Source organism: Pithys albifrons, chromosome 18 (genome assembly GCF_047495875.1).
Source record: "Pithys albifrons albifrons isolate INPA30051 chromosome 18, PitAlb_v1, whole genome shotgun sequence".
In the NCBI taxonomy this organism is placed as follows: domain Eukaryota; kingdom Metazoa; phylum Chordata; class Aves; order Passeriformes; family Thamnophilidae; genus Pithys; species Pithys albifrons.
Genome location: NC_092475.1, coordinates 14,728,204 through 14,849,248, shown reverse-complemented (window position 1 = coordinate 14,849,248; position 121,045 = coordinate 14,728,204). Strand labels below are relative to the sequence as shown.

General features: G+C 50.1%; 4 protein-coding genes across 10 annotated transcripts; 1 reads left to right on the top strand and 3 right to left on the bottom strand.

The window, feature by feature from the left end:
* The first annotated feature begins 5,305 nt into the window (after positions 1-5,305).
* Positions 5,306-27,415, top strand: TP53INP2 (tumor protein p53 inducible nuclear protein 2). Of its 2 annotated transcripts, none has more exons than XM_071572753.1 (4): positions 5,306-5,616; positions 14,491-14,818; positions 18,293-18,422; positions 19,853-27,415. In XM_071572753.1, the coding sequence occupies exons 2-4, from the start codon at positions 14,695-14,697 to the stop codon at positions 20,103-20,105; spliced, it is 507 nt and encodes a 168-aa protein (XP_071428854.1). In that variant the 5' UTR covers positions 5,306-5,616; positions 14,491-14,694; the 3' UTR covers positions 20,106-27,415. The 2 variants fall into 2 exon arrangements, with proteins under 2 accessions (XP_071428854.1, XP_071428853.1); XM_071572752.1 differs by having other exon boundaries at positions 18,113-18,422.
* Positions 27,416-30,064: 2,649 nt separating this feature from the next.
* Positions 30,065-75,084, bottom strand: NCOA6 (nuclear receptor coactivator 6). 4 transcript variants are annotated; one of them, XM_071573221.1, is made up of 16 exons: positions 74,985-75,084; positions 68,214-68,317; positions 62,945-63,091; positions 62,567-62,841; positions 59,602-59,757; positions 59,019-59,141; positions 57,563-57,691; positions 55,116-55,928; positions 52,251-52,397; positions 50,206-51,322; positions 44,366-44,487; positions 40,527-43,484; positions 38,895-38,963; positions 36,605-36,641; positions 33,626-33,774; positions 30,065-30,670 (listed from the first exon to the last, which is right to left on the bottom strand). In XM_071573221.1, exons 4-16 carry the CDS (start codon positions 62,835-62,837, stop codon positions 30,624-30,626), a joined length of 6,138 nt encoding a protein of 2,045 aa, XP_071429322.1. In that variant the 5' UTR covers positions 62,838-62,841; positions 62,945-63,091; positions 68,214-68,317; positions 74,985-75,084; the 3' UTR covers positions 30,065-30,623. The 4 variants fall into 4 exon arrangements, with proteins under 4 accessions (XP_071429322.1, XP_071429323.1, XP_071429324.1 ...); XM_071573222.1 differs by lacking the exon at positions 74,985-75,084 and adding an exon at positions 74,285-74,316; XM_071573223.1 differs by lacking the exon at positions 52,251-52,397.
* A 5,890-nt stretch (positions 75,085-80,974) lies between these two features.
* On the bottom strand, positions 80,975-107,918 carry GGT7 (gamma-glutamyltransferase 7). 3 transcript variants are annotated; one of them, XM_071572734.1, is made up of 15 exons: positions 107,372-107,917; positions 104,272-104,498; positions 102,950-103,101; positions 102,041-102,155; positions 101,458-101,525; positions 100,728-100,801; positions 100,072-100,265; positions 97,653-97,740; positions 96,766-96,893; positions 94,540-94,628; positions 93,604-93,756; positions 86,586-86,703; positions 85,926-86,063; positions 84,875-84,974; positions 80,975-83,496 (listed from the first exon to the last, which is right to left on the bottom strand). In XM_071572734.1, the coding sequence occupies exons 1-15, from the start codon at positions 107,556-107,558 to the stop codon at positions 83,333-83,335; spliced, it is 1,995 nt and encodes a 664-aa protein (XP_071428835.1). In that variant the 5' UTR covers positions 107,559-107,917; the 3' UTR covers positions 80,975-83,332. The 3 variants fall into 3 exon arrangements, with proteins under 3 accessions (XP_071428835.1, XP_071428837.1, XP_071428836.1); XM_071572736.1 differs by lacking the exon at positions 107,372-107,917 and adding an exon at positions 105,039-105,377; XM_071572735.1 differs by lacking the exon at positions 93,604-93,756 and having other exon boundaries at positions 107,372-107,918.
* A 5,109-nt stretch (positions 107,919-113,027) lies between these two features.
* Positions 113,028-118,401, bottom strand: RAB5IF (RAB5 interacting factor). Its single transcript, XM_071573046.1, has 4 exons — positions 118,190-118,401; positions 116,258-116,361; positions 114,090-114,219; positions 113,028-113,449 (listed from the first exon to the last, which is right to left on the bottom strand). Exons 1-4 carry the CDS (start codon positions 118,316-118,318, stop codon positions 113,408-113,410), a joined length of 405 nt encoding a protein of 134 aa, XP_071429147.1. The 5' UTR covers positions 118,319-118,401; the 3' UTR covers positions 113,028-113,407.
* Between the last annotated feature and the right edge of the window lie 2,644 nt (positions 118,402-121,045).

Genomic DNA, 121,045 nt, shown 5'->3' with positions numbered 1-121,045 from the left:
GAACCCATCACGAGCTACTGCTTAGGATGAGATGTTCTGTGGCTGTTGCCTGCTAATGGGGCAGCAGGTGCATTCCCCACTCCCTCCATCTGCAGTCCGGGCAGGGAGAGTGCAGACCTTCGCTCTTCCTTCCTGTGACAGCTGTCTGCTCCCACTGCCGGGCTCTGTGGAGATGCCTGGGGGGTGGCAGTGGCAGGGGGTAACAGGGTGCTGCCTTGCCCAGTCCCACACCATCCTCTCGCTGCACAGGCAGCAGCCCTGGCTGCTGCACCCAGGCTGGCAAGGTTACTCCATGCTGAGACATACACCCCAAAATCGCCTTAGGTCAAATTACTGGACTCATCTCACCAGCTGCTATTTCCTTCTGTCCCCAAGCCAAATGAGGAACTTGTGGAAAACAAGGAGGTGTCAGTGCAGGGTGCTCTGAGTCAGAGCTGGGCTGGGGTCACGGGGCTGCCAGTGGCAGGGGGCTCAGCAGTGTCCCCAGCCGGGAGGAACACCCCGCCCCGCCGGGCGCTGCTGTGGCAGGTGGCCAACCTCTCCCCTGATCACTGCCCCATGTCTGCCTCTCTGGGCAGCCTTCCCAACCAGACACTGCTGCCTGGCCCAAAGCCTGTTTGCAGCCCTGTTTTCCAAGGATGTTTTGGTTTCTCGTGGCAGAAAGCTGCTGGTGACCCAAATACTAAATATAGAAGCAAATCCATTTTTTATGCAACAAATGCAAAACCTCTGTCCCATGTTCATCTTTGGGAAATAGGTCTTTTTGTCAGAGAAGTGTAAATATAACACCCAGATTTCTTTCCAGTGAGGTCACCCCCTGGCTGTGGTCATTCCTGAGTGCTCTCAGTTATTTGCTCTAGGTAAACTCCTTCATGCTCCTTCACTGCTGGAAAGCCACACTCAGAACCTCCAGCAAATCCCAGGCTCTTCATGTGATGGACCATCCCCATCTCAGGTGATGAGCAGTTCCTCGGTGATGAAAGTGCAGCGTGAATCCTGCCTGCTGCCCACTCCCAGGACAGAGCAACTGGGCAGTCATGTCCCTGTCTCTGCACCACACCCTTTGGTGCTGTGCAGGCTGTGGGCATCTGTGGGTAGCACAAGGGGTTTTCATGGGGTGGAGGGCTGTGGTTTCCCCATAGGTGTGATCAGTGACCATCATCCATCCCCTCTACGCCTCACTCAAGCTACTAGCTTTTGTCCAGCCCCTGCAGAACAGACCAGCTTCTGCCCACTGCAGAGCACATCCCTGTCCCCGTCTAACAGGTGTCCCCAAGGGAGGAACTGTCCCCAGACTTGAAATAATCACAGGTTCCCCGAGTGCCTGGCTCCTCACAGAGCCCAAGGGGCCTCACAGCTTTTCCCAGGAGTGCTGTAGGTGTGTAGATCCATGTCCACTGGGGGGCTGGGAGCCAATGCTGGCAGGAGGAGGCTGCAAATCCTGGTGCTGAGAGCACCGGGGTCCTGGCCACCAGGCAGCAAGTGACCAAAGGTGGTAATAACCCCAATTTACCCATCACCCGAGCCACGCCATGTCCACGCAGCCCTGGCTCCTGCAGGGACTGAACTGAACTGTTCACCTGGGTGCAGATCTGGCTGGACATGGTTATATCTCCCTGCCAGCATCCCTTTTATGCCAGCAGAGAGGAGAAGTGAAGAGACAGTTCTGTGGAGTCCGTTGGACCTGGGATGGAGCCCACTTGAGCCAACTGGGTCTTGAGCATCTCTGGAGGGGCAAGGCAGTGGGGGAGAGGCCATGATGGACCTGTGCCTGATGGACCTTCCTCTTGCCACCAAAACTCAGCAAGACTCCACTGAGGGTCTGGTAGTTTTTCCCAGTTTAAGTAAGATGCACGTGTCCTGTACCCAGTGTCACCACTCAAGGGGTCAGAGCTGCTCCCAAGGAGAGGAATGAGGATTTTTAATGATGTGAAGCAGCTTGTGTTGCTTTTTCTTGATCTAGGACACAGCAAAACAACCTCAGGCAGGAGCTCCCAGGCAAATCATCCCAAGGAACAAACAGGACGAAAACAGCTGTCTGAGGATCTGAAGTGGAGGTGTGGGTGATTGGTGGCACCTCCCATTCCACTTCACTGGGGCTGAGCTGAGGTCAGGGTTTCTGGGCACATCCCTGGGCCCTGGAGTGCATGCCACAAGGCCTTGCAGTGGGATGGGGGTGGCTGGGACAGGGAATAAGAATGAGCATCTTCTGCTCCTTCGTTTCCCTGTTCTCTGCCGTTTATCACAGAGTGTGTGTTTAAGGACTGTCTCTATACACTGCACATGTACTTCTCCAAGAACTGCTCTTCCCGGCCCCAGATAACAAGCACACAGCTCACAGTGTGGCTGCAAGCCCTGTGGCTCACATGTGGCCTGCAGGCACCTGGGAGCCCTGAGAACTGCTGACCCATAGCCCCAGGACATACAGGGCCACAGCTGGGAAATGCCTCTTAGTGGTACTCAGCAGCTACCTCATGACTCCAGCATCACCAGCAGGAATGGCTGGGGCAGAGCTCCCTGGGCCTGGGGAAAACTCAGGTCAAGGATGCCAGGAGCAGCATCTGCTCAGGGTGCAGCAAGGTCACCCTGGGGACCTACAGGGAAAGCAGAGCAGGCAGCTGGGGCTGGAGGGATGTCCTGGGATCCCCTTCTCAGTCAATCCCAAATGCTGGAAACATGTTCTTAGAGGACTTTGCAAAGATCCAGTCATACTATTATTTCCTGATCTCTTATTTTTTAGAAGTTTTGGGTGGCTGGACCCAGCATATTTTTTTTTAATAAAGAGAGGTAAATGGGGATTGGAGTAGATGATCTTTAAGGTTCCTTCCAACCCAAACCATTCCATAATGAGTGCCCTGACTGCTTTGCATGCCACTTGTTGGATGAAATGAAGCATGTGTGTTCCATGCTGGTACTGCACCTTGCCTGCTTTCCAACACCTCCTGGGTGAAGCAGAAGCCAATGTGATCACTTTCTTACTTTCAACAATCACCCAAATTCACAGAGTGCTGCCAGTCATGTGCCTGAGCAGCAGAGTCAAAGGCACCTGCTGGGGTAGGGTCACTCTGTGACACACCAAGGCTCCAGCTAAGCGCCCATTACCTGCGGGCAGGTGAGGTGCAGTCAGCTGCCTGCTCGCCCTCTCCAGGCTCGGCCACCTCAGGCCTTGCAGCTCAACTCACCACAGCAAGGCTTTCCAAGCAGCCTGATGGCCAGGGCCATTCGGGAGTCAAAGCCAGGTCATGTCCTATGTCCCTGCACCCTACCCCAGGATGCCATAGAGAAGTCACTCTGGTTTCCTTTCCCTTACTCAGTGTCAGCTGTCTCTGGGGACTGAGGAGAGGGTCTCTCCAACACCCACAGGCTCTCCTTGCTGACCGGCCAGAAGGTTGGGTGACGTGGACCCTGGCTCAGTGTGGCAGCCAGGTCACCGCAGGCTCGCAGGCACGTGAAGGCTGGGCCACCACAGCTTCCTGCCCACTGTGCCCTGCACTGGCAAGATGAAAGTCATTTCCCACTGCCTCAGAGCACAGCTGTCACCCAGCTCAGGAGTCTCCCAAGGGCAGACCCCAGCTGGGCCCAGCAACCTCTGCTGATGGTCCCAGGCTGTGGAGAAGCTCACTCCTCTGCTTTATCATGTGTGCAGCACCTTCCCCCAGCAATAAATCACCGGGCTGCATGCTGCCCTGGGAGGGAGCTTTTTGCAGTAAAAGACCAGGGCAGGGTTCAGCAGAGGCTGAAGCACTTCCCATCCCAATGGAACGGGAGAGAGGGTCATCCCATTGAACCATCCCTTTAGGGCATAAGCCAACACAAATGGGGCCATTCACCCTGGGACATGTTTCACCCTAGCAAGACTCATTCTGCTGCATTTATTTATATCCACTCCTCTGCAGCAGTGGGATTAAAGGTTAATTTCTGCACTACTGCTGCAACCAGCAGGAGCCATGTTGTAATCCCTGTATGAAACCAGGCCTAGTGAAAGCAGCAAAATAACCCCCATGGGCAGCAGGAGCTGTTGGCTTCAGGCAGGGGACCAGGCTGGGGGTCAAGTGTGGTTATGCTGTAACTTCTGGGTGCCTCCTGCAGATCCTCCCCCTCTATGCCCAGCAGTGCTGGGCACCTCCAGCTCCCTGTGGCATTAACTGACACTGCCGTGGCCAACTCAAAGTGCCCTCTGTGGACATCCCAAATTTTCTGCTTAGAACTGTTTCGAGTTTCATGAGCTTCTGCTCTCCTCCAGGCAGGGCGGGGTAGGAGCTCTGTGGGGTGGCAGCTCTCCCCCAGAAATGGTTTACAGTCTTCTGAATGATGCTTCAATTACAGAAGACTAAATGTTATTTAATTTGTGACCTCGGGCTGAATAAGACCCAATTAAATTCTGCCTCATGTGAATTTGCGATGGGGAATTCTCACCTGTGATGCCAGATGAGTCCTAACTGTTCCATGCATGACTCAGACACTCAAACTGCTCCATTAATGACTGTTTCAAAAAATGTTCTGTCTTTATACAGACAATTTCCTGCCGTGTGACAAATCTGGCACAGTGTCAAACCCAGTCTTAGTTTCATGGTCAGCCTGTGCTGAGGACAAAGGCAACCCTGGTGCTGCCGAGCATCCTGGGGTGCTGTGACCCCTTGGAACGCTCCCGGGGCCGGCCCGCACGTCCCCGGGAACCCTCGCTCTTCTCGCAGGTGGGGTAGTGACTGTCAGCCCCATCCAGGGGTATCAGCCCCTCACTCACCCTCAGTCTCCTCTTTGTGTCTCGCCAAAGTTTCTCTTTGGATGAGGTCCCGCCGTGCAGCAGGGAGAAGGGAGCGGGTGCCTGGCCAGCCTGGAGGCTCCGTCCCCTCCCTTCGGCAGGGACCAGCGCATCCCCCGCACCCTTCCTGCCGCCACCCGCGGCCTCAGGGCGGAGCTGGGCGCTATCGGGGCCTCTATGGCTTCAGCTCTTATTTTTCGTCCATGTCCTCCCTCCCTGCTCTCCCGTTGCGTTCCGGTGCCGGAGCCCCCCGCGTCCCTCCGCAGCCCCGGGGGCGGTCCCAGCCCTTCTCCTCTTCCCCCACCCCTGGGGGTCCCCAGCCCCTCCGCGCCCCTTCCCGCGGGCTCTGTCGCACGCTCGGCCCCGTGGCACGGAGGGGTACGGAGGGGTCTGGGATCCCCCTGCCCGGGACCCCCTGTCCGGGACCCCTCGCTCGCTCCCCGGGCCGAGCCCCGCCCCGACCCCGCCCTCCGGCCGTGCCCTCCCATTGGCTGCGGGCGCGGGCGGGCGGGGCCGCTTTGTGACGTCACGATCAGCTGTCGGAAGGTCCCGATTTGTGCGGGGGAGCGGCGGGTGCGCGACACAACCGCGGGGTCCGCACCGGCACCGACACCGATCGGCACCGCCACTGCCTGGCACCGGCACCGACCCGACACCGACACCGACACCGACACCGGCACCGACACCGACACCGACATCGACATCGGCACCGACCCCGACCCCGCCCGGCACCGGCACCGGCACCAGCACCGACCCCGCCCGGCACCGGCACCAACCCCGACCCCGCCCGGCACCGGCACCGACCCGGCACTACCTCAGCGCCTCCCGCCCCGCACCCGGCAGCGGCTCGGCTGGTGAGTCCCGCGGGCCGGGGCCGCTGGGCGGGGGGGGCTCGGCGGGCAGGGGGGACCCTGCGGGGGCTGTCCCGGGCCCCCCATGGCCGGGCCCCCCCGCGCTGTTGTTTGTGTCTTCATCACCGGATTAAGATTCGCGGTTGTGCCGCGCGCCCATTGGCTGCGCCGCAGTGACGTTGGTATTTGCATATGACATTGAGACGTCATAGCGCTCCCCCCGTGTCCTGCCGTGACCCCGCGGGGACGGCGATGGGGCACGGGACAGTCACCGGCGGGGGCACGCGGGGGTGGCCCCGTGTCCTTCCCACGCCGGACGCCGCAGGGGTTTTTCCCGGCAGCAAACACGGATGTATCTCCGCCGTGTTGTTTTGAGGCTGTTTGGCTGCAAAACGAGGCTTTTTAGAAAACGAATGTGCATGTGTAATTATTAATATAATATCTAATATATACAGAATTGTTTGAGTTGGGAGGGACCTTAAGGATCATCTCATTCCAGCCCCCCTACCCAACCTTCCTACACAATATCCTATATACTATATAAAATAAATATGTATAAAGAATGTAAATATATAATATAGAAATGTAGTATCTATTTAACTGATTTCCAGCAAATCCTTGGTGCTATGGAATCTTCCATCTTTAGATCTTGCTTTCCTTGGTAAATCTCCCTGGTTTTAATGCAATTTGGACATGTGCTTTGATATTTTTATTGAGTTTATTGGTGATGTCTGGGAAAGGGCTGTGCATGGCAGAGGAGGGTGCTGGTAGTGCCAGGCTGAGATCTGTGCTGTGGGGCAGCTCCACTGCATCCCAAGGATGCTGAGCACAGGAGTCCATCAGGTACCACATGTAGCATCTCCTTTTGTTATTGCTGCTCTAAGAGCACCTGCTTTGGGACAACTCAAAAATGACATAAATCCTAAAAGGACAACTTTCCTCTGGACTTAGTGCCTCTTGCCTCAGCTTGACTGAGCGTGGCAGCCCCTGGGAACTACTCTTGCTTCTATCCAAGGGAGCTCATTGTGGAAAAACTTGGACTCTGTGGAGTGTAACTGTAGAAATGTATTAAAAAGGACATTGTTGCTTTTATAGTTCTTTTATGCATATGTCTTGAGTGCAGTGGAGCCCTTCCCAGAGCACCTGAGGAAAGGCAGTGGCACCCTGAGATCCGAAAATACTGGTTTAAAGTGTCTCTCTTGGGCTCAGCAACACCCAGTGCCGAAGCTGCACCAGCGAGGACTGAACTGGACAGGTGCCAAGTGTTGTCACTCATTTGGCCAAGGTTGTGCTGGGATAGGAAACCATCCCAGAAACCCTCCCAGAAACAGGTGTTGGGCTCCAATGCAGGACTGGGTTGGACCTTCTTTGCCACTGGGCTTAGTCTACAAAGTGCCAAGAACTACTTTTTTTTTGCTCTAAAATAAATCTTTCCTCTCATTTTTCCTCCCCCCCCCCAAAAAAGTCAAACAAGGCCAAAAAAAGACAAAAGCTGTCTGCTATAGCTCACTGTCACCGTTGCATCAAACTGGTGCTTATCTGTCTGAACACAAAGGGAAAAACATAATGGAAGTTTTTCCCCTGGATAATAAACTGATAGCACCTGATTGTAGCAAGACCAGAAAAACCTGCAAGGTGAAGTTGTATCTAAGAGGATTTTAGTGCTGACTGCACAGGGAGCCCTGCCAGGGGGGCATGAGGGGTCTTGGGGGGTACGGTGGGCAGCTCAGGGCTCCTGTGGGTCAAAGTCCAACATGCCACATAGTTCAGGCTCTGATTCCCGGCGGGTGTAACGCTGAGCTGTTCCCCTCCCGGCACTCACGCTCCTCAGGATGCTTCACCTGGCGCATCCCAGAGAGGAACCTTCTAAAATTTCATAGGACAGCTCGTGGCAAATCTAAAATTTCCTGGTTGCTCAGATCCTGCTGAACATTGACAGTTTTTCCAGGACTGTGTGTGATGACATCAAAGAGCATGAGGTCACTTTTGTCCTTGGGGTAAGGACCTTCCTGCAGCAGTGACACTAGAGCTGGTGCGAATGGGGACACCAGCTCCAGGAAAAACATATCCCCCCAGTTCTGTGGGTTTCCCCTCCTTCAAGTGTGATCTGGAGGAGCATGTGGGGACTCCAGTCCCCACTGAGGTCCTGGTCTGGCTTAGGAAAGCCCTTTCAGATGCTGTCTTGGTCTGCCATTAATAAGAAGGGTCTAATGATTAAGAGCTTTTGGGGGATTTTTCTAACTGCTCTCTGTCTTCTCCCCCCTCCACTTTCCTGATCTGCTGCAGAAGAGGCTCTGGCTGTGAATCAGCCTCTGGTTTGTCCATACTGGCAGCAGGCTCAGGGTGCAGCTCTGCCCCTGTGCCCTGGGCTCCCCCTGGGGAACCCCATCAAAGGGTCTGCTGGCAAAGCAATGGGATCAGCCAGAGCTATAGCACAGTTATTGTGGGAACAAATGCACTAATCCAGCCCTGCCAAACTGTCCCAGGCAGGCTCTTGGCAGCTCTGGTCCCTCCCTTGCTAGGGATGGATGGAGGACAGCACAGAGATGATGTGCTAATCATTTCTGGGGTGATGAGCAGATGCCCCTGAGCTGCCCAGCTTCTGGACCCCCTCCTCTTTGTTCTGTGTTTCTGTTCCAGGTTTAGGATTTTGGTACATCCAGCACAGTGAGCCTGTGTAACACTTGTGTAATTTAGGTAAAATGAGTTGAAAATCCCATTTCCCAAGTGGGTTGGAGGAAGGCACCTGATTTATACCTCTGCCGCCTGCTGGGATGACTGTGTGGAGTATTCTTAGCCCTGCCGAGGCAGGAGCGCTCCTGCAGCCTGTCAGCAGCATCCCTCCTGTCACCAAGTATTTATGGAAAGTTTCAGGGAGCCTGTTGCCATTTCCTAGGGGAGTTGCTGTTGTTCTTGCAGACTGTGACTTTTAAGAGCTGCCAGTCCTGCGAGGCTGCAGCTCCCACCCTGGTGAGCTCCTGGTGCATCCCAGGGCCTTACTGCCAATCCTCTTGCCTATTCTTAGCTCCTGGGGTTATTTGCAGCAATGATGACTCAGAAAACTAATTATTGTGTTGAGGTTTCTGAAGGGGAAAAATAACTTGATGCATTGTGGTTTCCTTACTCCTACTTAAACTTGTAATATTTAATACCTTCTGGCTCATTGTAAAAGGCCGTTGGATTTTTGGAAGGATTCTGATAAATATTCATTTAGAAACTCATTTGTCCCCAAGTGACTGTCACCAGTGGGCCATCCCCAGTGCTGGCAGTGGCTAGGATGGAGTTGACATGCCAAGTAAGGGGGCTTGTGGAAGCCTGGGAAGGATGGCAGCTGTCCTGTGGTGGTGGCCCTGGATCTAGCAGGGGACAGGAGTTGGCTGTGTGGTTTCTGGGGTAGCTCAGCCCTGAGGATGAGCAGTCCCATTGTGTCCCAAGGCAGGGACACCTGGGACACACCCTCCCCAGTCAGAGGAGCCACTTCCTGGTCCAAACTCTTTCTGTGGGCACCACCTGTGCCTGGTGACAAGGCACAGCAGTGACTTAAATTCCTTGCAGGGACAAATTTGGGTCCCTCCTGCGCTGCGGTTCCTGGGGGGCTGTCAGCCTCAGTTCCCATGGTGTAGGTGAGGCAAACATTTGCCACAGGGAAAGCAGAGGCTTTCCAAATACCTGGACAAACTTCAGAGCCAGATCTGCTGATGGCTGTGGATTGACCCAGCCAGTGAAGTGCTTGATGGAACCTGCAGAGACTGAGATGGCATAAGGCCATCTTGCCATCTGGGTAGCAGCCAGCCAAGAAGTCTTTTGCCTTGCGAAGGGCTGAGGAGGTCACCCCCAGTGCTCCATGATGAATTGATGAGCTGATGTTCTTGGTAGCTTGCAAAGAGGGTCTGGAGCAGCTCAAGGATGATGCATTGATTACACTGGCCAGAAGCCACTCCCTTCTAGGGTGGCTGGGAGATTGTTGACTCAGAATGGTTTGGGTTGGAAATGACCTTAAGGATCATCCTGTTCCAATGCCCTGTTCCACTAGACCAGGTTGCTCCAAGCCCCATCCTGGCCTTGAACACTTCCAGGGATGGGGCAGCCACAGCTTCTCTGGGCAACCAGTGCCAGGGCCTGCCCACCCAAACAGGGAAGAATTCCTTCACAATATCCCATCTATCCCTGGCCTCTATCAATGGGAAGCGATTCTCCCTTGTCCTGTCACTCCAGGCCTTTCTCCAGAATCCCTCTCCATCTCTCTTGGAGCCCCTTTAGGCACTGGAAGGGGCTCTCAGGTCTCTCTGGAGCCTTCTCTTCTCTAGGCTGAACACCCCCAGCTCTCCCAGCCTGGCTCCAGAGCAGAGGGACTCCAGCCCTTGGAGCATCTTTGTGGCCTCCTCTGGACTTGCTCCAGTGGCTCCATATCCTTCTTGTTTCAGGGTCCCCAGGGCTGGAGGCAGCTCTGCAGATGGGGTCTCACCTGAGCAGAGCAGAGGGGGAGAATTCCCTAGTCACCTGCTGCCCACACTGTGGGATGAGCACAGGACATGGCTGGTTTCTGGGTGCCAGCACATATGCTCGAGTCACATCAATTTGTCACCCACCAGGACCCCCAAGTCCTTCTCCCTAGGGCTGCTCTAAACCCATCCAGTCTCCAGCCTGTGCTGGTGCTGGGGGCTGCCCCGACCCAGGTACAGGACCTTGCACCTGGCCTGGTTGCACTGCATCATGTTCACATGAGATCACTCCTCCTGCCCTGCCTGCCCAGGTCCCTCCGGATGCCCCATCCCTTCCCTCTACTGAAATCAACTGTATCCACAAACTTGCTGAGAGTTTTGGGGATCAGAGCTTAATCCCACTTCTGTAACCCAAGTTTTTCAGAGCAGACAGGATAAAGTGAGGGGGAGGATTAATGCTCCTTTTGGCCCTTGCCTGCCAGGATCTCACTCCTGCCTCCATCCCTCAGGTCTGATCTCGAAGACTTTGCCAAGAGCTCTCCACAGCTGCCCAGGCACCACCATGGGACTGACACTGCCACTGTAGCCCACCCATGCCCCACAGTACAGCATGGACCCCCTTGTGCCAGGGGCCACCCCATGCTCCCTGGCTCAGACAGGGTGGCTTACTTGAATTCTTATGGAAATGATCCTTTAACATGATCCATCTCAAGTTTGCTCTTTGGGCAGTTTTTAAGCCTCCTGCTTCTCCCAGAGCTATCCCAGCTGCCCACGAGCCCCCGTGCTCTGCTCACCACTCCTCTGCTCTTTGCCCCAACCCTCCACAGTGCCATGGGATTCCTCTGGAGCAGGATGGCCCTTGCTAACCCATCATCATGGTGTTGACTGTGAGTGATGGGAGTGTGTTCCCAGGGTCTTTAATTATCGAGAGAAGGAAAATGAAGTTAAATTTGGGAGAGGGGACAATCGAAAATAATAGTGTCTGCTGTGTCTCTGGAAAAGGCAAGTTACCTCTGGGTTGGGGAGTCCTGACTGGCCCGTTGCCTTCACTCAGTGATTTTGTGGGGATCAGTCTCTAAGCAATAAATGCTCTATGGTGTTCCTGGGTGGGTAGAGGGGGGACGGATTTTCTACTGTCCAGATAGAGCAGTTGTCATGTTTCAATAAAAGAACCCTGAAAGGTTTTGACTGTGTCATTGGTCATTTGGCTTTGAGCTCACTGAGCTCCTTGCTGAGGTCTCCCAAAGCCAAGCCCACAGAGTGAGGGGAGCACTCTGGTGGTGCCAGGCCTGTCAGCAAGACATGTGAGGCTGGCTTTGCTGAGGCAACAGAGAAAATCTTTACCTGGCTCAGCCCCTGGCCTATGATAGCTGGTTGGGTGCTTTTGTGGGTGACCTTCCCCTGGAAACCAGACTGGGGCCACTGCCCTCCCCTGTCCCTGTATGCCAGCTCCTGTCCCCAGCTCTGCTGTTGGGTGACATCCATGTTCAGGTAGGGGAAGAGACTGAAAATTACTTTAGGTAGGCAAAGAGCATTGGCAGTGTCCTCCCAGCATGGAGGGCTTGGAGTACAGCCCTGCTGTCCCCAGCCCCCGTGTGTGTCACCCTGAAGACCTGCCTGATGATGCTGGGTCAGCTTTGGCTCAGCAGTTCTGCCGGCATGGGAATGCCCCAGCTCAATAAGCCTATAAACCCCCTCCTGTCCTTGCAGTGGGCCAGGGCCATGCTGGCCTTGGGGAACTGGAGACCCCTGTGGCCCCCCATGCCTGTCATGAGCTGCCCTGTTCCCTCCTGCCTGGGGATATGGGGAGGAGGAAACAGTGGGATGCCGTGGGACATCACCTGCAGGTACCTGAGAGCTGTGGGGTTTCTGCCACAATTCAGTATTTAATAAACTTTTTAAATAACTAACATTAATATAATATTAAAAGGTCTTTACTGAATAGGCAAGTGCTTAGACAGATGCCAGGTTTCCAGGCCAAGCTGACATGTGATGAAGCTGTGGCTGTGTGCCACACACAGCTCTCAAGGCTGGCTGTGCCCTTTGCCAGCCTGGCCCGGTGGAGGATGGATGCACGTGGACATCCCATGGGAAGGAAATCCCATTACTCTCAGAGTGGAGCACGAGAGAGAGCCCAGTGAGTTCCATTGAATGTGGGCCCCTCCTCCTGTTATATCCCTGACTTACATTATTATGCATTAATGATCCGGCTAAGGGGTGTGTCTGGATTATTTAATCGTGAGCACTGGGGGAAAACTGATCGGCTGAGGCCTTGCTTTCCAATCATGGTGGTGATGAGGGGCTGGGAGGTGATGGGGTCTGGGAGGTGAGAGCTCTGGTTGTGGTCAGAGAAACAACTCTGTCATGTCTCAGTGCCCAGAACCTCCCTGCTCAGGGTCCCCAGGGGAAGCCAGGGACCCTCTGAGGATACAGAGCCCACAGTCCTCCCTGACCCCTAATTCATTCTGGTGAGAGGCTCCATGAGCCTCAGCCAAGCCATCCCAGAGGGAGTGGGAAGGTAGGCTGGACCCCTGAGCACTGGGACCTGGAGATGGGCACAGCTGTCTCCCACAGTCTGCCCTGTGCCTCTGGGGCAACTGAAGTAACCTGGGGCTTGTGACCTGCTGGAGGGGTCAGGTAGTGTCACACTGCTGCCCTGGCCGTGCCAGGGAGGGACAGCTGGGTGTTTCAGGGCTGCTTCATCACTCCCTTCTGCACCTGGGGGTGGCAGAGATCAGAGCCCCTGAAGCCCAGGGGATCCCATGCAGCAGTAAAGCTTCCTTGATTTCTCATTTCTGCCTTGTGGAGCAGATGTTCCTCCCAAGGCACCTGAGAGACAGCAAAAGGCACAGCCATGTGCCAGGGATGAATGATGCCTGATGCCCAGGAGTGCAGAGTGCCCAGGCCAGCCACCTTTCCAGCATCCTGGGGCTAGGGAAACTGCTTCCCTGGGAGGAAGGCCTGAGCTAGAACTTGAGCTGCTGGATGGCTGGGATATATATGGACAGACACATCATGCCTCACTGCGCCCTTCCTATTCCACATTGCCTAGAGCAGATGGAGCTTCCCCAGAGTGGAGGAGCACTCACAGGCTCTGTGGTCGCTTGGTAAACCGAGCCATGAACTGGGAGTTGGCCACGAACTGGAGATTTACCCTCTCAATGCACCCATGTCAGTGTACCAAACATGGCAGCACCCCACTCTCTCCTCTCCCTTTATGGAACTCCTGATGGCATTTTAATGCCCTCTAATGTCTCTGATCAAAAGGCATTTTTTTGCACATGAATAACACTCTGCAGCTTGTGGCTGCTGTCCCTGTGCCTTGCCAGAAGCTTGGCAGTCATTAAGGAAATTAGTGAGTGCTGACCTCTGCTCCCACTGGGGTGGATGTGCGTCCCTGGGGGTAAAACAGTGATGAGCATAGATGGAGCAGAGACTCACCAAGGGCTGGGGTGACAGGCTGGACGTGAGCCAACAATGTGTGCTGGCAGCCCAGAGAGCCAACAGCATCCTGGGCTCATCCCACAGTGGGCAGCAGGGAAGGGGGGATTCTGTCCCTCTGCCCCACTCAGGTGAGACCCCACCTGCAGAGCTGCCTCCAGCTCTGGGGCACAAGAAGGATGTGGAGCTGTTGGAGCAAGTCCAGGGGAGGCCACAGATGCTCCAAGTGCTGGAGCCCCTCTGGTCTGGAGCCTGACTGGGAGAGCTGGGGGTGTCCAGACTGGGGAAGAGAAGGCTCCAGAGAGACCTAGGAGCCCCTTCCAGTGTCTAAAGGGGCTCCAAGAGAGTTGGAGAGGGACTTTGGAAAAGGGGAAATGGCTTCCCACTGACAGGAGGAAGGGTTAGATGGGATATTGAGAAGAAATTCTTCCCTGTGAGGGTGATGAGGCTGTGGCAGAGGCTGCCCGGAAAAGCTGTGGCTGCCCCATCCCTGGAAGTGTTCAAGGCCAGGCTGGACAGGGCTTGGAGCAACCTGGGGTGGTGGGAGGTGTCCCTGCCCATGGCAGAGGGTGTTGGAATAGAATGGTTTTTAGGGTCCCTTCCAATCAAAACCAGCCTGTCATTCTGTGATATTGCTGTCCTCGCCCTGCCCACTGCGAGGGGCTTGACGTGTTCCCTTGGCTTTGGGACAGTGGCCCTGTCACTGCCAGCTCTGGTGAGTTGAGTCCCTGGGAGACTCGGCCCATGAGGAAGGGGATACAATATGGGGCTCAATGCAGGTGAAGGCTCCAGAACACAGTCATCCAGCCCTTCACTTTCAGACACAGTGCCTGATGCCCTTGGGTGTGCCACCATCTGGGACAGCCCATTGTACAGATCAGTGCCAGAGCCACCTTTTTGCTGTCCCCTCAGGCCCATACAAGCTCCTGGGATGCAGGAGGGCCACGTTGCCAGCCAGTCATAATGCATTATACCTTTTTCTCTCCTTTTACAGGCCTTTGCACTGAAGCTAAGTGAAGAACCTACAACTGCACTACACACCACTTACCCCTGATTCCTCTGGCAGCAAAGCAACTCCACCACCAAGACCTCGAGGGCTGTTTTTCCCCCCTCTGCACATCACTCCCATCTCTGTCTGGAAACTGGTGCCCAGCAGCAGCTCTAACTCACTGTCCATCCCGCTGGACCACTCCCCACCATGTTTCAGCGTCTCACCAGCCTCTTCTTCAGCGACAGCAACACGCCAGAGGGCCTAGAGGAGCCCAAACCCTTTGTTGAGGAGGAGGAGGAGGAGGATGGCTGGCTTGTAATTGATCTTGCAGGTGAGGAAAGCAGAAGGACTAGCTTCTCACAGCCTCTGCTGAGCCTGGTCTTTTCAGAGCTGGGCAAACCCCTTGAGATGTCAGCAGATGAGCTTATAGCACATGGGATCACCTCTGCCCTTCATCCTTTCTCCCCTGCTGCCCTTGCCCTGGCCCTGGCCCTGTGGTCACTGCAGCAGTCCCTGACCTGCTCCTCCTTTTTCCCTTTCCTCTCCCAGTGATCTTTCCTGACTTTCCACCAGTGTGGGAGCAGTGTCAGCATCCCTGGCTGGGGCTGCTGCTGCCCAGGATTCTCCAGGTGTTTCCGTACCAGGATGAGACCCTGGCGTGGCACCAGCCAGGCAGATTACCCAGAGTTTTGATGTCATCCTGCCCTCTAGGGCTTGGTGGGGTCGTGAACCCAGCCCTTGCAGGCTCTTCCCACCAGCTGTGGTACTGCCATGGCCTCAACTGAGCTGTGCCCTGGTCAGCATTTTCTCAGGAGGAGCCAGGCTCGGCTGCTCCTTGCCCTGCCCCTGCTGAAAACAAACCAGGAGCTGGTGGGGTGCCAGAGTTGTCCCCATGAGAAGGCAGGTGTCAGAGCTATCCCAGCTGGGGATATGCCACCAGTGATCTGTCCATGTTCGGGTCATTTGAGGGGAGAAAATCTCAGTTCCAAAGGGGTTGTCTTCCCAAATCCTTCCCAGTACCCATGCCAAGCACAAGGGATGTTTGGCACCAGCTCCCTCTACATAGAGAGCCCACAGAGTTCCCCATTCCCAGGGATGGTGACAGCCATCCAGAGCCCTGTTTGATACCAATGAGACAGACTGAATTCCTCCTGTGTGGAGCTTCATCAGCTCCATTCAAACCTTGGAGTTTCTGTTGGAGCACTAATGACTCAGCCAATTGCAATGATATTTTTATGACCTTTTCCTTGCAAATCCAGCAGTGGCCATACACAAACGTGTCTGCCTCTGCAGGAGCTGCTGATGGTTGTGCTCTGTTGGCAACCTCAGGTCAGTTGTGGTGCCCCAGCCTGGGGACCACAGATGTATCCTGCAGGTTTAGGAGGAGGGTTTTGTCCCCCCTCCCTCTTGCAGGCAGCATTTCTTTGAGCAAATATTCCCTGCCTGTCCCCACCATGTTTGCTTTTGTGATGTGAGTCATTCATTAGAGTTCTTCCCCATATGCAGTGTCCTGGAGAGGGGACCAGAGCAGGAACAAGCCTGGGATGGGGGACAGGGATCCCTGTGCCTCGAGGGATGGAGCGCTATAGAGAGCCAGTGGAGCTGATGGGTGATCTGGGCATGGGCAGCTGTGGAGGATTCCCTGTCCTCTGGGCTCTCAGGTGACTGTCCGGAGCAGGTCACAGCAGTGACATGGGAGGGGGCTGGTTGCAGGGAGGTCCCTGGAGCAGCAGCTGTGCAGCTGCTGTGTGTCTGGGCCAGCTGGCAGCAGCTGCAGAGTGTCTAAGGCATGCCTGAAGGAGCCAGGAGTTTTCCCAGACAGAGAAACACTGGGCTGTGCCCTGATCTCTGGATCCGAGACTGCAGCTGGCTCAGAGGGGACCAAGGGTTGACTCTGGTACAAAACACTCCCATATTTTTCCCAGTGATGTGGCTGGGCTCTTGATGCAGCTCTTGCTTCCAGCAGTGTGTCTGTTTGCGATGATCCCACTGCTAATTCCCACTGCTGTCTGGTCCCACAGCTATCCCTGAGCGGTGGGAGACCAGATTATTTCAGCCCTATTTCTGAACCTGGAGCCCTTTAAAAAACAAATGTGGAGGCTCCAGCTTCCCTTGGAGCCGTGGTGGCCAGCAGCAGCTCCCAGCCTGGCTCACTCCCAGTAGCCAAGTGGCAACCTAGGCAGCCTCCAGATTCAGTCCCTTGCAGCCTGGCCCTTACCCCATGTGTTGCAACATGTACCCAAGTTACCCAGATGTTCCAGGAGCATTTCTTATGCTCTCTCACCCCCTTGCCCAGCCTGGCTATGCTCAGCACCCAGGGAAGGGGCAAAAGAGCATTTTGCACCACCCAGGGATTCAAGGATGGCAAAATATTGCTTGTGACATTAAAACCCACGGTGGCAAAGGATAGGGACAGGCAGCCTAGACAGGCTGCACTGGGCCCTCCTGCTCCCTGTGCTCACAGACCCCTGTTGTGGGAGTGCTGCTGGACTGGGGATGCTCCAGCTGGGCTCGAAGGCTGTCTCCAGGCAGACAAATAATCTTCAGCCCATCATGTCAACAACTATTAATAGCCTGATATCCACTGACCTAGAGAAAGACATCCTAGCATTTGCAAGGCTAGTTGTGACCCGTCCTGAGCCCTGGGCTGGGCCATCAGCTGAGGGAGGAGCTGCGGATGCACTGAGCTGGGAATACCACGTTCATGCTCATGCTTTGCATTTCTCCATGCAAGAACACGTTCATCTGTCCTTCCTCCTGCTCCCTCACCCAGCCACGGGGTCACACCTGTCCATACAGACACTGCACTGCCACCCCCCTCACTGACACCAGTTCCCTGGAATCCCCCTGATGAGTCTGGGAATGGGTCTGGGCATCCAATGAGCCCAGTATTAGATACAGGCTCCCTTCCCATCACACCACCAATAGGTCCAAGCACAGGCAGCCCAGGAAAACACCTGCCCAAGTACTTTTGCCAGATAGAGATTAGGAAGGGAAAGCACAGATCACTGGGGCTTTGAAGGGGTGGGGGGGTCAGATCCTGAAGCAACCACCCAAAATTTGGCCTCTAATGGACTGAAGTTGAAGGCACAGCAGAAACTTTTGCTGAAGATTTTATTCGTGTGATTTCTTCCAGAGAAAAGGTGTGGACTGTTTTTCCTCTCTGTGTGTGCTTGGTTTCCATGTTTGCAAAGTGCTGGGTGGTGTGAGTGCAGGCGTGCCAGCGTTCCTCTGGAGCGGCCCGGCCCGGCCCTGCCCATCTCAGGTGCCACCAGAACAGGCAAAAGCAGCGTTTCTTACTGCCTGAACTTCTTCCTTCCTTTTGGGAAGAAAAAAATCCCCATTGCTGCAGTAAGCCCTGCGGGTCCCCCCACTCTTTGGTTCACCTCGTCTAACCAGCCCCGTTTCGCGCTTGCTGGCTCTGCAGCGCCGGGTCCGCGGGCTGCGGTGGCCGCCGCGGGGTGCGGGCGGGGCGCGGGGCCGTGCCCGTCCGTGGCGGTGGCGGTGGCGGTGGGTGTCTCTTGCACTAACGATGCCCCTTTCTCTTCCCCCTCCCCTCCCCACTGTATATGGTATGTGTGTGTGTCCCCGCTGCGCCCCGCATGGCTCTGCACCCCCGCCCCAGGCAGCCGTGCCCGCCCCGCCCCGGCCCGGCGAGCGGGTCCCGGCGGCACCGGGCGCTCGGCGCGATCCCGCCCGACGCCCCCCGGGCCGCCGCCGCCCCCGGCCGCTTCCCCCGCTCCGGCCGGTCCCTGCTTGATGGACGAGAGTTGGTTTGTCACCCCTCCCCCCTGTTTTACTGCAGAGGAGCCCGGCCTCGACGGCGTGGGGAGCAGCCCCATGGAGGACCTGCTCATCGAGCACCCCAGCATGTCCGTCTACGTCACCAGCACCCTCGAGGTGGACGGGGAGGGCCCCGAGGACGATGCTACCGAGTGAGTGCACTGTGAGGTGTTTGTGGGGGAGTGGCAGCCCCAGCACCCGCTGAGGAACCCGTGTGGATGGCCAGTCCTGGCATCCCAAATTCCCTTGTACACCCGGGAGCGTTTCACTCATACTGTCCGTGGGTGGAGTGGAGCAGTGGGAACAGCAGTGCCCCCGTGCCCCATCTCAAGGGTGTGCCCTGCACATCTGGCAGGGTGCCCCAGCTGACACGGTAGGAGGTTGGCAGCTCCCATGTCCCAGAATCCTCAGCTAAGGAAGTCTCAGCAGCATGTTTGGGTGGCCATGAGTGCAGGACCATGAGCTTGGCACCTCCTCTCCCCTGCCCCGAGCAGGGTCTCCTGGTGTGGCTGATGCCACCCATGTCAATGCTGCCTGACACCCCATCACCCATCCAGGGGTGTTTGCCAGGCTGAGCTTACACCAGGGTTTTCCACAGGTTATGACCCAAGAAAAGCAAACCAAACTAGACAGGGTGGCCTCTGGGCACAGTGACCCACTGAAGACCCATGGCTCCCTCAGGAAGAGGGTACTGAAACCCCCCTGATATCCCTGCTGTCCCCATACTGGCACAGCACAGGGGTATCTCACAGCTGGGGGGAGTGCGACACTGCCAGATTCTTGGCCCAAACTTCAGCTTAGCATGGGGAAAATGAAAATAAAAAGCCCCAATCCTGCTGCCTGCTGCTCTCCCAGGCCTGTGGGCAAGCCCTCCCCATGCATTTTTGGGCCACAGCTGGAGCTCTGTTTTTCTCCCAGGGCTGTTCCCCACTGCCCAGCAGCCCAGGGAAAACCTGAACCATGTGCACACCCAGCCCTGCCACTGCTGGCTGAGCCCCAGCTCCCACTGTGCCATGGGGTCCCTGCTGCCCCCCAGTCCCAGCCCTCCAGCAACTCCCCCAGGAGGCCCTCAGTGGGGCAGGGGAGGAGTAAGAATTTGGGGTAGACTTCATCCTGGGGTAGAAGGCACCATTCCTGTCATGGGATACTGTTCTTGGCTCGAGAACACCATCCCTGGTTAGGGGGCACTGCTCCTGGCTGGGGGGCACTGCTCCTGGCTAGGTGACACCATTCCTCCAGAACTTCTCTTTTCCAAAGTCTCCCTGAAGGCCACAGCTTGGTCTCCAAAGGTTCAAGGGCTCCTCAGTGCTGGAGGGGACAGAGAAGGACCAAAGAGGTCTCGAGACTAGACAGGGTCACAGTGGGATGGAGACAGACTGGGCTCAAGGGGTTTAGGCATGGTGGGGGACTGTAGGAACACCCAATTCCTGGTGGTGTCTGAATTTATCCAGCTGTCCCAGAGCCTACCTGTGCTGGAGCATCCCTGCCCTTGGCAGGCTGATGGGGCAGGAGGGCGCCCGGCCCATTCCAGGGCACAGCGTGTGGGGAGTGCCAGCCCCATTAACGGCCCCTCTCTCCGCAGGGAGGTGCCGGAGCCGCGGCTGGAGCGGCACGTGGCGCACCACGGCCGGTCGCTGGCGGTGAAGGCGGCGATCCTGGACAAGGTGGGGCAGGTGCAGCGGGTGCAGCGGGCCAAACAGCTGGCGGAGCGGCACCGGCTGGGTCAGAAGGCGCTGCAGCGGCAGAACCGCGCCCGGCAGCGCCCGCCGCGCCGCGCCAAGCAGCTCCCCGGGGCCTTCGTGCACCAGCCCTGCCAGCGCCACTGCAACTACTGACCTCGCCGGGGTGGCCGCGCCGCTGCTCCCCTGCCGAGGGGCCCTCACCCTCAGCCCACACCGTCCCCTGGGAGTGCCGGCCCCCACGGACACCGGCGACACCGGCTGCGGTTCCACCCACACCCCACCTGTGCGCCTGCTCTACACTCCTCATCTTCCTCCCCTGCCCTCACTACTCCCCACATCTCTTGCCCTCGATGCCGACTGGGCCAGCAACCCCTGGAGCCGCCGGCACAGAGAGCCACGCAGAACCCCAACCCTCACAGCCTCACCAGCCTTCACACAGGAAATCGGTATTCCCGGTGAAATCACCTGTTCCCGAAATCCATGGTGAAGCCTGTTTGTCCTGACAAGCCTGTGACAACAGTGCCTTTCCTCACAACATCATGACTCCACGTACAGCCGGGCTGGGATGTTACAGAGACACCGAGCAGAAGAGAAAAGAGCAACAAAGCCACAGATTTGGGATTTTTAGGAAAATCTCATCAATAACACTAAATAATGCTTCCTACCTGCAAAAACCAGCAAACACTCCCCCCACTCCTTGATTTCTTTGTTACGTTTTGACCCCCACTGCCAGTGTCGAAGGGGCTTGTGGTGGGAAGTGCTGGTGGAACCTCCGTGGCCGGGTCAGCCAGGTGGCTCTTGATGCCTCATGGTGTTATTTTTAAAAATCAAGCTTAAAAGCAATCTCAGGAATCAAAGCACCATCCCAGTGCTACGCCAGAGCCCTTGGCCACTGTGCCAGGAGGGGTGACCAGCCTGGGGCCAGTGGTGGCATCGCCGTGGCCGGTGGTACCAGCTGCACGAGCCCCTTCCCCCTGGAGCCACTCGCCTGCCCCAGCCACACCTGTGTCTCCACAGATCCACCGGTACATGTGTGTGTGTAGAGATGTCCCTCTATACCTTTATCCTTGGAAGAGGCACTGTTAAGCCAAGGAGCATTGGCTGCCTGGTGTCAGTCCCTGGGAGGGGACTGGAGGCCGGCATCTGCACAGCTTCCCTGAGGTGGCTAAAGCACGTCGATGGTGGTGCTGAAGAGATGCTGAAGAGGAGGCCAGAGGGAAGAGACTGAAGGAAGAACAACGATGGATCTGGGAGTGGCTGCAAAAGGTCAGGATGGAGCAGGACCGAGCAAGAGGGTTGCTGTAACGAAAGCTGTAATGGATGCATCTTCTTTCCCTACTGAAATGGCATCGTTTCCTATGAAGGGCCAAATTCCGTCATAGGAAATGTTGATTTTTAATGGAAATCCCTCCCCTCCCTGTGACAGACTCATTCTGCCCTTGGAAGAACATGGTCTAGACTTTTCATTGGCTCCAGCACCAGCTGAGATAACTCCAAACCCAGCAGAAATTTACTGATCACCCCCAGCTCCCTCCCTTTGGAGACTAGGTTTGTACCCTCTGCCCTGGGAAAGAGTCCTGCTCGTGGCCATCTCACAGCCTGAATTCCTACCCTCTGAAATGCGAAATACCCTCACCCCCACTCCCCCCCAAAAAAAAATTCGAGTTCACAGGAGGTTCTTCCATTCACCATGTTACATCCCCTTAATGGGACCTCAGCTGAAGGAATTGTGGTGAGCCCAACCTCAGACAGCTGATAGATCTTAATTCTTTTAATGAGATTGAAAACAAACTGAACCTTCTTAGGAGCAACAGTCCCCAGCTCTGGGCTGAGGAGCCTGGCCTGCAGGATCTGCATGCTGCTGCTCACCTGCAGCATTTCTCCTTCACTCTGATGCCACAGCATTCCCAAAGGCACAGAGCTGAGGAACTTGGCATTACCCCTACCCTAAGCCTGGTCCTGCGCTCCTTGGGCCTCACCGCAACCTCTGTCCCTGAGACCACACTGGAGACCACTCTGTCCCATCTCTGGTGTCTTCTCAGCAAAGAGACTGATTTGAGGGGAATGTTTACCTCCTTTGGCTTCCTGGGTTTCACACTAAATGCCTTTTTTCCCCCCTGAAGTGATCCCTGGTGTGCAGCAGGAGCATGCCCTGTGCAGGGACGCTGGCACAGGTGCTTGTGGTGACAAGCAGGGGCTTAGACTGAGCTCTGGAGGCCCAATGAGGTGCTGCCTTCCCCATCCCCCTCTTCCCATGTTGCTGGATGATCTGCTTAGTGGCCACTGGGCAGTACCATTAGAGGAAGCAGTTTCTCTCCTGCCCGAATACCCATCAAGGAGTGGAGAAGCCAAGCAGTGTCCTGCCCCCACAGCCTGTTCTCCACTGCAAATTCTCCTGTGCATCGAAATGGTCACCAGTCCCTCCAGAGCACTCCAGAAATCAGAGGCTGGTGTAACCCCACTGCTTCTCTACACCTCCCAGAGGAACAGGCTTAGGGGCAGCAGTGAGCCCAGGGCAAATCTCACCTACCAGGTTCTCCTGTGGGCACCAGTGTGCTTGGAAATGGTAACCCTGGAGAAATCCCTCATCTAAATCCTCCTCTGTGTCCTGATTATCTCTTGTGAGCCAGAATCCCTTGGCCATGTTCCTGGGGGTCTTGTGGCAGCCATGGCACTGATGCTGGCACTCAGCCCCCAGCCCCAACCCCTCTTTCCCAATGGGTGATGCTGGTTTTCAGAAGCAAACGCAAACTGTTCTTTCCCTTTCTTCTTTCCGTGCCAGTCTGAGATGTCTTTCCTCACTCTGTGCCCAGCCAGCACAGGACATGAAGCAGAACTATTATCACACTTCATATCCAGAGTGTGTTTATAAAGGATTAATAAATTATTAGTAATGTTTTCATGAAGAGGTTAAACCAGATTCTGAGCAGCAAACCTGTGCTCCTGTGACCCCCTCTGTTGTTTGCCTTGTGAACACCCAACACTCTCCTGCCAACCCCCTGCAAGACGACTGTCACCTCCAAGCGTGACCCTGAGCTGTGGCAAAGGGGTGTTCAACCTGTGCTTTGCAGAAGGCTCTGCTCCTGCCCAGCAGCAAGCACAAGGCCTGACCTCATCTCAAACCTCCTGCCCAGTGTTGCCAGAGCAAGAAAATTCCTTTTCATTGAGGTTATTTGTCTCCTCGAATCTTAAAACAAATGAAAGGTGCTTAAAAACTGAGAACTTCGGTGTTTGCACCTGTGTGCATGTGTAGATATCTCACAGCCTGGTGTGGGTGTTCAGTAGGTTGTTTTGGGGTGTGGCATTGAGTTTTTTAGGGGTTTGTTGGTTGGGGGGTTTTTTGCACCCAATGTTTGTGATGAGCTGTGTGGTGCTCCTGATGGGAAGGTGCTCACAGGGAGTCCTTGGGCTGGTCCTGCTGGGACAGCTGGGATGAATTTCGCTTCCTTTTCTTTACGTGTGTAGGAGGAAACTACAGCATGGACTCAGGGACAAACCAGTCTGCTGGCATCTTGAAAAATGTCTTTTTTCCAGGCTTCTCTGCTAGGATGTGGGGTTTGGTTTGGTCTGTAAGGGATGCTGCAGGGATGGGGCCTGTGGCAGCACATGGTGGTGAGAGGCTGCCCAGGCTGTGTTGGAGGAGCTGCAGGGTTTGGTGCTCTGACATTCCTGTGTGGAAAAGAAGCTGTGGCCACTCGTGGTGGGACCATTCCTGGGCAGCAGCCCCTCTTAATTTGTTCATGTCCTGAAAATTCACTTTACAGCTGCTAGAATGCAGCTGATCCCTTTTGGGACTTGCCTGTGAACAACCAAGTACAGATTTTCAGCACTGAGCCTCCGAGGATTTGGGAAGTGCAGCAGATCTGTGTGTTCTGGCTTGACTCCTATGACATCACAGGAGACTGCCAGGATGGGGGAAGCCATTGGAATGATCCCCTGGAGAAATGGTAATGTAGGTGACAGGCAGATTTGGGGGAAGAAATTTTGTATTTCTTACAATGAAAGCATAAAAAAAGGGAAGAATTCCTGGTGGAGAGACCTGGGTAAATCCATGTTCAGTAAATGGAGCTTTGCTGGGAAGCATGGCAGTGCTGGGGCTCAGAGAGGTGAGGTGGGTCCAGCCACAGCAACAGCTTCGCAGCCCCATTCTGGAGTTGCAGTGAGGAGCAGGCATGGAGGGGCAGCTGGGGCAGTGCTGGCAGTGCTGGCTGGAGCTTGTGGAGGCAGCACACCCCTACGGTGGGAAGGGTCTTTCCATCACCATTGAAGCCCCCATGGTGCAGGGATCTTCTCCAAGAAAGATTTGCATCTCAGTTACCTTGTTTTGGTCTGGCTGCTCCGGCACTTCCTACCCCAGGCAAGGCGGGGCTGGCCCTCGGCACAGCCACAGCACAACAACTCACCAGCAGCCACGGGAATAGGGGCAAAAGTCTTCCCCACCTGTTGCTCTGAAACTTGGACTCACAAATGCGCTTTCCAAAAACCTCTGATGCAAAAGCTCGACCTGGGAGGAAAACAATTCTTTTCATGGGTGTTGGCATTTCTTTCCCATCATGGATAACATAATGCATGGCTCATCCCAAAGACCTTTCTTTTAGGCATGTTTCTAATTGATAACTTTACATTTACATCATACTGATACCTTTTCCTCTTCTATCCAACCCACTGAAGAGAAAAATACCCACTTATATGTCTTATACCAGTCAGAACAAAAAAACTGATGAAAAAACTTCAGTGAGATTATGGTCTCAACTCCCACAGCTTTGCAGTCACTCCTGTTGAGGACCAGTATAAATCCCAGTGTTCTGCATAAAGTGGAAATTTATGTAAATTTTTTGCAAAACAAGTGAGTCCCCAAAGATTAACCATCTAATAATTAGGAAATGGACAGCAAGAAGTTACAGGTCACCTCAAGTCAAGCAAATGGTTCTCAGCATTGGCCAGAAGGCAGTACCTGGCCCTGCTGGCCTGGGGACAGGTGGTGATGGTTCCTAAGTCTTCCCTCAGTGTCCAGGTTAGAATGAGAGGCCATCTGTGACCAGCTGGTGCCACGGGGACTGTCAAGTCACTGGAGGTTGTCAGCCACCAGTATTCCCATAAGCGACTTGGATGTGCCTCCATTTTGCTGCTCCTCCTTTGCTGTCTGGACTCAGAAATTGCTGCGGGTGGCAGGAGGATATGCCAGCACCCCACAATCCTCCCCAAGTTCTCAGATCTTTCCCTCAAGCCCTTCTCCACCACTGGACTGTGTCTGGTGACCTCAGCACAGCTGCTCACAGGGACTGGAGTCTGAGGTCAGACCCACCTGTCAGACCTGGGCACATTAATGGGCCTTAATTAGGGCTGATCTGCTCAGGGCTTGTCTTCTTCAAGGTGGAGCTTTCCATTCCTGCCCATTTCTCTTGGACTGGCTCAATGCAATGTCAATAATTTCCTGTCATCCTCACAGGCTCTGTCCTCATCCCGCTCACATGATTGGAGTGGCTGCCACAGGTCACCTGACTGTGGCTATAGGAAGGAGCTGGATGCAGCGGTGGGAGAGGCTCTGCCTGGCTGGCGAGTCCCTCCTTTGGTGAGGAGGGATCTCCACATACCTGTCTCCCAAGACACTTGTCTCCCAAGATCCCAGTGGAGGGAGCACTCAGCAGCCCATGGGCTCTCAGCAACCAGACACAGCTTGGGTGGGAGGTCTCCCCCTTCCATGCCATCCATCAGTGTGTCCTCCACCAGCCTTTCCTTTTGCTTCTTAAAATAGTCTGTGTAAATAAGTAAACACATAACTTTCCTCAAAGGGATGAGGATGACGAGGATGAACAGCTCCATTTAATAGCAAAGATGGCTCTTACATGTGGTCCTTTTTTCAGTTCTTCTGTGCAGAGCGGTGACACCTCAGTGTGTCCCCCATGGAGTCATTCACAGCCAACACCTCCTGGGCTAGCGAAGGGGTTGCTTTCCCAGCCCCATAGATACAGGGATGCTACCCCATGTCCTAGAGCATGAAAACAGCTGCAAAGCTTTGGTTCTCTTACAGCTAAACCTGAAAATCCGTCTCCCTTCTACTCTGGTCCGATTTCGTCACCTGTGTTTGAGGAAGATTTTATTCCTTGAAAATGGAGAGGGAAGCAGCACCGTAAATTCAAAGTGTAGCATAAAAATGGGTTGCACAGGGAGCACAAAGTTCCTTTGCTCTTTCACATTCACCTCATGTTTCCTTGTTGGGAGGCTGGGAGCAGCTGTGCCCAAATCTCACTGAAATCTTATCCTCAGCTTTGTGCTTAAAGAAGCCGAGGGATGAGGGAACAGCATGAGTAGAATTTTCTCTTGTATCAGAAAAGAGCCACTGAGCACTGCAATACTCCATTTGTATGTATCAACCCCAGATATTCCGCTTGGAAAACTCATCCCTGCACATTATCCATCCCCATGCTGGACTGACTGTACATGTGCCTTCACCCCTTTTCATGGTTTGTCATCTTTTTTTAACACAATTACAGAACTTGAATAAATCACTGAACTGCAGTTACAAGTCCTATGCAAGAAGTGACCAGGGAGTCAGTTTTTGATATTTCTGTGTTTCTGTGTTTTCAAAGTCGCTGTGAGGATTTTTCAGAGAAGCCTAACAGAATGATTACCCCAAAACCCATTCAGATTATTTTTTTTTTTTAGCTAAAAAGCATTTAGCATTTCAGATGCTAAATCTCTTAGGCAGCTTTGAAAAGCTCAGCCTAAACCTCAATTCCTCACTGGGCCGTGCTTGGAGAGCAAGCAGGAGCAGTGGCAGCAGGAAGGACAAGCACCAGGACAGCCGGTGTGTTTCACAGCCGGTGTTTCCTCTCAAGAGAAAGGTTGGAAAAGGTTGCCTTAAGCCTTCCTTAAAATGTGTTGGAGAAGGTTCCTGTCCCAGCTGCTCCGTGCCCAGTGCCAGCCTGGGCAGAGCAGCCATGGAGCAGCTCTGCATCTCTGGGCTCTGCTGAATGCCTTAACTGGGGCACAGCTGCCACTCCAGGCCCTGGGAGAAGAGGGAAAACCAAGCCCCACATTTTTCTACAATACCTGTGCTGTAGGACTGAAACCTCATCTGAAACTCAAAGCTAACAAATCCGTCCTCTTTGTGTGTTATGTGTTCAGTCGGTGTGAGCAAGGTCAGGAGGGAAAGGGCGTCTCCTCCTCATAGGACACTGTAAACATTTGCTGACTGAAGGACACGACTGCCTGGGATACGTTGTGTAGTGTGCCTGTGTGTGTGTAACCTGGTTTTGGTTGTTAGGTTGTAATGCTGTCTCTTGACTGAAAAAAAAATCTAATATAAAGAAAAATCACGAGAAATAAATAAAAAAATCTATTTAAACTCTGTTTTATGAATATTCCTTTTAAAGCCTGCAAATAGATCTATCTGCATGAAAGCTTTGTTTTTTACAAAAAGCTTTTAAAAGTCCATTCTGTAAGAGACAGGTCACAGAAAAACATTCCCTGTGAAGATGAGGATGCACAGGAGAGGGGATGGCACCGGCTGAGGTGTTGGAGGGGATTTTTTCCCATCCCCATTACCAAACCCTACAACTCAGCAGGTGATTGACAGAGCTAAAGCAGATGTAGGTTGCCCTGAGAAAGCCCAGCTGGAGCTGATCCCCGCAGCAGCATCTGTTTCTCCAAGCACATACACAGCAGCGTGGGGCATTTTCACCACTGACTGAGAGGCAAAGATGCTTTCAAGGGGATTAAGGGCTTGGAGCACCCAGCAGATGAGGACAGGCTGAGAGCAGGAACTGCCCAGCCTGGAGATGGTTCAAGGGCATCCCACCCATGTGTGTGGACTCCTGATGGGGGAAGTACAGAAGACAGAGCTGGAACATTCTCAGCCCAGGGGCAGGGTGAGAGGCACAAAATGAAGTAAAAAAAAAAGTCATTTAAACATAAAAAAATGCTTTTTTCTGCTAGAGTGGTTGGCCACAGAAGCAGATTGAGAGGTTGAGGAGCCTCCATCCTTGGAGATACCAAAGATGGGAGCAGACACAGCCATGAGCAGCTTGGGGCAGGGGTGGGACAGGGCTTTCCCAGCCCAGTGGCTGTATCAGCTCCTCCAAGAGAGCCAAGCCAAGGGGTGCTCCTCCAGCAGCTTGCAGAAGCCCTTCAAGCAATTGGTGGGTTAGCTATTGGGAATGAAAAAATAGGTGGAAGTGAGCTTTGACAAACGTTCTCATGGGAAAACCAAATTCAGCAGTGGGAGACAATGCACAGGATAATTTGGGATAGGTGGACCTTGGGAGGTCCAGTCCAGCATCCTGCACACACACAGCAGGGTAAACAAAAAATTCAGACCATGTTGTACAGGGCTTTGAAATTCATCCAAGAGAGAGATCCCACCACTGCATCATGGGGGGAATATTTTGTTCTATCCAGTCAGAATGTCCTCTTTCTATTTATCCTAGAGGTGTCCTTTCCTCCCAGCACCCACCTCCATAAGAGCCTGGCTCCATCTTCTCCAGGACATGAAATGGTGATGACGCCTAACTCCCTCAGCATCTCCTTTTGGCCAGGCATTCCAGCCCCTGGCCATCCTGGTGGTCCTCTCTTGTGTCCCCTCTAATATATCCACATCTTTCTTATGTGGATGTGTGTGTGTGCTGGTGGAAACCAAGTGATAATATTCCAGATGGGGTCTAACAAGTGCCAAGGAAAGGGGAACAATCCCTTCCCTTACCCAGGAGTAGTAGAAGTGAGGTCAATCACAGAGCAGGGTGAGCCTCAGGGTAGTTCCTACCCCAAGGCAGAGCAGGGCCCCAGCAAACAGAGGCTGCTGGGGCAGTGCTGCCATACCCACATCTGACTGTGCCTGTGCAGGGGACACAGAGCAGCCACATTCTGGCAGGGAGGACGGAGACACTGAAGAGTGGTTGGAAAACTGCTGGGTGGGAAAGGATCTGGGGGTGCTGGTGACAGCAGCTGAACATGAGCCAGGGGTGCCCAGGTGGGCAAGAAGGCCCAAGGTTCCTGGCTCATACCAGCAACAGTGTGGCCAGCAGGACTAGGGCAGTGATTGCCCCTGTGCTGGGCACAGCTGAGGTACCTCCAGTCCTGGGCTCAGTTCTGGGCCCCTCAGACAGGAGGGACACTGTGGGGCTGGAGCGTGTCCAGAGAAGGGAATGAAGCTGGAGAAGGGGCTGGAGCATCAGGAGCAGCTGAGAGAGCTGGGGGGACTCAGCCAGGAGAAAAGAAGGCTCAGGGGGGACCTTCTGGTTCTGCAATCCCTGCCAGGAGGGGGGAGCCAGGGTGGGTCAGGCTCTGCTCCAGGGAACAGGGACAGGAGGGGAGGGCATGGCCTCAGGCTGGGCCACGGAAGGTTAAGGCTGGATATTAGGGAAAATTTCTTCATGGAAAGGGCAGTCAGGCACTGGCACAGGCTGCCCAGGGCAGTGGTGGAGTCACCATCACTGGAGGGATTTAAGAAATACGTGGCACTTGGGGACATGGTTGAGTGGTGGCCTTGGCAGTGCTGGGCTAACAGACGGACTCAATGGTCTCTGATGGATTTTCCAACCTAAATGATTCTGGGATTCTGAGACATTGGCATCAGTGACTATTGTGCACAAATAAGTAATTTGTCATTATGAAAGCTGACAACTTGTATTTAATGACAATTTATATTTAATCAGCCTTCTGAGAGACATATTTTTAAAACTCAGCAAGAAAGAGAAAAGGTGAAAGTATTTGTGCACAGAGCCCCAGGCAACCTGCACAGGCTCCTGGTTCTCCGGGAACGCTGAGCCTGACCTACTTTCTGCGGAGGCACATCCGACCCGGCAGCACCGACGGCACCCACAGTCACCCAGAAAGTGCCCCCACCCTGCAGGAGCCTTCACACCACGGAGCTGGGCCTGTGCCCTGCCTGTCCCCTTTGTGGGGAGCTGCACACATCCCGGGGGTGGCAGGGTGGCCTTCCCATTTTTCCTTGCTTTGCAGGAACAGCTGCATCAGTTAATTTGTTTGTGGTTAAACAAATGCCTTTCCAAAGCTCCATATAAGGAGCTTGCAGGCCCAGAGCTCTAAATAATCTCTTCAATCCTCCTGTTTGGAATGATGCTGCTGCTGTTGCTAAGAATAATTCAACCCAATTTATAGGGCAATAACATTTATTTAGAGCACGAGGGATTCCACATTATACAAACCCTTAAATTTATTTTTTGTTTCACTGGTCCATTTCTACAACAAGTACATCAGATCTACTATATTATAATAAAATTATTTACATTTCCAAACAAGATGGGGTTTGTTTATAAACCCTCTGACTGCTATTCACATACAGTACTTAAAACAACAGCACAATACATTATTTTAATACCTAAAAATGACAACCCTGTATTCTAAATTGTTTATGAAAAGTGGAAACAAATAAATTTACAATTGTCTTCCCCTCCCTGTCCATTTCATACAGACACATCACCCTAATGTGCTAACCCTGGACTGCACTTTGTAAATCCAGGGGATTTTTAGAAGAACCCAGTTTTTATAACTATTTATCTGTTTTTTAGAAAAAAAATCATTTATTGGGAACAGTATAATATTAAAATGACTTACTGTACAGAATTTTATTTAAAAAAGAAAAATCACAGCTCAAAATTGCTATTGGTAAATTCACACTCATTTACAAGTCTCATGTTTCCATGCAGTAATTTACTTGGATTTTCTTCTTTTTGACTGCATTGCACTGGCACTCGTTTCTGAAATCAAGAGAAGAAAAAAAGCATGGATATGGAGTCGGTAAGCCATTCCCCAGAGGTGCACAGACTGCCCTGTTATTCCAAACTCACACCAGAGTGGAAACCTCTGGAGTCCAGGATTTCCCAGCACTGGGACTGACTCTTCAGCAGCTGTAACACAACAGGACCCACGCACACCGCGGGCCCCCACTGCTCTCCAGACACGAGTGCTGTGAGTTGGACATTTATGAAGCCCTCATACAACAGCCTTTAAAAGAAGAGCCAGGTATTTTTAACTGTTCTTTAAGTTCAGTTCCCCACGTGCCACAGCTTGCTGGGCCTTATTCCAGAAGGAAGCACAGCCTTGGGCACCAACTGCGTCCGGCAGCCCCGGCAGCAGAGACGGTGCCACTCAGCAGCCAGGGAAGGTGTTTTGGAGCCTGCCATGCAAGTTAAGAACCTACTTGTCTGAGTTCTTGGAAAGCCATTCGAAAACAAGTCTCTTCAGTGTACACTGAGTCACAGGAACACAGCTTATGCAGAGACACAAATATTAACACCTGCAGAGCCATGGTGACACCAGGTGACATGTCCAGTGCACTTACCAAGGCACTAAGATTCCATTTCAAAGCAAAAAAAGAGTAAGGACCGAGGGCATTTGCATCTTTAGATTTTTTTTAAAAATGCGATTTTAAATGTTGGCAATGTCTCTTTGGCTCTTTAGAATGTTTTCCAAAAGCTACTGCAGCTGTGTGTATTTTAAGAGTCAAAAGGGGAAAAGTTTCCAAGTCCACCTAAACCCAGAACAGCAGCAGTACAACTCCATGGCTGTTACACATGGCATTAGAAAAAACAATCAACATTTCAAAATTTAACAGACTCGAAGCTACAGTAATTGCTGAAACAGCCCTTGTGGGAAAAGTACTCCAAAAAGGGAAAATACCAGTACAGTACCAATTTTCAGAAGTGAAACATCCCCACAGGCACAACTCTGGCCTGGAGCCCCTCTGAGCAGCAAGGCTGACTTTGAAGCAGCTTCAGCAGTGGCTGTTGCCAACCCTGGTGCTGCTCCTGGCTCCATGACTGGGAGAAGGAAGGGGTCAGCACTGCTCAGTCCCTGTCCCAGTTCCCAGCATGTCCCCCAGACCTGCACCCTGGAGCATGCCATGTACACACGGACAGGGGCTGACTCTCCATCTGTTCTCTTCTCTCACAGTGACCCTTCTGCCTCCACCTTCCCAATGCTTAGCAAGGGAGTTCACACTGGTCAAAGTCTGCTCTCTCCCTCTTTGCTGTATTTTTTTTCTTAATTGCAGTTTTTAAACCTTAAACAGCCTCTGACTCAAGAGGTACCTCCTCCCAGCCCCACATTCCCATTACCATGGATTAGGGGGCTTCTCAGCACACAGAAAATGTATGGAGGCCAGGGGCAACCAAGCCAGAATCATTATGCTCTGATCCCCTAACTAAAATGTACAAGGGAGTAGGCACCAGTGGCAAACCAGGTGACGCTCCTGCAGCCACCTCACTGCCCTCTCCAGCCTGTTCTCTGCCAGTGAGCACCTGGTTTGGCTCATGTTCTCTACAGCCCAGAGATAAGGCAGCCACAGCCCAGGTACTCTGTGGAGAGCTGCACCCACATGTCCAGCAAACCCCTGAGACACTGGGGCAGTTTCAGATGCATGTTTTAAAAACAAGGATTTTACTTACAGAGGTAAACGAATTACACAGTCAGCACAACCCCCTATGAGAGTTCTGGTATTATTTAAATTTGATGTGCTTTCATGTTCCCACATTGTCAGAATTGGATGTGTCACTGGTTGTCATCTTTAGGTTTATCCAGTCAGGGTGTGGGGCAGGTCACACGCTTCAGGTCCCCTCAAACTCAGGCAGGTATCACCAAAGGGATTTTACATTGGCTTCACATTTTTCAAAGTTTTCTTCACAGTCATGAAAGAGAATTTACTTTTACAATAGACTTAGATTCTTCTGCACAATCCTGACACAAACAGTAAATGTACTTAAATTCAACAGCCACAAAAGTGCCAAACATATAGGTCCCCTGTGTAATCTTTGGGAGTCATTGCACAATGACATATAGCTGAAAGGCTTCTCTGAAACTCTTAAAACACAATATTATCATCACACTTTAGTATCTCCAGTATAGAAATGATTGCTGAATTCCACTTGACTCCATTTTATAATCATTTTATATTAGTACCTGTTCTGTATATTATCTTTAAAATATGGTTCAAATGTTGCCTTCTGACAGTCTCCCTCTACCCTCTTGCATAATTTTAGTCCATCAGCATTTTTCTGACCCTTTAAACACAAGAAGCTGACAGAACTAGGTCAGCCTGGCACTGGGCTGTGCATACCACACAAATGCTGCATAATTGTTAAAGACTATAACCTGGGTGGGAATAAGGTATGTCAGCACCTGCTCATGCCATGGGTTAAGACCTTCAGGACGTCAGGTGTTCTTGGAAAGAGGAGCTGAGGCTCTGTGCTAGCACACAGCACTCCCTGGTGCTCCAGGCTGCCCTCCTGGCAGCTCTCGTGCCTGAACCACAGCAACTGGTCTGGCAAGAGCTGACCATGCACTTGGGAAGACTTAAGTCTTGTGCCTTTCAAGCTTCAGGAAAAAGAAAATGTCACTTTTTGATCTTAGTACAGTCCTTTCAACAGCAACACCTTTCCGCCAAGAGCATTCAGCTTCAACTAGGCAAGGTGCTGAGCACTGTGGTGGCGAGTGCTGCAGAGCAAGTTCCACAAATGACAATTCGTACGGGATTTACTGTCAGTGCAGACATCAGTAAATGTTTCAACACCAACCTCTGGCTAAATCCGTGAGACTAAAGCACCCAAAGTGTACAAGCTGCAAAACAGCATTAGGAGGCAGCTACTGCAAGGGCATTATCTGGGGAGCAGGTCAGGTCCTGCCCTCTCCACAGAAAGGATGGCTGTGCACGTTACCTTTTGCCGTGCCGGACGCAGAGGCGGGTCGGGAGGATCTCTTGCGCTGCCCATTCTCTACAGTTTCCTGTGAAGCGGCAGAATCCTCTGTTCTTGAATTTCTTCTATTTGGAGTTTTAGACTTTTCACAATTCTCTTTTGTCTCATTACTAATAAAGTGGGACAAAATATTTCTGATGAAGTGTAAGAAGAATAATGTTTTTCTATGCAAGTCAGACAAGCTGGAGGATGGCCCAACACAGGTACCAGTTCCGGACTATTAGCACTGAAGAATGAAACGCTAGAGATACCAGAAGTTCTATCAGATGAAGAGTGACCTGAGTAAGCCAGAGTATAGTCCATTTCTATCAAAAATTATCAGAGGATACAGAATTGAGAAGTCCTCAAAGAGAATATTTTCAACATTAGAAGACCAAGAAATTAGATGCATTATAAATTGTCTGCTCTGTTTTCCACAGGTGCCACCATTACTGAAGTCTAGGAAAAGCAAACAGGTTACATTAGAGACTGCTGCAGTATGGGGGTACAGAGTTGAAATTGCAGATGAACATCAGGAGGAATTAGGAACCCTTCAGGGAGTATGCCAGCTTTTGGGTTTGCTAAAAAGACTCACTCCATTGATGCAAGTGATTTCTTCAAATACTAAAAAAGCTTAAGGCTTATTTAAAACCTTCTTCAAGCCTTAGAGTTTGAAGTTAAAATACTTTTTTTTTTTTTGTAAGAGAAAGCTTTTTCTGCTATAAAAAATAATTTTAGGTACTGTGGAAGTCTGTGTTTCCTGCCACTGAGACAATAAATGGAGTGCTACAATTTTTTATTAACCTCCTCTTTTATTTTATCACTCAACCCTGTAAACTCATCCTGACCTTTGGGTGTTTTCTCCTTAATGCATTAATGCCAGACAATTTCTGATGACTATGCAGTTTCAGAAGATTAAGCTAAACTTAACTCCTGTGAATTCAAAGGTAATGAATTAACCAAATAAATTACTCTCCTGGTAATGGAAAAGGAGAAAGAAAGCTCATTTCAGGCTCTTTTGGGGGATACTTGTAGGATTTCAAGAAAGGCTTCTTGAGTCAGAGACTGGAAGGAACACAATGACAGAGGTCCCACTGCAGTGACACCCTGCAGGAAAGTCCTGCTCGGAGGGGAAAGACTTTGGCACATGCTTGTGGGGTTAAGTAACAGATACCTGAAATAGAACAGTTTGTCAATAGAAGGAGAGACAAATATTGTCAAGCAAAGACACACCCAGCAGAGGAGACTATGGAGGCACATGGGTTGTCTCAGACACAAAATAAAGACTGAAGTCTGTTTCCCTGTAAGGTGGGACTATGGGCAATCTACCAACTGGATACTCCAAACAGGTCTAAAACTGGTCTTCTATGGACTGAGGTCCAGAGGAACGACCAGTCACCTACCTCAGAGGACACCTGGAGGGAAGCAAACCGGCATCAGCACCTGAAGTTCAGTTAGTACTGAAATTACTTCAGTTAGGTAATTTTTATGGATTCCAGTGACTACATCCATAGGTGGGATTGTCTCACAGGAACCAGCACAGCAGTTCCCTCGTTTTGTAGGAGGAAATCAAGTTAGTCCAAGTGAAAATATTTCTAGTGCTTTGTGGGTTGCAAGGTTCCTCTAAGGTTTGCAAGTTTTTGAATGGCTTTAAACTGAGAGTAGGTTTAGATTAGATGTTAGGGAGAAATTGGCACAGGTTGCCCACAGGAGCTGTGGCTGCCCCATCCCTGGAAGTGTCCAAGGCCAGGCTGAACAGGGCTTGGAGCAATCTGGGATGGTGGAAGGTGTCTCTGCCCACGACAAGGGGTGGAATGAGACGATATTTAATGTCCCTTCCACCCCAAACCACCTATGATTCTATCAAGGTTTGTCCCATGTGGTGTTTAACTCCATGAGCCCAAAGGTGCTCACTGGGTCAGCCATCACTAGACTCAATTTGCCTGCAAACATTCCCTCTTTTCCAGTCTTGGTCAGAAAAGCATCAATCAGAAGAACCCAGAAAAATGCCCTTGTGCTAATCTGATGTGCTGAGTTTGGACATGGTCACACAAGGACACTTCATCTGGAGAATCTGCTCAACTGTGAATTGTCCCACCTTCAGCTTTTCAGAAAAATTCTACCCTGAAGAAAACTTCCTGTGAAATTTCTTCTTTGATACAACTCAAATGATGCCAATCCACATGAAGGTAAATACCATTAAATATTCCTTTCAGAGTCATTCCTGATCTGAGGAAGTGTCCTCTGTTCCCTCCCTTACAAAGGGAGACACTCTGAGGAACCCCTTGGGGTGGCTGCACCTCTTGCCCTGGCTCAGGGGGTGACTCTGCTGACGAGGGCAGGATCCAAACCTGAGGCTGTGCCAGCACAGTTCAGCCAAAACCAACACCCAGTGTGTTTAGAATCTTACAAAAGTAGATCTTCAAAACTGCCATTTTCTTCTGACAGAACACAATCATTTGAAATATGGTCTTTTAATTACTGAATGTCTTAACCAGGACAACATGAAGTTTCTACATGACTTTCCAACCAGGTTTTGGCAAACTGTCAACAAGCAAATAGAGAAAAACTGTTGAAAACAATCATGAAGGCAGCAGAACAACAAACTTTTGAAAGACTTCCTTTCAGAAAACAAAAATTCACAAAGCAGCTAAAGTGCAGGCTTTGGAGGTTTAGTTTCGATTTGTTGTGGAACCACCAAGATCCTTCCAGGACATGAAACATCCAGGCCTGAAGGGATGAAAGGAAACACTGCCCAAAATACAGACTGGGAAAAAAGTTACCTTACATTCTACATTTCAGCAATGGTGTGGAACACTCAGCTGATTTTTTTAACAGGAAAGAAAAGGGTATGGCCAAGAAAATGAAAAGCAGTAGAAGTTGAGCAACTGAAGCAAAGAGAAAGGGATTTTCTCCAAGAAAGCTACATCTACTCTGAATCTACACAAACTATCTCCTTACCTTTGACCAGCAACTACTGCAGCATTTGTCTCAAGTTCTACAAGAGAAAAAGATAATTTTAAAGTTTGCTGTAGCAGTACATACCTGCTGACAAGGCATGACTAGCTCACATTTTTCTATTAGGTCTGAAGAATAAACTGTCAAAGCAAAGCATGTCAATCTATCAAATACCATATGGGCAAAGCCTGATTACAGCCTGCACCAGCTGAGACAGGGAAGTTAAAACCCTGCAGAAAAAAACTGCAGAGAAACTCCCTGACAAGGGCTACACTTTTCTTCCTTTTTTAAATTCCATTTTAGACAGTTTATTTTTTCTGAAACTTCTAGGTTTTATGAGGTTTAAACTAATTTAAAAATACTCATCTGGCTCTTATGAATGTAAAATTTTGCCTTAACCCAACTGTGTCTCAGCAGTATCTTCTAATGCAGAAGAAGACAAATTTATGAAGTCCAATTATATTTGTACAGAACTGGAGGAAATCTCAGGGGAGATGTTGCAAAGAGAGTCTGACCTGCCTTCTCTCTCTCTCTCTCTCACATACAGGTCAGGTTTCCTTTGGAGTCTTCACCTCAATAATCAGCTCTCCTTTCCAGCATATAAAATGCCACGTCTTTTTACTGTCCATCTTTTAATTCTCCCCATATCCAGCAGATCCTTCGTTGAGAGGGAGGGTCTGTACCTGAACAGAGCCCTTCATGTGAGAAACTGTCACAGATCTGGGGGTGGCCACTGCAATGTCACAGATGAACTCCCTGTGTTTGTCACGTTACCCACAGTGAATTCCAGCTCAGTCCCTCCCAGTCAGAGCTGGGGACAGCGGGGCACAAACTGGGAGCTCCAGCTCAGCCCCTCCCAGTCAGAGCTGGGGACAGCGGGGCACAAACTGGGAGCTCCAGCTCAGCCCCTCCCAGTCAGACCTGGGGACAGCAGGGCACAAACTGGGAGCTCCAGCTCAGCCCCTCCCAGTCAGAGCTGGGGACAGCGGGGCACAAACTGGGAGCTCCAGCTCAGCCCCTCCCAGTCAGACCTGGGGACAGCAGGGCACAAACTGGGAGCTCCAGCTCAGCCCCTCCCAGTCAGACCTGGGGACAGCGGGGCACAAACTGGGAGCTCCAGCTCAGCCCCTCCCAGTCAGACCTGGGGACAGCAGGGCACAAACTGGGAGCTCCAGCTCAGCCCCTCCCAGTCAGACCTGGGAACAGCAGGGCACAAACTGGGGCTTTGCCTTTGAGATCCATTTAGCACCCAAAGTTTGCTAGAGTATGTACAAGGAATAAAAGTGTAAAAAAAGTAAGAAAATGGATAATATCTGTCCTCTTAGGGTAAATTTGCAGTGTTGGAACATCAGCCTCTTCAGTGTAAATGGATATAGCACCATCTGGGAAAAACAGATGTCTTGGGAACAAAGGCAGAACAGCCTAAGCAACACAAGGAAAGAATTCCCTTTCTTCCTATCCAAAAAATGAACAGTGAGAATATCCAATAGCAAAAAATGGATAAAACCAGTGCTCCCTCCCAGCAGGAACTCTCCAATACAGCTGGAGCAGCACTGGGCCATGAGTCAGATGTCAATCAACATGGGGTACAACCAGACTTTGTTTTAGTGGAAGTTCAAAGAAAACAATTTAGCACAGTTTTCACTTCCTGAAAACTCTACTTCTAATCAGATTAGAGATGGCAAATGGATGGAGAGTGGCACTTCCCAGAAGCAAGCCCACATCTATCCATTATCCCTACTCAACTGGGGAACTACTTTTTCAAAGTACCCCAAAACTGATGGTGAAACATCATGATAATGGGTGGCAACACCAAAAAGTCATCTGCCAGGGCTCCATCTTGAAACCAACTCTGCTGAGGGGGCATTAAAAGGTGAACAGAAAAAAAAGGGTTGTAATTCTAAAACACACTACCAGCAAGGCTTTTGGAGATATATTCAGAATGGTGTGATGTAAAAAACCCTCCTATTAGCACTGAACAGAACTTCAAAACTCAGACACAACGTATTGTTACAAATTAATTCCCTACTGTTTATCACTGAGTATCAAAAAACTTCCTTGGTGATTTTTTCTTGTTTTACTTGATCTCATGCTGAATCTCCCACAAGGCTTTGGAGACTTCTAAAGCACAGGAAACATCCCAAAAGCACAAATAGTAACAACCTCCCCACTAAAGCCCCAGACTACCCAGCACATCAGTGACCACTGAATATGCATTCAAATAAATGCATTTTCAGTTCCAAACATAAAGGGTTTAGTTCACTCTCTTCTGCTTTTCCGAAGAAGGATTTACCTGTTCTTTGAACAGTACTTTCTGATGTTGCAACTGAACTTTTTTTCTGTGTTAAATGTTGAGAGGATGCTAGAATAAAAGTGGAGGGAAAAAGTATTATTGTCAAAGGGAGTCAAAGGAGTTCCTGTTGTGAGACTGGGCTGCTGGTACAGAATTCTCTGTGTCGCAGCCGACTCTGTTTTGGTGTTTAGAGATGCAATATTTATTTTTTAACCTACCCTCCACTTCCCCCCCACCACACACACCTCCCTTTTAGGTCAAACTTTGGCAGAACCCTCCCAGGCAAGTTTTCTCAAAGTAGGATAAGTGATGAAATTAAGTATATAAACCACATTTTCAAAGGTCACGATTCTTCAGCAGACTGAGAAATTACAGGAAGTCCTAGAAATTGAATAGTTTAGTTTCTCATTTTAATGCTCATTCCAATAGAAGTTCTGGGGTGAAATAGCATCTTTGTTAATAAACCAATGCCCTCACTCTTTCAGTTAAAGAGTAAAATATACTCCAGAGTCACCCTTGAAGTCCTTTGGCAGAAAGATGATGCCACTTAAAAACTCTCAGGTTGCCAAGTAAAAAAAGTAAGATGGAAAAATAATTTTTGTTGCACTAATCCTTTCTAGTCTTCTCTTATAGATGTTAATAAGCTTATAGAAAACAAGAAGACAAAAAATTAAACATTCCTGTTTAAATAAAAAATATGCACTTTCATTTTCCCCTAAAAAACCAGAACTCTAATTCTGTGAAGCTCAAAGCCTTCATTTTCCAGTTTCAAACAGCTAAAACATCCCACAGCCACAGGCAATGTCACACTCAGGCTGAAGTCCTCAGTTCCCCTGACTTCTGTGGATTTTATTTTCCATTTTTGTCTTCTGTGTCTATTTCATGTTGTAAAACAGAACAGACACTCAGTTCACTTAAAGAGTGATGGGTTTATTTCTACACCATATTCAATAGATTAAAAATGGCATTGAGAAATAGCAGCAATGTCATATGTAAAGTCTGCCAGATGCTCAAATTAACAAAGCAGAAAGCAGCTCAGATGTGAAGATATTTTATGTTTTTAAATTAGATGCAATTCTAATCACTTTTTCAGAAATTTCTCTGAAATAAGCATTAAAGTTTATCCCCAGACAAAAGGGGATTTGGTGTGGGTTTGGGGTTTTTTGTCTTCTGGAGGTTATCCAATCATTTCCCTTGAGGATTAAGGTTATTTGAAGATGGAAGTAGTATTATTAGGATTAATTAAAAATATAATAAATCAATAAATTGAAATAATTTACAAAAAAAAAAATCTCTGACAAGACCAAAGCAGAACACCAGTATAAAAGGCACCTTAAATACTTGTCATTACTGATGCATCCACTTTTTCTCCCTGCTTCCAACACTTACTCCTCTGTTCTTGTATCCCATGTTCATGACAAGTACCCCACTTAAACAGAAACTGCTTAAACTGAAAGAAAACTTCTGGAACTTGAATCTTGGAATACCAGCCTGTCTATCACTCGAATATTAGAAATCAAAAAGCAGCGACAGCCTTGCCTGCAGTGCCTGCGTTTTGTGATGTTCATGGAAATTCGGGAATTTACAGCAGCAATCCCGTTTCTTCCCTGGCACGGGCAGCGCTGCACTTACCTGCGCTCTGCAGCAGCTCCTGGTTCGCCGCCGTGTCCTCCGCGCCCGGCCCCGCGGGGGGCTCGGCGGGGGCCGCGCTGCTCGGGGGCTCCGGGGGGGCTCCTGCCGGGGCCGCGGCGGGTCCGGGGGTGGGCGCGCTCCCGGGGGCGCTCGGGGACGCGCAGGCGGGAGCGGCGGCCGCGGGGCTGACGCTCGAGCTGCCAGGCCCAGAAGTGCTCTGTTTTGTTAGACTGGGGGCTGGAGGGGGCACCGCTTTGTTATCTAGTTCTGCTGGTGGTTGCTCCGTTCCCAAAGTGTTTGGGGCCGATGTTTCTAGTCCCTGACCTTCTGCTTCTCCATCCAAAGCATACTGTTCTTCCCCTTTCTCCAGGGAGCCAGTGACTTTCTTGCATGCCTTAGTCAGCAAGAGTTGGCCAATCTTGTCTACTTTTCCCTTTCCCTTGCTTGAGGAAACCGGGCTGCGCCTGTTCCCAGATCCCGGGCTGCTCGAAAGCAGAGGTGAAACAACAGGTCCCGACTGCACTGCCGACACAGAGCTCTGGTCACCCGACCCACCACCTTGGGAAGGCTCCTCTGGACTGAAGTCCTTGACTTGCTGAGCAGGAAGGTGTGAAGCAACACCAGAAGAAGTTGTAGCAGAAGGTGGCAGCTGAACAGGAGATGCCAAGGGATTCAGAACCAGTGACCTGCTGGTGGGAATACTGGACACAGGACTGCTGGATGACGTGCTGGGAGGAGCAGACCCGGAGGAGAACTTGATACTCTGTGGGATATGCAAAGGACCAACAACTGCAACCGACTGAGGCATCAGGCTGGAGTTAGAAGTCATGGGGGCTGCTGGAATTGTGCTGGACTGAGAGCCCTTCATAACCTGAATTATTGAGGATGAGTTTATAAACACGGGTGTAATGAACTGTGGCCGCGCATTGGACTGAACTGCCGACTGTCCCTCCGAAACCATCACTTTGTTCCCCACACTGGGCATTGTGACAACAGTGGACACTAATGCAGGTTGCAAGTGAGAGGGCAACGGAGCTGATGTATTAGCAGCAGATGTAATAGGGTTGGATGTTACAAAAACTGTTATCTGGTTGGGGGGTAAAGGGCCTGAAATAGAAGAAGAGCTGACAGGTCTCTGCATGACTGGTGGAACACTCTGTGGCACACTTGAGTTTACTTCTCCCAATTCCTGGTGCCCTGGATTTGGACAAAGCTCATTATTTTGAGGCAAGTTAAGGGAATTAGATGACTCCTTGCTCAGGGATGAATCCTGCAGTGGAGGAATAACAGCTATCTTCTTTAGCTCCTCACCAGTGGTGACTATTGGTGCCATTTCAAGACCAGTCAGACCAGGGGGCTTAATGGTTACATTAGGAGCTCCAGAATTGTCAAGAAGTTGACTTAAAGAAGTTGGGGCCTCCCTCATAGCTGGAGATACCATGGTTTTAGTTTCCTCCACGACTGGAAGCTTGCCAGTGTCTAAGCCTTGCCCATCTTTTTTTGGCTGTTCTTCTGGAACCACCACTTTCATTTCTGGAGTAGGGATACCTTTCAGTTCAATACTGGGCTGGTCTTTGTTACCTTGGACACCTTGTGCACTTTGGCTCTCGGTATCTTGAGACACACTAAGGGTCTCTTTATTGTCTTCAGGGATGCCAGTCACAGCAGGTACAGAAATCACAGGATTCTGGTTACTTTGCACAGGATTATTTTGAAAACTTGTTGTCACAGGTGTTGGCAAAGAAGTGGGCCCAACCATCATATTTCTTTGTAATTCCATGTTCTGCAAGAGAGACGGATTCTGCGGAGTTGTCAATGATAATTTAGCTGCTTTTGAATTCTGTCTGCCAGGGCTTGGTGTAGTTTTCCTACTGGATCCAGGACTGGACCTTCGACTATTGCTTGGGCTTGCTCTCTTTGTTCCTCCAGCATTGGTTTGTTTGCCTGAATTAATGACCACACCCTCCAGTTTGTGTGACTGTGAGGCAGTAAAACTAGACTGATTGTTAATTGTGAGATTTGATGGGGCTTGTCCAATGGCCTTTAAAGTAGTGGGATTCAGACCCTGCTGATCAAATCCTCTGTTGAGATTAGGCCTGGGAGGTAAAGGAATATTGATCTGGGGAGGGAACAGACCAGCTATAGAAGCATTGAGCCTCTCTGGAGACAAGCTGATTTCTGAGGGTTCTGTGCTAGGTGGACGGTTATTGGGAGTCTGAGGGTAGTACGGCCTTGGGCTTGCTCTGTTTGGGGTTTTAGGCCTTGAAGTTTGGGATGGGGCTGCAACATTTGGAAAATGGTGTGTAAGAGCACTAGGCAAAGAACTAGACTGCTGCTGGGGGCTTGAACCTTGGGCAGCTGAAAGTGGGGATGGTCCAGGCTTGGGTCCTGTCATCATTAATTGGTTCTGTGAAACTACTAAATGAGATGTCAAATTATTCTGAGCTCCTGATGTTGGGGGGCCCTCAGCTCCACCTCCTTCTGGAATTGAGGACACCGAGGAAACCTCTCTGAGGGGTGAGCTGGAAGGGTTCTGTACATTATCCGGATAAACCATTTTTCTTGCATTATTTCCCATAGGAGGATTGCCTGTCAAGGCCATTCTTTGTTTATCAGGGGATGGAGGCACCGATCCAGGCCCTTGGAGGTTCACCATTACTGGCATGTTCCCACTCTGCTGCATCGGCATTCGCTGAGCATCTGGGTTCAGAGGCCCTCTGGGGGGGTGAACTCCTTGTGGTACAGGCAGCCTGACTGATTTGGGATCCTGCTGCATCATCAGCATCATCATCATCTGCTGCTGCTGCTGCGGTGTCTGTGGGGCTGCCTGGGCTGGCTGTGGGGTTGGCTGGGGCTGCTGCTGCTGCTGGGGCTGGGGCTGGGGCTGCTGTGTGTGTGGCATGAGCTGAGGTGGCATCTGCTGAAGTGGCCTTTGCTCCACTGGCTGAGATGGATAACCTGAGACAACAGGATGACACATTCATTAAAACCAACTAAAGATCAGGAGAAGAAAGATTTCAGAAACAAACAGGATTAGATAGAAATACAGCCTGGAGCTGGGGTGAGAGCCACATTAACAGAACAGGCTATGCAAACAAAGCCAAAAACTTTATTTAATTCATAAAAATATTTTTGTTTAATGTATGACTTGTGTAGGATTTAAGTGGAGATCCCTTACTGTATTGTATCAGCTGTTAACCCAGATTCAGGCCACCTGAAAAGTCTTTGCAACAGCCCATGGGCTTGCTTTCACTGACAAATGCAGAGCTGCACTTTCACTAATTAATACTCCTTAAAACAAACTCAAGAGTTTAACAGCCCCTGAGGGTCATCGACCAGTGTATCTGCTGCACACCTGACATCTTTAGTGTACAAAGCAGAACCTGCCATGTAGTACTTGGCCAAAAACAGTGTTAAGAACCACTTGTGTGATTTATAACAGAAATCCTATTGCAGACTTTAGATTTAATCCTCTCTACATGCAAAGCAGAATTCCAACCACAACGCCCATTTCTTCTCAAAAATCAGCAAAAATGCTAAATTTTTAAGACATTGGCCTGTAGTACATCCAGAAATATAAATTTTTTTTAGGAATTATGTTATTGCTGAGTAACTCTGCAGTATTCAGTAAGAATACCTGCAAGTTGATACAGAAGAACCTGACCACCTCTTCATTTTGAGCTAATTCAGAGAACACTTGAACAATGGTACCAATTACTTCCTAGGAGAAAGGTTTGAACTTGAATGTGTGATAGCACAAATAAAATAGAACTGTCACAAAGATTAAAAGACCTCCTATAGTGATTACATTGACATAATCCATGGAAAAATCCTCCTACCTGGTGGCCTACTTGCAAAATCTGAGAGTTTAGGGCCTGACTTCTCTAAATTCATTCCTTGGTCTCCAGACATCGATGACTGATCACTTTCCTCCAGGCCAGCTGGACGTGGTTCTGAAGAACTGAAAGAAAAATAACTGCAATTAAAATTCAGTCCTTACATCAGCACTTGATTTCTGCTTCTATAACTAAGTACTCAGTTAATTCCTAACACTTCCCACAGACCTGGAATAACCCAGTGAAATGCCTCACATGTAACATGCCAAACTGGAACAGAGATCCCAGGTCTGTGTATAGTCTTTGCCTAAAATACCACAGAAAAGGAAACAAATTGCCTGGTGCTCTACTGATCTCAAAACATTTATTTCTACCTGTAATCTGAGTTTTATAACTAGGACAATGCCAATGGATATTCCACATAATAAAGCTATATATCTATTCCAGCCAAACAGGCTGGAATGACACCTGTATAAATAAGCAAGTGCAGTGGGAAGATGCATTTTTAATTTATTTTAAAGGTAGCACTGTTTCTTCCAGAAGTTACTTGCTCGGGGTATCAGACCAAGAGACCTCCAATACCATCACAGCAAAACTGCACTGACATGTCAGACACTGCAGTGACACTACAGAGCACTGACCTCTCTGTGGTACTGACACTCCCTGAGTGGCCCCACACTGGCCTGGGTTGGAATAGACCTTAAAACTCATCTTGTTCCACCCATGCTATGGGCAGGGACACCTTCAACCAGCCCAGGTTGCTCCAGGTTGCCCAAGCACAGTGTCCTGGCCTGGGACACTCCCAGGGATGGGGCAGCCACAGCTTCTCTGGGCAGCCTCTGCCAGAGCCTCTCCAGCCTTACAGGGAGGAATTTTCTCCCAGCATCCCATCTAACCCTGCCCCCTGTCAGTGGGAAGCCATTTCCTCTTGTCCTGTCACTCCAGGTCCTTGTCCCAAGTCCCCCTTCAGCTCTCCTGGAGTCCCTTCAGGCATTGGAATGGGCTCTCAGATCTCCCTGGAGCCTTCTCTTCCCCAGCTGGACACCCCCAGCTCTCCCAGCCAGGCTCCAGACCAGAGGGGCTCCAGACCTGGAGCATCTGTGGCCTTCTCTGGACTCGCTCCAACAGCCCCACATCCTTCTTGTATCCCAGAGCTGGAGGCAGCTCTGCAGGTGGGGTCTCACCTGAGTGGGGCAGAAGGGCAGAATCCCCCCTCCCTTGCTGCCCCCACTGTGGGATGAGCCCAGGACAACAGGGTGTTCCAGGCTGTGCATGTACATTGCTGGCTCACGCTCACTTTTTCATCCCCCAAGTCCTTCTCCTGGGGTAACCTGATGCTCCAGGAGAGTCTCTAGGACAATTTAAAATGGCTCAGACTCAATGCCCAATACCTCCACTGAAACAAGACAGCTTTTGCAGACTTAGAAAACCCCCAAATTGCTATAGCTATTAATATATATGGTCAGAAAATGTGAAATAAAGAGGGATGAAGAGTAGGAGACCTTAACTGCTTATCATCTGCATGAATATAAGAAGGCTGTGGGGAGATCTACATAAGAAAGGTTCTAAGCTAAAATTAAAGAGACCAGAGTAAGTTCCACAGAGACTGGCAACAGAGAGAGGCAGAATCATGCAGAAATGCCACAGAGAAAAGATATTTCCAGCAAAATAAGAATTTGAAGTACCTAAGGGTGGAGAGATCTATTCTATTTAATTTTCCTTGAGAGTAGCAGTTTCTGGCATCTGTAGAGCTGACACAGAGAGCCCTTGGCCTGTCTGAATTTTCTATCAGCTACCTAATCAACATTCAAAAATGACTGGAAATCCCTGGGTTTGTGGGTCACAACTGGGAAGAACATAAACCAGAAGGGATGAAAGGAGAGAAATGGGGCAAACACAGAGCTGTTCCAAGCACTGCTGCCGAGGGCAAGGACTGCCAAGGGAAGCAGCTGGAGTGAAACTCTGTGTCTAATCCAGCACACCACCAATTTTTGGGAGGCAGGTGGTGTAGACTTACATGCCTCTACCAATGAATCTGATGAAAACTGGCAAATGCACAGATATGCCCCAGAGCGTTATATGAGCAGCCACAAAGGAACAAAAATTCTGGCAGCAAAATCACTCAGAGGAGCTGCAGCCTTTGGTGCACGTGCCAGTTACGTGGACTGAAAGAACTGCCTAAAACTGTGAATACATCTCAAATTTGTAATTTTGCTATTTATGGTTTATTTATAATAGTGGGAGATTAGAAATGCAACAGTTAAAGATGAGCTAAAAGCCGATACAGAGCACAGTGCACAGGCAGGTTTAACATGGGAAAACAATACTGGGGCAAAACAGATGCTTAGCAAGCACCTCCTGCCAGACAGATCTGATTGGGCAGCTGTGCAAACCTGGCAAAACAGACCTGAGGTTGGTGTGCTCACAAAGAGCAGTTATGGTAGGAAAGACTGTTGCTGTCGTTGCTGAAAAATTTAAACATCATTTGAATGTAGCTGAAATTCACTGGGCATGTTTAGCAACCACCACTTATCAAAACTCCCCCCCGCCCCCAAATTATGAATATGAATTACAAGATGAGGTTTGTGTAACAGGAACAAAATATTCTGTATTTATTCTTCTTTTCTATTGCTTTGAATGTAAAAAATATAAAAACGTAACTGCACATCAGGCACAGTCTGGACTGTCATGAGCAAACCTTCTGCTCCACCAGCTTCATTCTTGAGTACAACCTTCAGATACAAAATCCCTTGTCAGAGCAGAGAGAGAACCCAAACCAAATCAACCAAACAAAAAAGGTGGCAGCTGCTGTACCAAGGTGAGCAAACATAAAATGGCAGTACAGATGTGGCAGAGCCAGCCTTGCTGGCTCAGTTCAGTGCTCTGCAACAGCTCCTGTGGCACAGAAAGGCTGGTCCTCTGCTGCTGCATGAGGAGCATTGCCCAGAGCACTGGGACTGTCACCCACGGTGCAACACTCTAGGTCTGCTGCAGAAACACCTCTTGGTCCCACAGTGCTGTCCCCACCTGCTCTGCACCCTGCAAACCCAAATGCCAGCTGGGACCTCACCCAGAGGGTTAAGGTTCTTTCTAGCAGCACAGGGGATGTTGTTCATGGCCTGTGCACAGGGGAACGTGGAAACAACTGCTTGTTTGTGCATGGATTTAATAGAATTAACAAATGCATTTGACCCACAATCCCATTTCATCCAGCATCTTGCTCCTCACTTTACCTGCCATTCCCTACAGTCTTCAGATTCAGAACACACATACTAACACTTTTAAAGAACCTACTCCTCCAAAAAGTCCTGGGTTTCATTCCAGTGCTGAGCTGCTCAATTAAGCAAACCCTTAAAACTATTTTAGACTTGGCTGAATAAGCTTTTTCAATAGCTCACTTATCCTATTTACATTCCAATATTCTCAGTCTCTAAACTATATTACTAATGGTATTTTTGTTACCATATTATTACTTCTCAGAAATTATTTCTTTTTCACGTGTTTATCAAATTAGCTGCATTTCCACACAAGGTTTGCTGCTCTGAATTCTAAAATTTCTGAGGAAGAACGACAGAGAGGAAGCTGGAAAGCATCTTATTTGCTCCTGATGCCCAAGGAAGTGACCCAATTGGATTTAAAAGAATCCGCAAATCCAAGGCAGGAAAATATTACAGACACCTTTCACTGCAGTCACCTTCCTTTTGCTGGAGAATACTCTCAGAAACATTTATGAGAACGTCTCCCTTCTGAATGCTTCTGCAAGGATACAGCCCATTTAGAGCCAAAATGCTTGCCCATATCAGAACAACATTCTGCAGGTGGCAATGGCAGAGAATATGCACTGAAAAGTCAAGTAACAGAGTACGAAGTACAAAGGGGTATTTCCTTTGTTAATTACACAGAAATCTGATTCAAAGCCTTATTTGGGAGCTAGAATTGAGCTGCCATAGTTCAATAGAAAAGCTGCAATTTAGGCTTCCTCTATTGTGAAAACTTTTTAATATGCAAATAGTCTTGTGGGGCTTTGTGGAGCTCAGAGGAGAGAGACAGATCCATTTACTGATATTCCCAAGCCACACTGAGGCTGGGTGCTCATCAGTAAGACCAATGAAAACAAAGTCCTAACAAGGTTTTTTTTAATGATTAATGGATTTTCTCTTCAGAAGACAATGTCACCTCTTCTGCTTCCTCTGAATCCTGTCACTTCCATGGCAAGGCACTTACCACAGCAGTGGTTACTATTATTTTATTGGAATCTATTTGGACTGGAGGAGCTTGTGTCTGTGTTACTGTTTCCAAGTCATGCTGGAGCTGCAGATCAGCCACATGCTGACCCCTTGATTCTGGCCAAGTAAATTTACCCAGATTTCCACAGCTGGCCACAGACTGTCCTCCTCCTCACAGCATGATTGTAGCCACCTACACAGCAGGTATTTGAAAAGCTTTTTCATGGCCTATTAAATTAGCATGTTTTGCTTTACCTTACAGCATTTCTGCATTTTATTTTTGTACTAGTAAAGCCAATCAATGAGTGTCACAAAAGATCACTTGCTATAGATGATGTGAGTTGTTTCAGTCCAGAATTAAAATGTTCATGAGATTATTAATTTCATCTTCATGAAGGAATCTTGACATTGTGCAGAAAATGCAGGTTGGGGCTGCGCACTGGTTATCAAGGGAAAAATGAAAACATCAAACAGTTGCCTAGTACTTGATGCAATCTTTTCTTGGCACTGAACTGGACATGTGTCCCTGGGAAAGGCTTCAGGTTAAAGAGATAACAATCATTCAAAAGAGCGGGACTGGTGGAACCAGAGCCACATTAGGAGCTTAATGTGCCATTGTTACCTTTTTGTTTGGTTTTAAGAATTTGATTTTGATATTTGGACATTCCTCTGTTATAATTTTATGTGCTAAGTGTTTGCATTTTTCTGAAGCAAACTGAAAACAATCCCCAGAAATTTCATCAGGGGGATTCCTGTCAATGCCCCTGGGGCTCACCTGCAGCATCAGGATAATTAGATATAGTGCATCTGCCTTCACCATTTAAGATGAACAATGGCCCAGCACCAGGATCTACCCTGTGCTGGCGTTAGCAGAGACTGTCAGTGGCAAATGGTTGCAGCACAGCTGGCCAAAGAAGAATACACTGGCCAAAGAGGAAAGAAGAGATTCTGCAATCCTGTATTTCCACTAAACAGGCACATACATTCATTATCTTCCAATAGGATTCATTTGCCTCCTCCCTCTCAAGAGTTGTGGGGGTTCTTAAACTTCCTGATCTCTGCTAGGCCAGGAAGATCAGCACTGCTTGGACCTGTTAACCTCACACCCAGCAAGTACCAGGTTTCTTCCTCTAAATTCTAGCTGCAGCCTCAACTAATAGAGAAGTCCAGCTCAATTCCAGGCAGAAATGTGTCAGGATATGCACATAATTCAGGAAACAACCCCCAAAAATTTCTCCTGCACATGTTTATGGAGGCTTCTAACTCTTCTGAAAGTACTTCTTTGATTCTGGCTGTGAGACTGCTCAAAAAAGGCAGCCTCCTCTTCCAAGGGCTGTGGCACCAAGGGCCACATGCTAAACTTCCTTCACCCAGTAAAGGTAAGGAACAATGTCGGTATAACTGGGTTTATAACTGAATTTGGATATTTGAATGCTATTTTTAATCTTGAACAAATATTCCAATGACAGACTCTTGAGAGTAACTCTTGCAAGAAATTGCTACAACATGAATTAATACAGGTCCTTTCTCACCCATTACTTGCTGATAAAATATTGACAAGGTGTCTGTGGAGCTTCCCCACGCCCTTTATAAAAAACACTGTAATGTTAAACCTACGTTGTTTGTTCTAGCTGTTGATTATTTTTCTTCTTCCTTGGGGGCTTCTTCTTCTTTGGCTTGTTGGCATTCTGATTATTTTGTTTGTTGTTCACACCAAAGTGTCCTGCTGATATATCGCTTTGGAGAAGGTTAACCAAGAGTGGACTTGTGAGCGTCACATCTTTATTGACAGGAAACACAGGATTCTGCCCACAGGAAACCTGATTCCCATTTGGTGTTCCACTAAACCCTGGATTGAAAGGCAGCCCATGGCCAGAGAAATGACTCCCTGAATTGTTGTTTCCTTGCATTCCTTGCATATGAGAAGGCACCATGTTTGGCTGCTGCACAGGAACCTCAGGTAACATCTGTGTCAAGTTCACATCGTTATTTGTTGCAGGAGTAGTGTCCCCAAGCTGCTGAGATATGTGAGGACCAGGTCCAGTGGGTCTTAAAACTTGCCCCTGAATTCCCATCACCTGAGAAGGGTTCCCATTCACAGGGCCTTGCTGTGCCATCATCTGCCCAGTGAACTGCACCATGTTTCCTTGCATGTTTGGTGTTGGTCCTCTCATCAGTTGAGCTGGCCCCGTCATAACATTGGACTGGTTTTGAGTACTAAAAGGCTGTTTATTTCCTTGCATCTGAGTGGTCATCATCTGTTCCATCATTGAGTTTTGCTGCAGCAAGACCTGGCCCTGAGGTCCCATCATCTGATTGTGTGTGGACATCATCTGCTGTCCCTGCTGGGGAATCATCTGTTTGGGTGGGGTCATCCTTTGGGGAGAAGGACCAAGATTTTGGTTTTGTGGTGTCACCATCATTTGGCCTTGTGGCATGAGCTGAGTTCGAGAAAGTATCATCTGGTTTTGAGGGTTCAGTGATCCCTGAGCCTGAATGTTCACCATCTGTCCCTGAGAGGACACGATTTGCTGGTGCATCCCCATGAGCTGGGACTGTGGTCCTTGCTGAGGCTGCCCCTGCATGTTGCCCATGTTAACCTGTGGCACCCCAGCAGCACCAGCCTGCTGGTTGTTCATGTTTCCATGGAGACCCATTAGATTAGTCTGCATCATGTTTGGTGGGCCATGTGCTGCTTGCAACTGAGTTTGAGGAGGTCCAGATCCTTGGCCACCTTAAGAAAATAAAAAGAAAACAGCAGTAAGAGACTAATTGGTGTAAAAGTTTTCACACCTTTTGATTTTGAGTAAGTACTCCAGAATCATTTTCCTTCCTTTTCCAATGAACTGAAATATCTCACATATTTGCAGTTCTGGAATGCAATATTTGATGCTACAGATATATGTTTGTTGACAGAACTGAACATCATACAACTCAAAATAAACACTTGGACTGGCACCCCCCCACACACCCCACTGCAGAAGACAGAACAGAAACTTAATTTCAGTTGTTATCTGTGCCTAAGTTTGAAAATCTTCCACAGTGTCACCTAACTCAGCAGAGTAACTCCCAACCAAAACAAGCTTCAAACCCTGAGGTTATGTGATAATGGGTTAAAGAATAAATGCACATGGAGTCCTGATGAAATGAGTATCAAGGTTTCCACAGTCCAGACAAAAGACTAACTGAATTGTTAAAAGGAGACATTTGTGAACTAAAGATTTAATTTTCACACTGTAAGCAGACTCCCAAAGCTTTCCAAGGAATTAATAACATTTTTTTTTCAAAGCAGAACAAGATTATTTTGTTATTGTGCTTCTAAGATAATTACACCTTTTTTTCTGGACAGGAAATTCTTTTTGTATTGTATCTTTATTACTCCCTGCCTCCAAATTTCAATGCTACTTCCATTCAGCTTCTTAACAGCTACTTCTGGATCCCAGGACCACAGTATTCATCAGCAATATCTGGGTTTTTGAGAAACATGAGCAGCTCATGCTTTTCTTGTCCTTATCCATCAATACACACAGAATGTTGCTGCAGTCCCAGCCAGCAACTCCCTGCTCATGGCAAGAGTTTATGGTTTGGGATCTGTGTAACACAGGTAAAAGCATCACGTGCTCCGAAAGGAAAAAGCTGAGAACAGCCCACTGCAGTCAGACCTGTGTGCTGCACGTTCTGGCTGGTTTGCAGCTGCGGAGCTCCGCTGTTCCCTGCTGCTCCTGGAGCTGTGGAAGGCACCTGACCTTGCAGGAAGTTCTGGTTAGCCTGGCCTGCAGGGAACCCTGGGGGGAGGCGCTTGGGCATTCCTGAACAGGAGAATTTTCTTATTAGTAAATACGGAAAACAGGAAGAAATACAAAAAGAGAAGATCTGTAACTGGAGAATGCCTATGAGTCTGTACTGTCACATTACAGATTTAGGCAGAAAAGTGGTTTTGCCAATATACAAAACCCACTGAAGACATTTATAGTTATTATCTATGCAATAATCCTGCCTAACAAATTACTATGACTCATTTCAACATGTAATTTAAGTACAAAACTTATCACACAGAGAAGGTGAAAAGTCCATGTTGGACTTTTAGAAATTAAAGTAGTTTGCTGGTTTCTGCTGTACATCTCAACTCTTAGCAGGCCTTTCACTTACTCCATATACACAAACAACTGGCATTTTTGTAGCAGTGGTGTGCTCCTCTCAACAACTCTGACAGTAACACACCAAGCACACGCTCCTTAACAGTGTTGCTTTGTACACACACACTTGGAAGATCTTCTCATCCAAGAGTGGGCTGAGGAACCTCATGGTTCAGCATGTCCATTGCTGCTGCACATTCCAGTAACCCTGCTATTCCTGCTGCAAGAGCAAGACATTCTGTCAGGCCCATCTCTGGCACTGCACCCACACTCTGGCACATCAGAACATCCCTGCTGCCCTGGGACAGACAGAAAAGCTTCCCTCTACCTGCCAACACCAGCAGCACGGGGATGGATTCACCAGAACCCATTTCTTTTTACGTCACTGTCAAACAGGCAACACCTGAGACTCAGGGCAAACCCTGCCCCCCTCCTTATTCTTCTGCCCCAGTGCCAGAACGTGACTTCCACAGTTACTGCTTTCTTGCACATTTAATTGTGCTGCTTGTCTAATTAATCTGGGCTTAGGTTTGTAATTACTATTTCAAGGTAATCAATTCTACAGGTCAAACAAGAAGATACATCTGCCAATATGGAACACAGACTTCTCAAAATACCACATCACTGGACTCTAGGTTTAGTTCTGCTAAACTTTTAGGGAAGATTTGCACACAGGAATGCTTGACCTGAGAAAAAAAGAAAGTGTTTATTTGTTCCAATCTGATATAAATTCTGCTTTGCCAAATTACTGTGTCAGATGGAAAATGTTTGAATGCATTCATTGACACCAAACCTTTATATGCAAGCAGGAAAAATCTGTTATTACAACTTAGTTAAGAAAATGCAAGATGGCTTAAGAATGGAAAGATCCATAATTACAACTTAATTAACACATAAATTGCAGTAAAGAATGAATATGCACGTAAGTCAGGCAAAAAATCCCCACAAGTGGGAGCAATGCAGCTTTGTTGAGAGCAAAGAATCCTGTCCTTTTTTATCAGGTGAGGATTGCTGATTTAAGAAATAAGGTCTGCAGTGAAGCCAAATAATGTATTTTGATAGTTTATTTACAGTGTCGTTTTTAACTCAAAAAAGTAGGAAGGAAGAACACAGAGATTATACTGCCTAGAGGTCATGGCTATGATTCCTGATGGGGATATATGGCTAGTGAGGCAGAACTGTAGGGAAATGCAACTATAACAAATAAGTACTAACTTCTTCCAGATACAGACAAGATAAGGTACACCAAGTACAGGGCACTGGCAGATCCTAAAAGGAGAACCTTGAAACTGAGACCATTCATCTGAATTGAAAGAAGACCCATGGTACAAACAGTGCAAATAAGAAGCTTGTCCCGATCAGCAGAGCAAGAAACAGATTCCTTACAGGTTTGGGGCAGATTTCAGGCATACAACATAAGAATGAAAGAGACTAGAACAGATTTATGTATAGGTGGACAAAGAACATGGCTCATATTTTATAAGTACACAAAGAAATTATTTCAATGGCTTAAGCAAGAGCTTGTGTTATGGGGCCTGAGAACAGCTACCCAAGAGAAAGATGAACAAATGCATGAGCAGAGAGAAGCACAATAAGTCTGCACAGAATTACAAGAGGCTCAAAGGGAAAAAAACCACTAAGGACATAACAGAGATCTTGGGACTGACCAAAGAAACTCCTTCACTGTTAGAGAAGAACTCTAGGAGGATTAAGGAAAAGATGTGAGTGCATTGGTTTGAAGAGAAAACTAAAGACAACACAGCCAAAGGAGAAGTTAAAACATTCCTTAACCTCTTAATTTGAGAGCAGGGACTATAACAGTATGACAATAATAGATCTTTTCTCTTTAAATGGGAAGAAACTGATGACAAATAAAGACAAAGTCAAGAAGAGACATCCACAGCTTAGAAAGGAAGATGCAGAACAACACCTCATTTCTGTAGCAGAAAATGTAAATGGTGACAGAGGAAGCTGAAGAGAGAAATAAATGTTTGTTTCCATTACACTCTGTCTCAAAAACATGTCCCCCTTTCCCCCAAAAAGAACAACCTCAAAACAAAAGAAAACCCCTTCACTATCTTTGAACATCCTAAGCTTGTTAAAAGCAACAGATGAACTGTCAAGAGGATGACTGTCAGCAATGACAACTGCACAGAGCAACTCCACTCTGAGGGGTCCCAGAGCCCACCCTTAGGCCAGCACTGTGACACTGCAGGAGAGAGACAGGGAGGAGAAACTAAGCAATGCTGATGCTAATTCACCCATACCCACTTCATCTACGCCTTTATTCTGTCTTGTACAGGATCTTTTCAGAACTAACAGCAACCTTAGTTCTAGACATTTTATGTTTCTTTTCCTTTTAAAATAAAAGAAAGTCCCAGTACTTCTTACCTCCTAAACCGGGGTGTAAACCTTGTGGACCTTGGTTTTGCTGCTGCATCACCATGAAGTTGGGGGGCACATTGCCCTGCTGCACCAGAGGATTACGGCTGGGAGAGCTGACAGGCTGCTGGAATCCCTGGGGCAGCGCGTTGCTCTGGGGCGGCCTTGGTCCCAGCGGCTGCTGCGTCTGGTTAACGGTGGGAGAGGAGGCAGGAGAGCCCTGCTGGAAGGAGGAGGGGGAGGACGCAGGAGACTTGTTGGTCAGGTGGGGTTGTTGCAGTGGCGCAGGAACCCGTGAGGGCCCTCCCTGAAGGCTTTTCATTTGAGGAGCAGTAAATTGACCAGGATTGCTCATTTGGGGAAAGTTTGAATGAGCCTGGGAAGCTTGCTGGCTTCCAAAAGGATATGGAGGTGGAGGATGAGTTGGAGTTTGTACTGTTGCTAGAGATGGTCTTGCTTGAAGTTGCTGCTGCATTTGTCCAGGCAATGGGGCCTTTTTCCAACCCTGGTTTACTGTCAATGTGCCCAGTGTTCCCTGGGTTGGAGGAGGCTGAAGTGCTCCAGAGGGAAGCTGGTTCCAGCCAGGCGGAACTGGAACCTGTGCTGGTGAAGGGAATGAAGGTCGAATACCCTGCTGTGCCTGCTGATGTGGCTGGGGAGGACGATTCTGCAACTGCTGCTGCTGTAGCTGCTGAAAGTTGGCTGAGTTCATCTGCCTGTTTACAGGAACTGACTGCATTGAATGGAGCTGGGGAGCTAAAGATCCAGATGGATGATTTTGCTGCTGGATATTTAGCCCAGATAAGAGTGGGTCCATGGCATCTATTAAAAGAGCAAAGAAAAGCAGAAAAAAATAACCTAAGGTAAACAAAGCCCATCCCGAAACAAGAAAGGGTAAATTACTTGCTTGCATTTGCTTACTCTGTAAAAAATCACATTCCAGTTTCCAATTTCTCCAACAGACAACAGTCAAATGTTGTCAAAATGTCTGAGAGTCCTGGGAAGCCAGGTCTTACCAATTCATGCCTTCTAAAATACAGCATGACAACTCTACAGAGCTTGTTACTGCAGCCTAATGCGAGCTCTCTACACACTTAGAACTGTAGAATCACAGCATAGCTCAAGCTGGAAGGGACTCATAAGGACCAAGTCCAACTCCCTGGTCCTGGCAGAACCACCCAAAACTAAACCTTAGGATTAAAAACATTGTCCAGACACTCCCTGAGCTCTGGCAGCCTTGGTACCATGACTGCTTCCCTGGGGAGCCTGTTCCAGGGACTGCTCTGGGTGAGGAACCTTTTCTTAGTGTCCCATCTGAGCTTCCCATGATGCACCTTCATTCCACCTCCTTGTGTCCCATTGCTGGTCCCCAGAGAGAGATCAGCCCCTGCCCCTGCTGCCCTGCATGAGGCAGGTGCAGACTGCAATGGGGTCACCCCTGATCTCTTCTCTGAGCTCAGCAGCCCAAGTGGCCTCAGCTGCTCCTCCAAAGTCCTGCCCTCAAACCTTTTCCCCATCCTGGTCCCCCTCCGCTGGACACACTCCAGCCCTCTGATGTCCTTTGTGTACTGAGGTGTCCAAACTGTCCCCAGGACTCGAGGTGAGGCTGCCCCAGAGGAGAGCAGGACAGACCCCCCTCACCCAGCCGGTGATGTTGGCCCTGATGCCCCAGGACAAGGCTGGCCCTTGGGGCTGCCAAGGCACTGCTGGCTCCTGTTCCAAAAACAGCCCAAACCTGCTGATCCCCTTCCCCAGGGCAGCTCTCCAGCCTCTTGTCCTCCAGTTTGTACATATAATTCACTTGTTAGGGCTAATCCCGCCAGTTAAAAAAATTAGTATCATAAACTAATATTCCCTGAAAATTTAAAACATTTATAAAAAATGCTATCTATAAGAATAAATAATAGAGAACTCTACAAAATTTGGCAAGTACTGCCACCATTTTATGGAGGGACAAGTAATTACCAACTCCTTTTTAATGTGGTCCCAAAATGCACTACCAGAATTGTGAAGAACAAACCCTAAATATTCACACCCTCCAGATCCTCAATCCTAAAACTTGTAGTCTACCTACCCTGCCTGAAAGCATTTGTAGTCAGTCTGGGGCATTTGCTCCTACCAGAAACATTCCTGCCTCATTGAACAAATCCTTGTCTTACCTTTAGCTAAACATAAAGCTCAGTCACAACAGTTCAGCTGGAAGAATAGCACTACCACTGCTCAACACAAAATATGAAGCAAGCTGGTGACTTAGAAGGCACTCAAATTATTTGAAAAGTTTTAACAAACTAGTTGGGGCACAGTGGGTTCCACAGAAAGAGCAGCTCCCAGAAGGGCAGGGAAAACGCTCCAGAACAGTTCTGGAGTGTTCTCATGAGTGCACACTCAAGTCTGTGTGCCGAAGAATGAAAGTACAAGAACATTTTCAGGTCAGTACCAGGACTAAGTTTTACCACCTGGCTGCGAGGAAGGCCGAGGTGTTCGTGGCTGCAGCTCAGCACTAGCACCACTTGCTACCATAGAGGTGGGCACATTTCCACTCTGGGACATCATGACAGCTGTAGCATTGCTCATTCTTATTAAACCTTAAAAAATAAAAATAGATATTATCAAGTTTTGCAGTTTTTACATAGAGAAGAATTTTAGATTTTTTTCTTTTAACAAAAAAAAGATGTCAATGAAACATTTCTTTAGACTTCAAGAGCTATTTGAAATAACCTGAGAATGCACCTCTCTGTCTGGGAGCTCAGATTTCCTGATATCAAACAAAGAAGTTCAGGTCCTGCTGAACCTTTTTTGTTTAACATGAAACCTTTAAAAAGGATATAAAAGGAAATCGTTCTGATTCAAAAATTGATGTGAGCCTGACTTGCTACTGAAGTCATCAAGTGACAAGATTGTATCAAAGTCATAGATGTAACTCAGATTTTTGCAAAATCTGAAACTAGAAAGTAACTGAGATGTTGCAAGAGAGGAAAAAAAAAGTCAGTGTTTCACTTCCACAGGCTGCTATTTTATAACATCATTGATACTGTTGCCCAGTTATTGCTGTTCTATACTGTTTGACCTGCAGACAGGAAACACAGCAGAAAGCAGAGCCCTTCTTTAAATGTTTTACATTCTTTGTTAAGCACAATGATTTCACTACCATTTAATCAGGTTTCTACAGAGTTGCAATGTTCTTTCCATTCCTTCTCAACAACAGCCACAAATGCATCTTACATAAACTGACCAAAAATGTTCCTGTTTTTTTTAATTGCTTTAAGTAAAATAATTATTTTTTTTTGTTTTGCCTTATGATTCAGATGGTAAAATAAATTATATAGCAGCTTTCTTTGTAAAATCTGAATTCTTTAGTTAAAAATTCCTTATGGACATGCAAGGCTATAAAACGTAGAGTTTAATGAAAATACACCTCTTCACAAAACTTCCTTCTCTATAACCAGCTCTCGAAAGTTTATCAGAAAATAGAAGGAGAGAGTAGCAATGACAGTGTCCTGTCCTTCCCATAAATCTAATGGATTTAATCTAAAGTAGTTTATTAGTGCACACTGAGCCTATGCTCATTTCCATAAAGGGAGCCAAACACAACACTGTGTGAATTTGTGCACATTTTCAAGTGAATTCTCTACATTAAATTCATCTGCTTTAACAGGCTTTATGTAACAAACCAAACACCAAACCATCAAACCCCCTCCCCCAGACAAACCAGTTGGCCCCCACCAAAATCACTCCAATGTTTGTGCAACAAAATGTGGGCCAGTTTGCATAATACAGGACACAGTTTGACAGCACAGAACAAGGACACACATTAACTAAAATGGCAAGTAGGATTCTGCAAACAGTAGCTGCAGTAACCAGTGGAATGCCAGGATTAGCCGAGTTACAACTTCCTGCCCCCGAGGAGCTCACCTTGCCCGCCCTGCAGGGGAAAGGCCGTGTCCATCCGCACGGCGCCGCCCACGCCCAGCGGGCCGTTGATCCGCACATCTTGGCTCCTGCCCTGAGCCAGGGCCAGGTTGATGGCACCTTCCCCTGGAAGGGAAGCACACGTTGGGTGAACAGAGTGAGACAGAAAAGCAGAAACAGACACCTGCAAAAGGACACTTAAAATGTCGAGGAAGGAAGAAGAGACTCCATCCATACTGCACGTTTTAGAAGGACACACATCACACCACCCTTCTGGCCTTCAATTTTAAGAAGAACAATCCTCACGACAAGCACTACCCGTCCTTGGTTTCACTGTTTTAAAGAAGGCCTCATATGAAACAACAGGGAAAGAAAATCAGTGCACCTTTGCTAGCCAACACTCAAAAACCATTTTTCAGGTTTCCTGGGGCCTAGAGGATTTTCAGGTTTCATTTTTGTTATTATTAAATATTCTTCTTGAAAAAATAGATGTCTTCAGCTATCTTTTCACTGACACCAAAGTAGTAACTTTGAAGTTTTGCAACATTAACCAAGTAAATTTTGGAAGCAAATTCATGTGAAATACCTTCAATCTGAACCGAGAGAATGCCCAGGTCTCGAAGCTGCTGGTTGTTATTCTGGGCCAGGATTCGCAGCCGCTCGGCAGCTTCGCGCGGGATATTGAAGGTGACACGGACGCTGTTCCAAGGCTCTATTTTCTGCACTTTTAACTTGTTGGATTCTTAACAGAAAGGCAGTCAGAGTCAGTGCAAAGGCAGTTTTCCAACACATATGATGAAATAACTTGGCTAGAAGAGATTAAAATACTGAAACACTGGCTTTGAAAACTGCCAGTGGCCACTCTCAGGGAGAAGAGATTTCTCCTGCACGGGTGTACAGTGACTGATGTTGCCAAACACTTCAGGGATCTTCCAAAAATCAGGAATAAGGAAACTAATCAAATGAAAATCAATGCAGTAGCCAACATGATCACTTGATAGTACTACTCAAAAACTGAAATATTCTGTGAATAAACTACTTTGGAAAGATAAGTAAATATGAACTAAAACAGATTTTATAGAATTATACATATTAGGTTTGGGTTGGAAGGGACTTTAAAGGTCCTCTTGTTCCACCCACTTGCCACGGGCAGGGTCACCTTTCATCAGCCCAGGCTGCTCCAAGCCCTGTCCAACCTCGCCTTGGACACTTCCAGGGATTGGGGCAGCCACAGCTTCTCTGGGCAACCAGTGCCAGGGCCTGCCCACCCTCACAGGGAAGAATTCATTTCCAGTATCCCATCTAACCCTGCCCTCTGGCAGTGGGAAGCCATTCCCCCTTGCCCTGTCACTCCAGGCCTTGCCCCAAGTCCCTCTCCAGGTCTCTTGAAGCCCCTTTAGGCTCTGGAAGGGGCTCTCAGGTCTCCCCAGAGCCTTCTCTTCTCTGGGTGAGCCCCCCCAGCTCTCCCAGCCTGGCTCCAGGGCAGAGGGGCTCCAGTCCAGTGATACAGAAAATCTGTTTGTGAACCAGATGAATGTGGGAAATAATTGACTACAGGAATGAAATCCTTGAAATATTTGCCCTACAAATGCTTGTGAAACCATGGGTTTTTTTCAAGACCAGTGCCAAAGGAGTCCTACTAGTACTTCATTGATTTCTACTAAATTATTTGCCTTTCTGAGTTTGTTAAATCTCTGCCAAAAAGCACATTAACGTCATGCAAAATATGTACTTGCATATTTTCTGAAAAGCTGTTGTACATGAGTGTTTCTACATAGACGAGCAGTTTTCAAAGTAACAGCAAAAAGGTTGGCCAGTCCTGTTGGACACATTATCCAAACTGATACCTACCTAATGATTGCTACAAAATGCATTTAAGGAAAAGTAAAATATGCTCCTAATTAAGGTTTATAAGTTTCCAGTTTCCAGCTTTCTGAAAAGAAAGCCCCTCTGAAAACAGAAAGTATTGGCCCAAATTTTCATCAGCCAGTTCTTCCACCATAATGTCAGATTTACTGAGTTTGCTAACTTTTGGATTCTAAAGAACTGGTCAGTTAAGAATGCCAATACTTCATTCCTATTTAGAAATTTCTTTTTCTTCACTAATTCACCAAGCCCTTCTGCTGCTACAGTAATGGAACTGCTACATTCATCCTTATTCTACCTATAACCTGCTTTTGACTGAAAACATGACAGGAGTGTTAAAATCCCCTTTTGTGGAAGTCTGAACAATCCTATATTTACTGTTACTAATGTTCCAATATTTTACATACAAAAATTGCATTATCAGTTTTGGTATTGCTTTGTATTTGCACCCAAGTTTCTCTTTTTTTCAAGCTCTCCATCTGCCAAGACTAACCTCATGTTATTTACTAACTCCACATTCACAATATTCTATTTTGCTCTGAATCAGTTTGAATAACTTGTCACATGGGTAATTTTCAGATTATTTTGGCGTTGATTTTAAAAATTTGCTTTCTCAGCTGAGGTTGGAGTCATGTTATCAATCCTGGCATTAACATTTGTAACAAACCCAGCAGGCAGATGCCTCTACACAAGCACAGCGACTCCGTGCACCTGCTGGTCAATTGCCATTCAAAACTACAGTTCAGCTCTGGTATTAATGCACATCCCTTCACACCAGTAACTACCTTTAGTTTGTGTCTGCTTCCAATTCTTTGAGAGACAGAGCTCAAAATAGTGGTATTTCCTCATAGTAATTCTGTCCTATCCCAGCTGTTTTATCTTTCAACAGCAAGGACCCAGCAGCTGGTACCAGCTGACTACAGGACAAAACGGAATGAAAAGAGCAAAGTGACACAGAAATGGAGTCTGGGTATTCAGTCTGGTTATACCTATTTTTCTGAAAAGGTATTTGACATTGTTGAAAACACCACAAGACTACCCAACTGAGCAGCTACCAGTAATGAGCATAAGGCCCTTTGCAGATGCTCAGATCTAGATGTGCTGGTAAAAGACGTTGCAAAAAGCCTGTTGTCTCTGACTGGCTACCTAACTGAGCCCAGAGCTGGGGGGCACAGAGGGGCACCAGAGAGAACTGCATGGCCCCCACCAGGAAAAAGTCAGTCAGGTAGGGCAGGTCAGGGAAGCAGCAAAAGGGCACTCATGTTCTCAACCAACACAGGAACTTCAGAGTGAACCCATTCCCAGACAAACTGCAGTGGCTTAAATCGCCTGGATTGGGCACTAAAACACATCCCTGTGTGGACAAGTCTGGTTTCACTTTCATATAGCACAGCCATGTGCTAATGGAGGGAAATGAAAGAGAAAAAAACAAGTAAAATACAGAAACTGAGGAGGAAGGAACTGACTTGCTAACTCAATCAGTTTTGAACAACAAAACAACTGCAGACACCTTTAGTATGCATTTCTGAGAAGAAAAACTCACACATTCACTAAAGAATAATCCCAACAGATCTCACTATAAACTATAAGTCAAACCCAATATAATCTATTTATTGGTGCAAGCACACTAACTACATAAATAAGTATTTTGAGGACAGCTGAAAAACGACAAGAAGGTACCTTACCCATGTGTAAAAGGCCAGGCACATTCTCCAGTATGGTATCCAGCTTCTGCTCAAAGTCTCTGTCACCTATATTTCCTTTAAAAGCTATAAAGATTGTGGAATCCCCAGGAGCAACCTCCTGTTTCAGTTCATCTTCCTCCAGTTCTGAATCAAAATCCACCTCTAAGTCTTCCATAGCTGAGGAGTACAAGGAGGCATATGTATCTTTTAAGTTAGGTAGACCATCCAAAACCATTGTTTCCAAAAATGGGAGCCTGTCATATGTCAACATGATTCTTGGAAGGGAAAAAAAAAGTCATAATAAGTATAATAATAATTGTGTAAAGACATTAACAACTGTTTTCAGTGGCACACACAGTCACTGACAGACAAACCTACCGGGTGACACCGAGCTGGGCTCTCTGAGACAGAGTGAGTGAGGCTGGAAAGGGCAGCCATGGCACATCCAAACGGCTTCTCCCCGAGAACAGAGAAGTGTTTCCTGACAGAATCCTGCTGCTCGTGACTTGAAGTATTCCAGTTGATCTAAATGACAGTCAGGTAGAAAGGAGGATAGAGGAAAAAAATCAGAGGAAAATGAATTACATTTCTCCCCATATCCTAGAGGAGACAAGCAAACACCCAGTCCCAGTGGTGCAGTGCCCAACTGCCAGGGAACTGTGAGACTCACAGCAATAGTTTAATTACAGAAAGAGAGGAAGAACAACCAAATTTAGTTTTAGAGACTGCAGATGCAGTAAGTGCAAAGTTGTAGGAAAGCCACAGCACATTTTACCAGGAGAAATGTAGCATTTGACAAATATTTTACCCACACCCAGGGAAATCTCAGGCATACTATGCCTACTTTCTAAAAGCTTGTAAAGATTTAGGTGTTTTCAGCTGCTTTTGCACATTACAACCTGAAATCTGCTCCCCCTGGGGCAGTGCACAACTGTCCCCGTGCCCCCATGTCAGGCTTGGATAAGAATGAATTCGGTAAGTCAAGGCCCACACCTGATGGTTTTTACTTTATAAACTGTCTAAACTTTGCAATAAATTTTGACATTATGAGAGTAACCTAAGCTGTTATGTGTACAGAAGTACAACCTGTGGTAACTTATCCCTAAACTTACAGTGGACACTACCAATATTTAGTTAAGATACACATTTTCTCTTTCCATCACGGGCCATTCTAAGGGCTGTGGCACTTCCTTTTCCAGGTGAGACATCTGCTCTAACACTCAACAACACTCTGCAGGTACTGCCACAAGATTCAAACCAGCTACACCAACAGCTAAAGCTGATGCCAAGCCCCAAACAGAAACCTGTTCCTGACCACCACTGTCAAATTCGAATCCATTCACCAGTCAGGACCCCATAACTCCAAAGCTGTGGGGATTCAGCACAACCCACCCAGGGTTTGGTCTGGGACTTGAACACATCTTGAATAGGATACAGACTGGGGGCTTGGCAGAGGTTCAAGTTCCCAGCACAGATTAAACCCACAACTTTGAGATTAAAGGTGTGATGCAGATACTGGCCAGAAAACAGTATTTTCTAATAAAAAATATCTAACAATGCCAGACAACCTCAAATTCAGAGCTGCACTTGCATAATATTAATGAAGGGACAATATTACAAAGGGAAAGTGAAGGACTTGGAAGTCATAAAACCCCCTCAGCTTTTGGTCAGGTTTCCATGCACACACTCACTGAGATTTTATAAAATATAGGGTTTTTTTCCTCCCTTGCAACCCCACCTCACACCAGGCAGGCCAACAGCACTGAGGATTAATCCCCTGTTTCTCACACAGTTACCCTCTCACCCTGCAGCACCAGCCCTCATCCTCACAGGACTCAGATTAAAAACAGAGCTAATTCTGTCTCACAAGCTCTTTTGTAATCCAAACAGAAAATAAGTTAAAATGTTTCCTCATCTATGTCCATAGTGCTTTCATATACTGCTGTTCTCATGGAAATTTTAAAGATGGGAAATAGAGACATAAATTTTTAAAAATCATTACCAGGCAAACATAGAGACAATTAAATCTTTTTTCCCCCCAGACTTCATTGAGTCAAACTCCTCAATTTCATGTCAGGTGTCCAGAAAATGAGAATCTCAATTAATAGGAATCTGTGAAAAGCTGTTTCAATTGATTTTCACACATAATTTCTTGAACAGGAAACTTCCTTACCCAAGCAGGCTTAACACCTACCAGGAGAGTATCTCTTCTGCATTCCTACATCTTTCATTCCACATCCACTGACTCCAGAAAGAGGAGCTGGAAATCCTACAGAAATAGCCTTGTAAGGATCAAGCACATCCCCTCTGTGCAATGAATGCATCCCATGAAATATAAGCACTATATTTTTAAGAAAATTACATAGAACGTTACTTATCTGAAAATCTTGAGTAAGTGTTTCAGGGAGAGAAATCTCAGCTGAATTTACAAGGTCTTATATGCTGAAAAAGCAGTTACTTGGAGGTGCTGGGGTGCTGCACCCGCAGCAAGAAACGTGAGCATGTCTGACAATCCCTAACACCAAAGAAATAAAAGTTTACCTAAAAGAACACAAATATTTTCAATCTTTTTTTGAATGAAAGTGTCTGAAGCCCCCATCTTCTCTGTGAAAGAGCAGAAGACTCCCAGACTTGCCTAAACCATGATTTTAAAGAATCCATGAAAATGCTGCAGCTTAAACCTGATTTCATCAACCTCACATCAAAGTGGCAAAATCTGATAGGACTTATGAAATTATGGCCCTTGTAAACACTATTAAAATAGAGTTTGCCAAACTCCCAAGGACCACAGGCTTTGCTACACTGACTCAGAGAATCACAGCACTGCAGGGATATTGGGAGTTAAGGAAACAAACCAAGACTGACCTTTAAATTTTACTTCTGAATCAGAACCTGTAGCTGTAGCTCCCTTTGCATTTTTTCTTCACATTACACTCCTCAAGGATCTCTGCTACATCCATCTGCCCTCTCTTCCTCTCAAATCATGCAGTTTAGTCCATTCCTACATTCAGGTGCCATTTATCTCAAGTATGACAGGAGAAAGCAATGATTTTCAACATCCTCAGGCAGCACATGGCACACCATCCACCTTGGAGCAAATGAATCCCAGCTGCACTCCTTGTCATAACAATCTCCTGGTTATAGGGCTGACTTCCACAAATCCCAAGCCAGCACATGACTGTAATTACTGTGTACCTTCCCTCAACACTCTTCCACATAACCACAGAAAGCTTTCAGCATAAGCACACCCGGGTAAAACTCTGGTCATTCAATAATCCCTGCAAATTAGAACTCCCAGTGAGTTATGGAGGGTCTCTGATGAGTAAGAACCACACCTGAATTGATCTGCATAATCACAGCACACCTCAGGAACTCAAGCAGTCATGGTCACATGGCAGCACAAAAAAGTCTCTGATCATCATCCTCCCTTCAAAGAGCACACATGGCCTCCTTCCTGTCCCTGCACCTGCTCCTTTAGTTTCCAAATTAGCATTTCCTATTATACAATTGTTTCTGGAAACTCAGAGCAAGTCCAGCTCTGCCACATGGCAACCACCTACCCACGAACCCACAGCAGTGTAACAAGTGTTAGGAGATTTATTATTGAGTTGGTCTTATTCAGTACAGTCTAACTATTAAAAATCTCTAACTGAAGTAAGAGAGGCAGGGATAAATGGCCAAATAACACACAAATGGCCAAAATGCACCTTCAGTGTTGTCTGGGGGTGGGGGGTGGCAGGGGATGGCCCATGAAGACCAGAGTGTCCAGCCTGAAGGATGCAGGGCACAGCTTGGGCTGCCGGAGCCTGGAGCTCCCAGGTACACTCAGCATATGGATAAAAAACCTGACCCACTAAAACATGGAAAACAGAGACTCTCCAGAGGAAGAATTCAGTTAGGATACAGGGATGCCACAGCTGAGAGCTGGCCTGATGGACAGCTGGGTCCCACACACACCACAGGGAGCCCTGAAGGCAGTGTGTCATGCCTGGTGCTGTCCCCCCCACCAGCCTGGCAGCAACAGGGCCCCCTGCACAGCAATCCCAGCACCACACACTGGGCAAGGCTTGGGAAATCCTGTCCAGTCCCTGGGAGAGATGGGATTAGAGCAAAACCTGAAACAGCCAGTTGTCACTGCCTGGTGAGCAGCTGAGCCCTGGAAAGCCAGCAGGCACTGGAGTGCAAGCACCACCAGAGGGAAGTGCTGGTCTCTGGGGTGGACAAACACAAAGGGAAAAAACCCAACTGAAATATTGATATTCTTAACCCAAGATTCACTCAAATGATCCAAACTTATTTATCTCCTAAACAGAACTTGAAATCTCCTGCCTTGATTTCTCCTACCTACTGCACTACACAAAGCACAGAAGCCAAACTAGTGCTTTGTCTGACCACCTGTCTCAGCTTTTCTGCCACAGTCTACTGATTTACCACTGTTTATACATATGCAAAATAAACTTTCACAACTGATGTCATACCAGAGCATGCACTCTCTCAAAATAAATACACAGTGAGTCCAATCTACTAAAATCCTGCTCTGTTCTCCAAACAGCTCTCTTCCAAATCACACAAAGGACTGGAAAAGGGGTGAGAGCAGAAGGAAGGAGGGGCTGATGCCCTTCACTAGCAGGTGGCTCAAGTCACACTGAGCAGGGTCCTCACCCTCACACTCACCATTATTTAAAACTGCAACAAGCAAGAGGAAGAAATGAGGTTACAGTCAAATCCCTTAGCACTGACAGTGAGGAGAGAAAGTCTTGAACAGCAGTAGCAACCAAACCTTCAAAGGACACAGAACCCTCCTTGCTTCTGCCTTCACTGAAAAATGGTTTTCAAGCAACTCAATAGAAAAAAACCCAGGAAAACAGCAGGTCCTGGATAATACGCTTGGATGTTTTCTGCTTCCTGTGTTTTAGGTGCCAGTGGGAAACAGGTTTTCATGAGGGGGACAGAGGAGGTCCAGCATTGGTAGAACAGTGCTGAGGATGGCTGTGCTTTAATGCCCCACACGCCCTCACTACACACGGGCTACAGTTAAAGTGCCTGTAAAACCAGAAACGTTGTTTCTATTGGCAATTTGTTACATTATCCTCCTGCAGATGCTTCATTTGTTGCCAGCACAGTGATCTGCAAGGTGTTAGACTTGAGCAATGAACAAAGCCAGACACCCACAACCATCCCACGGTGCAAAGGTTAAAATGACATCGCTGGTTTTGGCAAAGATGCACAAAAAAAGACTTTTAAACAAATTCTACGCAAATGTAATTTTGTTACACATGGAGATTAAATAAGGCTAAGAATCCCTATTGTAATATGAAAGAATACCTAAAAATAAATGAATAAAAATAATTAAACATGCAGTAAAATGAAACAACTTAGCCAGAGGTAGTAGTTCCAGTCATTTGGAATTTCAGACTTTGGCATTAAAGAGGGATTACACCCCAAATGCAACTCCACTGTTCTCTTTGGGAGAAAGGTCTGGGAACAGCCACAGCCCTGATGGCAAATGTGCCTAACCCTGCATGGCACAGTGGGAATTCAGCTCTGGACACAGCCCAGCCCACCTGGGGACACTGCCTGGCACAGACTGGGGACAATGAATAAGAACAGGAAATACTCAGATGCATCATGTGCTTATTTTACCCACCAAAATAAATTCCACAACTTTAGTATTTCGTGGTGTGTAACAGGTCCTCTGGTAATTCCAGAATGGCAAACATGGTTAAACAGCAGCTCCCAAAAAATGTAATCCTGAAAGAAAACCAACACATTTCATCAGACAATGATGCAAAATAACAAAAATACTGAATCTAATGGTGAATACTTCAATTTTTAATATGCAATTTTGCATGAAATCAAACTGTTGCCTTAATGATGTAAAAAGTACAGGTTACTGTATTTGGATTTTAACAGCAAAACTTGAGGATCTCAAAAAAATCAGCCTTTCACTATAGGCAGAAAACTGAATATTCCCTTTCCCTGGAAATAACATTTTACTATAGGAAACAGGGCAAGTTTTATCTAGAATAATGAATTTATTTAAGTCTTAAGACAAACACATCGAGATTAAATTCATCTTCAGAAAAGAGAGACCAGCACAACCAGGATGTCCCTCCACTCATCCTAAGCAGGTGCCAAAACCAGCTCAGGTTAAGCTCATTCCAGAACCACGTTCCGAGCCCACAAATCACCTCAGACAGACCCTGTGCAGGTGAATCCATCCCCAGAACCTGCTCCTGTTCATGGGCTCATCAAGCTGCACTCAAGGCTCTCCAGGTAATAAAAATGCAGCAGTAAAGCCAATGGCTCTGGCAACAACAAAATACCGACCCTCAGATCAACAGGATTTATGGGGACATCCCAGTGCTGGTTTCCAAGCAGATTTTCTGCTTACAGGCCTGCCTGCTCATCAGTGCAGAAGGGGACTGCCCAAAAACAAATAGGGGAAGCAGAAGAGGGAAGACTCAGAAAGACAAAGCAGAAATTTGCTGTCTTCTATCCAGACAACAAAGTATGTTTGCCAGCCCAAAAATGCACGAATCCCAACATAAAATGGCTTTAAAAACCTTGTGCATTTCTGCCAACCCAGCAACTTGGAGGGAAGGAAAGAGTGTATACATTACATAAGACCATACATGCTTTGCAGCACTTCTAGTAGTCATCTAACACTTTTCACCTTCTGGTATCTTCCTTGTATTTCTAAATAATCACTGTAATTCCAGAAGTGCAGCACCAAGCTGAGGACCTGACTGGCTAAATCACAAGCAGTGACCTGTTTCCAGCTATAGGCACTGGCCCAAACACCAGGACCAGTCACCCAGCTGATGAGCAAAACCAAATTCTGAAACAGGAAATTTTAATATAATTTGTTGTGTAATCCAAAACAAAAGAGGCTTTTCACACTCTATAGCAGATACTCCTTTAGTTCTACTTTTTCACACTTATAAAGTTCCACAGACTATTTTAGATGGCCTACAACTGAGCCACGTAACAAACTGGCTGGTCAGCTCCAAAGCCTTGCCAAGACTTCACAGGAAAGGCCAGGCCTTGTAAAAGTTGTTTCTAAGGAGGCCTCTGAGGTGCAGCAGTCGGTCCCCACACAGAACAGCCACACCTGAGCACGGCACGGGGAGGGGACATTGCCTGAAGGGGGGAGAACTGGAGAGAAGAAAAATCCTCTGAACTCCTTGGTGCAAGTAACCAAGGGGCTTTTTATTCCTCCAGTTCTCCTTTCTGACTCCCCCTCACCACAGATGGAGGGTCTGGGATGCTCTGTGGGCACCCAACTGCTCCAGAGAAGGGGGACTGGAAGGGACCGGCTACTCAGCAAGATCCAGTGAGAGACTGAGGATGGTCAGCCTGGACTGTGGAAAGGGAAACAATTAACTGCTGCTGTCTCCATTCCCATTGTGCACAAGGGATGAGACCAAATTGGGTTATGAAAAATGCCCAATCAATATTGGTTCACAAACTCCAATCTTCACTACAGTAAGTTACCTGACATACAGCAGGAGCACTGGAGACTGAGTGCACACCTCAGCAGACCCCAAGGAATCCATAGAAACAGCCCTGTGAAGCATTCCAACTACAGAGAGCCTTTTGTTTAGAGTTTATGATTTCCCAAACACCAAGAAAACAGAACAAGTCAGTCTCCAGCAATACAGGCTTCATTCACTCAAGCTGATACACTACCAGCATAAAACACCCAAACCCAAATGTTTTCCACAAGAAGAAAATTACAGCTTGTTATATCATATATCACCTTTTGCAGTGATACCCTGATGTACTCTGACAGCAGGTTCAATGAAACATCAGTTTGTCAAAGCTTCCTGGTGTGTTGAAACCCCACGACTCATGCCAAGCTGTAATGGTCACAGAGCAGCTGAGACATTCTCTTTTCTTCCAACAGAATTTCACTTTTGAGAACCTCAGAGTTGCTCTAAAAAGCACGATGGTAACTCCAGAGCAAGCTTCAAACACAGCTCAGCTGACCACATAGAAATCTCCACTTTCAGCAGCCAAGACACCAAACAAGGCAGGTGCCAGCCTTTTCCTAAGGCACAAGTGAACTGGGAATAGCTGTTCTCGTGGAAGCTGCAGACTACACTGTGTAATCTTTGGTCAATCGACTCCCATTAGCTGAGTTACTAATGTCACAGGTTAAGGATATTTCCATTTGGAAGAAACACACCATCACTTTTACCAGATGAATATTGACTGAGCTTTGCAGTACCCGACTTTCCACCAAGATCCATCACCACAATCAGCAAACAAAATGAGATGCTAATTAAAGTCAGGAGCATTTTGACAAGAGACTGCATTTTATCTTCCCTTCCAAGTGATGCAAAATGCCTTTTCAAGAAGCAATCTGTTCACTGTGTTACAATAAGCTTTTGATTTAAAGTTGCATTTAACACTACCAGACCTTTCTGGGCTGACACACCCCATTGGTGCTCCTTTATCACCAAATTCTCCCTGATGTCCATAAACACCAATATAACCAGCCCAGGCATCCTTGGGATCACCAGTACTGGACTAAGGTTTGACTGAAAACTGCACCTTCTGTTTCCTGCAGAATTATTCCTTCTTACGTCTAATAAATGTCTGGGAAATCTTACTGAAGTTTTTAAAATTCTGAAATGATATAAAGGATGAAGAAAGGATTGAAGCTAAAACAAAGAGCTTAAACATAATTCCTTTGATATGAGACACTCAATACCAAGGAAGCTGTTTTCCCTTCCAAAAAACTAATCCTCATATAATAGAAGCAGGCACAGCTTTGGTTAAAATCAAGATTGTGATGACAGTTTCCTGATTATGTAAAAACTTGCAGTTTATTTCTGCTGCTCTGAGCTTTAGGAGGAATCACTTCAAAAGTGTTATTTATTGTCACTACTGCTATGAAGAACCACATAATCAGCTTTAGACCTTCTAATAAAATGCAGATACAACAGAACTGGAGAGCAATGGATTGCTCAGGGATGGGAAGCAACACTTTGCCCTGCACAGGGAGGGGCTGGAACGGGATGGTCTTTAAAGTCCCTTTGAACATAAACAATTCTGGGACCCTACAAAGGCAGAGCACAGAGACTTAACTCAGTCTCTGTGAGCACTACTCAGAAACCACGATGACAGACACCATCCCACACCAGCTGTGTGGTTTTCACAGGTCACTTTACTTTTAAAAGAATAAAAATTGTAAAATTAAAATGTTCTGCATAGGACCTGCAGAATTCAATAGCAGGCATCTTTTGGTGGGAATAACTAGATGGTTCCCTTTCATAATGAAACCTAAAACTTGGGTTCCTACACATTCAAGTCAGCACAGGCAACTTCCTATAGCAAATTAATAGGTTTACACAAAGACAAATTAATTTAGACAAGGCATCATTCATCTCCTGTACTTTTCCATTTTCACACAAATCCAATCCAAACCTCTGTGCTGGTCTGTGCTTCAGGACACTCATTCAAGCTGCAGGAACAGGCAACTGGCCTCTCAGTTCCAGCAGGACGATGGCTCTCCCGAGCCACGGAGCGCCCTGTGCATCTCCCTCCTTCACTCCAGCTCCCAAACCAGCAGCACTGGGACACACACTGGCTGCCTTTCTTTTTCCCCAAATGCATAAAAAGGGTTATTTACTATGTCACAACCTCAGGGATGCCACATATTCATGACAAATGCAGTTCTCATTCCTATTTTCAATTACAACAACAGGAATTTTTGATGGGCCAGTCAGTTAGATGCTGTTCTACTGGATGCCCAATGCACTGAGAAAAATCTCCAGCTCCTGGACCTCTGAAGGACTTTCACTACCCTTCTGTGCAATCCAAACCTCAGATGAACTTTCACCTCCAGCAGAATCACTCTAATTAGCCAGGACACAAGACAATCTGAGTTTCCTTCATCATCTTGAGCCAAACCTCCAGCTCTCCTCTGTGGACAACTTAGGAACACGCTGAGTACGTGGCTGAGACTCTCAGATACGAGCAATGAGCGGCTCCTGCAGAACGCCCGTGACCCACCCTGGAGGAGACAGCACAGGCTGCAACAGTGTCAAGACAAGGCACAAAATATCCTTGGCTCCAGCAGAGCAAAGGCGAGTTGCTGGTCTGGCTGGTGGAAATGGAGAGGCTCTCCAGAGGATGGAAAGCCCTCACCTAGAGCCTGATGAAGTACCCTCTCTGCCTCAGCTCTGTGTCACCTTGGATTACACTCCCTGCACTGCTGGCCCTCACCTGTCCTCAGCCCGACATTCTCTCTCATCCCTCCTGCTCCAGCTGCATGTTCAGGAAAAAGGTTCTGCAGGACTGAGGGTGCTGCCCAGGGCTCTGCACACCCCCAGGCCCTCAGCTCCCTCACGCTCTCCCTGCACCACAGCATTTGTATTTCTCAACAGAGACCACACGATTTTGAAACAGACCCCCCCATCACGCCTTCTGCCCTTCAGAGGTTCTCTAGTGACCCATAAAATTTCACCATTCCCAAAGCAATCAAACTGTTACAGCCACATTAACTCTTCCAACCCTTTGCCACTGCGAATCTGTACATTTAGTGGGTCTCTGTAACCAGGTTGTCACTCCAGCTTCCATACAAAAACAATTACTACAGTATTAGAAAATTAAAATATATTGTCCATCTGTTTAAGGGTTCAGTTATCACGTTGAAACATTTAACATCTCCCACAAAGGCAGAAACCTTTGTCAGGATATAACTCAAACAAGTACTAAGAATGCCATTACAGATGTTCAGCAGAATTTACCTCTACACCCTGTATTTTCAAACATTTAAACCACTGAAAAATGGGAACACCAACAGTTAGAGATGCACAGGCTGGGCTGGAGTTCTCCATTTTCCCTGCACACAGTTGTTTCTCATTTTAAGGAAGCACCTATTTTTTTCCTAGAAAAGTGTAAAATTACTGCATCATTTGGAAGCCTGTTGTAAAAAACTCCTCCCTCCAAGTCCCACAGGAGAGGCTGGAGAGCTCTGCTGTGAGATTCTGCAGCCAAAATCCAAAGCCCAACAGAATGCCCTTTTGTGGGTTTAAAATACTGAAAGTGCCATTTCCCAACAGAGGACAGGTCTGTGTGCAGCCCCCCCCTGTTCCCATTTCAGTTTTCCTCACAGCAGAGTCTGGATACAATATTACTGTGAGACATTTCCTCGCAAAGCCGGTTAACTTTCCAAGGAGGCCACATGGCTCAGTGGGTATTTAAAGAGCATCCAAAGCCCCAGCAGACACCTCGATGCCTTCCTTGAGGCAGAACGTGCAGTCCCCGGGATGGCAGACCTGGCCGTTTGGGGCATGTGCCTTGATACCTTTGTTTCTTTCTCCATAAGATGCACAGAAAAGCTGGGGACCACTTGCTATTATTGGAAATAAGCTGCTAAATCCAAAACTTGTGGTTATTACACTTGGTAACCTTTTTGGAAAATGCCAGATTTGTTCTCTGTGGTTGTTTACACACACACACACACACACACACACACACACACATATATATATATATATCAGGGAAATACTGAAAGGTACTTTAGCTAAAAAACAAGCCAGAAAGACTCCAATGCACAATAAACTCAACAAGAGGCATGGTCTTTTCTCCAGTAAGATTCCAATAAGAATGCTTTTAGCAGGGTTTTCAGTCAGTGAATGAGCACAAACGTGTCTACCAGGAGGCTGAGGGGTTATGGAAAGACAAAGCTCATGAAGCTCCAACCTGCTGCCAACTCCCAGATCCACAGAAAAGCTCTCTCCTTCCAGTCCCCAAAGCAGCTGGAGGGCATCAGAGCCCTGAGCTTCCTGAGATCTCCTACAGAAACGCAGAAATCAGGCCGCGGAGATGAGTGAGGATCCTTTCCCTGACTGTTCTAAGAGTAACCGAGGAATTCGGACAAAAGCGGAACGTCAGCGGGCCCGGGCTGACCCCGCACAAAGCCGTCCCCGCGGCGCGAGGCCGGGCCAGGGCCGGGCACCGGAGCCTGCGGGGCTGACAGCGCTGCCGGCTCGGGCCACTCCGTGCCGGGGCCGGGCCTTGGGCCGTGCGGGGCTCTGAGCGCCCGGCGGTGCCGGTGCCGGTGCCGGTGCCGGTGTCGGTGCCGGTGTCGGTGTCGGCCCCGGCCCCGGCCCCCGCCCCGGCCGCCGTGCTGCAGGCCTCGGGCGGGCGGGCTGCCCCGGCCGCGGCGCCGCCGCTCCCCGACAGGCTCCTGGGAGCGCCCCGCGCCCGGCACAGCCCCGGCACACGCGGCACCCCCGGCCTGCGACCCGCACCGCTCCGCGCCCCGGGCTCGGCCTGCACTCCGCCTGAGCTGAGCCGAGCCGGGCCGGCCCCGACCCCGCCGCTCGCCCCTCCGGCCCTGCCGCGCCACCCCCGGCCCCGGCCCCGGCCCCGGCCCCGACCCCCGCCCCGCCTCCCTCACCTGGGCCCGCCGCCGCCGCCGGGGGCGCGCGCGGGGCCGCGGGGGCGCGCGGGGCGGGGGTCGCGCGCGGCCCGGGATCAGCGCCGCGCCGCCTGCGCCGCGCACGTGACCCGCGCGCGCCTGCGCCCGAGCGCGCGGCCCCGGCGGGGGGGGGGGCACCGAGACCCCCCCGGCATCGACGGGGCCACCCGGCACCGGCACCGGCACCGCCCCGAGGGGTCCCACTGACACCGGCACCGGCACCGGCACCGCCCCGAGGGGTCCCACTGACACCGGCACCGGCACCGGCACCGCTCCGAGGGGTCCCACTGACACCGGCGCCGCCCCGAGGGGTCCCACCGGCACCGGCACCGCCCCGAGGGATCCCACTGACACCGGCGCCGCCCCGAGGGGTCCCGCTGACACCGGCACCGGCACCGGCACCGCCCCGAGGGGTCCCACTGACACCGGCACCGGCACCGCCCCGAGGGGTCCCACTGACACCGGCACCGGCACCGGCACCGCCCCGAGGGGTCCCGCTGACACCGGCACCGCCCCGAGGGGTCCCACTGACACCGGCACCGGCACCGGCACCGCCCCCAGGGGTCTCACTGACACCGGCACCGGCACCGCCCCGAGGGGTTCCACTGACACCGGCACCGGCACCGGCACCGCCCCGAGGGGTCCCGCTGACACCGGCACCGCCCCGAGGGGTCCCACTGACACCGGCACCGGCACCGGCACCGCCCCCAGGGGTCTCACTGACACCGGCACCGGCACCGCCCCGAGGGGTTCCACTGACACCGGCACCGGCACCGGCACCGGCACCGCCCCGAGGGGGCCCACTGGCACCGGCACCGGCACCGGCACCGCCCCGAGGGGTCCCACTGACACCGGCACCGGCACCGGCACCGGCACCGCCCCGAGGGGGCCCACTGGCACCGGCACCGGCACCGCCCCGAGGGGTCCCACTGACACCGGCACCGCCCCGAAGGGACCCACTGACACCGGCACCGGCACCGGCACCGCCCCGAGGGGGCCCACCGGCACCGGCACCGGCACCGCCCCGAGGGGTCCAACTGACACCGGCACTGGCACCGCCCCCAGGGGTCCCACTGACACCGGCACTGGCACCGCCCCGAAGGGACCCACCGGCACCGGCACCGCCCCTGCTGCCGGTGCCCCCCGCGAGGGCCGGGGCTGGCTGTGCTTGTGGGAACAGAGACAGCATTTCCCGGATGAACTGTAAGGAGAAAACAGTAATCAAGGCTTTTGTACGAAGTTCCCAGGAAATGAGGGTTTCGTTTAGGAGGAATTTTAGTTCAGAGCGTTTGGTGCGATGGCCTCGGACCCTGCGAGTGTCTGTCAGGGAATTGTTGCTTTCGTTGTGCCACAGGGCGAGGGGGGAGCAGCCAAAGGGACCTGTACGGACTCAGCAAGGCCACGAAGCTGAAGTTTAATTAAAAGTCCCTTTATGTGATTAATGCACAGGCCCAGGGCCCGCAGTACCCCGTGGGCAATGTGGATCCCCACACAGGCCCTCAGCACGTGGAGGGGGTTCCCAGCTGAGGGGATCCCCACTGGACACACAGCCCCGTCCTGCCGCCTTCATCAACATGAGAAATGGCAGAAAAAGCCCGAAGTGTCTGGTTTGCTGTCGGTCATTGCTGTGAGAACTGGCACTGGGGAAGAAATGAAACACGTGGCAATTCCTACTACAGGGGGAGGAAAACAATCAGAAGTCCTTTATGGGAAAGATAAAGACTTTGGTCCTGCAAACCCACAGATTGTTCAGTGACTTGAGCAGTTGAGGGGGTTCTCGGGGGGGTGCAACTGTGGAATACTGCTGGATAAATGACAGGAAAAAAAGGAAAATGGTATTTTTTTTATTTTGCAAAACCATGTAAATACAACAAATCCACATCCCATTGAGCACTATAACATACATCACAGGAAAAAAAACCACCTTTTTATGCATTCATATATAAATGTGTTCTGTAAAACCCACCCAAACTAAATAATTAACATCATGGTTAATATAGGACTTAACAATTAAATCTGATTAGTGTGTGCAGAGCTGCAGGCAGAGTGCCTGTTTCCTTTGTGTGTGCAGCTTTAAAGCTTCCTCCTGGCAGACAGACTCAAGGGTTGTTTTGCTCATACCTTTTTATGTCTTCTGCAGTCTCTGGGACAGGGACCCCACCCCCAGCACCTCTCTGGGGGCTGCAAACAGGGGCAAGGCCCTTCCCCGAGGCCCTCAGAGGTGTCAGGAGACAGAGCTCGATCACAGGGTAATAAGGAGGAACATTCAATACATCTGATCAACAATCTGCCTGAGCAAGGATGATTCCCGGGCTTTGCCTCGCTCTGCTCCTGGCTTTTGAAACAGACTGGAAACATAAGCTGAGAGATTTCTTTGGTACCCAGGAATTACCTTTCTTCCCCTCTTGTCTTCATGTTTTCTTCTGTTTCATGAGACATTTCTTCACCCAGCTGCACTGAACTTCCTCCTGCAGACTGATCTTCCCTCAAAGGCATTCCCCACACTGACACAGAGAGATCAGACTGACACTTCTAAAAACCCCTGTACTGCCCACTGCTGATGCTGTGCTTGATGTGCAAGACTGTCCCTCGGGATTCTTTGTATTATGTACATTAATACTGGGCACATCTTGTATACCACAGCAAACAAGAACGAGTAAAATGCTGTTTTCCAAAACTCGCCTTTACTGGAAGCACATTACTGAGGTATCTCACCACCATCTCCTCGAGCTCTCTAAGTGCTCTGACCTTCTGATCTGGGCTGAGGGGTCCCACACAGATAACCTTCCTGTGCCTAATCACCCATGGAGTTTGCAAACAAGTCCTCCCTTCGTTAGCAGTGAGGGGCCTTGGACATCCCCTTTGCACTTCATAGCCTGCTGCTTCCCATGGCTTTTCCTGATGCTTCTGCTCTCTCTTGGGAAAGACCAGAACTGACACAATCTCCACATAAATAAAATTAATCCCAATTCTCTCAAAATAGCTTTGTCACGAGAGTAAGGAAACACAGGGAAGGTGGAGCTGAAGGGTCACCAGAATGCCAGGACACAACTGAGGACCCTTCTGAGGCATCTTTGCCCTCCTGCATATTGCAGTGAAAGGCATGTGGCAGGAGTCTGTCAGTCAGCTGGCAGTGGGGAGAAGGGAATGACATGATGTGGAGGGGCAAGAGGGAAGAAACATGGGAGAGCTCCAGCAGTGCCACCCTGGTGTCTGCTGCCTGCCCTGCCCTGAGCAGTGCTGCAGGCTGGTCTCCAGAGCTGACTAGTTTTGCACTGCCTGGATCCATGCTGGATGGAGAACTTAGATGTTCCTGGATCTTACCCATCCTCTATACACCATAACCAACCCAGGATAAGCTGTGGCTCCCCCATCCCTGGAAGTGTTCAAGGCCAGGTTGGATGGGACTTGGAGCAACCTGGTCTAGTAGAAGGTGTCTCTGCATGTGGCAGAGGGGGTTGGAACTGAATGATCCTTAAGGTCTCTTCCAACCCAAACCATTCTTTGATCCTCTGATTTTTTGTACCTAAATCCATCCTGTCATTCTGGTTGTGGAACTTCTCCACAAGCAGACCCTCAGATTGTTTTGGATGCTGAAGCTGTGCTGCAAAACCAGACACATACTAATACAATGTCACCTGCAAAGGTGGGCTACCTGCAGCAGAAACAGCTGTCTGAGCTGCTTTGTTGTCCACAACAGAATAGAAATGCATTTCATACCATGACAATCAAAAGTGTGGCTTTATTTACATGGATTTTATCTAACAGTATTTTCAAAGGGCAGGTATTACACAGAAAAAGTAGGTGGACTCATGAGCAGCTTTAGATTTTTCCAAACTTAAATATTACACAATGACTTGAACAAAATAATGTCTCCTCTAACAGCAGTACAGAGCTCACTTGGAGAGAAGGAAGGGGCATTTGTTGCACAGTCACTTTTGATCTGGGATTTTGTTAAACTGTGAGTTGTGGTGAGAAAGAGAGAGGTGGGCAATTGGCCACAGATGTGATAGACAGGATGGGGGTACACAGGAGCCATCCACTCCTCCTTGACTCCAAGGATGTGGAGCCCCAGCTGCGCTGGGAAGAGTCTTGGTGGTGGAAGGTTCATGGCTGCCCAGGAACTGCAGCCACACAGGATGCTGTCCCCAGGCAGCAGGATCAGCACTGACAGGACAATATGCACCTAAACATACTGTGGCCACTGGGGAGCCCTTCACGGGCAGCATGTGTGCTCTGGTACTCCTACTCCATCTTTCCTCTGCACAGGTGTGCTTCATTTTTAGGTGGTTCCTTGCTTCTCCGAAATTAGCTCTGCCTGTCAGAGCTGTCCTTTTCCTGGCTAGGGGCAGTTTTCCATCACTGAAGTTTAGAAGAACTTTCCAAAACCACTGAAAACACAGCTGCTACAGCAGCTCTTCCCACTTCACTTGATTATTTGTAAAATGTTACAAAACTCTGTTTTTGACATTCATAAAAGAGATAGAGGTTCCCTCTCATGGTGTTTACTGAGGCCTGACTGCCCTTTCTCTCCAGCCAGTGTCCATGATCAGTCTGTAGGGTTGGGCAGCAGGCGGAAGGAGGCTCTGAGATGATCTGGCTGGAGGGACCCAGTGGGCACTTGGAGGGTCTGCCTCCTCTGGCAGCAGCTGAACAACTGACACTGAATGGCCACTTTTAGACTTGCTGCCCCAGCTGAAGAACACTCAGAGAGACACTGACAGAGCTGCAGGATGTTGGCCATCCTCCCTGGAGTCTGGAGAACAGAACCTGCTGTCCCCCTGTGGCAGCAGTGGCTGCTCTCTGCCCTCACCTGTCCCTGGCAGTCCCCAGTGTCCCAAGGGATGGAGCAGGACACATGGCTGGAGGTTCTGGCTGGAGTGCAGGAAGCCCCTGTGTGCCAAGGGCTGCTCTTCAGCAGGTCCCACACCCATGTCCAGGGGCAGTGGGGGAGCCCGAGTGGCACCAGCCCAACAGTGTGACTGACTACTCTGACAATCCCAGCAGCACCTGCCCCACTGAGAATGGTGGGAGCAAGGTGGGCTCCAGCTCCTCTCCATATCTGGGCATCGAATGGGACAGTGATGGGAACAAAATGGCGCAGCCAAAGGGACAGAGCACCCCTGTCCCTCCAGCTGGATGGCAGCACTGGCTTCTGCCTCATCCCTGCTTTGGGCTTTCACCCCCAGCGCTCAGTGCTTGATGCACATGGGTGAGCAGCAGCACCTACAGCCAGCAAGGCAGTTTGTTATCTGTGCTTGTGAGGGGCATCCAGCCCTTGGGAGAAATACTGATAAACTGCTCACACTCAGCAGCAGAGCCTGGCTGCAGTTTATCTGCAAGTAAAACCAGTACACACTGATGGGCAGCAATGCAAACCTGGCACAGACAAGCTGATCACCTTCCAGATAGAATTTGTCATGTTTGGTAAAGGCATCATTTAAAAAAAAATTATTTTGTGTTTATTTTGTTCCTTTTAAATTGTCTTTATTGTTTTTCTCAGACCCTTTGTATTTTGTGTTCTGAGCTGCTCACTGACAATTCTGTGTCAAAGTTTCAGCACAAATTCTCCTTCAGAGCTGTCAGAAGCCTGCAAGGGCCAGGCTGAAATCAGTGCAGAGACTCTGCACACACAGATGTCTCCAGACTATGGTCCTTTATTTCACAGTCTCTGTCTCACCTGCACTGAAGGAAACATCAGGTATTTCTTGGTACCTCACATTAAATTTATCAAGTCTCATCACAACAGATGGCCTCAAGTACCAGAGGCATTGGGCCAATTAGCAGATTCAGGGTTTCCATGTCAAATACATCTTTGCTATGCTGATGCTGCTTTTAAACAGAGAAGAAAATGGGAAATAATTCAGAATACCTTTAATTCTCTTAGCTGTGACCTGGGGACCTAAGTCTCATCTTCTAATTATTTTCAGTTTTCTCTTTTTTGCAACATAGGCCATGATCCAACAGAACACTTTGGAACATGCTTTATTTTAAGATTCTGAATAATTGCTGTGAAATTTTACCTTGGGGATGTGAATGCCCTTTTAAACCAAGACCAAAGTCTTTTACTCCCAAACATATACACAGTTTCCAGCATGAGAAGTTGGTGAATCCAGTTAATAAAGAGGAATTTCATCTTTCAAAGTGTTTTGTGATATTTCATGCAAAGCACTGCAGTGACAATGACTTGACCATGTATTTTGCAGCTGTGCACAACGATCCTCTGTGCCCAAGGGACAGATCTGGTCTGGGACAGACCACAAACACCCAACGCTCCACCAGTGAGGTTCCACACACAAACCTGCCTCCTTTCCTTTTGATGGAGCCTGAACCCTGGGATCAGCTCAGTTGGTTACAACTTGGGTGTAATAATGCCAAGGTCATGGGTTCAATCCCCTGTGTGGGCCACTGACTTAAGAGTTGGACTTGATGGTCCTTGTGGGTCCCTTCCAACTCAGAACAGTCTGTGAGTCTGTGATCAAAAGGTCTGCTCCAAGACACAAAAAGCATTATGAACACTCCAACTTTGGGCAGTGACCAACTCTAGTGCTGATGACAGAAAAATTAAAAAATGGATTTGATGTCCCTGTGGTGAAGAAAGTTGCTTCTTGGTGGCACAGAACAGAATGTCCCAAAGACAACGCTCTGAGGTGCTGCACTCCCATCCCAGCTGAGGGCACAGACTGGGAACAGCAAACCCTGCTGGTGTTGCCATTGGCTGGAACTGCCCTGCTCCTCTCATGGGTGGCTGTGCTTCAGCAGAGCATGAAAATACCTCTGCCCTTACTCAGCCCAACATGGGAGGCTTCATGTAGGATGTTCTGAGATCCACAGCTGGCAGGTGGCAGGAATGATTCATCCAATTTATCTGCCATGGGGCAGCCCCAAAATGACCCACATGCTCCCCATGTCCAATGGCCATGAGTGTCAGAGTGAGTTACAAATAGATGGGTGTCACAGGGGACAGATGGGTCCCTTGGGAGGAAGGTTGAGGGTGCCTGGTGTGATCATCAAATCAAAGACCAAGAGAATCATAAGCATATATAATATGTACAGTGGCCATATATGGATTTGCACCATGAAGGAAATCAGATTTTAGACTGCAGAAAATGATCAAACTCTGGAATTTTTCAGTGCCAAGTGTCTCTAAGTTGACAGTAAAAAGAGCAGAAAATGTCCAAACGTGGGCTGACTGGAGTGGTGCAGGTGTCAGCTGGGGTGATCTTTCTTCACATGATTTCAGACACGAAATGCAGAAGCATTCTTGTATTTTCACTACATGTTGTGGACAGAAAATGATTTTGGTAGTGTTGGGTTTGGTTTGTACCTTTCTTTTCACTCTCTTCAGCTGCTTCAATAGACTCACCAGCACAAAAACATGGAGTTAAAATACTGCCATGAATTCAGTCAGCAGGAAATCCCTCTGTAGGAATGACCCAATTCAGTCTTTCAGAGCACAGTGAGATAAGGCAGTGGAAGGAAAGTCCTGAACATGCCCAAACACTTTTCATGTGGTTTTCAGTCCATGGTGTGTGGTTTTTCACAGGTCTGTGGAGCACTGCTGGAATATCTCCAAGAAGTGTCTAAGAAAATTAAGCCCATTTACCAATTAAGCTCAAATTCACCATGGAGGAGGCTGAACCTCTGTAAGAAAACTGTTGGGGGGTGCACAAGTTGCTAGAGGAAGAAGCTGTTAAAGTTGTTGAAAATCATTACTCTGGTTACAAAATCAGACTGCCAGTGAGCCCGAGCCACAACTGGATTCAAAATATTTACTGCCAAAATTCAAGGATGTAGTGATGTGGATACAGGAACTTCCCCAGGAGACTGCACACTGGTAAAAATCAGCTGGCCCAAATGGAATATTAAAGGATTCCCTGATATTCCAGCTGCAGGCACCTACAAACACTACATTAGGAGTATTAATTACTGGCTTACACTGGAGGCAAAGAATGAACTTGGGAAAGACAGGGAGATGAAGATAACGTCATCATCAACTGCTTCTTCCTTTGCTAATGTTTTAGAACTTGGCTTTGGAAAGATTGAAGGTATTAGCAAGATTTTGCCAAAAGACAAGTGTGCTCCTGGCATTCCTGTAACAAGGACTGGGCTGCTTGCAATCCAAATCATTGAAAAATAAAAGAAAACCCAAATCAGAGAGCTGCAAGTTGGTGCTGCTGACTCCCCTGGTGCTGTCTGGGGTCAGGTGTGGAGGACATCTGGGTGGAGCTCCCCCAATGGCTGGCAGAGAGGCCACTTCAGAAGAGGCATGTCACTTGGGTTGGTGTGTGCCAGCCTTGTTCAGAGAACAGGGCCCCTGGGAGGTGCTACAATATTGTGGCTCCAGCAGCATCTGCACTCCTGGGGTCCTTCAGGCCAATGATGAAACTGTTGGTTCTCCTGGCTCCATGAACTAGGGAGACCACTGGGACTTTTTCCACTTGATGGCCCCTGGCTACAAGAAATTCTATATCTTCTTCAGGAAACTCACCTGTAGGGATTTTAAACAGGAGTTTGTAATTGAAACCAGAGTTTTGTGTGATGCAAAGCACCGTCTAACCCTGCTGGGACCTGGTGTGGGGGAACCTGCCTGCAGCCCCTTCAGAAAGTTCCAGCCAGGCAAGCCAAGGGCCAAGGGGCTACTGCTTTGTGCTGTGGGGTATGAGAGGATATACAAGGCCATTTAAGGATGTGGAAGATTCTCCTCTTTGGAAAAAGGGAAAAATACATTGCTGGCAACAACTGTAGTTATTCTTCTTAGAGAACATGATGCAATGCCCACTCTTAGTTACAAATAAGAATATTAACAATTTTTAGTCAAAATAAAATGCAAGGCAGCTGAAAACAAATGACAGTAAAACAAATTGTCAAATGATAAACTTTGTGCTACTCCTTCCAACTTGCCCTGCATGTATTTCTTAATCTTCCAGGCATCTACCTTGGGCTGCTGCCCTTCTGTTTTTATTTTGTTCAGCTGAGGGTAATTTCTGAATGAATAGAAGTGCCTGAGGCCATGGAGCTGGGGATGCAGCTGGACAAAACAGAGCAGGCACACAGAAGCCCCATTGGTATTTAAGCTCTATACATTGCACATGTGTCTTATTGATGCCAAAATGCCCAAACGCACAAATTAGGACCTTCTGAAGATTTGGATTTGTTTTAATTACATCCTAGTTTCCAAGTTTGCAGGTCACACTTGACAGACCCCTTTTAGATTCTCCTCTGAAATGGGAAAGCCCAGAAACTTTGGCTATTGGGTGTTAAATGGGAACCAGTTTTCAGTTATGGTTTGCTCTGATTGGTAGCAGGCTGTGTGAAAAGCATCAAATATACCAAGACTTGCAATAACAAGGACAAGAGCTGACAGCACGGGCTCCAGAGTGCCAGCATTGATGCTGCACTCCCAGCACTGTCAAGCCACAAACCTTGCCATAAGCATTGTCTTCTTCCCAGTTGCTGGAATTAAGGGACATGGACTAGAAAGTGAAGAAATATAATTTATGGCAGTGGTAATAAAGTGTAGGAAACTTTCAGAACCTGGCTGGTGTTTATTTGAGTATCCTCAATGGCATCAGATTGCTAAAAGGTTTTAAGGACAGCACCTGAAAGAGTTTGTACAGATGGTGTTGGACAGGCCAGGGAGCATTTCCAGGAAGGACAAGGCACAGCTTAGCAAGGACTCCAGGCTTTGAAGAAGCTGAACTCTGCTTTTTGTTTCCCCAAAACCCTTTACAGCCATGGAAACTCTGGAACACGGTGAGCTGTGCTGTGGGCTGTGGCACTTCCACAGCAATATGCTAAGAAAATCCTGCTTTTTTCCTAAACACACTGGATTTGTGCTCTGCACCCCACCCACTGCCCATACTCACTGTCAACCTGCAAGGTGTTGGACTGAAGCTGTGGGTGAAGTCGACCAAGTGACAAACTTTCACTTAGATTCTTGTGTAAAGTTAAAACATTTACCAAAACCTGCAAGAGAATAAAATATCCTCAGTAACTAAAAACAGAATAGGAGAGGCCAACATCCTGAGCATCTCTCAATTTGGTGGCTCCAGCATCTGCAGATGCAGCAGACAAAGATCTTCAACCATTTACCAAACTGCATGAACCATGTAGGGATTTGCACACATTAAGAGGTCCTTGAAATAGGGCCTGTATGTTGTTGTTGGAAAATCAGGACATTTTCATAATTGCATGGGCTTTTTGTCACGTAGTTCCTGCCAAACCAGCAGAGTTGTGTGTCTGGAACATGATGTAATCTGTAAATAAGTGTTTGTTACAGCCAAAAGCTCAGCATGTGCCCTCTCCAAACGGAACACCAGGAAGCAATGTTTGGCTTTGGTTTTGCTCTCAATAATTATTTCCAAAAGGTAAGGAACCTGGGAGCTGTTCTTTTGCCTTTTCTTTCAGCTACAAAAAATGCAATCGAGCTATTGGCAAGTATTTCACCTCATTACAAGTCATAAATTAAGAGGAGCTGCCCAATTTATAGCAAGTTCGAGCAGGGAGGAATTCAGTTGGGAATGCACTAAAAGGAACATTTCATAGGGGAAAGGGCTGAAGGGTGCCAGTTTCCTGCAACTCTCTGAATACAAAGTGTTCCCTTTTCTCTTAATGATACCTAAGGTAAGCTTTGAACAGGTATTGAATGACAAAAGCCATTAGAGATTTTGCCAAAATGCTTCTCCTCTACAACCATCAGAGGTGCCACCAGCAAGGTGCAAGAGAAGTAAACTGGTAGCTCTCAGAGATTTGAAACACCAGAAGTGTGGAACTGATGGCATCAGAGATTGATCTGGTAATCCTGTGGCCATCAGTTTTGACACAGCCTGGGACAATTAGGAAGGGAAAGGCAGCACTGTGGGTGTGGACCCTACTCAGCCTGGAGCTCAGCAGCTGCTCAGAGGACACAGCACTGACCTGGACGATGCTGCTCAAGGCTCTGTCCCCGTTGTTGGCTCCCAGGCACAGGTACGTCCCACACATGCCCTCGGAGGGCCTCACGATGGTGGGCAGCAGGAAGGACAGGGGCCGCTTCCCAGGCTCAAGGAGATTTTGCTGCAGTTGAAGAAAAGACACCCCAAAAATGTCAACAAGCTGGCCCTTTTGGAAGCAACATGGGGAGGCAGTCACCCACTTTGAAAGTACCAGTGCAGCAAAGCAGGCTGGTTTTACAACACATAAGGCAGCACTGAAAGCCACCAGTGCAGGTCTATAATTGTTTCTTTCCAAGACCGGAAGTTTTGCTGCTGTTACTTTTTAACCTACAGAGCAAGAATTCATTAACAGAGTTTCAATTTAAGTGCACACAGTTCCTTAAAGTACATCTGGACTGCAGGGAAAGTAGGTAACAATATTGCTTGGTAAAATTGCATTGAAATGGCAACGGATACAGTTGGAACCTTCTGTTTCTTCTCCTTCCATGCTCAATAATGAAAAATAGCAGCTTTCTACATACTATTGTCTCTCAGTTATTAGTAAGCCATTAAATAGCCTCCCTGTTGTGAAGATGAGAATAAATTTGAAAAAAGTGAAAGACACAGGTAGCCCAAATAAAGAATTTGTCATGTCAGTCATTACCGGCCTGGGAATGGAGTGGTTCATTGTTTTATTTTGCCAGGAGAAGTCCAACATCTGGCTGTTTAGGAGAATTCCAGAGGGTGTTATTATTCCACTGCCAAAGGGACGATTCAAAGAACTGAAAAGAAACACAAAGAGATCTTGTAAAAATCATCCCAGAGATTTTTGTACTCCTTGAGGCTTTCAGGGCTCCAACTTTTTGTCTTATCTTGGCTTGACAGAGACTCTTTGGTGGTTCTTTAGGGCTGGCTAGACGTGAGAAGCAACAGTTTCCACGTACTTAGGAGTAGGAACCATGTGGGCCATAGCAGCTCCGTCCCTCTCTGTGTTTAAGGATTCCCTTTGATGTGATGGTGTTGTAGTTTGGGATTATTATGTAAATTCTCTCCCCTGCCACTTAACTGCCCAGGCCAGCGGTTAACAAAAGAAGTAGTTAACTGTGATCGCTGGGGTGGGGGCAGGTTTGTCTCTTTTGGTTTTTTTTTTTGGATATTCTCCTCAGTCTTGGCTCGGTGGAAGGGGGGAGTGGGGACTCCAAGGAGGCAGGCTGCCCTGCTGGTTACTGCTGGGGTTTTTTTCCCTGGCTGTCTTGCCGCTGCCTACTTCGGACCACTTTTTCCTGCCGTGCTGCTGCCTGCCTTGGATTTGCTGCTGGTTGCTCGTACCTTTCTGCTTCTTGGACGGGGAACACAGGGGGAAGAGACTGAGTCCATCTGAAAAGCCCACTGCTCGTCTGTTTCGCTGGAGAGGGACTGAAACTCACTCTGCAGCCAGCCAGGCTGGGACAAGGACACTTAAGTATAACCTTTTCTCCCGGAGGAAAACCTGCTGGGTTTTGTTGTTGTTTTTTTTTTCCTCTTATGGTGTTGGGGAAGTGGGTTGCACTAGTCTGTTTACATATATATATATATATAGCAGTTATCCTTCTTGTATTAAAATTCCTTTTCTTAAATTTGATAAAGAGTGGTGTGATTATTGTGGAGGAGGCCCCTCCCCTGCTTGTGGGTAAAACATTTTGGTTTTTCCCCTCAAACCGAGACATTTCTTGGCGCCCAACGTGTGGGGCTTGTAAACAAAGAAGGATAACTGCTATTTTGTGGCACCATGTGGGTCTTGAGCTTAGGGTTCATCAGGACCATCCTGTATAATATATTGGCTTTTTGTTGGTACAAATTCATGCCAAAAGGAGCGGCAGGTTTAAGTCTTATCAACAAATCAATGAGCAAAACTCAAATAGCCGCAATTATTATTGAGTTCTTACTCTGGATTTATGGTGCCATGAATTCGATGCCTTTGGATGTCATGTGGGTGGTGCTCTCCAGGCTGTTTTCCTGCCGCAACCTAAGCTGCTACCTCTGGGGATTCAGTGATAATAGTACGGACCCTTGGGAAGGAACAAAGGGGAATCTCTTCTCCCAACCCTTTGTCCATTCCCCATTCAAGTCTGCTACAACAGCTTTTGAGATGTTTAAATTCTCCCTGGATGCCAGAGATATCTTGCTCTTTATGGTTTTTCTGCAGGGTTGTATCCCTGCAGCTTACAGAATGTTTGAAGGTAGGGCCAGGGTTTTTCCAGAATGCATTCAGAAACCTAGCCCAGTGAAGGGGGAAAAGCGAGAGAATAAAACCCCTGATGCCACAGTGAAGGGAGAAAAGGATGAGGCTAAACCAGGAGGACAGGCCAAGCCTATGGAAGTTGCCCCTATTCAGAAAAGGAAATATAAGACCAAATTAGACCATCCAGCAGACGATGAGGGGGCTGCTGCACCTCCACAGCAAGCAGACCCAGAGCCTGAGATCATCACTGAGTCATTGTCATTTGATAATCTCCGTAGTTTGCGGAAAGACATTGCTCGACACCCGGGTGAGCCCATCCTGACTTGGTTGATCCGAGTTTGGGACCTTATGGGTGAAACCTTACAACTGGATGGTGCTGAAGCCAGGTTTTTGGGGGCTCTGGCCCAGGATGTGGCTATTGAACAGGTGTTCGTGAGGGAATCAAAGCCCCTTTCACTCTGGGCACGACTTCTAACGAGTGTAAGAGAGAAGTTTGTTTATAGAGAAATCCTGCAGGAACATCATATTAGGAAGACTTGGAAGACGATGGAAGAAGGAATTTTACGTCTGAGGGAGATGGCAGTGATGGACGTGCTTTTTGGAAGAGGTGGGCAAGCCAATAATGACCCTGACAAGGTCAGATGCACACCACATATGTGGTGGGACCTTTCACGCTCGGGGCCAGCTGAATACACCGATTTCCTGGCATCCATGTATAGGGAAGAGAACCATGAAACAGTGGGCGCAGTAGCAAATAAGCTCCGGATATATGAAAGCATGACCCACAGCCCAATGCAGGCCCGTATTTCTGCTGTAGAGACATTGGTTGAGAGTCTCAAGACGCTGCCTGCAGAGGTAAAAGCGATCAGAGAGGAAATTAGGGAAAGTCTCCAAGTGGCACCAGTGCGAATGAGAACCTCTGAAGTCAGAGCCAGACGCCCCCCAGCCAGAGGAAGTGGACAGACCTCACGAACTGAGATGTGGTACTTCCTGGCCAAACATGGAGAAGACATGGGACGGTGGGATGGGAAACCCACCCGTGCCCTTGCAGCCCAAGTACAAGAACTGAAGGAGAATGGAAGAAGGTCAGTGAGAGTAAGTGCAGTCCCAGTTTCCCACGGGCAAGAATCTGACCCACAGGAGGGCACCTCCCAGGTGTACTCATCGAGAAAAGGTTCTGACCGCTATGACCAGGATCAGTGTTAGAGGGGCCCTGCCTCTAGCCAGGTAGAGGCACGGGACAACCGTGTCTATTGGACTGTGTGGATTCGATGGCCTGGTACATCAGACCCACAAAAGTATAAGGCTTTGGTTGATACTGGCGCTCAATGCACATTAATGCCATCAGGACATGTGGGCTCAGAAACTATTTCTATTTCTGGGGTGACAGGGGGATCTCAAGAGTTGACTGTGCTAGAAGCTGAAGTGAGCTTGACAGGGAGAGATTGGCAGAAACACCCCATTGTGACTGGTCCAGCCGCCCCATGTATCCTGGGCATTGACTACCTCAGGAATGGATATTTTAAGGACCCAAAGGGGCATAGATGGGCTTTTGGAATAGCCACTGTACAGACAGAAGGGATTGAACAATTGAACTCATTGCCAGGTCTCTCAGAAAGTCCTTCTGCTGTTGGACTGTTGAAAGTTGAGGAACAGCAAGTGCCAATTGCCACCACGACAGTGCACCGTCGGCAATACCGAACGAACCGTGATGCTGTGATCCCCATCCATAAGATGATCCGTGAACTGGAGAGCCAAGGGGTGGTCAGCAAAACCCACTCACCCTTCAACAGCCCCATCTGGCCTGTGCATAAGTCTGATGGAGAATGGAGATTGACTGTGGACTATCGTGGCTTGAATGAAGTTACCCCACCGCTGAGTGCCGCTGTGCCGGACATGCTGGAGCTCCAGTATGAACTGGAGTCCAGGGCAGCAAAGTGGTATCCCACTATTGACATTGCTAATGCATTCTTCTCCATTCCTCTGGCACCAGAGTGCAGGCCACAGTTTGCTTTTACCTGGAGGGGTGTGCAGTACACCTGGAACCGACTACCCCAGGGGTGGAAACACAGTCCCACCATCTGTCATGGACTGATCCAGACTGCACTGGAAATGGGTGAGGCTCCAGAACACCTGCAATACATTGATGACATCATTGTGTGGGGGGACACAGCAGAAGAGGTTTTTCAGAAAGGAGAGAAAATCATCCAGATCCTTTTGGGAGCTGGCTTTGCCATCAAACGGAGTAAGGTTAAGGGACCAGCCCAAGAGATCCAGTTCCTGGGAGTGAAGTGGCAGGATGGACGCCGTCAGATTCCAACAGAAGTCATCAATAAGATCACAGCAATGTCTCCACCCACCAGCAAAAAGGAAACACAAGCCTTCCTGGGTGCCATAGGGTTCTGGAGGATGCATATCCCAGCATACAGTCAGATCGTAAGCCCTCTCTACTTGGTAACCCGTAAGAAGAATGATTTCCACTGGGGCCCTGAGCAGCAACAAGCCTTTGACCAGATTAAGCATGAGATTGCTCAGGCTGTAGCCCTTGGACCAGTCAGGACAGGACCAGACATACAGAACATGCTCTACTCCGCTGCCGGGAATAATGGCCTGTCTTGGAGCCTTTGGCAGAAGGTGCCTGGTGAGACTCGAGGCCGACCACTTGGATTCTGGAGCCGAGGCTACAGAGGATCTGAAGCCAACTATACCCCCACAGAGAAAGAGATCCTAGCTGCCTTTGAAGGAGTTCAAGCCGCCTCAGAGGTGATTGGCACAGAAGCACAGCTGTTTCTGGCACCTCGACTACCAGTGCTGAAGTGGATGTTGTCAGGACAGGCTGCCTCTGCACATCACGTCACTGATGCTACCTGGAGCAAGTGGATTGCCCTGATTACGCAGCGCGCCCGTATAGGAAAATCAAATCGCCCTGGGATCCTGGAAATCATCACAAACTGGCCTGAAGGTGAAAATTTTGGTCTAGCAGATGAAGAGGAAGAGCAGGTGACACGTGCGGAAGAAGCTCCACCATACAATCAATTGCCAAAAGAGGAAATACGCTACGCCCTCTTCACCGATGGCTCCTGTCGCATTGTAGGGACTAATCGCAAATGGAAAGCAGCTGTATGGAGTCCCACACGACAAGTTGCAGAAGCTACTGAAGGAGAAGGTGGGTTGAGTCAGTTTGCAGAGCTTAAAGCCGTGCAGTTGGCCCTGGACATTGCTGAACGAGAGAAATGGCCAAAGCTTTACCTCTACACCGACTCATGGATGGTGGCCAATGCTCTCTGGGGATGGTTAGACCGATGGAAGAAAACCAATTGGAAACGCAGAGGGAAACCCATCTGGGCTGCCGATATATGGCAAGATATTGCCACCCGAGTAGAGAAGCTGATTGTGAGAGTCCGCCACGTAGACGCACACGTGCCCAAAAATCGGGCCAATGAGGAACATCTCAACAACCAACAGGCAGACTGAGCTGCGCAAGTGAAAGTATCACAGACAGATCTGGACTGGCAGCACAAGGGAGAGCTGTTCTTGGCTCGATGGGCCCATGATGCCTCGGGCCATCAGGGCAGAGATGCCACTTATAAATGGGCACGAGACCGAGGGGTGGATTTAACCATGGACATTATCTCTCAGGTTATCCACGACTGCGAGACATGTGCTGCCATTAAGCAGGCTAAGAGAGTGAAGCCCCTGTGGTATGGTGGGCGCTGGGATAAGTATAAGTACGGGGAGGCCTGGCAGGTTGACTACATCACACTGCCACAGACCCGCCAAGGCAAGCGCTATGTGCTCACCATGGTGGAAGCAACCACAGGGTGGCTGGAGACACACCCAGTGCCTCACGCCACTGCTCGGAACACCATCCTAGGCCTGGAAAAACAAGTGCTGTGGCGACATGGCACCCCAGAACGAATTGAGTCAGATAATGGAACTCATTTCAAAAACAGCTTAGTTGCTACCTGGGCGAGAGAACATGGCATTGAGTGGGTGTATCATATCCCCTACCATGCACCAGCTGCCGGGAAAGTTGAGCGGTGTAATGGACTGTTGAAAACCACTTTGAAGGCGTTGGGTGGAGGGACTTTCAAACACTGGGATCAACACTTAGCAAAGGCTACATGGCTAGTCAACACTAGAGGCTCTGTCAATCGAGCCGGCCCTGCCCAATCAGAACCCCTTCACACTGTAGATGGAGACAAAGTCCCTGTAATACACCTGAGAGGTATGCTAGGGAAAACAGTCTGGATCAACCCTGCCTCAGGCAAAGGCAAACCCATTCGTGGGGTTGTCTTTGCTCAAGGATCTGGTTCCACCTGGTGGGTGATGCAGGAAGATGGAGAGACACGATGTATACCTCAAGGGGAACTTATCTCTGGGTAAACGACTCATATTACTGTATTTGTAAACACTTAATTATTTGAAAGAAAATTTAAGTTTAATGTAGAGTATCGGCATGGAAGAGAATTTAGGGGTGGATAATGTTGTAGTTTGGGATTATTATGTAAATTCTCTCCCCTGCCACTTAACTGCCCAGGCCAGCGGTTAACAAAAGAAGCAGTTAACTGTGATCGCTGGGGTGGGGGCAGGTTTGTCTCTTTTGGTTTTTTTTTTTGGATATTCTCCTCAGTCTTGGCTCGGTGGAAGGGGGGAGTGGGGACTCCAAGGAGGCAGGCTGCCCTGCTGGTTACTGCTGGGGTTTTTTTCCCTGGCTGTCTTGCCGCTGCCTACTTCGGACCACTTTTTCCTGCCGTGCTGCTGCCTACCTTGGATTTGCTGCTGGTTGCTCGTACCTTTCTGCTTCTTGGACGGGGAACACAGGGGGAAGAGACTGAGTCCATCTGAAAAGCCCACTGCTCGTCTGTTTCGCTGGAGAGGGACTGAAACTCACTCTGCAGCCAGCCAGGCTGGGACAAGGACACTTAAGTATAACCTTTTCTCCCGGAGGAAAACCTGCTGGGTTTTGTTGTTGTTTTTTTTTTTCTCTTATGGTGTTGGGGAAGTGGGTTGCACTAGTCTGTTTACATATATATATATATATATAGCAGTTATCCTTCTTGTATTAAAATTCCTTTTCTTAAATTTGATAAAGAGTGGTGTGATTATTGTGGAGGAGGCCCCTCCCCTGCTTGTGGGTAAAACATTTTGGTTTTTCCCCTCAAACCGAGACAGATGGGTCTCCTCCATGCCCACATCAGTCCTCAAATCTGGCCATCACCTCTTCCCCAGGGAGCAGATTCAGGCCCTTCCAGCCCTGTTTCACTGTGAGAGAGCTATAGGATTGCACAGGGCAGAGCAGCACCACCTCACACATCTCCACCCCATTTTCCCCTGTTGCAGGACTAACTGGGACTGAGCGGCTGCTCCAGACCCCTCCCACCCTGTCCTGCTGAACCTCTTCCTTCTCCCTGCTCCTGCCCCTGGAGCACATTGTGGAGGCAAGAAGTAAATCCTTTACCTCACAACTGCAACAATGAAGTCATCTGGTCCCATGACAAGGACCTGGCTGGCAGCAGGGCCGCTCTGCACGGAGAAGTGCGGGATGCGCAGATCAGATGGGAGCGACTGGGAGTCATTAATCAGCTGGCGCAGGGAGTTGGCTTCTGATTTACTTCAGCAAGGAAGGAGGGAGAGAGGGAAGCAAGCCATGAGCCTGGGAAGCTGGACATCTTCTGGTCTCTCTGCAGGATACAGCTACACTGTGTGTGTACTGCAGTGTGCCCTGAGGGGCTGTGCTGAGCACAGGAGCTCCTTCGGTTCACCCCAGGGAAGGAGACAAGATGGCTCAGTCTGCACAGAGAGGCAATGCCATGGACCTTCAAAGGCTCTGTCTACCTATGTTTGCCCCAATCAGGAGTAAATCCATCCCCAAAGGACAAGGTGGCACTCCCAGCTGAATGCCAGTCCTCAGGAGGAGAGCAAGTCAGGATTAGCTTTGGCCACCAACCATGGCTAAACCTGGTTCCTGAGGTGGAAGACTGGGCTGAAACCCCAGGCCTGGCCTCTCCCACACATCTGGATGTTCTGCAAGGCACTGACCACTGTGGTGGGGTAGTGAGAGGCAGAAATGGCTCTTCTGGCCATGCCCATGCCCATGGTCATGGCTCTTTGACTCACTGAGAGGGAATATTTAGAGGTGTGAGAAAGTGGGAGGAACCCTTAGGCTCAAGCTGGATCCAGCAAACCTCTGTGTGAGGACATTCCGTGACCCATCCCCAGAGCCCTGGGGCATCACCTGTGACCCTTGTAGAAGAATGACCCTTGGGAGGACACTCAAGGACTGACCTTTCCTCAGTGAAACAGAGAGAGAAAAAGCTCAGGGCAGAGCAAACCCAGGGATTATTTCCAACCACACATGTCACAACTGTCACTGTGCCAGTCACCTCAGACCTACCTCACCATCCCTTCTGCTGTGTGAGTGACAGACATGTCATCAGATGGGTCTCCCAGGTTGCTTGCTAGACTCAGGGCTATTTTTAATGTCTAAAGAAAGAAAAGAAAGAAAGGAGAAGACGAGAGGAGAAAAGGAGAAGAGGAGAGAAGAGGGGAGGAGTGGGGAGGGGCAGGGAGGGAGGGCAGGCAAAATGTGCTGGGGGAGCTGAGCGTATTCAGGAGTGTTTGTACAATCACAGAATCATAGAATAGTTTGGATGGAAGGGACCTTAAAGATCAACTCGTTCCAACTACCTGCCATGGGCAGGGACACCTTCCACTATCCCAGATTGCTCCAAGTCCCATCCAGCCTGGCCTTAAACACTTCCAGGGACACGGCAGCTACAACTTGTACCAGGATGTCATCACCCTCACAGCCAAGAATTTCTTCCCAGCATTGCATCTAACCTGTCCTCTGTCACTGGCAAGCCACAAGTGAAACGTGTCTGGCAGGAGCTGACACCCAGCTTGGTGGTTCAGCTTCACTGCCAACTGACAGACAGGGTCATCAGGATGCCACTTTCTATTTCCATTCCCAAGTGGTCACCACAACAGCAGAGATTTCCCAGTGGGACAGTGGGTCCTGGGCTCACTGTTGCCTCTGGGTGCCAGCTCTGCTCACCAGCTGCTACCTAGCTCCTAGTTGTAACCATCCAAAGTGTTTGAACAGAAAGTATTAGTCTCAGCACACTTCAGGAAATGATGGTGTGAAAGGAGGAAGGGATCTGGTTTCTCAAACATGCAGAATTGTGCCTAAGCCAGTTGATTAAAAATGGGGAGATGGAATTTCAAAAGACACCATTTATCCAGCCCTAGGATTACATTGTAGCCATAGGAGAGCCACAAGGAGTGAGGCTCATCAACCAAGCCAGTCTGTGATGAGCAGAAACACACCCAACTTTCAGCTTGCAGGTCATGCCATGGTCAGTCAAGATTCAAGACAGTCCATTCCTGTGCAGAGAGACAGTGAGGTGTGACTGTGGTCTGAAATGTGCCACCAAGCAACAGCTTCTCCTGAGTTAACCCCTGGTGTAGAGTGCAGAACATGATTAACTCCTGGAGAAGTGCTTGCAGCACTCCTTAACTTCTGAAGAAGTTAATCTTCCATTGAGGAGTCTCCAGACCAGCACACCATACAGGGATGTGTAAGGGCTTGATGACCAAGGAATAGCTCCATGGAAACAAGCAGAGCACATCCACCCCTCTGGCACAGGTTAAGGACATCCTGGTCCTGGCTGTTCCAGGGCTGGATGCTTGGTGCTGGCCTAGCACTGAAGCTCAGCCATGTGTTCATCTGTGCAATCCCAGGTAACCAGGGGTACACATCTGAAGTGACTGCCTTTGATCTGGAGGTTGCTGTTCCAGGATAACCAAAGGGTGAAACTCTTGGCCTGGTGCAAATGCAGGAGCAAATAGACTCACCAAAAGCTTCCTGAAGAGAGCTCAAAATAAACAGGTGAGTCAAACTTCTGTGCCTCTGCAAAGGCCTGGCAATGTGTAACACCTCCAGTTGTTGCATTTTTGCTGAGAAATAATAAATTCCATGCATCCACTGTCCCATCTGCTACAAGGATGTGGTTGGATCCTTGATTAAAATTCCCAACTTGTAAAGACCAGCTGTGGATCTGTGAAGCATCTCAGAGCATAACTCTGCTTACAGAGCAGGAGCCAAAGCATTTCCTTGACCTCCTGGGTAGCTGTAATGTTTTGGTAGGGGCTGACAGTCATAAATACTGAAAAATTCTGGACCACAGAGATCATTTAAAATACGAAGTATTGGATCAGTTTTCCTTGTCATCACCATGTACAGGCTTTTGCTTGCAGCACTCCTTGCAGTGCCCTCAGGTGCTTTAGAATGGTCAGGATTGTTGGAGCTAAGAGGTGAAGGAACTAGATGGGACCACTCTCAGGTGCTGGGGGCTCATTCTGAAGGGATGATTACATACAGGAAAAAGCCACAGTTTGTTCTGAAAAAGCTCTGCTTAAGCAAGAAGGAGTTCAGCTGAGCAGGAGGCTCCAACCTCTGCACCTCCTTGAGACAGCAGCACCACTCAGTTTTACACCTTAGCAGTCTCTTTGCTCACTCTCCTGTGGGAATTTCCTACAAACATTTCTGTACAACCAAGGAATAAAGAAATGGTTCTCTTGCAGCACAAGCCATTCAGTCAATTTTTGAACCTCTTCTTACCTCTGCTATCCAGTGCAAGTTATTCCCCCTGGATCCTTGCCTTGTGATGTTGAAGCCCTCGAGGATGTTCAATGCTGTGATCAGTGCAGGACCTGCATGTGGAGGTGGGGGGCTGAAAACAAGGTGACCTGTGGAGGGAAGAAGAGAAGAATGAAGCTGCTTTTGTCAGGTATTGTCCAGTTAGAACACTCTCTAAGCTAGTGTCCTTGAGGACAGGGAAATTTTTCCAGATTTGAGGGGAAATAATAAAAAGTGCCATCATTTGAGAAGGGTCTCTCAGAACATTCCTCCTTCTTTATGAAGGATTAAAAAAGCCCAAATAGGAACACTTCTTTAACATCTGAAATTCAGTTCTTATTGATTGGCTGTTGGTTTCTGGACTGCTGTATGGAAGAATGGAGACAGAATCATTGACTCATGAAATTATTTGAGTTGGAAGGGACCATAAAGCTCATTCAACGCTGATCCCCTGCCCTGGGCAGAGACAGCTTCCACCAGCCCAGGTTGCTCCAAGGCCTGTCCAGCCTGGCCTTGGACCCTTCCAGGGATGGGGCAGCATAAAGTCAGTTTTCTCTCTTGTAGCTCAACTTTGGAAACTTGTCTTTAGACGTAGGTGTTGGCCTATGGTCCACCTTCTTATGGAGTCATTGCATGCGACCTTGTTGCATCTTCACACTTTATCAAAATACCACTGGTCACTATCATGGGAAAAATATTTCAAAATGCTGAAAACTTTCTGAACCTATGATGCATCTCTGTCAGCAGGTAATAGCAGGAAACTCCCTGGAAGGACTTTCTGCAGACACCTCAGCACAGCTTTGACTTCATCTCTTGCCAGATGAAGCAAATATTTACCTGGAGTTGCATGGCAGTGGGTCAGGGTTTACCTTGATAGACTGTGTGGACAGGATCCTCCACTGTGACACTGTAATTGCTGAAGTCTTCCTCCACCAAGACTCCTCCATAGTTGTGGACCTGCAGGAAAGCAAAGCAGCACAACCTGAGCAGGCTGGGTCAAGGCTCTCCATGCTCCTCATGCTGGCCCAGGGTGACTCACACCTCACTGTCCACCAGACACCACTGACATTCCCAAGCCAAGTGCCAGGTTCCTTAGGATAACCTGCAAATCTGAGCTTTCATGGCCGTGTTGGCCTGGCTTACTGTTCACCAGGGGTGCTCAGAAGATGTTCTGCCTGCCCAGGAGGAGGGGGACTGGCACTGTCCTGCAGCCTTCTCTGCCCTGGGTGGCAAGCACAAGTGTGTTAAGGGTTATGAGGCACTTAAACACTGTCAGGATTAGCATTATATATGTATTTAGGAGAGAATGAACCGGGGTGTAGTAGGTGGCCATTGCTAGCAATCTCAATTAAAAAAATGACAATTCCCACTCTATTTGAAATTATTTCAGGTGACCGTGGGTCTGCCATAGCCTTGGTCTTCCTGTTAGACTCTCCTAGAGGTACAATTTACTGGGGTTGGTAATTTTCATGAACACAATAAAGATGGGTCTTTTCCTCCTCTGCAGACCTTCTGCTGTTGAGCCATGATGGGGATGAGGTTGGACTATCAGGGGGTGATCAGGTGCCAAACAGCTCCCCAATGCAGTGATCATGGCCCCAACCCTGCCAGAGTTTATGGAACATCTGTACAATGCTCTCAGGCACGTAGTGGAATTGTTGGAGTGTCCTGTGCAGAGCCAGGAGTTGAACTCGATGATCTGTGTAGGACACTTCCAACTCAAGATATTCTGTGATCCTACAGTTCTGTGAGCTGCACTCTGATGATCTCAGCCTCCCCTGAGGAAGTTAACACTCTGTCAGCGTACAAGTGCTGCTCTGCTCAAGGACAGCTCCTTCCTTCTAACCAGGAGAAGCCACACAATCTGAAGAGATGTTCTGCTGGGCTGAGTTGCTGCTGTAAATCCTTTGGATTCTCATCCAAAAAAGGACAGAAAGAACGACCTGTGCATGCTCTGATCTCTAACCTAAGCTGCCAGCTTGCTTGGCAGCAAAACTCCTCTGGCAGAACTGGATGGATCACTGAAGCAGGAAAGCTAATGGGGCCAGCATGTCAAACCACCCCAGAGCTGGCTATCCTACTTGAGATCCCCTTTTGCTTCCAAAAGAAAAAGCTGGTTGAACACAAGAACTGTGCTGAGCTGCTGGTGCCTGTGCCAGGAGCTGCTTCCTTGGAGCCTGGCCACGGGGGACCAGGGCAGAAGGAGCAGGATGGCACAGAAAGTGGAGAAGCCTGGTTAGCCACACGCTGCAGACATCATCTCAAATTCCCCAGAGAGCACTTTTTTGCACCTGTGCCTGGAAGCAAAGGGTGGGGTGTTTTGGAGCAGTGCTTGATTTCCTGGTGTCCTCCCTGGGCTGGAACAATAAACGCTGTGGGAAACCAGCATTTTGCTCTGTAACCAAAGCTGGCATTGTGCACTGAATCCCAGAGCTTGCCAGGGTCTTTGGTGTGGCAACCATGAGCCTTGCTCCTCCATACAGAATTTGTGCTTCCCTGTAGCAGCCACCAGGACAAGGGAACGTTGTGAGAATGCAAGGTTTAGCTCTGGAGATGCTCACAAGTTTGGAACTTTTCCTCTTCCTCATCCTTCACCTCTGCTGTGGCCCAGGTGAACTGTAGATTTCTAAACACAGAGGTCATAAATGTCTAAGGCTTGAGTGGAATGAACCCACTTCAGATTACTCACCAGATACTGAAGGTGCATCACTTGAATCATGGTGGTTGGAAAAAACAGTGCTGCCAAACCACCCTGACTGCAGCCACACAGGTATAAAAGTTGCACTTGGGGTTTTTTTGAACAGAATAATTTGTCTGTCATTGATATTTTTCCTAGAGCACATCTAACAACAGGACTTAAACTAGGGCAACCCCATGTGGGACCAAGCCTGTTTAACCCTCTGCTCAAAAGGCTCAGTGTTTTTTTTTAAATCATCTTCCTGGAGTCCATATCTTATAGTCTGATTAACAACAACAACTTGTTTCTCACCAGTGGGGCACCTCTAATTTGGGGGAAAAGGGATTGCTACTCAAACCAGCACAGCTCAGAGGGGTCTTCAATTGATTTTTTTTTTCCTTCAAAAGAACAGTCTGTCCTGGTTCTAGAGGAATTGAAGGTTTCACTTCTGTAGGCTGTGGGAATTGCCTGTGAGTCACTTACAGCACTGGAGGGACAGAGACAGGGCATCTGTCCTCATCATTGTGCTGACACTGGGCTTATCTCCAGGTTGTCACCTTGTGCAGGTGGCAGCCCCAGAATGGTAGGAGATAGTGACAGTCCTGGCTCACCTCAGAGACCATCTCCTGGGTCAAGTTTCCACTGTAGAAGGCTGATGCCCCCTCTGCCCCCACCAGCTCCAGGACGGCCGCAAGGTCCAGGCGCCGGACGAACATGCCAGGCAGGAGGGGCTGCCCATCTGGCAGGAAGAGCTCCTGGAATCGCTCGGAGTAGTTCAGGTCCTTCAGTTCACTCAGGGCTTTGGCTGCATGTGAGAAAGGGAAAGACATCCAGAAACAGCAGGGATCAGGAAGGCACAGGGGACCTGGAGTCACTGTACACCTGATGGGGATGTTGGGGGCTTGCTGCTGCCTCCAGCCCTATTGCAAAACTAGAGGGAGGTTGGATCACGGATTCATCGGAGCTGGGAAGGAAACCCAAAGACACCCCAGTGCCATTCCCTGCCTTATCCTGGGTGCTGCCCAGTGTGGGCTGCTCTGACCTGGCTCTGATCAGCCATGGCAAAGGACTTCAGTTTTGCTGCCATCATGCTCTAAACATGGCTTAGGCATTCCTGAGGTCCCAGCATCATCCATCTCCAGGTCCAAAGAGCCTTGATTTCCCATGAATAACCACCTACAGTCCCAGCTACCTCACACTCCAGTGCAGTGGCCAGTTGCCTGCCCTGTGCTGAGTAGCCACCCTTGGCCCCCCATCAGGTACTCACCCAAATCGTGTGTGACATTAAAGCCATTCTGGGCAACACCAGCTGCAAGGCCCAGCAGCTCAGACCACGGGAGTCTGCAAAGGAGAGAGGACAAGGAGAAACATTCCTTGGAGAGGTGCAGTGGGGCAGGGTGCTGGGGAGCAAATCTAGGGCTTGGCTCTGCAGTCAGGGGCTCTAAAAAGACCTGGTGGTGGGGCCAGCAGTGGCCAAAAGGAGCACTGAGCTTTCACTGGTCGTTTATGCTTAACAGGATCATGTCAGTGCTCCAGGATGTGCACCAGAGGACAATGGCAGTGCATGGATGGGGGAAGGGACATCTCAGGAGTAAAATCTCAAGCTAGCCTCTGGCCCTGAGCAAGTCATCCAGATCACTCCCTCCCAGTCCCAACAGGGCACTAGGGACAGCCACATTTCCTAGGATGCAGCTAAGGATAGAATGAAAATAAACAGACATGCATGGAAATGTGCTGCACCTGTGTCTAAGAGAACATTTATTATCCATCTTGTTAGACAGAATTTCACTCTGCAGAAAATCTCACCAAGCTGAATTCTTTCTTTCGTAAATGAAATACCAAACAATGAACAACTTGTTCAACATAAGCCTCCAAGTACCCCTTAGACAATGATTTTGACTGGTGGCTGAGAACACAGCCTGATGGGAAGGCTTTGTGTGCTCCCAGCCCCCCAGCCGGGACCCCAGGGCAGAGCCTGTGCCAGCCTCATGTCTTACCTGCCGTGTAACTGATGTGCCTGGTGCATTCCTTGTATCATGCCTGGCACCCCCACGAGCAGACCTGGCTTTAAAATAGGAAGGACAAAAAGGAAGAGTAGTCTCCTTTCCATGAGGACATAGGACATGGTCCCCAGTGCAAGTCAAGAAGATGCAAGGCATGTTCGCTTTGGAACTATCTGCATAGTCAAGAGAGGGGAAGATGCCTGTAACAACTCAATTAGGGAATAAAAGGTTTTGGAAGGAAAGAATCAAATTCAATTCTATTCTCAACCCAGTTGAGTCAGGAGAAACAAGTTTGCAGGATGACCTGGAATTATTCTCCTTCCTGGAGCTCTTGTTCTCTTGGTTCCCCTCTGCCAGAGGGACATGCCTTTTTACTCCCCAAGCCTTGCAGGCATTTGGGGGCTGAAAAAGCAATAATTTCTCTGGATCCCACATGTCTGTAGGGCCCAGGAACTCCGATGGTGAGAGAGGCCTCCTGTTACTTTGCTGGGCATCTCCCCTCTCAGCCTGAAGGCTGCGGGGAGGAGAGCTGGAGACAGCAGCCCTGAAGGGATGGCTGTGGGACACTGGTCCTCACCTTGGTGTCCTGCTGCAGGTCCCCTTCCAGCGGGATGCCCAGGGGAGCCACCTCACGGAAGTCGATCACCCAGCTCCTGTTCTTCCGGATGTCGTGGACCAGCATCACCCCACCCCTGCAGCGAGAGTGGGGTCAGGGCACGGCACCAGCTGTTCCTGCAACAGCTGCTGCCATAGAGCCAAAATGAAGAGTGCCAGTGACAGGTCACTGTGGCAGGTCACCAGCCCCAGCAGGGTGCCAGGGTGGCCAGTGATGTGGGGAATGCTGCTATCTTTCCCCAGAGCACACAGTAGGACAGCCAAGGCAGAGCCAGTATGGGACACAGGCAGCCCTGTGCTGAGCTTGGTGAGGTTGGATCAGTCCCTGCCAGCCTTGCCAGGGAGCCACTGGCTCTGTTCCACTGTCAGGTGGGGACTATCTGGGATTTTCCTTCTAATCTGAGCAGTTTTGCAACAAAAGAGGGGGTTTGTTTACCAGCAGTGGGTGGTGCAGCTGGAGCAGTATCAGATGGCCATGGTTTATGCAACCCTCCTAAGCCCTCCTGCAGAGCCAGGAGCACAAGGCTCATGTGGATGCAACCCTGAGGGTGAGGGCTGGAAGAAGGTCATCCCTTGCTGCCATGCCTCCCTGGTAGCTGCCTGGTGCTGGCACTGGGCCCCAGCCCCAGGAGCAGAGCTTATGAAGGGGAGAACTCAGACTGAAAGCACTGGGACTGAACCTGGGGTGTTGCCAGCTTCTGCCAGGTTGGACAGGGCTTGAAGAAACCTGGTCTAGGGGAAGGTGTCCCTGCCCGTGGCAGGGGGTGGAATGACATGAGCTTTAAGGTCCCTTCCCATTCTGGGATTCTGTGAAACCATTTGCTTGCTCACAACTGCAGGCGACAGCACAGGACGAGTGACCAGCACTTACCCCCCGAGCCCCGAGGTGTGTGGGTTGACGATGCCCGCGCAGAGGGCCGAGGCGATGGCCGCGTCCACCGAGGAGCCCTGCCTGCCGAGCACCGCCGTGCCCAGCGCCGTGCAGGGCGCAGCGTCCGTCACCACGGCGCCACGGCGGAAGAGCTGCCGGAAGAGCAGAGCAGTTGTGCCCAGGGAGCAGTGTCAGTGCAGCCCAGATATTCACCTGAAGCCTGAGGCCACTGCCAAGGCTGTGGCTGATCCGTATTTTAAGGTGCCTCCAAGTGCTGGTGGGAGCCGTATGTCCCTCGGCACCCCCGCTCCAGGGCAGCTGTGTGCAGCCACGCCATCAGCTCAAACACCTCTCAGCAGCAAACATGCCAAGCTGGGGAGGCCACATCTCTTCCTGTCTCCCACAACCCCAGGGCAGGGTCAGACTAATCCTCCAGAGTAATGGGTGACCGATGGGTGCTGTCACTGTGCTACTGCCAGGTGGTCACTGGGAATGGGAATACAGCTGCACAGAATGCAGTGTCCCTCTAGTACCACAGTTTGTTCTCATTCTTCCCTGGTGCCAGTGCCAGTGCTAATGCAGTCACAGGATGTTTTAAAAGGTTGATTTTAACCCAGTGGTACAAATTGCAGCATCTCAACATGATCCAGGGTTGACTGGAGAAGTGTGAAGACAGAAGGGCCATGGCAGCACATGGAGAAGGGTGATGGAGACTACTGGCTTCCCGGGACCCTTCCCAGGCTGTAGTACTTGGCAGATGTTCTGCAGGAAGATCCAAGCCCATGGCCATGATGCCTTTACCCTGCAATCGAGCACTGGGCTGTGGGACACATTAGCAGAAGGTTCACTTCTATTTTCAGTTATTTCCCTGCTTGATCCTGGATGGATCTTCCAGGGGGGAGTCTGGGTATTTATGCCCATAAGCCATAAAGCTCTCTCCAAGTGGACAGGAAGCCTACTGTCTAAATAAGGATTGTTTTCAGAAAGCACTTGCACCTGGCTGAAATCCCAGCTGGAGTCATGGTAGTGGGTTCCTTCCCAGCAGCATCCCCAAACCTGCCTGGCATAGCCCCCCCGACTCTGGCCACAGGACAGGCACTGAGCCCAGCCTGGCTCTCCAAAGACAACTCCCAGGTGCAGGAAAAATCTTTCAAGACAATTTGGGGTAGAACTCCAGAGACACTCAGCACTCAGGGCCTTGTTGACACCAGCTGTGGCTCACCAGTACTCATCCTGCCAAACTGCTGGACAGGAGGAAAGTTAGGGAGCTTCTTCTACTTTCAGAGCCAAAGCCCAACTGTAAAGCCACTGTTTTGTCTTACCTGAGGGTCCCCAAAGTAGATCTGCATGATGAGGGCCACTGTGACGCCCGTGGCGAAGGTCAGGCAGGCGGTGATGATGACAGTGAGCCCATCCTGCCGGCAGCTGCAGTCTCCAGAGAAAGGGTCCTTGCTGGTCTCCTGGAGAGGGGACACATCCTGGCTTCCCATCTCCGAGGAGGACGAGGGCAGGCGCTGGAGACGCGCAGACTTCAGGAAGGAATCTGGGTCTTTGTGGGCAGCATAGAGAAAACAAGTGTGAGTTATTGAGCAACGCGGGGCTCTTATTGCAGTGTTTACCCAGCACTAATGTTACACAGAGCCCCTTCCAGCATGGCTATCCCCTTCCCTACTGATCACAGCTCTCAAGAGCCTTTCAGGCTCACAGGCTGCTTTAGGTCATTTTACTGATCCCTTGGTTTATCTCTAGTTACTCCAAATGGACTTCTCTGGAGATTAAGAGGGACAAAAACCCCCTAAATTTTGCTCCATTTCAGTCCATTCATCAGTCTTCAGTGATGGGCCCACAATTACTACTCCACTTGAAGGGGTTCTTAACATAGCACTGACTTGCAAAGAGGTCTCTGAAATGCAGCAGGACTGAAGAAGAGGAAATTAAGATATAAAAGAAAAAAAATCCAGCAGCTTTATGTGGAGCTGTGTTTGAGCTAAAGCACCTGAGTGAAACAGAGGCAAAGCAAAACACGTGGCCTGGGCACAGAAAATACCTCTAGAGAAGCATGGCAAGGTGAGGGCAGAGAGGAACAAACCTGCAAACTGGAGGCCTCATGACATCCACCCGCTCCAATGGCAGGAAGGACTCTGCTTTAATTCCTTGCTTCCTCTGGCAGATGAGGCTCACTGTGGAATGAAGCCACTTGCCCAATGCCTGGCTCCAAGATGGCAAGGGAGCAGGGCAGGGGATTGCTGGGCAGCAAACACAGCTCAGCAGGATGAAATAGTCTCTTTATTGCTCTGAAAGATGCCTTGGATCTCTGTGAGCATCAGCTGCCACCTTTGTAGCCAGGAGAAGACCTGAGCATGCCCTGACCATCCCTGATCACTGCTGGGTACACAGAGCTGCTGGGGCAGCTGTGAGGATATGCCCATCCCTGCTAGTACCAAGGGGCTCAGGGCATCATCCAGGGCTCCTGGATGAATCTTTTCATGGATTCCAGTGCCCTGCGCACCCATGGTGGGAAAAAGAGGAGCACCAAGTGGAAAAGACAAGATGAAAAGCTTGTCCCTCCAAACAGGAGATGTCATCTGGGTTTGGAAAGGGAAGCCCACATTCCCCATCACCCTGCCTGCCTCTCTGTCTGCTCTGGCAGGTGGTGTCACCCTGGGGACTGCCAGCCCAGGGTTTGCCATGACAACATGACATTAACAAGACCTTCTGGGTGCAGCACTTCTGGAGCCAGGGAGGGAGATAGTTTTAGTTTCAGTGATGGTGCAACCAACAGTAACCCCCACAGCCAAGGAATGCCCTCAGGGTGAATTTAGTGTCATTCATGCTGAGGTGGTTTAGGAGTGCAACAGGGAAATGCTCAGCTTTCCTGGCCTGTGCCTCTGAGCACACATTAAGCCCCTCACCAGCTCGTCTGCTCTAAGGGAGCTGGGCCTGCAGCACATGGGCAGAGTGGGAGGACTGGCTGGTGGCCTTGGGTGAGGGCCATGATTGGCCTAGCAGGGGATGCTGTTGGGGAGGGATGTCACACACAGCCCCTGGTGCCTCCGAGTGAGGCCCCAGCCCCTTCAGTGGGGAAACAGCAAAGAGTGAGCTGGGATCCCCTGCCCAACCTCTGCAGGACAGAGTCTCTCTGCCCTCCCTGCTCCTGTAGCTCTGATGACAGGCCAGCCCAGCACAAGCAGTCATGGAAGAGCAGGCCATGGCACTTCACCATGCAGAAGTACCTTCATTTGCCACCACAGACATCCCATGTGGTCTTGGTGTCTTAGTGCCTGTGACCCGCGGTGCTGCATGGGGACAGCAGGCCTGTGGTTGGGGCTGGGAGTGGCTGGAAGAGCTCAGCTGGGAGCACTGGGGGCAGGGGGCAGCCCGCACAGCCAAGGTGCAGGTGTCAATGTGCAGGTGCCACCAATGGCCACACTTTGAGAGAAGCCACCAAAGCCCACTTGGCTTTCATGAGGGCTGTGAAGGATATGTGGCTTCACAAGGGAACCAACGCTTTGGGGAACCAGGGGCACCTCAGTTCTGGAGCCGCTGCAGAGGGGACAGCAGAGACCAGAGCCACCTGCAGGCTCTGACCTGTGCAGAAGGACAGCCGGCTCCTGCCCCACGGTGTTGGACAAGTGTGTTTCCACTTTTCAGAAGAGTAGGAGCCCCTTCAGCCACAACCATATCAAATTCTGGGTGTGAGATGAGAGGCCCAGAAGAGCTGTTCCTACCCCCCTGTATGCAGTGGCTTTATCCTGATGGCATGAAAGGGCACAGGGTGAGAATGAGAAGTGGAACCTTCACCAGTGGGCACAGTGGGGCTGGGCAGAGGGCAAGGGGCGTGTGGGGCTGTGCAAACATGAGCCTGGGGCCTTGGGGGTTCACAGGCAGCTGCACTGCAAAGCAACCCCGGCAGGGGGAAGGGGCAATTCTGAAAGGAGAAACATGACATGGGGGAGAAACAACGTTTCTCTCAGCTATGGAAGAGGAAGCAATCAGTGAAAAACAGGCAGGGGTTTTCTCAAGGATCAAAGGATCACCTGACTTTATTCCAGCCGCCCACCAGGGGAGAGATGCTCAGGGAGCACACTAGGGGAAGGAGGGATACTAAGGCGCATCCCAGGTGGAGGGATGATGACAGAGCATCCCAGATGGAGGGATGCCCAAGCAGCATCCCAGGTGGCCGAACAGGAGTGGTCCAGGCTGGAAGGCCAAGCTGGCTGTGAGAGCGCTCACTCCAGGCCGCCGCGGGATGCTCGGTGCCGAATCCCCGGATCTCAGGCTGCCTCCCGCGCTGCCGCTGCCGGCCCGCCCCGCAGGGCGAACGCGGAGCGGGGGCGCAGGGCCGGGGGAGCCGCGCTCGGTGCGGGGCCGGGGGTCGCAGGGGCCCGGGGGCCGCGGGCGGGCGCTGCCGCCGCCCCTCACCCGTGTCCTGCTCGCCCAGGAACGCGTCCTCCTCCTTGCGGGCGCGGAGGCCGCTCTCGGCCGCGCCGCCCGGCTCCTCCTCGGGCAGCCGCGGGAAGCTGGTGATGCTCATGTAGTCCACGGGCGAGCCGGCGGCGAGGGCCCGCTGCCGGCCCGGCACCGCCTCCGCCGCCGCCGGCACCGCCATCCCGCGCCGGGGCTCAGCCGGGCGGGCTCAGCCGGGCCGGGCCGGGCCGGGCCCACCGCGCCCCGTGCAGCGAAGACGCCCCGCGCCGGGCCGGGCCGGGCGGAGCCGCCGGAAGGGGCCGGGCCCGGGGGCGGCCGAGCGGCTCCTCCCCGCGGGCCCGCAGGGGCGGCAGCGTCGGGCGCAGCCGGGCCGGGGTCCAGCCGGGGCTGCCCCGGGGTCAAACTCCCCTCGCCCTGACCCGCACCGCGGACACCAGCCCCGGTCCCCGGGTCAGGCGGGTTCGCGTTCCGGGCCGAGCCGCCAGGGCAGCTGGGTCCGGCATTTCTCGGTCCTGCCTCCAGAAGGCGGACAATTTTCTAAGGGACCGATTGTCTGTCGCCGCTTACTGAGGGCAGGGGGCTCACATGTGCCGTGTCACGCGTGACCACGGGGCGAGGGAGGTCCGGCCCCCGGGAGACCGTCAGCAAGAGCCGCGGTGACATTGCCACAGAGCAGGTGGCATTGCCACAGAGCAGTGTCCCTGCTCGGCCTCAGCCTCCTCCCAGCGTGGGCTGCTCGTGCGTGGCTCTCCGGGATGAGAGCTGGGCATCGAGGTCCTGTCCTGCAGCACAGCAGTGCAGTTTGCGGGGGTGGCCGGCCAGGCTCACCCGGCACTGGTGTCCTCCCTGCTCCTGCCTCTCCAGCAGCGCAGCCCTCAGGAGGGGCTGAGGCTGCCGAGCAGCACAGCCGGGCACAGCTGGGCAGCACAGCCGGGCACAGCTGGGGCAGCACAGCCGGGCAGCACAGCCGGGCACAGCTGGGCAGCACAGCTGGGGCAGCACAGCCGGGCACAGCCGGGCAGCACAAGCACAGCCAAGCAGCACAGCTGGGCACAGCTGGGCAGCACAGCCGGGCACAGCCGGGCAGCAGAGCTGGGGCAGCACAGCTGGGCACAGGTGGGCAGCACAAGCACAGCCAGGCACAGCCAGGCACAGCCGGGCAGCACAAGCACAGCCGGGCAGCACAGCTGGGGCAGCACAGCCGGGGACAGGTGGGCAGCACAAGCACAGCTGGGCAGCACAGCTGGGCACAGCTGGGGCAGCACAGCTGGGCAGCACAGCCGGGCACAGCTGGGGCAGCACAAGCACAGCTGGGGCAGCACAGCTGGGCACAGCTGGGGCAGCACAAGCACAGCCGGGCAGCACAGCCGGGGCAGCACAGCTGGGCACAGCTGGGGCAGCACAAGCACAGCCGGGCAACACAGCCGGGGCAGCACAGCTGGGCACAGCTGGGGCAGCACAAGCACAGCCGGGCAGCACAGCTGGGGCAGCACAGCCGGGCATAGCCGGGCAGCACAGCTGGGGCAGCACAGCCGGGCAGTACAAGCACAGCCGGTCAGCACAGCTGGGGCAGCACAGCTGGGCACAGGTGGGCAGCACGGAGACAGAACCGAGGCCACAGGACCAGCCATACCTGTCACAGACTGAGCTATGGTCACCAGCAGCTCCCATTTGGCAAACAGTTTTGATGGAAATACATGCAGTGGGGAGGTCTGGTTTGCACCCGTGTTTCTGAGATCAGACTGGCTGGATGTGGTAGTTTTGGCTTTTGTTTTAGTTGGGCCTCAGCTTAGCAGGCCCAGAGAGCGTGACGTGGATTGAAGGGGACAAGCATCACCTGACTTAAGCAACCCAAGAGATGTTTCATATCATTTGATGGCAAATCAAGTATAAAAGAAGGTGTAGGAGGTGCCTGGCTCAATCCCCTTCATGGTTGGGTGCTGAGCACACCTGCTATCACCGTTGCTGGGGGTGTTGGGTCTTGTCACCATTTCACAGCTGTTTGGTTTGGGAAGTACTTTTTTTCTTTTGTTGTTGGTTTTTTTCTCCTATCCTGCCAAGTATTTTTGGGAAGGGTTTGTTGGGGTGTTTTTGTGGGCTGAGGTGGTGGAAGTTCTGAGTTGTTCAGGTGAGCAACTCAGTGGTTGTTTTTCCCACATTTGTATATATATGTGTGTTATACAATATTCTGTTTTTAATTGTCTTTTGTATAAATATAAGAAGCTTGCCATTTTGGGGTTTGGGTTTTCATTTTGGGGGGGTCCTTTTGTCCTCCTCCCTCCCTTTCCCTGGGGTGGGTGACTCTGACAGATTATTGAGCAGTTGGCATTTTGCCAAGCTAAACCAAACCACTGAAATATTTCATTTCCCCCCCTACACTTCTTTTGGAAGTTGACCTAAAAAACACCAATAAAATAACTGGAAGATGCAAGAAGTGGTTTCTTTTCATGCTCCAAGTTTGTGAAAATTCCTTATCCCTGCAACAACACTGGCCTCTCTCTCAGCTTGGAACACACACTTGGTTGGTTGGCTGCCAGGTCTGAAAAATCTTTCTAACTGCCCTCCTCTATCCTGGACATCTGTTGTTTTGGGAGACAGAGCATACAGAGTGCTGGGCTGTTTGGCTCTGTGGAAATCACCTGAGAGGTTTGTGTCCTACTTTCTCATCCTCCAACGAACCAGCTAAACACCCCCTGCTCTTCCCTGCACGAGCAGCTCCAGGAGCTCAGTGCTCCTCAACACAGGGGATATAAACCCTCCTTTGCTCTGCCAGTGGCAAGATTTTGGTTGCACCTTCAGCAGCCTGAGGGCATAATGGCCACTGCCAGTTAGCAACTAAATAAACAGGAATACGAATGGGATCATTTGGCTTCTGCAAGCCAGTCTCAGTCTGCTCCACTTTCAGGCATCTCTGTGTCTCCACCCCCGGCAGCTGGAGAGGGTCCCCTCCCCACCACTGCACCTCCTGCAGGGCTGGGAGCTGTGTCCATACTGCACTCTCCTCCACGCCCTGCCTGGCAGAGAACTAACAGACCAACACAACAGATAAATCCAAACCAATTGGCTGTGGCAGGAGCCCCCACCTCAGCCCCTCTGGCCTGCCACCCACCTGGGCCATGTCATGGCTGCTGACACACGATGGAGGGCACAGGGGCTCCTCTGTGACGTGCTGCCACCCCAGCAGACACCGCTCGCTCCAAGGACATCCCAAACACTGTTGAAGGCAAGTGAGAACACCAGAATTCCCCTGCTGGGCCAAGCCCAAGGTAACTGGGTTTGGTCATACTGGTCAGAGCTGCTTTGCTGGTTTAGCTGGGCACTGACAGCTGGTTGTTGGCAAGACTTGAGATGCCCAGTGGCACGGCCACCCTGCCAACTGTCCTCAAACAGCTTTGCAGTCATGCTGGTTTCCTCCCTTTAACACCAAAAGTAACTTGAATTACTTTTAATGGATGCTATTCTTGAAGCCCAAAAGTGACAAAAAAGAAATTCCTCTTCCAGTTCCACATCAGAATACACTTGCTGCCCATGTCCCAGTGGAGGTTTGGCTGGGGAATATCTTGCTCTCCTTCCTGCCAGGGGCTGGCTGCTCTTTGGTGAAAGCCAAAGCGATGTTCCTGCAGATCTGCAGCTAGCAGGGAGCTTCACTGAGGCTTTGGGCAGTGCAGCCTCTTCTCTGCCACCCTCATGTCAGCTCCATAAGGATACAGCTCCTGGTGAAACTGTGTCCTGACAGCTGTGGCTCCTACAGCTCAGCTCTCCAGCACAGGAAGGACCTTTTTGTCCCTGAGTTGTTGCTCCATGCACAACATCCCCCAGCCACTGGTTCACTCTCCTTCCCATCAGGAGCCCTGCTGTCCCATGGCAGTCCTTACTCCTGTCCTCCTGAGCTCAGGTTCTGCCTTGGCTTGCAGCCACTAGAACTGCAAAGCCCAAGAAACTCAGCTGGTGGGAGTACAAGCAAGCAAGGGATGGAGCAATGGGCTGGGAAGCAGCTGTGCATGTTACAGCAGGGCTCAAAGTCCTGCTCTGGAGCAGACCAGGGCACTCTGGAATGCAGCCGTGGTTCTGCCATGACTGTCACAGGGCAGAGACACTCCCTGAAGGAGCACAGCAGCTTAAACAGACAACATTTCACTGAACTGGCTTAACTGAAGCACCATCTAAGCATTAGCTATTACTGCCACTACAAAGGCTTCTGGCCTCTTCTGAAAGTGCAGGACTTGAGTCTGCAGCGTAAGAGACCTGAGAATACCCAAAATTTTTACCAAAAAATCTACTGCTCCCACCATTTCATGAAACATCAAGGACCAGAGGATACAGAAGCTGCACAGTGGATTATTCAGGCAACATTTATTAGAGCATTTCAAGTATATAATGGTTTTACTGATGGCTGTGAGCAGCTAAGATGCAGACAGATGCCAGCAGGAAAGGGTGACCTGGAACTAGCAGGCTATGCAATTTGTGTGGGAAGTGAGTGACTTCAGCTGATAGAAGAAAAGAAGGTAGCAGACTAAAAGTTTGAGCAAGTTTGAGCAAGTTTGGGGATGGAGTGGAGAAAATACAAAGTCGTTATTTGAGATCATTTACTTCAATTGGCCACTCACAAGTAGCAGAAACTGTCTGCTATTGCACTCTTCCCTTGGCGTCCCAAGGACCTAACACAGCCACGGGTATTTTTTCCACCAAGAACAGACAGCATTTTCCCTGGTAATAATGGAGGCCTGCACTGGTGGGCAGTTCCAGAGCCCTGGCCCAACACTTGGAGATTGAGATCCCTGGCTTTGCACACTCACAGGTCAGAGCCAGGCTGTGGCACTTCCACCAGTGAGGAGGCAAAGCAGACTTGCAGCAAGAGCACACTAAACTATCAACCCCTCACTATAAGGCAGCTTTAGGTCAGGACTCTTTCTGGGTGCCTGAGCTGTTTAGAAAAGCAAGGACCACATGGCAACAAGACTACAATGTCCTCTGACAAAAACAAGGACTGTGCGTGTTTCCCAAGAACTATTTCTGAAAGACACTTCCTTAAAAATATCTTAATGCAGAGACTCCCGTTGGATGCACAAAGGGCAAGACTAGGGAGGGACTGAGCTACGAAGTGACAAAGCCCCTCCCAATTCAGAGGCTGTGTACTCTGCTAGACTTGCAAGTTGGTACTTCTGCATTTAAGATAACAGCTGCCTCAATTGTGTCTTAGTCTCCTGCATTTAATAACAAGGAGCAGTTGAATTCAAGAGCTTCAAACCAAGTAAATTTAAATGGTAACATTTAACAGGGTATCTCCAGAATGTCCTTCGAGACTACGAAGCTCTGAGGTATGTGATGGCAAACTGGTAGTCAGGCTGGCAGAGTGCAGTGGAGCTTCCAAGCCTCCTGACCACATCTTGGTTAACCAAATGCATCAGTTCTTCCCAGCAAAACTGCTGAAAAATTTGTCTTCAGCAAAAAGCATTTAAAAATTCTGATCGACAAGTGATTTGCAAGTAAAACAAATGGTTAACAACACAGTCTGTTAAATCAAATCAGATCTGATTACTACAAAAACATGCCAAGGACAGCCACCAGCTCATGTCCTGGGTGCTGTGTGCCCTCTGCCCACGTACCTACAGCCTCTTTTGAAACACTGTTTGTCTAAAGGACAACCATGGAAGACAAGTCAGGATTTAATGACAGATTTCAAACAGAAGGGCATACATACATTAAATTAACAGATTCAACCTTCAGCACACAGGAGTTTGATAGAGTTACTGGCTAGAGTCACAGAAAGTTCCATATGTGAACAGTCTTGAACCACATCCAAAAATTCCAATGGCTTTTTAATAGTTCCAATAATTCATAGGTATATAAAACAGAGACAGGCTTCTCCAGCAGAGCAGTTGGGGCTCCTCCAGGCTAATCAGGCCTCTGGTATGGAAGGGAACTGATTTGACTTCCCCATCTTCCCACCAGTCCACTAAACACTAGGATTTATTAAAACCTTCTTGATTTCCTGACGACTGATTTAACAGGCAAACGCTGCTGACTGTGTCAATCATAGTGGATGGCAGTATAGAAGATTATCCAAACAACCTGTGGGAAGGAAAGGAAGTGAAGCTTATCTGGATATCTCTGGAGGGTTTTCAGACAGCAAATGAGCCTCAGACTTTGCTCTCAACAGAGGAGTGGGGACTGAATTCCAGCTTTGAGATGGTTTTGGGGAGATCTCAGGATCACCACATGGCACAAACAGTAACATCCAACTTGCTTGTCCTCTGGGGTGCTCAGCCTTTCCACATTAAAATCCCACCACATCCCCTCCAGTGATTTAGGAGCACCACCCAATCAAGTGCTGTGATTAGACATCTGGGTGAGGGGAGTAAGGGAAAACAAATACATGCAAACACTAGTTCAGCTGTAACAAGCTCTAGATGGAACTGCACCAGGGTGTCTGGGACAGAGTATGGGAAGACATAAAAGTGGTAGATGCAGAAGTACAGCTGTCCATTCCCACATCTTTTCTGACAGAGAAATCCCAGGCACTGGCACTGGATTTTATAGCCAGTAGCCATGAGATTTTGAGATTTTCTTTCCCAATCAACACCACTTAATTGATAACGTTAACACATCTCTCTTCCCTCACCACCTCACCTGCTCTGCTTCCAGGTCTTTTCCCTCAGAAAGTGTGCAAACACAATTCATTAACCAACTCCAAGAAAGCAAGAGGCATTACCAGAAACAGTGCAAAAGATGTCATGAATCCTTCCTTCGTTAGCTCCCATGTCCCGCCATACTCCTCCTCATCTATCTGCTGGAAGCTGCTGAAGTAGAGGTACAGAACACCAGCATTGATCAGGCAGAATCTGCAGGAGAGAGGTTACAACTGTCACTCCAGTGGTACAGGCTGCAGGTATCTCACATGGCTTACAGTGAAATTCTTTCATCCACAGGGGAAGCAAAGAGGAACTCTTTTCCTGCAACATTTCCCAGGTGCCTCAGTTACTTCCTTGAAAGAGCCCTCCAGGCCAACTCGCCACAGTAAGCCAGGCTGGGATGAAGTTCACCTCACAAGGCACAGCCTACTCCTAGCAGGGCTCCACAGGCAGAAGGCTGATCTGCAAACCTGCACATTTCCCTGTCCTGGAGATCCACAGTCCTGCTCCCACAGAGAATCCAATGTGTGCTACTTGATTCTGAGACCGCTGAGAGGAAAGACTGTTGCTTCCAGGCTCAGAGTGAGATCCCTGTGGACATCCAGAGATGAGACGAGAGCCAGGAAGACTCAACAGTGCCCTGAGCCCCAGCACTGGGGCCCAACCTGAGCCAGCTCTCAGTGCTCTTGCCTGTGCTGACAGTTGGGCTGCAGCAGAGAGAGCAAACACATTCCTGTCTGCCCTTAGAGCTGCTTGGCTTTATAGCACCCCAGCTTAGGGCTGGGGCAGCTGGGGAAGGGACAGGAATGTCCTGAAAGGAAGGCTGCGTGGGAAAGGCGATATGAGAACACACACAGTGGGTGAGAGCAGCTCTGTGCCTGCAACAGCACAGAGAAACCACACACACACTCCAACAGCTTTGAGTTTTATACAGTATACCAGATCACTCTTACTCACATTTAGCACAGGAACTCTTCTCCCAGGCAACTGGCAATTGGACAAGAGGACACAGCCTTAAGCTGCACCAGGGGACGCTTTGGTTGGACATTAGGAAGAAGTTTTACACCAAAAGAGTGATTGGGGATTGGAAGGGGCTGCCCAGGGAGGTGGTGGAGTCACCATCCCAGGAGGTGTTTAAGAAAAGACTGGATGTGGTCTGGTTGACAAGGTGGTGTTAGGCCATAGGTTGGACTCAACGATCTCAGAGGCCTTTTCCAAACCAGTTGATTCTGTGAGTTGGCTCAGGTGCCTGAAGATGCCTCGTGCATGAGTGGATGACTCATTAAGGACACACTCACCTACCCCACACCTGTCCTGGGGACACTTCCAATTCAATTCTTTGATGTAGCTATTGAGTTCCTGCTGGAGCATCAACTCTTCACTTTCGTGACACAGCCAGAACACTCAGGAGGAGGGACAAGATGACACCTGCATTTTGCCTAAGAAAAGCTTCAAGGTTGGAGCTGGACTATGAGACCTTGGCCAGGCAGAGACACTGGAAAACGGAGACAGCCCAGAGCACACCCAGCACCTGCCCAAAGCCCATGTCCAGAGTGCAGGGCTGCACTCCCATCTCTGCTGTCCCTCAGAGGCTTTCAGGCACATGCCAGGGCTAAACAGATTTTGAGTTCATAACTCAATGCAGCCTTCAGACACCTGTGGGGAGGTGACCTGGCTCCCTGTCCTGTGGGGATCTGAGGCACATCCCCCCTTCCAGGCACCATGGCTGAAAGAGCCACGTCAGGAAGTGCTGCCCAAGCCCTGACAGTGGCACTCTGCCCAACTGGGACCTGCAGCCTCTGTGGTTTTGAAGAAACCTTTCACTTTTCATGGAGAAGCTGCCCCTCTCCTCTGCTGACAGAGCCTCCTCTCCAAGCAGGGCTCCTGGCTCAAAGACCAGGACTACCACACCTCTATGGACATTCCTTCTTGGGAGATCACACCACACACCACACTCACAGCCACAGAACACACAGCCCAAGTCAACTAAAACTTCTGTTCCTTTCTTCTGCCCCCACCCCTTTTAATAACAACAAAATAAGGAGTAAGTTAGAAAAGCATTTATCAGGCTGAGGAGGAGGAGGCTGATGGACACGTTCTGATTGGGATGAATTTCATGTGGCTGTCAGACACAGCAGGCAGAGCCTGCCTTTGGCCAGCCCACTGCCCACAGCACAGCCTCCAACAGGCCCCGAGTCCAGCCCACATGTGGGACAGTACATGAGACAGAAAAGGAAATAAACCTTACACTGCTATTCCCACGAATCCCTTCAGTGGAACGACTCCCCAGATGATTCCCAAAATAACTGCAATGATCTGCCGGAACCAGTAGATTACATCTAAAAACTCGTCCTGAGGAGACAAAGCACAAGAAAGATTTTGGCATTTATTATGTTTCTTTTTTGTAAAGCATCATACAATTAACAGGTGAAAACTCAACACTTGGTTCTCCATTCAGAGTATAAGACATTGCATTAGAACAGATAAAAGCAACTTAGGGCACTGTGCACCCCAGACTCCTCTGCTTCCAAACTAAACACACAGCTTTGTCCTCTGATGGGTGAACTGCAGAGGTGAACAAGCACTGAGGCCACTTGTTTACTAAGGATTCAATAAAAGTTTACAGGAATAGAAGTTTAAAGACCTGTTTATGCTTTAAGACTGTCACAGCCACTCTCTGGCCAGCTCCTCCCAGACCCAGGGCAGCCCCAGCTGTACCTCACACGTGCCACGAGCACTCCCCAAGCAGCAGGGACGTGCCTGTTCCTGCTTGTCCAAGGGCCCCACATCTGCAGCCACTGCAGCTGGACAGTGCTGGCTCATGCTTTAAATAAGAGTCACTTCAGCTCACATATCTTTTCCCAGCACCTCCAGGGCTGGGACTGTCCCAGTGTCCTGCCAGAGACCAACAGCCTTTGTGATGTTACTGTGGGATGTGCCAGTTGGAAGACTTGAATCCACGTCAAGTACAGACAATTCCCTCGGCCACTACACTTGTCAGTCAGTTCAGCCTTCGGTTCACATCCCACTGCACCAAAACACTGGCAGGGCTGTCACTGCCCCCTGCAGACTCTGCAGTACCAGCCCCGGCTGTCACAGGGGAGGGGGCAGGGACAGACGAGCCCCACCAGTTCTGGGGCCAACAGGTAAAGAAAACGTGGGCAGATTCCTGTCTGTTCCCCAGGGAAGCGCCGGGCAGAGCAGGCACCTCCCCCGCGCCAAGACGAAGCCAAAAGCAGGGAGCAGAGAGCCTGGAGCACACCCTGTGCCAGGGCGGGCCGTGCCAGGGCGGGCCGTGCCAGGGCGGGCCGTGCCAGGGCGGGCCGTGCCAGGGCGGGCCGTGCCAGGCTGCGGCAGGAGCGCAGGACACCGCGTGGCTGTGCTGGGAGAGGCACCGAGCAGGAGCTCGGGACATGCACAGGAAAACTTCTTAGAGTGGGTTCTGTTTCTAGTTTTTCTTTAGTTACACGAAGTACATTTTCATTTAATCCCGGGACAGTTTAATGCACAAAGCAGATCTGACAGGTATCCCAGGACAAGCGCTGGGCGGCGGGACCCGGCCGGGCACCGACTTCACCCGAGCGCACAGACGGCGGCCCCGCTGCGGGCGGAGCTGCCCCGGGCTGGGCCCCCCCCGGCCCCGCTGCGGGCGGAGCTGCCCCGTGTCCCCCTCCCGGTTCCGCTGCGGGCGGAGCTGCCCCGGGCTGGGCCCCCCCGGCCCCGCTGCGGGCGGAGCTGCCCCGTGTCACCCCCGGCCCCGCTGCGGGCGGAGCTGCCCCGTGTCCCCCCCCGGCCCCGCTGCGGGCGGAGCTGCCCCGTGTCACCCCCGGCCCCGCTGCGGGCGGAGCTGCCCCGGGCTGGGCCCCCCCCGGCCCCGCTGCGGGCGGAGCTGCCCCGGGCTGGGTCTCCTCGGCCCCGCTGCGGGCGGAGCTGCCCCGTGTCCCCCCCGGCCCCGCTGCGGGCGGAGCTGCCCCGTGTCACCCCCGGCCCCGCTGCGGGCGGAGCTGCCCCGGGCTGGGCCCCCCCGGTCCCGCTGCGGGCGGAGCTGCCTCGTGTCCCCCCCGGCCCCGCTGCGGGCGGAGCTGCCCCGTGTCCCCCTCCCGGCCCCGCTGCGGGCGGAGCTGCCCCGTGTCCCCCCCGGCCCCGCGGCCCTCCCCGGGCCGCCCCGCCCCGGTCCCACCTTGTCGTGCCAGGCGGAGTCGCTGCGCAGCGCTTTGCCCCACACGGAGCCGCGCCCGGCCGCGCCGCCGTTGGCCACCGCGTGGTGCTGCGGGTGCGGCGGCTCCTCCCGGCGCCTCCCTCCGCTCATCCCGCACGGCCCGACCCGGCACGGCCCGGCCCGACCCGCACCGGCCCCGCCGCGCCCGCCCCGCCAATCGCAGCGCCGCCTCGGAACACGTGACAGGGGCGGTGCCACCGCCCTACGGCGGCCCAGAGGGGCCAGGAGGGGCTCGGGCGGGGCCTGAGCGCGGCGGGGGCGGGGCCTGAGCCGGGGAGAGGGAAAGGGAAACGGGGAAGGGGAAGGGGAAGGGGAAGGGGAAGAGGAAGAGGAAGGGGAAGGGGAAGGGGAAGGGGAAGGGGAAGGGGAAGGGGAAGGGGAAGGGGAAGAGGAAGAGGAAGGGGAAGGGGAAGGGGAAGGGGAAGGGGAAGGGGAAGGGGAAGGGGAAGGGGAAGAGGAAGAGGAAGGGGAAGGGGAAGGGGAAGGGGAAGTGGAAGGGGAAGGGGTGGGGAAAGGAAAAAGAAGGGGAAGGGAAGGAAAAGGGAAGGGGTGGGGAAAGGAAGGGGAAGGGGAAGGGAAGGGGAAGGGGAAAAAGAAGGGGAAGGGAAGGGGGAAGGGAAGGGGAGGGGAAGGCCTTAGCCTGGCGGAAAGGTCTGGCAGCAGCCCCCGTGTTGTCCCACGTCGGGGGGCAGGGACCTGCTGAGCCTGGAACGGCCACCACGGGAGGATCCCGGGCCCGCGCACCCGCACACTGCCAGACACTCCCGCACACCCGCACACTGCCAGACACTCCCGCACACCCGCACACTGCCAGACACAGGCGCAGTCCCGCACAATCCTGCGCAGTCCCGCACACCCGCACACTCCCACACACAGGCGCAGTCCCGCACAATCCTGCGCAGTCCCGCACACCCGCACACTCCCGGACCCTCCCGCACACTCCCGGACACTCCCACACACTCCCGCACAGTCCCGCACACCCGCACACTCCTACACTCCTGCACACCCGCACACTCCCTCACACACTCCCGCACAGTCCCGCACAGTCCCGCACACTCCCTCACACACTCCCGCACAGTCCCGCACACCCGCACACTCCCGGACCCTCCCGCACACTCCCACACACTCCCGCACACTCCCGCACATTCCCGCACACCCGCACACTCCCTCACACACTCCCGCACAGTCCCGCACAGTCCCGCACACTCCCTCACACACTCCCACACATTCCCGCACATTCCCGCACACTCCCTCACACACTCCCGCACATTCCCGCACACTCCCGGACCCTCCCGCACACACTCCCGCACATTCCCGCACACCCGCACACTCCCTCACACACTCCCGGACACTCCCACACATTCCCGCACATTCCCGCACACTCCCTCACACACTCCCGCACATTCCCGCACAGTCCCGCACACTCCCGCACAGTCCCGCACAGTCCCGCACACTCCCGCACAGTCCCGCACACTCCCTCACACACTCCCGCACAGTCCCGCACACTCCCGCACACACTCCCGCACAGTCCCGCACAGTCCCGCACACTCCCTCACACACTCCCGCACAGTCCCGCACACTCCCTCACACACTCCCGCACATTCCCGCACACTCCCTCACACACTCCCGCACAGTCCCGCACAGTCCCGCACACTCCCGCACACTCCCGCACACTCCTGCACACCCGGACCCTCCCGCACACACTCCCGCACAGTCCCGCACACTCCCTCACACACTCCCGCACATTCCCGCACACTCCCTCACACACTCCCGCACATTCCCGCACACTCCCTCACACACTCCCGCACAGTCCCGCACAGTCCCACACACCCGCACACTCCCGGACCCTCCCGCACACACTCCCGCACAGTCCCGCACATTCCCGCACACTCCCGGACCCTCCCGCACATTCCCGCACACTCCCTCACACACTCCCGCACAGTCCCGCACACTCCCTCACACACTCCCGCACATTCCCGCACAGTCCCGCACACTCCCGCACACACTCCCGCACAGTCCCGCACAGTCCCGCACACTCCCCGCGCCCAGCCAGGCTCGGGACACGCCGCAGTTCCTCCCGGGGAGGGGCAGCCCGTGGGACACGCCGGGCTGTGCGGCTCTTCCCTGGGGTCGGAGCAGGCAGTGCAGCAGCCCAGCACACGGCGGCGGATAAAGCAATGACATGTGGAGTCCTAAAGATGTGACTTATTGTTATGTCCTTGCTTTCCAAGAGCAGTGGTGCTCAAACCAGCCACACTCGTCATGGAAAAAGCTACTGAGAATGACTTCTGCATGGTGTGGGCAGGATGTTTGGTTGGGATTGGCTCTGTTATCCTCTTCAGGGTGTGATTATGTGGGCTTAATAATCTACTTCACATTTACTGTTAGATCAAAATCTGTGCTATTGACTTTGGCATATTCTCTCATTTGCACCTTAAGTTGTGCAGAAGCATCTCTAATAATTTTAAAGAACCTGATCATAACACGCCTTGCTGCTGATGCCAGTAGGACTCAGGACCTTCTGGGGCAGGCTGGCTCTCCCTGGGCCGTGTGGGGCTGGCACAGAGGGACCAGGCAGACCAGTCCTTGTCCCTGGTCTCAAATCACTTCCAGCCACAGCCATGTAATTTAAATACAAATTATGCAAGGTACTTACGGACTTCAAAAGTGCCTTGGTCTGCCCCAGCCATCAGGCCTCTGATCACCTACGAAGGGACTTCAAAAGTGCCTTGGTCTGCCCCAGCCATCAGGCCTCTGATCACGTACAAAGCCCTTTGGGCGTTTGCCTCATGCCCGAGGCTGATCCAAGCCAAGGGA

What these genes read in the sequence shown, in the direction of transcription:
- NCOA6 (XM_071573221.1), bottom strand. Translation starts at nt 62,837, where the DNA reads ATGTTGACATATGACAGGCTCCCATTTTTGGAAACAATGGTTTTGGAT. An exon ending in TTTACACCCCGGTTTAGGAG is followed by an intron (nt 52,398 to 55,115) that starts GTAAGAAGTACT and finishes TCTCCTGTTCAG; the next exon opens with GAATGCCCAAGCGCCTCCCC. An exon ending in CAACAGCTAGAACAAACAAC is followed by an intron (nt 44,488 to 50,205) that starts GTAGGTTTAACA and finishes TTTTTCTTTCAG; the next exon opens with TTCTTCAGAACCACGTCCAG.
- TP53INP2 (XM_071572752.1), top strand. Translation starts at nt 14,695, where the DNA reads ATGTTTCAGCGTCTCACCAGCCTCTTCTTCAGCGACAGCAACACGCCA. An exon ending in GCTTGTAATTGATCTTGCAG is followed by an intron (nt 14,819 to 18,112) that starts GTGAGGAAAGCA and finishes CCCCCGCCCCAG; the next exon opens with GCAGCCGTGCCCGCCCCGCC. An exon ending in CCCGAGGACGATGCTACCGA is followed by an intron (nt 18,423 to 19,852) that starts GTGAGTGCACTG and finishes CTCTCTCCGCAG; the next exon opens with GGAGGTGCCGGAGCCGCGGC.
- GGT7 (XM_071572734.1), bottom strand. Translation starts at nt 107,558, where the DNA reads ATGGCGGTGCCGGCGGCGGCGGAGGCGGTGCCGGGCCGGCAGCGGGCC. An exon ending in TGTCCACACAGTCTATCAAG is followed by an intron (nt 96,894 to 97,652) that starts GTAAACCCTGAC and finishes TTCCCTCCACAG; the next exon opens with GTCACCTTGTTTTCAGCCCC. An exon ending in ACCACTCCATTCCCAGGCCG is followed by an intron (nt 86,064 to 86,585) that starts GTAATGACTGAC and finishes CTTCAACTGCAG; the next exon opens with CAAAATCTCCTTGAGCCTGG.
- RAB5IF (XM_071573046.1), bottom strand. Translation starts at nt 118,318, where the DNA reads ATGAGCGGAGGGAGGCGCCGGGAGGAGCCGCCGCACCCGCAGCACCAC. An exon ending in GGATTCGTGGGAATAGCAGT is followed by an intron (nt 114,220 to 116,257) that starts GTAAGGTTTATT and finishes TCTCTCCTGCAG; the next exon opens with ATTCTGCCTGATCAATGCTG. An exon ending in CATCTTTTGCACTGTTTCTG is followed by an intron (nt 113,450 to 114,089) that starts GTAATGCCTCTT and finishes TCCTTCCCACAG; the next exon opens with GTTGTTTGGATAATCTTCTA.